The sequence below is a fragment of the Pelodiscus sinensis genome, chromosome 31 (genome assembly GCF_052426305.1).
Source record: "Pelodiscus sinensis isolate ZL-2025 chromosome 31, ASM5242630v1, whole genome shotgun sequence".
NCBI lineage: Eukaryota > Metazoa > Chordata > Testudines > Trionychidae > Pelodiscus > Pelodiscus sinensis.
Window position 1 is genome coordinate 1,127,764 of NC_143082.1, and position 121,896 is coordinate 1,249,659.

Genomic DNA, 121,896 nt, shown 5'->3' on the forward strand with positions numbered 1-121,896 from the left:
GACAAATGGCTTGGTCATTGTCTTCTGTCCATGCCCTCTGGGGCACCTGGTGTTGGCCGCTGTCGGCAGACAGGCTACTGGGCTAGATGGACCTTTGGTCTGACCCAGGACGGCCATTGTAAGCTCAGGGCTCAGGGTCGGGGGTCTCACTGGACCAACTTGATTTTCATGCAAACCTGCTCCTGGGTGGCCAGGCTGGCAGCTCTCCTGCCCTAGACGGCCACTTTCCTGTGCCTAGTGCGGAGATTGTGGATGTTGGAGGCCTCCCCCCAAACCTGGACAAGGTCCACGATCTCCGCACTAGACCAGGCAGGCGCCCGCCTCTTACAGCCCTGGGCAGGCTCCTGGGAGCCGCCAGCCTGGTCCTGGGAAGAGGGGGAGGGCTGGGTGACAGCGGGTGACTGGCTCGAGCCGTGCCATGTGCAGGGTCTGCTGGCTGGGTGCTGGCAGGCTTGCACCTGGCACGGGCACTGTAGCCAGACCGTGGCCCTTTAAGGGCTCCAGGGCCGGGAGGGGGGCAGACGAGTTTCCCTGGTGGTGCCCAGAGTGGCCACCAGGGCAAGCTGGGGAGGGTTAGCCTCCCACTAGTTCGAATTAAGGGGCTACACAGCCCTTAATTCGAACTAGGCGTTAGTCCTCGTGGAATGAGGTTTATTTACCTAGTTCGAATTAAGTTCGAACTAGCGGTTTGCATGTGTAGCGCCTAGCAAAGTTAATTCGAACTAACGTCTGTTCATTCGAGTTAACTTTGTAGTTAGACACCCTCAGAGACGAGCGGGAGGGGAAGGTCTCCCCGGAGGGTGAGCCGGTCGTGGAATACGTTCTGACATTCTAGGAAAGACTTGCCGAGCTCATGGGCCTGGCCAGAGAGAACCTGAGCAGGGCCCAGAGGAAGCAGAAGGTCTGGTACGACCGCAATGCCCGGGCCCGCGCCTACGCTACTGGGGACCAGGTGATGGTCCTGATCCCCGTGCGGAAGAACAAGCTGCAAGCCGCCTGGGACGGCCCCTTCAAGGTGGTTCAGCAGCTGAACGAGGTGAACTACGTGGTGGAGCTGACGGGCCGGACGCGCGGCCAGCGGGTATATCATGTTAACATGATGAAGCCGTACTGGGACAGGGAGAACTTGGTGCTGGCCGTGTGTAAGCCCTGGGAGGAGCAGGGGGAGGATCCCCTGGTGGGCCTGTTCCCTGGGACCGGAGAGGACTCTTCGCTGGAGTCAATTTCCCTCTCGGACCAGCTCACCCCGGCCCAGCAGGCCGAGATCCGGGAGGTGCTGCGCTCCCGCCAGCAGCTGTTCTCCAACAAGCCGGGTCTCACCAACCTGGCTGTCCACCGGGTGCAGACGGGCACTCACCCCCCGGTGCGCTGCTCCCCTTTCAGGGTCACAGGGAAAACAGCCCAGGACCTGGAGAGAGAGGTCCAGGACATGTTGGCCCTGGGGGTGATCCAGCCGCCCTCCAGCCCCTGGGCCTCTCCCGTGGTTCGCACGGCCCAGCCGGGGGGCAGACCTGCCCTGACCGGTTCTGACTGGGGGGAGGTTGGAACAAAGGAAGGACGTGGCGGGAGGAAGAGTGAGTCTGGGGCGGGAAACATGATGGAGACAGCCGGGGGGGGGGGCTGGAGACCAGGGCCTCAGGCACCCGCCTTAAGAGGTCCGGGGCGTCCTGCCCCCCTCCTGTTGCCACATCACGTCTGTGCCGGGCTGTTCTGGACACGCCCTGAGCCCCGCTCTGCTCTGCGGGTGGGTGGCGACTGCTCTGGCCGCTCCGGGGGTGCAGGATCTGGGGACCCCGACGCGCTGTCACAGGAGGAGCCAGGGGACCCCGGAGCAGATGCTGGAGGCCTTTAAGCACCAGCACCCGCAGGACTGGGACGAGTCGCTGCCCCCCGCAGTCATGGGAGGGAGAAGCCGTTGGTGCCATTGTCAAGGCCCGGCCTTGTGGTTAGAGCGGGGGGGGGGCTGGGCTGAGCTCTAACTGGCGCAGATCAGCAGGAAATGTCTCATGGGGGGCAGGGCTCCCTCACTTCCTCCCGCAGTGGGTCTCAGAGCAGGGACGGGGCTCGGTGGAGACCAGATACCGCGCCAGATGGGCTCAGGGCTGAGCCTGTCTCTGCGTTCCCAGGCCCAGCCACGCACTCCGCGCCTCCCCAGGGCCTGGCGGGTGCCGGGCTGGGCTGCCAGGGGCTCCGGGAAGGAAGCCTGAGCCCTGCTCTCTCCGTCCCCTCCTCAGCCATGAGTCCCCGGCGGATCCAGTGTCACTCGCCCAGGGGCTGCCTGGCGCTGCTGCTTCTCCTGGCGCTGCCCGGTGAGTGCCCCGCACAGCGGCCTGCGCCCGGGAACTGCCGGCGGGATGGGCCACAGGGAGTTATTGGTAATGCAGGTGCCTTCTTACAGCATCCCTGGGCGGGCAGTGGGGCCTAGTGGTTACAGCAGGTGGGGCTGGGTGCCAGGACTCCGGGGGCTTCTCTCCGGCCCTGGGAGGGCAGTGAGGCCTAGTGGTTACAGCGGGGGGCTGGGCGCCAGGACTCCAGGGGTCTCTCTCCGGCCCTGGGAGGGCAGTGGGGCCTAGTGGTTACAGCAGGGGGGCTGGAAGCCAGGACTCCGGGGGTCTTTCTTCAGCCCTGGGAGGGCACCAGGGCCTAGTAGGAGCGGGAGGCCCCAGTGTGACGGGCGGCTTGGCCATTTCAGGGGCTGCGCAGGGCTCGTTCGAGGTGCATGTGTCACCGGAAGCCCCCGTGGTGGAGCACGGAGGGTCCCTCTGGATTAACTGCAGCCACACGTGTAACGACTCTTCTGCCCCGGGGGGCCTGGAGACCTCGCTCACAAAAAGCATCAAAGAACGTGGGCCCGGCTGGATGGCCTTTCACCTCACCAACATCGAGCAGTGGAACCCGACCCTTCAGTGCCACTTCACCTGCCCTGGTGAAAACGTGGCCGTCACATCTACAAACCTCTCCACTTACCGTACGTGCCGCGGGCTCCCAGCTGCAGGGCCGGGCGGCTCGGGGTCTCGGAGGGTTTCTGGGCAGCGCAGGGTTCGGGACACGGACACCTCGCTGCACAGCTGAGATGGGGCCCCGGCGTGGGACCAGGCTGGCTGGGAGGGGAGGGGGCAGGGGCCTGGCCGGTCTAGGAGCAGGGAACGGGGCTGAGTCCTCTGGCCGCCGTCGGGCGGGACGAGTTGCTGGGTCTCAGTCCAGCTCCCGGAGGGAGCCGCCCACGTCCCAGCCCCCTTAGCGCTCCTGCTTGTGGGGAGCTGCCTGGGGCGCAGCCTGCCCCTTCCGGCAGCCCCCCACTAACCAGCCTTCGGGTCCTTGCTTCCCTGGCTCCAGGGGCGCCGGAGCGGGTGGTGCTGGAGCCGCTGCCCGCGATGGAGCTGGGCCGGGCCTATAACCTGACGTGCCGGGTTCTGAACGTGGCTCCCGTCCGACACCTCAGCGTGACCCTGCTCCGGGGGGGCCGGGCCCTGCACACGGAGACCTTCCGGACCCGCCCCGGGAACGAGCCCGACAGCGTCACCGTGACCCACGAGATCAGCCCTGGGCGCTGGGACCACGGGCAGCAGGTCACCTGCCAGGCGAGCCTGGACCTGGCGCCGCGCGGGCCCCGGCTGCAGAGCAACTCCTCGGCGGCGGAGCTGCGGGTGTACGGTGGGTCCCCCGCCCGGGCCCCCCACCCCTCCCCCGCTTGGATTCGGCCCTGTACCCTCCTCACCGGCTCTGTCCTGGCCCCACATCCCCTCCCTGGGTGCTGGAGGCTCAGGGACTCGCGGCCGTGGCCTGCCCCTGTCCCCCAAGCGCCAGGCTCCCACAGGCTTGGTCTGACTGCCCAGGGCTCTGCACCCCCACAGCGGTGTCCAGCCCCCAGGCAGGCTGCCGCCCTGAGCCCACGGGTGGCCCCTGCCCGGTATGGTGCCCGGGGCTGGTTCTCGTCCGGGCTGTCGGTGTGCGTGGTCTCCGGGAGAAAACCCGACACGCAAAAGGCATTTTCTGTGTTTCCGGGAGAGGCGGCGGTGGGGGCACACTTCCCCGGCCCTGTTTGGCTGGGGGGGCAGCACCCAGCTCCCACCCTGGCCTTGGAGTACGCGGGGCGCTTGGGCGGCCACCCAGGAGGGTCCAATGCTGCCCAGCTGATTGGCAGAACGCCCACCGCCGGCAGCCTGTGTTCCTCCTGGTGGTGCACATCTGCACCGGCCTTGGCGCACGGAACAACATTGATGCTGCTCACGGATGGAAATCGTTAGCGGGACCGTTGCCCAGGCCCTGCCCAGAGGGGAGACTTGTTCACACTGCCAACCCCCGGGGTGGGGGCCAGGCTGAGCCCAGAGGGAGGGTCCCTGTGGGTCTGCAGCACAGATTTCCCCGCAGTGTCCTGGGGGGCAGGTTCCTGCCTCCCCATGGGGGGGGGGGGTTCTTCCCCTTTTCACTTTCCCTCCCCACACCTCTTCCCCGTGGGGCTAGGACTGGTTGGAGAGAATCCGGGCACCGTGGGCTCGGGCTGCTCCTGGCTGGGGCTCTGACAGCAGCCGGGTGCCGAGGGGCCAGGCAGTAACTGGGGGCATGGATGGGCTGCAGGGGTGCGGTTTGGGGCCAGAGCTGGGGGTGGGGGAGGGGAGGTGTGGTTTGGGGACAGATCTGGGGAGGGGCAGAGACACCAGACGGGCGGAGCGACGGGGGGGGGCAGAGACACCAGGCGGGCGGAGCGACGGGGGGGGGGGCAGAGACACCAGGCGGGCGGAGCGACGGGGGGGGGCAGAGACACCAAACGGGCGGAGCGACGGGGGGGGGCAGAGACACCAGACGGGCGGAGCGACGGGGGGGGAGCAGAGACACCAGACGGGCGGAGCGACGGGGGGGGCAGAGACACCAGACGGGCGGAGCGACGGGGGGGGCAGAGACACCAGACAGGCGGAGCGACGGGGGGGGGGGCAGAGACACCAGACGGGCGGAGCGACGGGGGGGGCAGAGACACCAGACGGGCGGAGCGACGGGGGGGGCAGAGACACCAGACGGGCGGAGCGACGGGGGGGGGCAGAGACACCAGACGGGCGGAGCGACGGGGGGGGGCAGAGACACCAGACGGGCGGAGCGACGGGGGGGGGCAGAGACACCAGACGGGCGGAGCGACGGGGGGGGCAGAGACACCAGACGGGCGGAGCGACGGGGGGGGCAGAGACACCAGACGGGCGGAGCGACGGGGGGGGGAGAGACACCAGACGGGCGGAGCGACGGGGGGGGCAGGTCAGTAGCCGGCCCCGGAGCAGAGCGCGTCTCGGCCCCGCTGGCGCCGCAGCCCTGGGCTCCCCGCCGGGGCCCTCACGCCCGCGATGGGTTTCTCGCCCGCTGCAGCTCTCCCCGCGGCGCCCTGGCTGGAGGCCCCCCCGCACGTGGAGGAGGGCGCCGAGGCGAGCGCCCGCTGTGGGGTGGCCGGGATCTTCCCCGCGGCCGAGGCCCGGCTCAGCCTGACCTTGGGGGGCGAGCGGCTGGACCCCCCCCTCAGCACGTCAGGGGACGCGGCCAGCGCCCAGGCCCCGCTCCCGTTCCCGGCCCCGGGGGGGTATGAGCTGAACTGCACCGTGGCCGTGGGGCCCCTGTCCCGATCCGCAGCGCGGCGCGTCCTGCTGTACCGTGAGTGCCGGGGCTCCGGGGGGGTCTCTGGCGGGGGGGGCAGAGCCTGGGCAGGGCTCCCCGGGCCGGGCTCCCGCGGGGGCGGGTTTCACTTCACGCCGGTCCCTGCCCTGGACTTTCCCTCTGAGCGTTCGGGCTGAAACTCCCACCAGGCCCAGGGGAACTCGGCCCCGGATTCCCCCCCCCCAGCCCTCTGGGGAATGGAGGGGAGCCCCATGCCCAGCCCGAGCCTCGCCAGCGATTCCTGCCCCGCCCCCATGTCGGCGCCAGAGGCCATCACCCCCCCCCACGGGGCAGGAGTCACTTTGCCCACGGCCCCGCTGGTGAGAGGCAGGTTTGCACCCTGAGCACGGAGGTGGCGCTGCCCAAGGACAGAGCCTGGGCCCAGGAGCTGGAGGGGCGGGCGGGGGCACCGTGGGGATTTAGGTACCAGGCCAGGAGTGGAGGAATTTGGGCTCAGGTCCCCTGGGGAATTTCGGTGCCTAACTCCCCTGGGACGTGGGCCTAGTGCCCTGTGGGTGTGGGCAGTAACGGCCAGGTGTGTCCGGAGCCCCGTCTGGCGGGTGCAGCGCGCCCTGGCCCCCAGCAACGCAGCCCGTGGGGGGCAGCCAGGCCGCACACAGCTCTGACCTGGTCCATGCAGGTCTCCCCCAGCCCCTCCTGGAGATCAGCGAGACCCAGACCCTCGCGGGCAGCAACGTGACTCTTACCTGCCACTCTGCGATGGAGCCCCCGCGCGCCCTGCTCACGCTCCGAGACCCCGTGAGAGTCCTGGCCTCCGGCACCGAGCCCCTCGGGCACGTCTGGCTCACGGCTCATGAGCAGGACAACGGGCGGGAGTTCACGTGCGAAGCAAGGCCGGCCCCAGACAGCACCAACGTGAAAAGCACAGTGGCCAGGCTCAGCGTCGTCTGTGAGTAGAGAGCGGCCCGGCTCGGGGAGGTGCGGCCCAACCCCGGCCCAGGGCAGGGCCCCGTGGGCCGGTCACGGTGCACGTTGGACTTACAGGGAGAACGCCGCATTCACTGATAATGTATCGATATCGATATCGATCACCACTGTGGCACGAGCACCATAACCACCCCCCTCACTTGCAGACGGGCCCCGGCTGGACGACTCCGGCTGCCCCAGGAACCGGACGTGGGTGGCGGGGACGGAGCAAACCTTGTCCTGCGCGGCGCTGGGGAACCCCCCACCGGACGTGGCGTGCAAGAAGGACGGGCGGCAGGTCAGCACCACGGCGCCGCGGCGGGTCGGGAGCGAGGACGCCGGGACCTACGTGTGTGAAGCCTCCAACGCGTTCGGCAGGGCCCGCCGGGAGGTGACCGTCCACGTGGAGCGTAAGTGGCCTTGGCTGGGCACTCTGCAAAGGCCCCACTGGGGTTAGGAGCAAAGTGGAGCAAAGTAAAATCCCACTGACAGCCCATGGGATTTAGGAGCCCACTTGCCCCACAGGCTCTAGGGGCCCCATCCGGGATACCAGGCTGCCGTTCCCGGCCTGGCCCTTGATCCCGTCTGGCCCTTGATCCCATCTGGCCGTTCCAGCCATGGGGCCGGTGTCTGCAGGCTCGGCGCCAGCTGTGGGTCCCAGCGTCCCTCCTGCCCCGGAGAGCAGGGCTGGGTCCAGCTTCCTGAGGCCTGGCGGCTTTCGGGCTCCTCCCCGTCCCAACCCCTCCTCGTCTTAATTGGGTGCAACACGACAGAACGCCGGCTGGGATCAGGGCCCCGCCCAGACAAAGACGGGAAAGGGAAACTGAGGCACAGAGCAGCTGAGTGGTTTCCCCGAGGCCAGCACTCAGGGGAATAGAACCCAGGTGTCCTGCGCCCCAGGCCACTGTCCACAGCTCTAGCCACTAGGCTCCCCCACTGCGTGGCCCTCCTCAGTCTGCCCCCTTCTTCCTTAACAGATCCCAAGCCCAACTACCTGCTGTTGGTCCTGCTGCCCGCGGTTTTGGGCATTGCCCTGGCCTTGGCCGTAGCCTACGGCTTGCACTACCGCGCCCACAAGATCCGCACATACCGGCTCAAGCAGCAGCAGCAGCAGCAGCAGCAGCAGCAGCAGCAGGCCGAGGAGGTGAAGCTGAACGGGGCCGCAGAGAACGCGCCCGACCCGGAGTCCAGCGTCTAGGCCTGGCCAGGACCCGCAGCCCCCGGCTCCTGCCTGCTGCCTGCCCCGGGAGCGCCCAGTGACCCCTGGGTGCCGCCTGGAGGTCCCGGCCCTGCTATGCATGGTCTGCGGAGGGCAGTGGGCGGCGCGTGAGGGGCAGACCCCCGAGGCCGGACTCCCCCACGCCTGGCCGGAGGGACGCACTGCGGAAGCAGGTGTCTGGGCGACCCCGTCCCGGCGGCAGCGCCTGCAACACTCGACTCGGGGGGGGGGGGGCGTTTTGAACGGGCGCCTCCCAGCGCGTTGGCACGACCCAGCCCCACCCAGCCCTGCCTGCCCGGCGCCAGGCCCAGGGGCCCCCGGTCAAACCAGGTCGACACCGACAAGCTGGACAGCGGCTCGCTGGGCCCTTTCTCTGCTCTGCTGGACCCCAGAGCCTGGGCCCCCACCCGGCAGCTCGGGGCAGCCTCGGCTTCCAGGGCTCCTGTCCTGCAGGGCAAGGTGTGACGTAGTGGGGGTACTTGCTGGGCTGTGGTGACCCCTGCTGTCTGGAGCAAGACCCAGCAGGGAAAATCTCGCTAGGCAGAGATAAGGCCAAACTTGTCGAACCAGTGGCCAGACACCCCCATGGAGAGGAACAAAGGAAGGTGAATGCTGCCCTGGACTGGGGGGCAGGGCTGCAAGGGAATTTAGTGGTTACTGTGGGAGAGCATGGAGGAGACAGACTAGGGAGAGGAGCTGGAGTTTAGGGGCCCAGTCTCCCCCCAACTCAAGGGGGCCTGAGGCATCCTAGCCCAGTTCTGTGACCAGACTACATCTGTGCTATGCTGTATCCTGGAGAGGCAATAAACTTCCTCTATTCCACTGGCTGGTGCAGTCTGTTTGTGCCATCTCGGGGTGCAGGAGACGGGGAACCCCCAACACGCCGTCACACTGGTGTCAGAAGTGGGATGCACTGCACCCCGTGGATGAAGCTTCCAGCGGTGAGCGACAAGGCGCTGTAGAAGCAAGAGCCCTGGAGCCAGGCGTGCTGGAGACAGAGCGAAGCGGTTCCTGGGAATCGTGGGGCGCTGCAGCACTAGACTGGTGAGTCTGCACCGAGGGGCCCAGCGGGCAGATGGCCTACGCCCGACTCTTGAAGGCAGAGCTGGTGGGGCTGTGCAGAGAGAGAGGCTTGCCGGTGCGGAAAGCAACCAAGGCCCAGCTGATTACCCAGCTGGAAGAGAATGACCAGCCACGGGGCCAGGATCTTGTCCCCAGGGGAAGCAGCCAGACCCCCCCTGAGAGTGTGTCAGGCTCAGAGAGGGGGAGGAGCGCTGGAACCCACCGGAGAGATGAGACAGCGTCTCCCGGGAGGCCTGCAAGCCGTAGCCCATCTAGGGCAGGGGCCAGCCCAGCGGAGCTGCGGCGGCTGGAGATCCAGCTGCGGATGAAGGAATTGGAAGTACAGGACAGAGAGAAGGAACGCCAGGACCGAGAGAAGGACCGCCAGGACCGAGAGAGGCAGCGACAGCATGAGCTGGCCATGGCAGAGCGGAGAACCTGCGGGGCCCCGGCTGCGCCAAGAGTGGATGGGCCCCAGAGTCCCGGGGATGCCAGGCGCTTGGAGAGGCTCGTGGTGGCCCAATTGAAGGACGTGGGCGACATAGACGGGTTCCTCAGCTCCTTTGAGAGGGCCTGTGGGCTGCAACAGGTCCCCCCAGCTGACTGGCTGCAGGAGCTCGTCCCCGCACTGAACCAGGAGGCGGCCGGAGTGCTCAGTCAGCTGGAGGACCTACAGCCAGGGGATTACAACCGAGTCAAGGAGGCCCTGCTGCACAAGTTCGGGCTGACCCCCGAGATGTACAGGAAGAAGTTCCGGGGGGTACAGAAAGGGCCACGGGAGACCTATGTGGACCTGGCCTCCCGCCTGGCGCAATACTGCCGCAAGTGGGTGTCTGGAGTCGGAGCCCAGACCGCAGAGAAGCTGCTCAAGCTGGTCATGATGGAGCAGTTCTATGAAGCGTGCCCACCCAAACTGAGGCTGTGGCTCAAGGACCGGAGACCAGAGAACCCCCAGGAGGCCGGGAGACTGGCGGATGAGTTCACGGAGAGCCGGTCCGGGGGTGAACGGGAGTCCCGGAGAGAAAGAGAATCGCGCAGAGACCGGTTCTCGGCAGAGCAACGGAGAGAGACACCTCCGAGGCGAGCCCCAGGGACCAGGACCAGTCGTCGATACCCCAGAAAACCAGCCAGGGCCCGGGCAGAGCCGACCCGAATGGGCCCACAGAACCTAACTTGCCATCGCTGTGGGCAACGAGGCCACAAGAGGGCTCAATGCACCAGGCGCAAGAACAGGTCCCATGACCTGGGACGTTCCAGGGTTAACTGGCTGGGGCGGGAGGAAGGGCAGGCTGCCCCAGAGGCAGGGGCTGGCAGGCAAACCTCAGCTCAGAGAGAGGGGAAGGATGCTCAGTGCACCTCCCCTGGGAGGTCTGACCCTCGGGAGACAGATTTATCCGTGCACCGGGTGGGGGCGGGGCGGCCCCTACGGAGGGACTGCCTCGTACCCCTGGAGGTGGATGGCAGGAAGGTGACGGGTTTCTGGGACACGGGGGCGGAGGTGACGCTGGCCCGGCCCGACATAGTGGCCCCAGACCGTATGCTACCCGACACTCAGCTGACACTGAGGGGCATAGGCGGCACCCCCTTTGAGGTACCCGTAGCCAGGGTGCATCTGAAATGGGAGGCCAAGGAGGGCCCCAAGGAAGTGGGGGTGCACCCGCACTTGCCCACCGACGTGCTAATGGGGAGTGACCTAGAGGAGTGGCCAGACGGACCCCACAGGACGCTGGTCACCACCCGTAGCCAGAGCAAGCGAGGGGCTTGCGGCCCGGAACTCGAGGAGGTTCCCCAACAGGGGGCCCAGGGCCCCGTCCCAGCAGACCTAGAGTTGGACCTAGGCAGTGGGGGGAACCACGGCCCTGTCCCAGCCCCAGCCGCTGAATTCCAGGCGGAGGTGCGAGCGGATCCCTCCCTGCAGGCCCTGAGGGACCGGGCTGACCTGGGTGCCGCTCAACCCCTAGGAGGAGATTGCCAGGAGAAGTTCCGGTGGGAGAGGGGATTTCTGTACCGGGAATGGCTTTCCCCCGGGGCGGTAGGCAAGTGGGGGCTCCAGCGGCAGCTGGTGGTTCCCCAAAGGTATCGCCGCAAGCTGCTACACCTGGCCCATGACATCCCGTTCTCGGGACACCAGGGGATCCGGCGCACGCGGCTGAGGCTGCTCCAAAACTTCTATTGGCCGGGGATGTTTGCAGCTGTCCAGCGGTACTGCCGGTCCTGCGACTCCTGCCAGCGGGTGGGGAAGGCCCAAGACAGGAAGAAAGCTGCATTGAGACCCCTGCCCATCATAGAGGAGCCTTTCCAGAAGGTGGCGATGGATATTGTGGGGCCCTTCAACAGAGCGACCCGGACAGGGAAGAAATACATCCTGGTGGTGGTGGACTTCGCCACCCGCTACCCCGAGGCCGTGGCCCTGCCCTCCATCGAGGCAGACACGGTGGCAGACGCACTGCTGACCATTTTCAGCAGGGTGGGGTTTCCCCAGGAGGTTCTCACGGACCAGGGATCCAACTTCATGTCGGCCCTGCTCCGGTGCTTGTGGGAGAAGAGTGGGGTGCAACACACCTGGGCCTCGGCGTATCACCCCCAGACCAACGGGTTGGTGGAGAGGTTCAATGGGACTCTGAAGCAGATGCTACGGACCTTTATGCACAAACACCCGCAGGACTGGGACAAGTACCTACCCCACCTGCTGTTTGCGTACAGGGAAGTGCCCCAGGAGTCCACGGGGTTCTCGCCGTTCGAGCTGTTATATGGGAGGCGAGTGAGGGGCCCCCTGGACTTATTGAAAGACGAGTGGGAGGGGAAGGTCTCCCCGGAGGGTGAGCCGGTCGTGGAATACGTCCTGACATTCCGGGAAAGACTTGCCGAGCTCATGGGCCTGGCCAGAGAGAACCTGAGCAGGGCCCAGAGGAAGCAGAAGGTCTGGTACGACCGCAATGCACGGGCCCGCGCCTACGCTACCGGGGACCAGGTGATGGTCCTGATCCCCGTGCGGAAGAACAAGCTGCAAGCCGCCTGGGACGGCCCCTTCAAGGTGGTTAAGCAGCTGAACGAGGTGAACTACGTGGTGGAGCTGACGGGCCGGACGCGCGGCCAGCGGGTATATCATGTTAACATGATGAAGCCGTACTGGGACAGGGAGAACTTGGTGCTGGCCGTGTGTAAGCCCTGGGAGGAGCAGGGGGAGGATCCCCTGGTGGGCCTGTTCCCTGGGACCGGAGAGGACTCTTCGCTGGAGTCAATTTCCCTCTCGGACCAGCTCACCCCGGCCCAGCAGGCCGAGATCCGGGAGGTGCTGCGCTCCCACCAGCAGCTGTTCTCCAACAAGCCGGGTCTTACCAACCTGGCTGTCCACCGGGTGCAGACGGGCACTCACCCCCCGGTGCGCTGCTCCCCATTCAGAGTCACAGGGAAAACAGCCCAGGACCTGGAGAGAGAGGTCCAGGACATGTTGGCCCTGGGGGTGATCCAGCCGTCCTCCAGCCCCTGGGCCTCTCCCGTGGTGCTGGTTCCCAAGAAGGACGGGTCGATCCGGTTCTGCGTGGACTACCGGAAGCTCAACGCCATCACGGTGTCCGACGCCTACCCAATGCCAAGGCCCGACGAGCTCCTGGACAAGCTGGGGGGAGCTCGCTATCTCACCACCCTGGACCTCACCAAGGGCTACTGGCAGGTGCCGCTAGACCAGGAGGCCAGACTGAAGTCGGCTTTCATCACGCCACTGGGGCTCTATGAGTTCCTGGTCCTACCCTTTGGCCTCAAAGGGGCGCCGGCCACCTTCCAGCGCCTGGTGGACCAGCTGCTGCGGGGAATGGAGAACTGTGCCCTAGCGTACATCGATGACATCTGCGTCTTCAGCCAGTCCTGGGAGGACCACGTGGCCCAGGTCAGCCAGGTACTGGATCGGCTGAGGGAGGCTGGGCTGACCGTAAAGGCTGGGAAGTGCAAGGTTGGAATGGCCGAAGTGTCCTACCTGGGCCATAAGGTGGGGAGCGGCTGCTTGAAGCCAGAGCCGGCCAAAGTGGAGGCCATCCGAGACTGGCCTGTGCCCCAGACCAAGAAGCAGGTCCAGGCTTTCATTGGGATGGCGGGGTACTACCGGAGGTTTGTGCCCAACTTCAGCTCCATCGCTGCCCCGATCACAGAGCTGTGCAGGAAGGGGAGGCCCGACAGGGTGGTCTGGACGGAGCAGTGCCAGAGGGCTCTCTGTGCACTGAAGGGAGCCCTGGCCAAGGCCCCAGTGTTGGTAAACCCAGACTTCGACAAGCCCTTTATCGTGTTTACTGACGCCTCGGACACCGGGCTGGGGGCGGTGCTGATGCAGGCGGACGAGAAAGGGGAACGTCACCCCATCGTGTACCTGAGCAGGAAGCTGCTGCCCCGGGAGCGGAGCTACGCGACCGTAGAGAGGGAATGCCTGGCCATGGTGTGGGCCCTGCAAAAGCTGCAGCCGTACCTGTTTGGCCGGCGTTTCACGGTGTTCACCGACCACTGCCCCCTGACCTGGCTGCACCAGATGAAAGGGACAAACGCCAAGCTGCTGCGGTGGAGCCTGCTCCTGCAGGACTACGACATGGAAGTGATCCACGTCAAGGGGAGGCCAACATCATCGCCGACGCGCTGTCCCGTAGCGAGGGGCCCGAACTTCCCCAGGTCACGAGCGGAGTGACCCTGCTCAGTTCGCTCTCGGAGGGGGGAGAACTGTGACGTAGTGGGGGTACTTGCTGGGCTGTGGTGACCCCTGCTGTCTGGAGCAAGACCCAGCAGGGAAAATCTCGCTAGGCAGAGATAAGGCCAAACTTGTCGAACCAGTGGCCAGACACCCCCATGGAGAGGAACAAAGGAAGGTGAATGCTGCCCTGGACTGGGGGGCAGGGCTGCAAGGGAATTTAGTGGTTACTGTGGGAGAGCATGGAGGAGACAGACTAGGGAGAGGAGCTGGAGTTTAGGGGCCCAGTCTCCCCCCAACTCAAGGGGGCCTGAGGCATCCTAGCCCAGTTCTGTGACCAGACTACATCTGTGCTATGCTGTATCCTGGAGAGGCAATAAACTTCCTCTATTCCACTGGCTGGTGCAGTCTGTTTGTGCCATCTCGGGGTGCAGGAGACGGGGAACCCCCAACACGCCGTCACACAAGGCAAGGCCCCCGCTGGCCATTGCGGGCGCCAGAGCCCCCGGTTCAGCAACAGCTGATCACCCGCCAGGCACAAAGGGGGCGGAGCCGGGGCAGGAAAGGGGAGGAGCCGGAGAAGGGGTGGGGTCAGGGAAGGAGTGGAGTGGGGGCTGGGCCTATACCTGCCCCATTGCCATGGGGTAGAATCCCCCCAGCAGTGAGTCCGACACCCCCTGGCAGCTGGCGGAAGGGGCGGGGCGGTGCTAGCCCAGCCCTGCGTCTGGGCGCTGGGCAAACATCGGCCCACGTGCAGGACGCAGCCAGCCCCACGTGCAGGACGCAGCCAGCCCCACGTGCAGGACGCAGCCAGCCCCACGTGCAGGATGCAGCCAGCCCCACGTGCAGGACGCAGCCAGCCCCACGTGCAGGACGCAGCCAGCCCCACGTGCAGGATGCAGCCAGCCCCACGTGCAGGACGCAGCCAGCCCCACGTGCAGGACGCAGCCAGCCCCACGTGCAGGATGCAGCCAGCCCCACGTGCAGGACGCAGCCAGCCCCACAGCCCCTCACTCCTGCCAGCCGGCGCCCCCCCACGCTGCGGGGCCTGGAGCTTTCCCCAGTGCGGGACCGGCCCCGGTTAACCCCGCAGGGAACCTGCGCCCCGGGGCCCAAGGGGCTGACCCGGCTGGTGCAAATAAAGAACGTAAACGGTTTCAGTGCGACCCCCCGGCCTGCCCTGCGGCTCCTGGAGACGCGTCGCGGCCCCGTCGCCTTCCCCGCGGGACGCGGGGCCCCAGCGTGGCCAGAGCACCCGGGGCGCCGGGGGGAGGGGCAGAGGGCCCTGACCCGCCACTCGCTGGGTGACCCCGGGCCGGGCGCAGGGAGCTGGTTCTCAGCAGAGCCGGGCCATGGGGGTAGCACTAGGCGGGTCGCTCGGGTTCATTAAGGGTTGTTAGCTGAGAGCCCACGCGCAGGACCTACCACTGGGCGGGGCAAGAGGAAATCGTGGCGGGTGGCCGCTCAGAAGAGAGTCCAGGGAGGCCCAGCTGGGTAGCAGGGCACCCACAGCTCGGTTTGTGTTACCGCGGGTGGTGCGCGTCCGCACGTACCTCGGTGCACTCGAAAAAATGTATTCTGCTTGTAAATGAAAACATCCCCTGGATGGCCGAGAGTCGAGGGAACATTGGTGGTGCCCCAGGGCTGGGTCCTGGCTCCAGGGCTGTTCCGTGAAGGGGACGCGGAGCTGGCAGGAGCCAGAGCAGACGGCAAAGAGCTACCAGGGGGTCGCGCCAGGCCGGTGGCGGGGCAGAGGGAATGCGGCGTCCTTGCGCACGGGGCTCGGAACATCCCTGCTCCGTGGCCGGGCCGGCAAACCTGCTCCGGGGCCCCGCGGCAGAGGGGCGGAGAGGCAGGAAGTGCCGGACTGCTGGGGGGACCCGGGACGCCGGCCCCTCGAGGGCCGGGTGCAGGCCTGACCAGCCCCGCTCAGCCAGCGGTGCGGGAAAGGGGGGAAGGGCGACCGGCCGCGCGGCGGGGACTTGGCCGCCGGGGAGAGCGCGGCTCCGGGGCAGACGGGCCGGAGGTTGGGGCCCTCGGGGCGAGGGGAAGCGAATCAGGAAGTGCCATTTCCTCCCTCACCCGGCTCTGCGCTGCTCTGTGTGTGTCTGTGCAGGGCCCGGGGGGGGGGTCTGCCTGTGGGACCCTGCGCTGCTCTGTGTGTGTCTGTGCAGGGCCCGGGGGGGGGGGGGGTCTGCCTGTGGGACCCTGCACTGCTCTGTGTGTGTCTGTGCAGGGGCCGGGGGGGGGGGCTGCCTGTGGGACCCTGCGCTGCTCTGTGTGTGTCTGTGCAGGGCCCGGGGGGGGGGTCTGCCTGTGGGACCCTGCACTGCTCTGTGTGTGTCTGTGCAGGGCCCGGGGGGGGGGGGGTCTGCCTGTGGGACCCTGCACTGCTCTGTGTGTGTCTGTGCAGGGCCCGGGGGGGGGGGGGTCTGCCTGTGGGACCCTGCGCTGCTCTGTGTGTGTCTGTGCAGGGCCCGGGGGGGGGGGGGGGGTCTGTGGGACCCTGCGCTGCTCTGTGTGTGTCTGTGCAGGGCCCGGGGGGGGGGTCTGCCTGTGGGACCCTGCGCTGCTCTGTGTGTGTCTGTGCAGGGCCCGGGGGGGGGGGGGTCTGCCTGTGGGACCCTGCGCTGCTCTGTGTGTGTCTGTGCAGGGCCCGGGGGGGGGGGTCTGCCTGTGGGACCCTGCGCTGCTCTGTGTGTGTCTGTGCAGGGCCCGGGGGGGGGGTCTGCCTGTGGGACCCTGCACTGCTCTGTGTGTGTCTGTGCAGGGCCCGGGGGGGGGGGTCTGCCTGTGGGACCCTGCGCTGCTCTGTGTGTGTCTGTGCAGGGCCCGGGGGGGGGGGGCTGCCTGTGGGACCCTGCACTGCTCTGTGTGTGTCTGTGCAGGGCCCGGGGGGGGGGGGCTGCCTGTGGGACCCTGCGCTGCTCTGTGTGTGTCTGTGCAGGGCCCGGGGGGGGGGGTCTGCCTGTGGGACCCTGCACTGCTCTGTGTGTGTCTGTGCAGGGCCCGGGGGGGGGGGGGTCTGCCTGTGGGACCCTGCGCTGCTCTGTGTGTGTCTGTGCAGGGCCCGGGGGGGGGGGGGTCTGCCTGTGGGACCCTGCGCTGCTCTGTGTGTGTCTGTGCAGGGCCCAGGGGGGGGGGGTCTGCCTGTGGGACCCTGCGCTGCTCTGTGTGTGTCTGTGCAGGGCCCGGGGGGGGGGGGTCTGCCTGTGGGACCCTGCGCTGCTCTGTGTGTGTCTGTGCAGGGCCCGGGGGGGGGGGGGTCTGCCTGTGGGACCCTGCACTGCTCTGTGTGTGTCTGTGCAGGGCCCGGGGGGGGGGGGGGTCTGCCTGTGGGACCCTGCACTGCTCTGTGTGTGTCTGTGCAGGGCCCGGGGGGGGGGTCTGCCTGTGGGACCCTGCGCTGCTCTGTGTGTGTCTGTGCAGGGCCCGGGGGGGGGGGGTCTGCCTGTGGGACCCTGCGCTGCTCTGTGTGTGTCTGTGCAGGGCCCGGGGGGGGGGTCTGCCTGTGGGACCCTGCGCTGCTCTGTGTGTGTCTGTGCAGGGTCCGGGGGGGGGGGGTCTGCCTGTGGGACCCTGCGCTGCTCTGTGTGTGTCTGTGCAGGGCCCGGGGGGGGGGTCTGCCTGTGGGACCCTGCACTGCTCTGTGTGTGTCTGTGCAGGGCCGGGGGGGGGGGGGGTCTGCCTGTGGGACCCTGCACTGCTCTGTGTGTGTCTGTGCAGGGCCCGGGGGGGGGGGGTCTGCCTGTGGGACCCTGCACTGCTCTGTGTGTGTCTGTGCAGGGCCCGGGGGGGGGGGGTCTGCCTGTGGGACCCTGCGCTGCTCTGTGTGTGTCTGTGCAGGGCCCGGGGGGGGGGGTCTGCCTGTGGGACCCTGCACTGCTCTGTGTGTGTCTGTGCAGGGCCCGGGGGGGGGGGGGGGTCTGCCTGTGGGACCCTGCGCTGCTCTGTGTGTGTCTGTGCAGGGCCCGGGGGGGGGGGGTCTGCCTGTGGGACCCTGCGCTGCTCTGTGTGTGTCTGTGCAGGGCCCGGGGGGGGGGTCTGCCTGTGGGACCCTGCGCTGCTCTGTGTGTGTCTGTGCAGGGCCCGGGGGGGGGGGGTCTGCCTGTGGGACCCTGCGCTGCTCTGTGTGTGTCTGTGCAGGGCCCGGGGGGGGGTCTGCCTGTGGGACCCTGCACTGCTCTGTGTGTGTCTGTGCAGGGCCCGGGGGGGGGGGGGTCTGCCTGTGGGACCCTGCACTGCTCTGTGTGTGTCTGTGCAGGGCCCGGGGGGGGGGGGTCTGCCTGTGGGACCCTGCGCTGCTCTGTGTGTGTCTGTGCAGGGCCCGGGGGGGGGGGGGGTCTGCCTGTGGGACCCTGCGCTGCTCTGTGTGTGTCTGTGCAGGGCCCGGGGGGGGGGGTCTGCCTGTGGGACCCTGCACTGCTCTGTGTGTGTCTGTGCAGGGCCCGGGGGGGGGGGGGTCTGCCTGTGGGACCCTGCGCTGCTCTGTGTGTGTCTGTGCAGGGCCCGGGGGGGGGGGGGGGTCTGCCTGTGGGACCCTGCGCTGCTCTGTGTGTGTCTGTGCAGGGCCCGGGGGGGGGGGGGGCTGCCTGTGGGACCCTGCGCTGCTCTGTGTGTGTCTGTGCAGGGCCCGGGGGGGGGGTCTGCCTGTGGGACCCTGCGCTGCTCTGTGTGTGTCTGTGCAGGGCCGGGGGGGGGGGGGGGTCTGCCTGTGGGACCCTGCGCTGCTCTGTGTGTGTCTGTGCAGGGCCCGGGGGGGGGGGTCTGCCTGTGGGACCCTGCGCTGCTCTGTGTGTGTCTGTGCAGGGCCCGGGGGGGGGGGGGTCTGCCTGTGGGACCCTGCGCTGCTCTGTGTGTGTCTGTGCAGGGCCCGGGGGGGGGGGTCTGCCTGTGGGACCCTGCGCTGCTCTGTGTGTGTCTGTGCAGGGCCCGGGGGGGGGGGTCTGCCTGTGGGACCCTGCGCTGCTCTGTGTGTGTCTGTGCAGGGCCGGGGGGGGGGGGGTCTGCCTGTGGGACCCTGCGCTGCTCTGTGTGTGTCTGTGCAGGGCCCGGGGGGGGGGGGGTCTGCCTGTGGGACCCTGCGCTGCTCTGTGTGTGTCTGTGCAGGGCCGGGGGGGGGGGGGTCTGCCTGTGGGACCCTGCACTGCTCTGTGTGTGTCTGTGCAGGGCCCGGGGGGGGGGGTCTGCCTGTGGGACCCTGCGCTGCTCTGTGTGTGTCTGTGCAGGGCCCACCGGGGGGGGGGTCTGCCTGTGGGACCCTGCACTGCTCTGTGTGTGTCTGTGCAGGGCCCGGGGGGGGGGGGGCCTGTGGGACCCTGCACTGCTCTGTGTGTGTCTGTGCAGGGCCCGGGGGGGGGGGTCTGCCTGTGGGACCCTGCGCTGCTCTGTGTGTGTCTGTGCAGGGCCGGGGGGGGGGGTCTGCCTGTGGGACCCTGCGCTGCTCTGTGTGTGTCTGTGCAGGGCCCGGGGGGGGGGGGGGGGTCTGCCTGTGGGACCCTGCGCTGCTCTGTGTGTGTCTGTGCAGGGCCCGGGGGGGGGGGTCTGCCTGTGGGACCCTGCACTGCTCTGTGTGTGTCTGTGCAGGGCCGGGGGGGGGGTCTGCCTGTGGGACCCTGCACTGCTCTGTGTGTGTCTGTGCAGGGCCGGGGGGGGGGGGGGGTCTGCCTGTGGGACCCTGCACTGCTCTGTGTGTGTCTGTGCAGGGCCCGGGGGGGGGGGGGTCTGCCTGTGGGACCCTGCGCTGCTCTGTGTGTGTCTGTGCAGGGCCCGGGGGGGGGGTCTGCCTGTGGGACCCTGCGCTGCTCTGTGTGTGTCTGTGCAGGGCCCGGGGGGGGGTCTGCCTGTGGGACCCTGCGCTGCTCTGTGTGTGTCTGTGCAGGGCCCGGGGGGGGGGGGGTCTGCCTGTGGGACCCTGCGCTGCTCTGTGTGTGTCTGTGCAGGGCCGGGGGGGGGGGGGGGGTCTGCCTGTGGGACCCTGCGCTGCTCTGTGTGTGTCTGTGCAGGGCCCGGGGGGGGGGGGTCTGCCTGTGGGACCCTGCGCTGCTCTGTGTGTGTCTGTGCAGGGCCCGGGGGGGGGGGGGTCTGCCTGTGGGACCCTGCGCTGCTCTGTGTGTGTCTGTGCAGGGCCCGGGGGGGGGGGGTCTGCCTGTGGGACCCTGCACTGCTCTGTGTGTGTCTGTGCAGGGCCCGGGGGGGGGGGTCTGCCTGTGGGACCCTGCGCTGCTCTGTGTGTGTCTGTGCAGGGCCCGGGGGGGGGGGTCTGCCTGTGGGACCCTGCGCTGCTCTGTGTGTGTCTGTGCAGGGCCCGGGGGGGGGTCTGCCTGTGGGACCCTGCGCTGCTCTGTGTGTGTCTGTGCAGGGCCCGGGGGGGGGGGTCTGCCTGTGGGACCCTGCGCTGCTCTGTGTGTGTCTGTGCAGGGCCCGGGGGGGGGGGGTGTCTGCCTGTGGGACCCTGCACTGCTCTGTGTGTGTCTGTGCAGGGCCCGGGGGGGGGGGGGGGTCTGCCTGTGGGACCCTGCGCTGCTCTGTGTGTGTCTGTGCAGGGCCCGGGGGGGGGGGCTGCCTGTGGGACCCTGCACTGCTCTGTGTGTGTCTGTGCAGGGCCCGGGGGGGGGGGGGGTCTGCCTGTGGGACCCTGCGCTGCTCTGTGTGTGTCTGTGCAGGGCCCGGGGGGGGGGGGTGTCTGCCTGTGGGACCCTGCACTGCTCTGTGTGTGTCTGTGCAGGGCCCGGGGGGGGGGGGGGTCTGCCTGTGGGACCCTGCGCTGCTCTGTGTGTGTCTGTGCAGGGCCCGGGGGGGGGGGGCTGCCTGTGGGACCCTGCGCTGCTCTGTGTGTGTCTGTGCAGGGCCCGGGGGGGGGGGTCTGCCTGTGGGACCCTGCGCTGCTCTGTGTGTGTCTGTGCAGGGCCCGGGGGGGGGGGTCTGCCTGTGGGACCCTGCGCTGCTCTGTGTGTGTCTGTGCAGGGCCCGGGGGGGGGGGTGTCTGCCTGTGGGACCCTGCACTGCTCTGTGTGTGTCTGTGCAGGGCCCGGGGGGGGGGGGGGGGGGTCTGCCTGTGGGACCCTGCGCTGCTCTGTGTGTGTCTGTGCAGGGCCCGGGGGGGGGGGCTGCCTGTGGGACCCTGCACTGCTCTGTGTGTGTCTGTGCAGGGCCCGGGGGGGGGGGGGGTCTGCCTGTGGGACCCTGCGCTGCTCTGTGTGTGTCTGTGCAGGGCCCGGGGGGGGGGTCTGCCTGTGGGACCCTGCACTGCTCTGTGTGTGTCTGTGCAGGGCCCGGGGGGGGGGGGGGTCTGCCTGTGGGACCCTGCGCTGCTCTGTGTGTGTCTGTGCAGGGCCCGGGGGGGGGGGTCTGCCTGTGGGACCCTGCGCTGCTCTGTGTGTGTCTGTGCAGGGCCCGGGGGGGGGGTCTGCCTGTGGGACCCTGCACTGCTCTGTGTGTGTCTGTGCAGGGCCCGGGGGGGGGGGTCTGCCTGTAGGACCCTGCACTGCTCTGTGTGTGTCTGTGCAGGGCCCGGGGGGGGGGGGGGTCTGCCTGTGGGACCCTGCGCTGCTCTGTGTGTGTCTGTGCAGGGCCCGGGGGGGGGGGGCTGCCTGTGGGACCCTGCGCTGCTCTGTGTGTGTCTGTGCAGGGCCCGGGGGGGGGGTCTGCCTGTGGGACCCTGCGCTGCTCTGTGTGTGTCTGTGCAGGGCCCGGGGGGGGGGGGGGTCTGCCTGTGGGACCCTGCGCTGCTCTGTGTGTGTCTGTGCAGGGCCCGGGGGGGGGGGGGTCTGCCTGTGGGACCCTGCGCTGCTCTGTGTGTGTCTGTGCAGGGCCCGGGGGGGGGGGGGTCTGCCTGTGGGACCCTGCGCTGCTCTGTGTGTGTCTGTGCAGGGCCCGGGGGGGGGGGGTGTCTGCCTGTGGGACCCTGCACTGCTCTGTGTGTGTCTGTGCAGGGCCGGGGGGGGGGGGGGGTCTGCCTGTGGGACCCTGCGCTGCTCTGTGTGTGTCTGTGCAGGGCCCGGGGGGGGGGGGCTGCCTGTGGGACCCTGCACTGCTCTGTGTGTGTCTGTGCAGGGCCCGGGGGGGGGGGGGCTGCCTGTGGGACCCTGCACTGCTCTGTGTGTGTCTGTGCAGGGCCCGGGGGGGGGGGGGTCTGCCTGTGGGACCCTGCACTGCTCTGTGTGTGTCTGTGCAGGGCCCGGGGGGGGGGGGGTCTGCCTGTGGGACCCTGCGCTGCTCTGTGTGTGTCTGTGCAGGGCCCGGGGGGGGGGGGTCTGCCTGTGGGACCCTGCACTGCTCTGTGTGTGTCTGTGCAGGGCCCGGGGGGGGGGGGGTCTGCCTGTGGGACCCTGCACTGCTCTGTGTGTGTCTGTGCAGGGCCCGGGGGGGGGGGGTCTGCCTGTGGGACCCTGCACTGCTCTGTGTGTGTCTGTGCAGGGCCCGGGGGGGGGGGGGTCTGCCTGTGGGACCCTGCGCTGCTCTGTGTGTGTCTGTGCAGGGCCCGGGGGGGGGGGGTCTGCCTGTGGGACCCTGCACTGCTCTGTGTGTGTCTGTGCAGGGCCGGGGGGGGGGGGGTCTGCCCTGTGGGGCCGGGGGGGGGTCTGCCTGTGGGACCCTGCACTGCTCTGTGTGTGTCTGTGCAGGGCCGGGGGGGGGGGGGGGTCTGCCTGTGGGACCCTGCACTGCTCTGTGTGTGTCTGTGCAGGGCCGGGGGGGGGGGGTCTGCCTGTGGGACCCTGCGCTGCTCTGTGTGTGTCTGTGCAGGGCCGGGGGGGGGGGGGTCTGCCTGTGGGACCCTGCACTGCTCTGTGTGTGTCTGTGCAGGGCCCGGGGGGGGGGGTCTGCCTGTGGGACCCTGCGCTGCTCTGTGTGTGTCTGTGTCTGTGCAGGGCCCCGGGGGGGGGTCTGCCTGTGGGACCCTGCACTGCTCTGTGTGTGTCTGTGCAGGGCCCGGGGGGGGGGTCTGCCTGTGGGACCCTGCGCTGCTCTGTGTGTGTCTGTGCAGGGCCCGGGGGGGTCTGCCTGTGGGACCCTGCGCTGCTCTGTGTGTGTCTGTGCAGGGCCCGGGGGGGGGGGGTCTGCCTGTGGGACCCTGCACTGCTCTGTGTGTGTCTGTGCAGGGCCCGGGGGGGGGGGGGTCTGCCTGTGGGACCCTGCGCTGCTCTGTGTGTGTCTGTGCAGGGCCCGGGGGGGGGGGTCTGCCTGTGGGACCCTGCACTGCTCTGTGTGTGTCTGTGCAGGGCCCGGGGGGGGGGGTCTGCCTGTGGGACCCTGCGCTGCTCTGTGTGTGTCTGTGCAGGGCCCGGGGGGGGGGGTCTGCCTGTGGGACCCTGCACTGCTCTGTGTGTGTCTGTGCAGGGCCCGGGGGGGGGGTCTGCCTGTGGGACCCTGCGCTGCTCTGTGTGTGTCTGTGCAGGGCCCGGGGGGGGGGGTCTGCCTGTGGGACCCTGCGCTGCTCTGTGTGTGTCTGTGCAGGGCCCGGGGGGGTCTGCCTGTGGGACCCTGCGCTGCTCTGTGTGTGTCTGTGCAGGGCCCGGGGGGGGGGGGGGGGGGTCTGCCTGTGGGACCCTGCGCTGCTCTGTGTGTGTGTGTCTGTGCAGGGCCCGGGGGGGGGGGGGGGCCTGTGTGTGCTCTGCCTGTGGGACCCTGCACTGCTCTGTGTGTGTCTGTGCAGGGCCCGGGGGGGGGGTCTGCCTGTGGGACCCTGCACTGCTCTGTGTGTGTCTGTGCAGGGCCCGGGGGGGGGGGGTCTGCGCTGCTCTGTGTGTGTCTGTGCAGGGCCCGGGGGGGCTGCCTGTGGGACCCTGCACTGCTCTGTGTGTGTCTGTGCAGGGCCCGGGGGGGGGGGTCTGCCTGTGGGACCCTGCGCTGCTCTGTGTGTGTCTGTGCAGGGCCCGGGGGGGGGGGGGTCTGCCTGTGGGACCCTGCACTGCTCTGTGTGTGTCTGTGCAGGGCCCGGGGGGGGGGGGTCTGCCTGTGGGACCCTGCGCTGCTCTGTGTGTGTCTGTGCAGGGCCCGGGGGGGGGGTCTGCCTGTGGGACCCTGCGCTGCTCTGTGTGTGTCTGTGCAGGGCCCGGGGGTCTGCCTGTGGGACCCTGCACTGCTCTGTGTGTGTCTGTGCAGGGCCCGGGGGGGGGGGGGTCTGCCTGTGGGACCCTGCACTGCTCTGTGTGTGTCTGTGCAGGGCCCGGGGGGGGGGGGGGGGGGTCTGCCTGTGGGACCCTGCGCTGCTCTGTGTGTGTCTGTGCAGGGCCCGGGGGGGGGGGGTCTGCCTGTGGGACCCTGCGCTGCTCTGTGTGTGTCTGTGCAGGGCCCGGGGGGGGGGTCTGCCTGTGGGACCCTGCGCTGCTCTGTGTGTGTCTGTGCAGGGCCCGGGGGGGGGCTGCCTGTGGGACCCTGCGCTGCTCTGTGTGTGTCTGTGCAGGGCCCGGGGGGGGGTCTGCCCTGTGGGACCCTGCGCTGCTCTGTGTGTGTCTGTGCAGGGCCCGGGGGGGTCTGCCTGTGGGACCCTGCGCTGCTCTGTGTGTGTCTGTGCAGGGCCCGGGGGGGGGCCCGCCTGTGGGACCCTGCGCTGCTCTGTGTGTGTCTGTGCAGGGCCCGGGGGGGGGGGGTCTGCCTGTGGGACCCTGCGCTGCTCTGTGTGTGTCTGTGCAGGGCCCGGGGGGGGGGGTCTGCCTGTGGGACCCTGCGCTGCTCTGTGTGTGTCTGTGCAGGGCCCGGGGGGGGGGGTCTGCCTGTGGGACCCTGCGCTGCTCTGTGTGTGTCTGTGCAGGGCCCGGGGGGGGGGGGGGGGGGGGGGGAGGGCCCTGCACTGCTCTGTGTGTGTCTGTGCAGGGCCCGGGGGGGGGGGTCTGCCTGTGGGACCCTGCACTGCTCTGTGTGTGTCTGTGCAGGGCCCGGGGGGGGGGTCTGCCTGTGGGACCCTGCACTGCTCTGTGTGTGTCTGTGCAGGGCCCGGGGGGGGGGGTCTGCCTGTGGGACCCTGCGCTGCTCTGTGTGTGTCTGTGCAGGGCCCGGGGGGGGTCTGCCTGGGACCTGGGACCCTGCACTGCTCTGTGTGTGTCTGTGCAGGGCCCGGGGGGGGGTCTGCCTGTGGGACCCTGCGCTGCTCTGTGTGTGTCTGTGCAGGGCCCGGGGGGGGGGTCTGCCTGTGGGACCCTGCGCTGCTCTGTGTGTGTCTGTGCAGGGCCCGGGGGGGGGTCTGCCTGTGGGACCCTGCGCTGCTCTGTGTGTGTCTGTGTGGCCCACTGTGGGGGGTCTGCCTGTGGGACCCTGCGCTGCTCTGTGTGTGTCTGTGCAGGGCCCGGGGGGGGGGTCTGCCTGTGGGACCCTGCGCTGCTCTGTGTGTGTCTGTGCAGGGCCCGGGGGGGGGGGGTCTGCCTGTGGGACCCTGCGCTGCTCTGTGTGTGTCTGTGCAGGGCCCGGGGGGGGTCTGCCTGTGGGACCCTGCGCTGCTCTGTGTGTGTCTGTGCAGGGCCCGGGGGGGGGTCTGCCTGTGGGACCCTGCGCTGCTCTGTGTGTGTCTGTGCAGGGCCCGGGGGGGGGCTGCCTGTGGGACCCTGCGCTGCTCTGTGTGTGTCTGTGCAGGGCCCGGGGGGGGGGCTGCCTGTGGGACCCTGCACTGCTCTGTGTGTGTCTGTGCAGGGCCCGGGGGGGGGGGCTGCCTGTGGGACCCTGCACTGCTCTGTGTGTGTCTGTGCAGGGCCCGGGGGGGGGTCTGCCTGTGGGACCCTGCGCTGCTCTGTGTGTGTCTGTGCAGGGCCCGGGGGGTCTGCCTGTGGGACCCTGCGCTGCTCTGTGTGTGTCTGTGCAGGGCCCGGGGGGGGGTCTGCCTGTGGGACCCTGCACTGCTCTGTGTGTGTCTGTGCAGGGCCCGGGGGGGGGGTCTGCCTGTGGGACCCTGCACTGCTCTGTGTGTGTCTGTGCAGGGCCCGGGGGGGGGGTCTGCCTGTGGGACCCTGCACTGCTCTGTGTGTGTCTGTGCAGGGCCCGGGGGGGGGTCTGCTGTGGGACCCTGCGCTGCTCTGTGTGTGTCTGTGCAGGGCCCGGGGGGGGGGGGGCTGCCTGTATCCCTGCGCTGCTCTGTGTGTGTCTGTGCAGGCCCCGGGGGGGGGGGTCTGCCTGTGGGACCCTGCACTGCTCTGTGTGTGTCTGTGCAGGGGGGGGGGGGGGGTCTGCCTGTGGGACCCTGCGCTGCTCTGTGTGTGTCTGTGCAGGGCCCGGGGGGGGCTGCCTGTGGGACCCTGCACTGCTCTGTGTGTGTCTGTGCAGGGCCCGGGGGGGGGGCTGCCTGTGGGACCCTGCACTGCTCTGTGTGTGTCTGTGCAGGGCCCGGGGGGGGGGGTCTGCCTGTGGGACCCTGCACTGCTCTGTGTGTGTCTGTGCAGGGCCCGGGGGGGGGGGTCTGCCTGTGGGACCCTGCGCTGCTCTGTGTGTGTCTGTGCAGGGCCCGGGGGGGGGGTCTGCCTGTGGGACCCTGCGCTGCTCTGTGTGTGTCTGTGCAGGGCCCGGGGGGGGGTCTGCCTGTGGGACCCTGCACTGCTCTGTGTGTGTCTGTGCAGGGCCCGGGGGGGGGGTCTGCCTGTGGGACCCTGCGCTGCTCTGTGTGTGTCTGTGCCGGCCCGGGGGGGGGGTCTGCCTGTGGGACCCTGCGCTGCTCTGTGTGTGTCTGTGCAGGGCCCGGGGGGGGGGTCTGCCTGTGGGACCCTGCGCTGCTCTGTGTGTGTCTGTGCCGGGCCCGGGGGGGGGTCTGCCTGTGGGACCCTGCGCTGCTCTGTGTGTGTCTGTGCAGGGCCCGGGGGGGGGGGGGGCTGCCTGTGGGACCCTGCACTGCTCTGTGTGTGTCTGTGCAGGGCCCGGGGGAGGGGGCGGGGGGCGGCTGAGCCAAGACCCGCAGCCAAGGGCCCAGCCGCCTCCCTCTGGCCAGGGGACGGGGTTTGAAGTGAGGAAGGGGGCTCCTGTGTGACAGGGCAGGCTGGGTGCGGCAGCGTGAAGGGAGCAGACTAAGCCCAGGGCAGGGGGGCTCAGGGGTCTGTGCCCCCCCCAAGAGGACTCAGGCTCTGCCGGGGCTCCCGTGTCAGCGCCCAGCCCCCGCTGCGCCGTGTCTGAGAACCAAGAAACCACCGGGGGGGGGGGGGGGGGGCTCCCCGAGGCGCCATCACACCCACCGGGGGGGGGCTCCCCGAGGTGCCGTCACACCCACGGGGGGGGTGCTCCCCGAGGCGCCGTCACACCCCCCGGGGGGGCTCCCCGAGGCGCCGTCACACCCACCGGGGGGGCTCCCCGAGGCGCCGTCACACCCACCAGGGGGGTCCCCGAGGCGCCATCACACCCACCGGGGGGGGCTCCCCGAGGTGCCGTCACACCCACGGGGGGGGTGCTCCCCGAGGCGCCGTCACACCCACCGGGGGGGCTCCCTGAGGCGCCGTCACACCCCCGGGGGGGCTCCCCGAGGCGCCGTCACACCCACCGGGGGGGGCTCCCCGAGGCGCCGTCACACCCACCGGGGGGCTCCCCGAGGCGCCGTCACACCCACCGGGGGGGGCTCCCCGAGGCGCCGACACACCCACCGGGGGGGGCTCCCCGAGGCGCCGTCACACCCACCGGGGGGGGCGGGGTAACAGCTGCCCTGTTCCAGCCCAGAGGTGGCTGCATCGGGGGAGTCAGGCCAGCTAGGAAGGCTTCTGCTAGGGCAGCGTGGCCTGGCACTTAGGCACAAGGGTCAGTTCCCGTCCCTGGCCCGGCTGCCCGGAGCCAAGCGTCCCTGGGCCGGTCTCCACTCAGCAGCCGTGGGCTAACAGCCCTGCCCTGGCTCCGGGGAGCTGCCTGGATCCCGGGCAAGGGGGCCACAGCGAGGTGGGGGCCCCGAGCCAAAGCAAGCGGCCCAGGCATTGCCATGAAGGGGCCAAAAGGCCCCCCCAGGCTGGGCCTCAGCCCCACGTAGTGTGAGCCTGCCCACCCCTCCTGACACACCCTTGTGCGCACACACGCACGTGCATACCCAGCGTGCCCGTGCACACCGACATGTCCATGCAGACACACACGTGCATAGAGGCGCCCGTGCACACTGACACGTGCATGTGAACACGCCGATACACCCAGACACACGTCTGTGCACGCACACCATGCACAAGTGTGCGTGCAGACCCCGAGGTGCGCGCTCACACACACGTGCAGCCGTTGGGGGAGGAAACGAAAGTGAAAGGACTCTGCTCACAGGCGGGCGGGCGGGCGCGGGGGCATGACACACACAGCCCTGGGCCCAGCAGAGCTGAGCGGAGGGGGGGAGTCGGGCAGGGACCGAGGAGCCAGACGCCCCCAGCCCAGCCCAGCGGTGAAAGCAGCCGCCTGCAGCCTGCGCCGTGGTGCCAGGATCCCCCTCGCCCTGCACCCTGGCTGGAGGCCTCCGGCTCAAGGCTGCTCCAGGCCGTTCCGGGGGCGGGAGGCCTGGTGGCTCCCACCTGCCGCTCCCGCCCCTGCTCCGGTGCCCAGGCCGCGTGGGCAGGCGCTCGCAGGGGGCGTCCGTGGAGCAGCGTGGGCCCCGGGTCACCCAGCCCGGGGGGCGCCGGCGCGAGGTGGCAGGAGAACCTCCCCGGGCTGGGGCTGCGCCCCGTTGTAGGGCAGGGCCCCGGGCAGCCGGCCAGCGGGAGGGCCCCCGACGCCCCTTATCTCGCCCAGCAGACAGCTCCACACGCCCTGCCCGCGCTGCCCCGCGCCACTCGCTGCCAGGCCCTCTCCGGCAGCGGCACAACCCGCCCCCAGCGCCTCCATTGCGCACTGCAGAGGGGTCACCGCTGCCCCGCTGGGCGCCCGCACCCGCTCCGCCTTCGCCTGCTCCAGCCCACCCAGCCACACGTCGCCGGAGGTACAGCGCCTGGGCTCCCTCCCTGGCTCCGGAAGGGACGGGGGCCTAGTGGTTAGAGCAGGGGGGCTGGGAACCAGGGCTCCAGTTCTCTCCCCAGCTCTGGTAGGGAGTGGGGCTACGAGTGTGGGCAGGATTGGGAGCCAGGGCACCTGGCCTCATACTCTGGCTATGGAAGGGAGAGGGGCCTAGTGGTTAGAGCAGGGGTGGGGGCTGGGCTGAGCTCTAACAGGTGCAGATCAGCAGGAAATGTCCCATAGGGGGCAGGGCTCCCTCACTTCCTCCTGCAGTGGGTCTGGGAGAAGGGACTGGGCTCGGCTGGAGACCAGATACCGCGCCAGATGGGCTCAGGGCTGAGCCGGTCTCTGCGTTCCCAGGCCCAGCCACGCACTCCGTGCCTCCCCAGGGCCTGGCGGGTGCCGGGCTGGGCTGCCAGGGGCTCCGGGAAGGAAGCCTGAGCCCTGCTCTCTCCGTCCCCTCCTCAGCCATGAGTCCCCGGCGGATCCAGTGTCACTCGCCCAGGGGCTGCCTGGCGCTGCTGCTTCTCCTGGCGCTGCCCGGTGAGTGCCCCGCACAGCGGCCTGCGCCCGGGAACTGCCGGCGGGATGGGCCACAGGGAGTTATTGGTAATGCAGGTGCCTTCTTACAGCATCCCTGGGCGGGCAGTGGGGCCTAGTGGTTACAGCAGGTGGGGCTGGGTGCCAGGACTCCGGGGCTTCTCTCCGGCCCTGGGAGGGCAGTGAGGCCTAGTGGTTACAGCGGGGGGCTGGGCGCCAGGACTCCAGGGGTCTCTCTCCGGCCCTGGGAGGGCAGTGGGGCCTAGTGGTTACAGCAGGGGGGCTGGGAGCCAGGACTCTGGGGGTCTCTCTCTGGCCCTGGGAGGGCAGGGGGGTTTGAAGGCCTCCGTGCTGGGTTCCACTGAGCGGGAGGCCCCAGCGTGACGGGCGGCTTGGCCGTTTCAGGGGCTGCGCAGGGCTCGTCCCAGGTGCACGTGTCGCCGGAAGCCCCCGTGGTGGAGCACGGAGGGTCCCTCTGGATTAACTGCAGCCACACGTGTAACGACTCTTCTGCCCCGGGGATCCTGGAGACCTCGCTCACAAAAAGCATCGAAGAGCGTGGGCCCGGCTGGAAGGCCTTTTACCTCACCAACATCACGCAGTGGGCGTCGACCCTTCAGTGCCACGTCGCCTGCCCTGGTGAAAACGTGACCATCGCATCTACAAACCTCTCCGTTTACCGTACGTGCCGCGGGCTCCCAGCTGCAGGGCCGGGCGGCTCGGGGCCCCGGAGGGTTTCTGGGCAGCGCAGGATTTGGGACACGGACACCTCGCTGCACAGCTGAGATGGGGCCCCGGCGTGGGCCCAGGCTGGCTGGGAGGGGAGGGGGCAGGGGCCTGGCTGGTCTAGGAGCAGGGAACGGGGCTGAGTCCTCTGGCCACCGTTGGGCGGGACGAGTTGCTGGGTCTCAGTCCAGCTCCCGGAGGGAGCCGCCCACGTCCCAGCCCCCTTAGCGCTCCTGCTTGTGGGGAGCTGCCTGGGGCGCAGCCTGTCCCTTCCGGCAGCCCCCCACTAACCAGCCTTCGGGTCCTTGCTTCCCTGGCTCCAGGGGCGCCGGAGCGGGTGGTGCTGGAGCCGCTGCCCGCGATGGAGCTGGGCCGGGCCTATAACCTGACGTGCCGGGTTCTGAACGTGGCTCCCGTCCGACACCTCAGCGTGACCCTGCTCCGGGGGGGCGGGCCCTGCACACGGAGACCTTCCGGACCCGCCCCGGGAACGAGCCCGACAGCGTCACCGTGACCCACGAGATCAGCCCTGGGCGCTGGGACCACGGGCAGCAGGTCACCTGCCAGGCGAGCCTGGACCTGGCGCCGCGCGGGCCCCGGCTGCAGAGCAACTCCTCGGCGGCGGAGCTGCGGGAGGCCGGTGAGTGCCCGGCACTGGCAGCACATTTAAAGGGTTGTGGGGGGGGGGTGTCACTGGCTCAGCTCCCTCCCCAAGGAGCCCTGAGCAGGCAGGGCCTGGTGGGGGGTGGCCCAGCTGCGTGGCCCAGGCTAGTGGCTAGCGGCTGCCCAGGGAGGGGGAACCGTTCCAGCCGGGTTCTGTTGGGTGAACATGGGAAACGGGCCTTGGCTGAGCCTGCCCGACACCCGGCACAGGAGGTTGGATTTCCAACGGCTTTGGGGCCCCTAAAGATCCAGGACTCAGACAGGCTCCTAACTCCCCTTGGCTCTGGGCAGGGCAGGCAGGCCCTGTTCTGCGGTGCTCCAGCTCAGTGCTTAGCTGCAGCTTCAGGCACCTCAATCCCTTGAGCCCAGCCCTGCCGCCCTGGGGGGAGGGGCACTCAGCCCCGGCGGGGCCAAACCCCGCGCTCCTGGGCCCTGGCAGCCGAGCGGGCTGGATCCTGGGGGCTCCCGCGGGGGCCCGCTCAGAACCCAGGGCCAGGCTTCCCTCGGGTTGGTCGCAGCGGCGTCCGCGGCCCCGCCAGGTAACCTGCCCCCTCCCGCCTGCCGTTGCAGAGAGCCCCCTGGCCAGACTCATCGCGCTGGCGGCCGTGGCCATCTTGGCGGGCGAGCTGCTGGCCGTGCTGGCCTGCGGGCTGGCTCAGCGGGGCAGGAGCCGGAGAGGAGCCGCGCCGCGCCGGGAGGGCCTCGAGATGGCCCCGGCCGAGGGAGAGCCTGGTCCCGAGGACGCGGCGCCGTAGAGCGGCTGGCGGCGGGCGCAGCGCAAGATGCTGGGGACGGGGCCCGGGCTAAGCCGGGCAGGTTGTGGGGCTTCTTGTTCATGGGCCCGGTGCTCCCGGGGCCCGATGCTCCTACCCCTCCGCACCGGGGTTTGTGCTGAGTCTTTGCTGAGAAGCTGGAGCACGAGCGCAGTGGAAATACAGTGCCTGGCGTGTGCTCCAGAAGCTCCTTGTAGCGTCTCAGGGAAGAGCCAGGCTGTCCGGGCGAGGCCCGACAGCGGGCGGGAGGGATGGGGGGGGGGCGTCCTGAGGCCAGGGAGGTGCCCTGTGCTGAAAACCCACCCGCCTCGGGCCTGGTTCTGAGCCGCTGCACACGCCCAGGCGGCTCCTCTCACGGCCTCGAAGGGCAGCCCATGGGAGTTAGGAACCCAGCGCCCTGGGAGGAGGGGGTTTGCACCTGGCTCTTTGGGAGAGGGTGGCTCTCGGCAGTGGCGTGGGTCCAGGTGAATTTCCCATGACAAGGGGGCGGCTCTGACTGCCCCACTGTCCGAGGGGAAGACTCTGCCCCTCGCCAGGCTGCGTGGCAAGGACCGTCCCAGGGTGCCACCCACCCCTCACGGGCACTGTGGGGGGCTGGCAACACAGCACCGGGCGAGACACATCCCCTTCCCCGGGGACAGCTGTGGGCAGGGCCCGCTGGGGGGCACTGGAGGGAATGGGGCTCGTTCCCTGCTGGCGGCACAGCCAGGGATCATGCAGGAGGCAGCGTGGCCTAGTAGGCGCAGTGCTGGGACTCAGAGGAGTCACACCCTAGTCCTGGCTCAGCCCCATGCCCCAGGCCTGCTGGGGAAACTGAGGCAAGGCGCATCCCCCCCCTCCGTCCCACCCATGAGCTGCTTAGCCAGGCTGCTCTTGGGGGAGGGGACTCTGCACGGAGGGCCCTGGCATTGCATGGAGCCGGGCTGGCAGCACGTCCTGTGTCCCTTGGCTCCCCGCCCCCCAGAGCCCTTCAGGAAACTTCCTGCCACCTTCATTGCCTGGAACCCTGGGCCCAGGAGCCAGGCAGAGCCCAGCCCCTCCCTGGCTGCGGAGCCGCTCGGGGCCGAGGCTCTGGGCACGAGCGACGTCTCCGAACAGCAGCAGGAAGCCGGAAATCCAGGCCCCTTCGCCAGGCTGCCCCCGGGCCCAGCGGGAGAGGCAGCAGCGTCCGGCCGTGGCCGCTCGGGCCTGGTACCCAGGGGACCCCTGTGACGCGCGTCGGGGACCCCCGGCCCTGCACCCCGGCCAGCCAGAGGGGCCGCGCCGGCCAGTGGAACGGGGGGGTTATGGCCTCCCAGGGCACAGCCCAGCCCGGGCTCCATGTGGACGTGGGGGACGGGCCGGCAGCCTCGGGCCCCTTGGGGCGGGTCCACGGGCCCCTGACCCCCCGGTGCTCAGCCCAGTCTCTTCTCTTCAGCCTGCCCCCCTCCCAGACACTCACCACGCAGCCCCCCCAGCAGCCCCCCCTCCCTCGGCCAGGTGAGAACCTGCTGGGCCATGGACTAGGTGACATGACACCCGCAGGGCGACCCCCCGCCGGGCCGTGCTACAGACACCGGCCAGCAGGGGTCACCACAGCCCCTACGGCCCCCAGCGTGGGCCAGGCCACTGGAGCAGACACCCCCCCGCGTCACAACGCCCCCGTCGGTTTCCGAGTTGTACAGCAGCGCAGCAGGGAGCCCGGGGCCAGCGCAGGCAGCAGCCCCAGGGGCAGGGGCAGGGGCAGGGGATGGACAGACAGGTGGAGGGAGGGATGGACGGTCTGGGGGGAGACGCATGGACGGGGGGTAGGTAGGAGGCTGGACGGGCAGAGAAGGGTGTGGCGGGATGGAGAACCAGGGGGAGGCACATGGGATGGACGGGCAAAGGAGGGGGCAGGGAGGTAGCTGGATAGATGGATCTGTAGGGGGATCAAGAGACAGGGCATAGGGGGAGATGGGGAGTGAGGGTGCAGGGAGAAGGGAGCACAGGGGGATGGGGAGACGGGGCGCAGGGAGAAGGGGAGACGGGGGATGGGGAGACAGGGGCGCAGGGGGAAGGGGAGACAGGGGGATGGGGAGACAGGGGCGCAGGGGGAAGGGGAGACGGGGGGATGGGGAGACAGGGGCGCAGGGGGAAGGGGAGACGGGGGATGGGGAGACAGGGGCGCAGGGGGAAGGGGAGACGGGGGGATGGGGAGACAGGGGCGCAGGGAGAAGGGGGCGCAGGGGGAGACAGGGGCGCAGGGGGAAGGGGAGATGGGCGGGGGGATGGGGAGACAGGGGCACAGGGAGAAGGGGAGACGGGGGATGGGGAGACAGGGGCGCAGGGGGAAGGGGAGACGGGGGGATGGGGAGACAGGGGCGCAGGGGGAAGGGGGCGCAGGGGGAAGGGGAGACGGGGGCGCAGGGGAGCTAGGCTGGCTGTAGGACAGAGCTCATCTCCGAGTGCCGCCCCCCGGCCGCCCCCCCGCACTTGGCACCGCCCGGCTCGCCCGCAGAGTTGCCAGGTGGTTTGAAAAGGCCGGACAGAAACGCGCTGAGCCCCCCCCCCACAAGCGCCGGGGGCGGCAGGAGCCGGGGTTCGGGGGCGGCGCAGAGCGGTCGCGGCCCGCCCCTGAGACCGGCTCTGCCCCCCCGAACCCCCCGCTGCCCACGCGGTGCCGGAGCAGCCCCCGACCCGCCGGCGAGCTCCCCGGGGGCTCGTGCCCTGCGCCGGGCCGGGCTCCGCTGGGGCAGGGAGACCCCCCGGGGCCGGGCGAAGCGCCTTGGAGGGGCCGACTCCCCGGGGCCCGATCCCGGCCGCGCGGCGCTCCAGGCCGGCCCGGGGGCTCCGGGAGCGGAGGGAGGAGCCGCTGCCGGCGCACGGGGCGGGGGCCGCTTCCTACCCTGGTGGGCGGGCGCCCCGGCTGCTGCGCTGCGCCGCCGCCTCCGCCCGCGCTGCCCGGTCCCAGCGCCGCCGCAGCAGCCCCGGCCCCGGCCCCGGCCCCGGCCCCGGCATGCGGCTCCCGGCTCCCGGGCGCTGCCTGCCCCTGCTGCTGCTCCTGGCGCTCCCAGGTACGTGCCCCGGAGCGGGCCCGGCGGGGGCGGGGGCGGGGGCTGCGAGCGCGGGGCCCACGTGCGCCCCCCGATAAGCACGTGAGTCCCCCCCTCGAAAGGCTCCTGCCGATAGGATGTGCGAGAGGCGGTGCGGGCCAGTGGTTAGAGCGGGGGGGGGGGGTAGGAGGCAGTGTGGGCCAGTGGTTGGAGCGGGCGGGGGAATAGGTGGGGGTGGGAGGCAGTGTGGGCCAGCGGTGAGTGCGGGGGGGGGGGTAGGTGGGGTAGGAGGCAGTGTGGGCCAGTGGTTGGAGCGGGCGGGGGAATAGGTGGGGGTGGGAGGCAGTGTGGGCCAGCGGTGAGTGCGGGGGGGGGGTAGGTGGGGTAGGAGGCAGTGTGGGCCAGTGGTTGGAGCGGGCGGGGGAATAGGTGGGGGTGGGAGGCAGTGTGGGCCAGCGGTGAGTGCGGGGGGGGGGGTAGGTGGGGTAGGAGGCAGTGTGGGCCAGTGGTTGGAGCGGGGGAGGGGGATAGGCGGGGTGGGAGGCAGTGTGGGCCAGTGGTTGGAGCGGGCGGGGGAATAGGTGGGGGTGGGAGGCAGTGTGGGCCAGCGGTGAGTGCGGGGGGGGGGGTAGGTGGGGTAGGAGGCAGTGTGGGCCAGTGGTTGGAGCGGGGGAGGGGGATAGGCGGGGTGGGAGGCAGTGTGGGCCAGTGGTGACTGCAGGGGGGGTAGGTGGGGTGGGAGGCAGTGTGGGCCAGTGGTGAGTGCGGGGGAGGTAGGTGGGGTGGGAGGCAGTGTGGGCCAGTGGTGAGTGCAGGGGGGGTAGGTGGGGTGGGAGGCAGTGTGGGCTAGTGGTGAGTGCAGGGGGGGTAGGTGGGGTGGGAGGCAGTGTGGGCCAGTGGTGAGTGCGGGGGAGGTAGGTGGGGTGGGAGGCAGTGTGGGCCAGTGGTGAGTGCAGGGGGGGGTAGGTGGGGTGGGAGGCAGTGTGGGCTAGTGGTGAGTGCAGGGGGGGTAGGTGGGGTGGGAGGCAGTGTGGGCCAGTGGTGAGTGCGGGGGGGGTAGGTGGGGTGGGAGGCAGTGTGGGCTAGTGGTGAGTGCAGGGGGGGTAGGTGGGGTGGGAGGCAGTGTGGGCCAGTGGTGAGTGCGGGGGGGGGGTAGGTGGGGGTAGGAGGCAGTGTGGGCCAGTGGTGAGTGCGGGGGGGTAGGTGGGGTAGGAGGCAGTGTGGGCCAGTGGTGAGTGCGGGGGGGTAGGTGGGGGTGGGAGGCAGTGTGGGCCAGTGGTGAGTGCGGGGCGGGTAGGTGGGGGGAGGCAGTGTGGGCCAGTGGTGAGTGCAGGGGGGGTAGGTGGGGTGGGAGGCAGTGTGGGCCAGTGGTGAGTGCGGGGGGGGTAGGTGGGGTAGGAGGCAGTGTGGGCCAGTGGTGAGTGCAGGGGGGGGTAGGTGGGGTAGGAGGCAGCGTGGGCCAGTGGTGAGTGCGGGGCGGGTAGGTGGGGGGAGGCAGTGTGGGCCAATGGTGAGTGCAGGGGGGGTAGGTGGGGTGGGAGGCAGTGTGGGCTAGTGGTGAGTGCGGGGCGGGTAGGTGGGGGGAGGCAGTGTGGGCCAGTGGTGAGTGCGGGGGGGGTAGGTGGGGTAGGAGGCAGCGTGGGCCAGTGGTGAGTGCGGGGCGGGTAGGTGGGGGGAGGCAGTGTGGGCCAATGGTGAGTGCAGGGGGGGTAGGTGGGGTGGGAGGCAGTGTGGGCCAGTGGTGAGTGCAGGGGGGGTAGGTGGGGGGAGGCAGTGTGGGCCAGTGGTGAGTGCAGGGGGGGTAGGTGGGGGGAGGCAGTGTGGGCCAGTGGTGAGTGCAGGGGGGGTAGGTGGGGTGGGAGGCAGTGTGGGCCAGTGGTGAGTGCGGGGGGGTAGGTGGGGTAGGAGGCAGTGTGGGCCAGTGGTGAGTGCAGGGGGGGGTAGGTGGGGGGAGGCAGTGTGGGCCAGTGGTGAGTGCAGGGGGGTAGGTGGGGTGGGAGGCAGTGTGGGCCAGTGGTGAGTGCAGGGGGGGGTAGGTGGGATAGGAGGCAGTGTGGGCCAGTGGTGAGTGCGGGGGGGGTAGGTGGGGGGAGGCAGTGTGGGCCAGTGGTGAGTGCAGGGGGGTAGGTGGGGTGGGAGGCAGTGTGGGCCAGTGGTGAGTGCAGGGGGGGGTAGGTGGGATAGGAGGCAGTGTGGGCCAGTGGTGAGTGCAGGGGGGGGTAGGTGGGGTAGGAGGCAGTGTGGGCCAGTGGTGAGTGCGGGGCGGGTAGGTGGGGGGAGGCAGTGTGGGCCAGTGGTGAGTGCAGGGGGGGTAGGTGGGGGGAGGCAGTGTGGGCCAGTGGTGAGTGCAGGGGGGGTAGGTGGGTTGGGAGTCAGTGTGGGCCAGTGGTGAGTGCGGGGCGGGTAGGTGGGGGGAGGCAGTGTGGGCGAGTGGTGAGTGCAGGGGGGGTAGGTGGGGGGAGGCAGTGTGGGCCAGTGGTGAGTGCAGGGGGGGTAGGTGGGGTGGGAGGCAGCGTGGGCCAGTGGTGAGTGCGGGGCGGGTAGGTGGGGGGAGGCAGTGTGGGCCAGTGGTGAGTGCAGGGGGGGTAGGTGGGGTGGGAGGCAGTGTGGGCCAGTGGTGAGTGCAGGGGGGGTAGGTGGGGGGAGGCAGTGTGGGCCAGTGGTGAGTGCAGGGGGGGTAGGTGGGGTGGGAGGCAGTGTGGGCTAGTGGTGAGTGCAGGGGGGGTAGGCGGGGTGGGAGGCAGTGTGGGCTAGTGGTGAGTGCAGGGGGGGTAGGCGGGGTGGGAGGCAGTGTGGGCTAGTGGTGAGTGCAGGGGGGGTAGGCGGGGTGGGAGGCAGTGTGCGCCAGCGGTTAGAGTGGGGGGGGGAGGACTCTTGCGTTGTCCCCCTAGCACAGGGGGCAGGTGGTGACGGGGTCACTGGGCATCAGGACTCCTGGGTCCTATCCCCAGTTTTGGTTTCGGAGCCACTTGGGAGCGTAGGGCCGGCTCGGTGCCTCAGTTTCCCTGCCAGGAGACGGGAAGCGTTGCGTTCGTGTGCTCTGTGGCTCTCGGTGCGGGACGCTGGGCACCGGAGCCCAGCACGTGGGTCTGAAATGCCGGGAGACGCTGGCTTGACCCGGCCCAGGAGCCCCCCCAGTGCAGCCTGGAGGGTCCCTCTGGCTAAACCGCAGCCCCACGCGCCAGGACCTTGCTCGCCTGGGCCCAGGAGTCGGCTTTACCCAGGCCACTCCCCACAAGTGACTCCCGGAGGGAGGCTGCTGGGGGAGCTGGTTCCTCTGGGCCCAGACCCTCCCCCCAGGATGCTCAGGACTCAGTTTACCCTCCCCGCAGCACGGGCCCACTCGCTCTGCACTGATGGGACCCACCCCCCTCTGCTGGAGAGCAGGGGTGGGGAACCTAAGGCCGGATGCAGCCCCCAGCTTGCCTGGATCCAGCCCCTGAGCTCAGACCCCCAGCACTGGGGAGCCCGCGCTGACGCCCCAGCCCCTGGGCTCAGACCCCCAGCACTGGGGAGCCCGCGCTGACGCCCCAGCCCCTGGGCTCAGACCCCCAGCACTGGGGAGCCCGCGCTGACGCCCCAGCCCCTGGGCTCAGACCCCCAGCACTGGGGAGCCCGCGCTGACGCCCCAGCCCCTGGGCTCAGACCCCCAGCACTGGGGAGCCCGCGCTGACGCCCCAGCCCCTGGGCTCAGACCCCCAGCACTGGGGAGCCCGCGCTGACGCCCCAGCCCCTGGGCTCAGACCCCCAGCACTGGGGAGCCCGCGCTGACGCCCCAGCCCCTGGGCTCAGACCCCCAGCACTGGGGAGTCCGCGCTAACGCCCCAGCCCCTGGGCTCAGACCCCCAGCACTGGGGAGCCCGCGCTGACGCCCCAGCCCCTGGGCTCAGACCCCCAGCACTGGGGAGCCCGCGCTAACGCCCCAGCCCCTGGGCTCAGACCCCCAGCACTGGGGAGCCCGCGCTGACGCCCCAGCCCCTGGGCTCAGACCCCCAGCACTGGGGAGCCCGCGCTGACGCCCCAGCCCCTGACCCCAGAAATGTTCCCCAGCCCTGCCGAAGGGGTTGCCCGTGAGATGACTGTGCCCCGCATGAGCGTGTTACTTTGCAATCTGGGGCCCACACGCTGCCCCCTTTCCTCTGCCACAGGAGTGACCCATGGGGCTGGGACAAAGGTCCTCTGTCCCTCGGCCAGCACGGGGGGGGCAGGGGAATCAAGGCGGGGAAGGAAGGCAGCTCTGAGGAGCCATGGCCGAGTGGATCCCACCGCTGCCACCATGCTGGGTTCCCTCTCCACTGGCACGCCCTCAGCCTGCCTGTGTGTCTGTCGCTCCAGGGGCGCCGGAGCAGGTGATGCTGGAGCCGCTGCCCGCGATGGAGCTGGGCCGGGCCTATAACCTGACGTGCCGGGTTCTGAACGTGGCTCCCGTCGGAAACCTCAGCGTGACCCTGCTCCAGGGGGGCCGGGCCCTGCACACGGAGACCTTCCGGAACCACAGTGGGGCTGAACTCGACAACGTCACCGTGACCCACGAGATCAGCCCTGGGCGCTGGGACCACGGGCAGCAGGTCACCTGCCAGGCGAGCCTGGACCTGGCGCCGCGCGGGCCCCGGCTGCAGAGCAACTCCTCGGCGGCGGAGCTGCGGGTGTTCGGTGAGAGCCGCTTCCCTACCACCCGGCCCTCGGGCGTGTCCTCCTCTGGGGCCGACACTGGCCAGGAACACGGCCCGAACGCAGGGACACGCGCCAGACCCCCGCCCCCGCCCCCGCCCTCCCCCGAGCCCCCAGCTGGCTGCCGGGCCTGAGGAATTATCATCCCGTTAGCGGGAGTCTATTAATAACTCTGTGACGAATCCCCCGGCCACCTCCTGCTTCTGGCTCTGAGCTCCGGGCGAGCCGCCACCGCTCGCTTCCCTCCCCCCTTCTCGCGGGGCGTTTTCAACCTGCCACCAACCCCTCGCCGGGCAGGACGGGGGAGCAGCCTGCGGTTCTTCCCGGGACTGGTCTCTCCCACTGGGGCAGGGCAGCCGGATGGGGAGGGTGCGATAGGACAGTACCCGGAAGAAATGTCTCTGTGGGGTGGAGTGTGGGGAGCTCAGGGCAGGGTTGTTGGAGGGTGGTGGGCACAGGAGAGGGTTGTTGGGGGGTGCAGGGTTGTTGGGGGCGTGGGGGTGCAAGGAAGGGGTCGTTGGGGGTGGGGGCACGGGGCAGGGTTGTTGGGGGGTGCAGGGTCGTTGGGGGTGGGGGCACAGCAGAGGTTGTTGGGGGTGCAGGGCAGGTGTTGGGGGATGGGGTGGGGGCACGGGGCAGGGTTGTTGGGGGGTGCAGGGTCGTTGGGGGTGGGGGCACAGCAGAGGTTGTTGGGGGTGCAGGGCAGGTGTTGGGGGTGGGGGTGGGGGTGCAGGGAACGCTGCTCTCACGCCCGTGATGGTTTTCTCGCCCGCTGCAGCTCTCCCCGCGGCGCCCTGGCTGGAGGCCCCCCCGCACGTGGAGGAGGGCGCCGAGGCGAGCGCCCACTGTGGGGTGGCCGGGATCTTCCCCGCGGCCGAGGCCCGGCTCAGCCTGACCTTGGGGGGCGAGCGGCTGGAGCTCCCCCTCAGCACGTCGGGGGACGCGGCCAGCGCCCAGGCCCCGCTCCCGTTCCCGGCCCCGGGGGAGTACGAGCTGAACTGCACCGTGGCCATGGGGCCCCTGTCCCGATCCGCAGCGCGGCGCGTCCTGCTGTACCGTGAGTGCCGGGGCTGTGCCTGCTGACGGGGGCCGAGCTCAGCCGCTGGAGGGGGCGGGGGGCAGCCCCCTCTGCCCACAAGATCCCCGGGGCCAAGCCGGGTGTGGTGGAGGGGAAGTCGCAGCCCCTGTCCCCGGCCGGGCTCCCTGGGTCCCTGAACCCGCGATGGGCAGCGGCCCCCGACCAGCGCGCTGCCGGTAGCAGGGGCCCTGTCCCCGAAGCAGGCTGCAGGGGGGAGCCGTAGACTCCCAGCAGGCCCAGCCCTGCCTCCAGCATCTGAGCCGAGCCCCCGGCCCAGCCTTTCCCTCTGCCGAGGAGCCGCCGAGGGGCCCGGGCTTCTCGGACACGGGGCCCGTCGTGGGGCTCACGGCGGCTCTGCCTGGGTCTCCTGCAGGTTTCCCGCCGCCCGTCCTGGAGCTCGACCCGCCCCGGGCCCTGGTGAACGGGAACGTGAACGTCTCGTGCCGCGCCCCTGCCCCCCCGCCCCCTGGCCTCACGCTGCGCCTCCGGGACTCTGTGCACACCCTGGCTTCCGGGCCCCGGCCCCACCTGCAGCTCCGGCTGACGGCCCGCAAGGGAGACAACGGGAGGCGATTCACGTGCGAAGGGAGCTTCGCCCTCGGCGGCCAGTCCCTCGTGAAAACCACGTCGGCCCAGCTCACCGTGCTCTGTGAGTGGGGGGGGACGCAGCCTGCACACAGACCCCCCCCCCGCTCCTCGTGCTGTTATCGGCCCCGGGCACTGTCCTCGCGGGCGCATGAGCACCCAGCTGGGCGGGGCCCTGGGGCTGTCACCCTGGGCTCGCCTGACTCTAACCACTGCCCCACCCAGCCTCCTGCTGCTCCTCCCTCCGCCTGGCCTGGCCCCTTGCAGCCTGGGGAGTGGCTGTGAAATGCGGCCCCGCCCCTCGCCATCCCGGGCCCTCGTTAGCACAGAGAGATGCTGCCAGCCACGCCCGTCTGCAGCCAGCACGGAGAGGCACCGAGCGGAGCCGGGCGCTGCCCGCGGGACCCCTGGGGGGGGGGAGCCGGGACTCCTGGGTTCTACGCCGAGGGGAGTGGGGGCTGGGGCCACGCCCCACCCAGCCCTCACTGGACACATGGAGCTGGGGGAGTTTTAGCCCTTCCCACGCCAGCCACGTGCTCGCTGTTCCAGACAAGCCGACGCTGGCTGAGCCCGGCTGCCCGAGTCGCCGGACCTGGCTGGAGGGGAGCCTGCAGCAGCTGGCCTGCGAAGCGGACGGAAACCCCCGCCCGAGGTCTCCTGCAGCAAGGACGGGCGGGTGGACGAAGCGGGTGGCCTGTGGAACGTCACCAGGGGCCAGGCGGGCGTCTACCTCTGCCGCGCCACCAACGTGCATGGGCAGGACAGCAGGAACGTGACCGTCCTCGTGGAGTGTGAGGGCAGGGCGCAGCCCCGGGACCGTACAGCTGGGCTGCCGGGGCGTGGCTGGGTGGGGCGTGGCCCCAGGACCACACAGCTGGGCTGCCGGAGCGTGGCTGGGTGGGAAGTGGCGCTAGGATCACACAGCTGGGCTGCCGGGGCGTGGCTGGGTGGGGCGTGGCCCGGGGCACAGAGCTGGGCTGCCGGGGCGTGGCTGGGTGGGGCGTGGCCCGGGGCACAGAGCTGGGCTGCCGGGGCGTGGCTGGGTGGGGCGTGGCCCGGGGCACAGAGCTGGGCTGCCGGGGCGTGGCTGGGTGGGGCGTGGCCCGGGGCACAGAGCTGGGCTGCCGGGGCGTGGCTGGGTGGGGCGTGGCCCGGGGCACAGAGCTGGGCTGCCGGGACGTGGCTGGGTGGGACGTGGCCCGGGGCACAGAGCTGGGCTGCCGGGGCGTGGCTGGGTGGGGCGTGGCCCGGGGCACAGAGCTGGGCTGCCGGGGCGTGGCTGGGTGGGGCGTGGCCCGGGGCACAGAGCTGGGCTGCCGGGGCGTGGCTGGGTGGGGCATGGCCCGGGGCACAGAGCTGGGCTGCCGGGGCGTGGCTGGGTGGGGCATGGCCCGGGGCACAGAGCTGGGCTGCCGGGACGTGGCTGGGTGGGGCATGGCCCAGGGCACAGAGCTGGGCTGCCGGGACGTGGCTGGGTGGGACGTGGCCCAGGGCACAGAGCTGGGCTGCCGGGGCGTGGCTGGGTGGGGCGTGGCCCGGGGCACAGAGCTGGGCTGCCGGGGCGTGGCTGGGTGGGGCGTGGCCCGGGGCACAGAGCTGGGCTGCCGGGGCGTGGCTGGGTGGGGCGTGGCCCGGGGCACAGAGCTGGGCTGCCGGGGCGTGGCTGGGTGGGGCGTGGCCCAGGGCACAGAGCTGGGCTGCCGGGGCGTGGCTGGGTGGGGCGTGGCCCGGGGCACAGAGCTGGGCTGCCGGGACGTGGCTGGGTGGGACGTGGCCCAGGGCACAGAGCTGGGCTGCCGGGGCGTGGCTGGGTGGGGCGTGGCCCGGGGCACAGAGCTGGGCTGCCGGGGCGTGGCTGGGTGGGGCGTGGCCCAGGGCACAGAGCTGGGCTGCCGGGGCGTGGCTGGGTGGGGCGTGGCCCGGGGCACAGAGCTGGGCTGCCGGGGCGTGGCTGGGTGGGACGTGGCCCAGGGCACAGAGCTGGGATGCCGGGGCCTGGCTACGTGTGGCCCCAGGCCCCCCCTCGACGGCTTCTCCCTGCGGGAGGGGAGCTTGCTGAGTCTCAGCCCCGTTGCTTGCTAACAAGCACCTGCTCCCCACCCCGGCAGAGGGGCCAGGCTCTGAACGGGGCCCCGCCCGGCTGTGGTGCCGGAGCCGCCCCTTTGCAAGCAGGGTCTGGCTCCATGTCTTGCAGATGGGCCGGAAATGGACGAAGCCGGCTGCGCCCGGACCCAGACCTGGGTGGAGGGGACGGAGCAAACCTTGGCCTGCCGGGCGCGGGGGCACCCAGCCCCGGTCGTGGCGTGCACGAGGGACGGGGTGTCGCTCAGCGTGGGGGTGCCGTGCCGGGCGGCCCGAGAGCACGCTGGGACCTATCGCTGCACCGCCACCAACGCCCGTGGCTCGGCCAGCCGGGAGGTGACGGTCCAGGTGGAGTGTAAGTCCCAGGGGCGGGTGGGGCCAGGCGGGGCGGGGCAGGTGGGGCGGGCGGGCCCGGGCAGGGTTCTGGGGGGGTCACGTCGTGCAGGGGCCGACGGCTTCGCTCCCAGGGCTCGAGGGACAAGGCGCCGAGGGGTTCTCGGCCCAGGGTCTCGGAGCCACTTTTGGACGAAGTCCAGGAGGCTCCGGGCTCTGCTGCGCCCCGACGACGGGGAGGCCCACGCGCGGGCTCTGGCTCGTGAGCAGGTCCCCGGGCGGCACCGGCAGCGGTTTCTCCGGAGCCGGGTCCCAGCCCCGCCCGCCTGCCTTGCAGATAAGCCGGCGATGGACGAGACCGGCTGCCCCAGCGCCTGGACCTGGCTCAAGGGGACGCCGCAGACCTTCTCCTGCTCCGCCAGCGGCCTGCCAGCGCCAGCGGTTGTGTGCACGAAGGAGGGGACCTCGCACCGCCTGGGCCAGGGGCCGGGCCTCGCCGCCCCCCCGGGCACCTACCAGTGCAACGCCACCAACCCGCACGGCTGGGCCCGCAAGAACGTCACCATCACCCTGGAATGTGAGCTGCAGCCTGACGGCAGAACCGGCCCTGCACCCCCGGGCCCCCGAGGGCCGGTCCAGTCTCCATGCTGCCCCCCCCCCCCGCCCTCCCGCTTGGGGCTGGGATCCGGGGTGTTGCTGGAGCTGCCCTTTGCAGACTGGCCCCGGATCAGGCTCAGCTGGAGTCTCGGGTCCAGTTCCGGGCGCCACGTTCCAGGAGGGGAATCGGGTCCGGAGAGGAGCAGCGAGCATGACGGGCGGGCGAGAAAGCAGGGCCGGGGGGAGCTGGCAGGAACTGGGCTGTTCACTTTGGGACGGGGCAGGCCGAGGGGACAGGACAGCAGCTTTCCAGCACCTAGAAGGGGGTCGCAAGGGGAGGGGGATTGTTCCCCTTGGCCTCTGAGGACAGGCCAAGCCGCAATGGGCTTAAACTGCAGCCAGGGGGGCTCGGGGCATTGGGGAAAGCTCCCTGCCTGCCGAGGTGCTTGAGCGCTGGAATCCGTTGCCGGGGGCTTGGGGCTCCGTCCCGGGGGACGTTTCAGAGCAGGCCGGGCACACACCTGCCAGGGAGCCGAGAGGGAGACGGGCCGCGATGCCTCGCGAGGTCCCTGCCAGCTGGGACTTTCCCAGCAGCCTGCGCACGGCGAGTCCTGCTCCTCCCGGCCCTGCGCCTTGTCCGGGCGCGGCAGCCTGGGCTGTGCTGGGAGCTTGGTGCGAGGGCCGGGCCCTGCCCGCGAGCCAGCAGCCCCTCCCCGGACACCAGCCTCTGCGCCTGGCGGAGGGGGAGCCGCCGGGTTGCTCGTGGCGGTGACGAGCCGGCCCCTGTTCTCTGCTTGCAGCCAAGCCCGAGATGAGCGAGGCCGGCTGCCCCGGGAACCAGACGTGGCTGGAGGGGACCCTGCGCTCGCTGGCCTGCGCGGCCGACGGGGTCCCCGCCCCCCGCGTGCCCTGCACCAAGGAGGGAGCCGCTCACGAGTTCGGGGGCGAGCGGAACGTGAGCAGGAGCGACTCCGGCACCTACTGGTGCACGGCCAGCAACCGCCACGGGGCCGCCAGGCGGGCGGTCAGCGTGCGGGTGGAATGTGAGTCCCAGGTGCCCCGCCCTGCGTGCCAGACTGATGGGGGCCCGCGGGCGGCCAGGCCCTGCTCCCCGCCGCTGCCATGCAGAACCGGGGCAGGGCGCCGGCCCATGGGGGCACATTGGACACCGCAGCGGCCCCTTCCGGCCCTGGGAGCCGTGCGTCTGGCGCCCACGCCACACCCCGAAGGGCCTGAAGCCACTTTTCATGTTGCACTTAGCACGCTGTTACGGTCCAGCCTACGGGCACCAGCCCTGGAGCAGGACTCCACGTTCTAGGCGCTTCCATCAGGGTCCCACAGGGCCTGCCCTCATGGCTCTGCTCAGCGTGTTGTGATCTCTGCTGCCCTGCAGGCCTGCGCCCCCTCCCCCTTCAAAGCTCGGGGAAGTGTCTGGCACCTGGGGGAGCTGCTCCCTTTGGGGAGCAAAGAGCAAATCACTGGCCAGCCCCTGTTCTGCCGGGAGAGGGGCCCAGTGGCAGGGAGGGGGACACGCTGAGCTGCTTGGATGTTGCTCAGCAGAGAGCTCCCAGAGCTACTCATGATGCCGCTCCCAGTGGCGGGGGGAGATCTCGGAGAGACTCCCCAGAAGCGCAGGGAGCAACTCCCGCAACACAGCACTGCGGGGTGCTCGCCCACGATCCACTGCTCCGTGTGGCCGTGTGGCTGTGTGATGTCGACAACCAGAGGCAGAAGAACCTTCGCCTGTCGACAGCACTGAGCCCCATTTTGTGAGCGGGGACATTGAGGCCCGGAGCGATGGGGTGACAGGCCCAAGGTCACACAGGGCTGTCAGCGGCAGAGCCAGGGTTTCACGCCAGGGCGCTGCCCTGCTGCTGAGCTGAGGGAGGCTCTTGTGCCTGGGGGACAGGGGGTTCGGGGCTGGGTGAGCAAGGGAGCAGTGAGGGCGGTAGGAGGGCACAGTGGTTAGTGCGCTAACCTATCCTGGTACGGCCTACCCCGTCTCTGGGTGCCCCTCTGCCCAGGCCAGGGTTGGGGGGCGCCCCTCTGCCCAGGCCAGGGTTGGGGGGCGCAGGCTGCTCAGCGTGGCCTCTGCTCTCCAGACAGGCCCGTCATCGTGCTCCTGGCCGCCAGCCCCTCGGCCGCCGTCGCCCACCGCGCCAACTTCAGCGTCAGCTGCCGGGCCGAGGGCTCCCCGGCGCCCGCCTACCGCTGGGCCCTGCCCCCCGCCCCCAACCTGCGCTACTCGGCCGACAACAGCACCGTGAGCGTGGCAGGCGCCGGCCCACGCAACAGCGGCCGCTACCAGTGCGTGGCCGCCAACGCCCACGGGCAGCACCAGGGCCAGCTCCACATCCAGGTGGCAGGTGCGGGGGGGGACCCTCATTTCCCACAGACGCCCTGGGGGTCCCTCAGCCTCCCGCCCAGCCCGGGGGGCCGAGTCCCCTGCCTCGCCCTGCACAGCCGGGGATGGAGCGATCGCCTCCTGCCCCCCAGCCAGGTCTGCTGCCTTCGTACCGGGGGGGGGGCGCTGGGGCTGGCACAGAGAGGGGTGGCCTGGCAGCCGGGGCCGTGCGGCGTGTTCCCTGCCCCGTTAGCGGCCTGCCGAGTGACCATGGGCAGCCCCAGTCCGTGACTCAGTTTCCCTGCGACCGTGGGCCGCCTGCTCTGTCTAGCTGGAAGCTGTCGGGCAGGGACCTGACCCGCGTCTCCTCCCTGCAGATCACAGACTCCTGGTGGCCACCCTGCCGGCGGTCGCGGCCCTGCTGCTGCTGGGGGGGGCGGCCGGGCTCGCCTACTACCTCAAATCCACCGCCTGCAAGCGGGGCGAGTACAACGTGCAGGACGCCGAGAGCTCCGCCAAAGCCGCCTGCCTCGCCCAGGAGCCCGCCGGCCTCCACCGGGTGCAGCTCCCCCAGCCCTGAGCCGGTAGGTCCCCGCGCCCGGCCCCGGGCCTTGTGCTTTTGCTCCAGCCCGGGAAGCTGGTGTCTTGCCTGGAGCGGCCTGTCCCGGCTTTGGGAGCTGGCTGGACGGGGGGACGGGGGGGTGAGAAGGGGCCTGCGGCCGCTGGGATCTCAATTTCTAGGCCCTGGGTCCAGCCTGGGGGTGGCCGGAGTCACCAAACCCCCCCCCCCGGCTGATCGATCTGGGGCCTGGGGAGGTGAAGGGGCTGCATCCCGGGGGGGTGGGGATGGGTCAGGCTGCCCCCCCCATGGGTCAGCTGGGGCCCGGCGGGGCTGGAAACCGCGCTGAGACCCAGCACACTCATCTCACGGCCAGCCAGCGCGCTCACAGCGGGTGCAGGGCAGGGGGCGACCGTCGCCAGGCCCCAAGGACGGGCAGAGCCCCCCGTATGCCCCTCGCAGGCTCCACTCAGCCCCCCGGGCGCCGGGCTTGGCGCGGGGACGTTCTGCCCACGCTGGCCTGGCAGGGGGAGCTGCCAACGCCAGCTGGGCTGGTGGCCGGGGGCAGAGCAGCAGCCCCCCAAGCTCCCCCTCCCGAGAGCCAGATGCCCCAGGAACCCTGCACCAGCCAGGCAAAAAGTGCCCCCTCCCCCCCCCGCAGGGCCTGTGCAGGCAGCTCCAGCCAGCAGCCGGGGGGAGCAGGGGGCTGCGCCCTCAGGCGGATCACGGCCGGTGCAGCGCCCCCGCGACAGCCTGACACCGAGCGGCAGAGAACAACAGAGCCGGCTGCTTCCTCCCACGGCCTGGCACGGCCTCCGCGGAGCAGGTGGAGCCGCCACGGGGGCGCCACGTGCTGCTGTGAGCCCTGCCGTGCGGGCTCCGTGGCGCTGCTCTCGGCTTCGGCCAGCCGCTTGGCCTGGGCAGAGCCCCACGCAAACAGCTGCTCCCGGGGCCGCTGCTGCGCACAGCCCGGTACCAAGCGGGTCTCCACGGGCGCCGGGGTGGGGCGCGGCCCTGCCGTGCGAGGCGCTGTCCCTGGTCAAGGCGCTCCGCTCCCACCGCCCGGCAGCCGGCCCCAGCTGCAGCCCCTCCGAGGCGGGACGCTCGCTGTTGGGGGACGGGCTGAGGGGTTCCCCAGACCCGGGGGCTCATTGCCCGTGTTGGGGGAGGGGTCGGAGGAGCTCAGTGGAGGGAAGGGAGGATCATCCCGGCTCCCACCCGCTCCCCGCCCGTCGTGCACCAACTCCCACCCGCTCCCCGCCCGTCGTGCACCCACCGACTCCCACCCGCTCCCCGCCCGTCGTGCACCCACCGACTCCCACCCGCTCCCCGCCCGTCGTGCACCCACCGACTCCCACCCGCTCCCCGCCCGTCGTGCACCCACCGACTCCCACCCGCTCCCTGCCTGTCATGCACCGACTCCCACCCGCTCCCTGCCCGTCGTGCACCGACTCCCACCCGCTCCCTGCCTGTCGTGCACCGACTCCCACCCGCTCCCCTCCCGTCGTGCACCGACTCCCACCCGCTCCCCGCCCGTTGTGCACCCACCGACTCCCACCCGCTCCCTGCCTGTCGTGCACCGACTCCCACCCGCTCCCTGCCTGTCATGCACCGACTCCCACCCGCTCCCTGCCCGTCGTGCACCCACCGACTCCCATCCGCTCCCCGCCCGTCGTGCACCCACCGACTCCCACCCGCTCCCCGCCCGTCGTGCACCCACCGACTCCCACCCGCTCCCCGCCCGTCGTGCACCCACCGACTCCCACCCGCTCCCCGCCCGTCGTGCACCGACTCCCACCCGCTCCCCGCCCGTCGTGCACCCACCGACTCCCACCCGCTCCCCGCCCGTCGTGCACCCACCGACTCCCACCCGCTCCCCGCCCGTCGTGCACCGACTCCCACCCGCTCCCTGCCCGTCGTGCACCCACCGACTCCCACCCGCTCCCCGCCCGTCGTGCACCCACCGACTCCCACCCGCTCCCCGCCCGTCGTGCACCCACCGACTCCCACCCGCTCCCCGCCCGTCGTGCACCCACCGACTCCCACCCGCTCCCCGCCCGTCGTGCACCGACTCCCACCCGCTCCCCGCCCGTCGTGCACCCACCGACTCCCACCCACTCCCTGCCCGTCGTGCACCGACTCCCACCCGCTCCCCGCCCGTCGTGCACCGACTCCCACCCGCTCCCTGCCCGTCGTGCACCCACCGACTCCCACCCGCTCCCCGCCCGTCGTGCACCGACTCCCACCCGCTCCCCGCCCGTCGTGCACCCACCGACTCCCACCCACTCCCTGCCCGTCGTGCACCGACTCCCACCCGCTCCCCGCCCGTCGTGCACCCACCGACTCCCACCCGCTCCCCGCCCGTCGTGCACCGACTCCCACCCGCTCCCCGCCCGTCGTGCACCCACCGACTCCCACCCGCTCCCCGCCCGTCGTGCACCCACCGACTCCCACCCGCTCCCTGCCCGTCGTGCACCGACTCCCACCCGCTCCCCGCCCGTCGTGCACCCACCGACTCCCACCCGCTCCCTGCCCGTCGTGCACCCACCGACTCCCACCCGCTCCCCGCCCGTCGTGCACCAACTCCCACCCGCTTGTGCACTCACCGACTCTCACCCGCTCCCCGCCCGCTCCTCACCTGTCGTGCACCCACCGACTCCCACCTGCTCTCTGCCCGTCGTGCACCCACCGACTCCCACCTGCTCCCCGCCCGTCGTGCACCGACTCCCACCTGCTCCCTGCCCGTCGTGCACCCGACTCCCACCCGCTCCCCGCCCATCGTGCACCCGACTCCCACCTGCTCTCCGCCCGTCGTGCACCCACCGACTCCCACCCGCTCCCCACCCGTCGTGCACCAACTCCCACCCGCTCATGCACTCACTGACTCAGACCTACTCTCCGCCCGCTCCTCGCCCGTCGTGCACTCACCGTCTCTCACCCGCTCTCCGCTCATCGTGCACTGACTCCAACCCGCTCCCTGCCCGTTGTGCACCAACTCGCTCCCCACCCGTCGTGCACTCACCGACTCCTACCTGCTCCCCGCCCGTCATGCACCAACTCGCACCCGCTCCCCGCCCGTCGTGCACCCGCTCCCCGCCCGTCGTGCACTCACCGACTCCCACCTGCTCCCCGCCCGTCGTGCACTCACCAACTTGCACCCGCTCCCCGCCCATCGTGCACTCACTGACTCCCACCCGCTCCCCGCCCATCGTGCACTCACCGACTCCCACCTGCTCCCTGCCCGTCGTGCACCGACTCTGCCCCGCACCCCGCCCGTCGTGCACTCACCGACTCCCACCTGCTCCCTGCCCGTCGTGCACCGACTCTGCCCCGCACCCCGCCCGTCGTGCACTCACTACAGCAAGGGGTGGGAGTAGGCAGGGCGCTTTAAGCCACCTTCGCACTCCCTGGTTTCCACCCTAGGGGGTGAGTCCCACTCGTGTCCTGTGCCCCCCACAGCCCCTGGGGCGCTGAAAGTGGCTGTGATGGCTCAGTGGGGGGGGCCCTTCTGACCCCTCTGCACCAGCTGGGACCCCTGCCGGGGGGGGTCCAAAGGCCTTTTCCAAGCCTTGGAAGCCCCTTTGTGCAGGGCCTGGGCACTCCAGAGCCCCCGGCTGTGGGTCAGCAGCTGCCTGGGGCTGCGTGGAGGGCGGGGCAGCCTCAGCAGTGCCGGGCTGCTGGGGTGATGAACGGGGCTCTTCTCCCAGCCAGCTGCAGATTGCGTCAGCGAAGGAGCCGGCTCTTAGCACCGCCAGCTCCTCGGGGAAGGGGCTTTTCGTGCCCCCCCGGCCCCGCGAGCCAGCCCTGGAATTAGTGGGCACAACGTGCCAGGAAGGACTCCTCCCCTCCCGGCAGCGTGCGGAGGGGCTGGCTGGGGACGCTGGCTTTTAAATACAAAGCAAAGCAGCTCCTGGTTCCCCAGGCCGCCCCCGCACACCCTGCAGGGCCACGTGACTCGCCAGGAACACGGCCTCGCGGCAGCAGGCGCACAATGGGGAAGCTTTGACACCAGAGCCGTTGCTACAACGCAAAGACTGAAGGCACCACTCTGGAGCCTGCTCCGCACGGCTGCCGCCTGTGTCATTGCACGGCTGTGCCACGACTGTGCACTGGAGTCCAGCGGCCGTGCGAGCGGGGCCCCGAGTCCAGCGGCCGTGCGAGCGGGGCCCCGAGTCCAGCGGCCGTGCGAGCGGGGCCCCGAGTCCAGCAGCCGTGCGAGTGGGGCCCTGAGCTCCAGCACTTTCTCTTTGGGCACTTGGCTGGGCCTGGCCATGTCTTCGCGAGGGCCTGCTGGATTCTGCGCCGGGATGTCAGGGCACATGGGCTTTTCACCCGGGGCTCATCTGCGCCAGGGCTGCAGGCAGGGCAGGTTCCCCTTGCAGGGCCAGGGAACGATTCTGTAACTGCCCCGCAGCAGTGATGGGGGCGAGGCTCGGCCGAGACACGGCGCCCGGGACACGGCCTGCGCCAGCCCCGGGCCAGGCAGCACAGTCGGGCCACGGCGCCCCCGGCCAGTGGTGCTGCCGTCTGTCGTGTTACAGCAGCGCCCAGCCTGGGGCTCGGTGCCACCCGCGGGCCGGGACTTGGCCCCGAAGCCTTGGCCAGCACATGGGGCCTAAGCCCCCAAGGGACTGCGGGACCCCAGCGCAGCCGCGCGGAGTCCGGCTGGGACCCCCGGGCGTGTTTGTAAAATCCGCGTCGCCAGAGGCATCAGCCCGCGCTCGCTGCCAGCTAAATCGCTTCGCCCCCAACCGCAGGTGCCCCAGGACGCCGCGTGGCTCCAGCCGATCCGGATTAACGACCCGCTGAGACGTTGGCCTGCCCTGCGGCTGCGGCGCACATGGAGAGTGGCCCTGGGGCGCGTTTCATGGCCCAGCCCTGGACCTGGCGACGGGCCCGCGAGGCACCTGCTCAGCTTCCTACGCCCACGTGGCTCAAAAGGGACTTGCAGACACTAGGGACGCAGCACAGCCTGGGAATCGGGCTCTGCCGCCTGCCTGCAGGGGGCCTGGCTGTGCCTCAGTTTCCCCACCACCTTTGCCCTGCTGTGCAACGCACGCTGGGGAGGAGAAGTGCTGACCATGCGTGGCTGAGCCGGAGGCGGGTGGGGGCCTGCTCGTGTGCTGATGGTTAAGCACGGCGGGGGGGGAGGGGCTGTGCCCTGTCACTAGGCTGGGGGGGGGGGGGCTACTGAGATGGGGGCGGGGCAGCCCCTTGCTGCACCACCAGGCTGGGAAGGGCTTTCTGGCTGTTCCTACAACCCATCCTGGACAGGGTCCCCCTCTCACCGGCCACAGCGCCCCCACCTGGTGTGTGCTGCTGTGTCCACGAGGCCTGGGTGTGAAACCAGAGCGCCCCCCAAGTAGCCCCATTGTGGGTTCCTAGCTCCCTGGGGGGGATACTCCCCTCCAACAGCTGTTCAGCCGCCTGGGCGCAGGCTCCCCGGCGCACGGTAGGATGGGAAAGGTTTTGCTGCACGGGGAGAAAACGGCCTTTTGCCAAAACCACAAAATCTTCCCTGGAAAACGGTTTTGTTCAAATCTCCGGTTTCCCAGCGGAAAATGGAAACGCCAGAAAGTTCCGGGTGTGGAAACCAACCGTGTCAATGGATTTCAGTCGTGCTGCAGTGTCTGGGGGGGTCCCTCTATGCCCCCCACGGGCCCATGCAGGCGCCGGCAAGCCAGCAGCCCTGGTGCAGTCACGCCCCGGCGGGACGCTGGGCGCTGGGCCAGGGGACGTGGATGTTGCTGAAATGATCACGCGTGGAAATCCCATGCTCACAGCAGAGCGTCTGCCCCTTTGCAGCCGCTTGTTCCCTTCCAACTGGCCTACACGAGTCCCAGGGGGTCCTCTTGGGGCCCCGGCCCGAGGAGTAGCCAGCGAGTCCCCGTAACCGCCCAGGGCTCCGACCCACTGGGCTTCGCAGGCTCCTCGCGACCTTCCGCCCTACAGCGCGGCCTGGAGGGGCTCGGGGAATCTCGGATTTGCCCTCCCCTCCCCTGGACGAAAGCGTCCCCCGCAAGGGGGGGCGGGACCGATCGAACCCCGGTCTCCGAAGGGCACCGAGCCCGATGGCCAAGTCCGTCTGCGGCCGGATTCGCCTGAGTCCCCGCCCCAGGCGCCGAGCCCGATGGCCAAGTCCGTCTGCGGCCGGATTCACCTGAGTCCCCGCCCCAGGCACCGAGCCCGATGGCCAAGTCCGTCTGCGGCCGGATTCGCCTGAGTCCCTGCCCCAGGCACCGAGCCCGATGGCCAAGTCCGTCTGCGGCCGGATTCACCTGAGTCCCCGCCCCAGGCACCGAGCCCGATGGCCAAGTCCGTCTGCGGCCGGATTCGCCTGAGTCCCTGCCCCAGGCACCGAGCCCGATGGCCAAGTCCGTCTGCGGCCGGATTCGCCTGAGTCCCCGCCCCAGGCGCCGAGCCCGATGGCCAAGTCTGACTGTGGCCGGATTCGCCTGAGTCCCCGCCCCAGGCGCCGAGCCCGATGGCCAAGTCCGACTGCGGCCGGATTCACCTGAGTCCCCGCCCCAGGCGCCGAGCCCGATGGCCAAGTCTGACTGTGGCCGGATTCGCCTGAGTCCCCGCCCCAGGCGCCGAGCCCGATGGCCAAGTCTGACTGTGGCCGGATTCACCTGAGTCCCGTCCCAGGCGCCGAGCCCGATGGCCAAGTCTGACTGTGGCCGGATTCGCCTGAGTCCCCGCCCCAGGCGCCGAGCCCGATGGCCAAGTCTGACTGTGGCCGGATTCACCTGAGTCCCGTCCCAGGCGCCGAGCCCGATGGCCAAGTCTGACTGTGGCCGGATTCGCCTGAGTCCCGTCCCAGGCGCCGAGCCCGATGGCCAAGTCCGTCTGCGGCCGGATTCGCCTGAGTCCCGCCCCAGGCACCGAGCCCGATGGCCAAGTCCGTCTGCGGCCGGATTCGCCTGAGTCCCTGCCCCAGGCGCCGAGCCCGATGGCCAAGTCCGTCTGCGGCCGGATTCGCCTGAGTCGCTTGTTTTGGTGCCTCACGGAAGCCAAGTTCTCTTGACGATTCAGCCCTGATCCTAGACCTGTGGGACCTCACCAAGTCCAGGGCCCAGCACCGTCTCCCTGCCTGACAGGTGCCTACCCAGCAGAAACCGGAGAAACCCCCTCGCCCAGCCCCGGCCGGCCCCACAGCAAGAGCCGCGGAACAGAGGTCAAAGGCATCGTTGCCATTAGAGCGAGGGAAAGACGCGGGGGGGGGGGGTCACTTTTCTCCTGCACCTGCCTGACCCAAGGGGATTATTAGAATTACTTGCCAGCCAGCTGCTGCCAGGGTGGGCGCCGGTACCACGCTGCCTGCGCCCTGCAACCTGGGCACGGAAAGGCCAACACACCAGGCAGGACTAAAAGACGAGCTGCTAGAGTGTGACAAAGAACCAGAGCTCCCTGGCAGCGCTCCCTCCACCGTTCCACCCGGGCGCAGAATAACTTTTGTTTTGTGCACAGAGGCATGTGCAGAGGTGCACCAGCTGCCGAAACAGGCTGCCGGCTGTGGGTGCTCTGCCACTCAGCTGGGTGGCACTGGAATCTCTCCAGGGTGGGCGCCCAAGCGCCCATTTACAGGGAACTCTGCCCCTCACCCCTACCCCCTGTGGCATGGCAGAAAGGGGGCTTGGGACATGCGTTCCCTTGGGGCCGCCTTCCCTGCGAGCAGCTGTCAGGAGAGACTCCGACGCCTCGCAGCTGATTAGCAGAGCGCCCGCAGCCCGAGTCTCTAGTGGTGGTGCACACGCCTTGGTGCACACAACAACATGTATTCCACGTGCGGATGGAAAACATTGGAGGGGAGTTACAACCTCCCCTAAGAAACCATGACACCCCGGACTCACTGTCCTGCTGGCTCAGGGCCCGGCCCGGCCTGGCCGGCACTTCTCAATCGCGCCAGCCCAGCGCCCGAGCTGGGCCTTGGATAGAGTCAGGCCAAGCCCCAACGCTTCCCTGCCTCCTAGCAGGGGCAGCGCCACCCAGTGGCTGAAATAAGGAATAAACAGGAATCCCATGACTGGACGGGACCCAAGGGCCATCGAGGGCAGAGACTTGGCTCCTAGATCGGCCAGTGCCCGAGGCTGCACAGAAGGGGAGAGTGGCCCCGGAGCAGCTCTAGGGTACTCTGATCCCCTCACCCCACACCAGATCTCATGCTGGTTAGATGGGCTTGAATCCTGAAGCACAAGGAAATCTGTAAACTAACTTCGGAGAACCCTGGCTACTCTTGAGAGCCAGATCCATTTCAAACTCCCCTTTGAATCTTACTAATTGTTTTTGCCCGCCCTGACTCCCAGCGGCAGTGAGTCCCGCAGATTAACCACTCAGGTTGTGAAAAAGCATTCGCTTCTGTGGGTTTCGAGGTGGCCATCTTTTAAATGAAGGTCCCCTGGCCCTGGTGTGACAAGGCGAGGGAGAACAGACCCCCTCGCTCTCTTTTCTCTACCCCGGTGTCGGTTTTGTGGGCCGGTCTCTCACGTCCCCACTTCACCAGCTTCCCAGGGAGCAGGCTTGCAAGGGCATGTCGAGACTGGGGAGCTAAGCTCCAGGTTTTGAAATGCCCTGGTCGCGTGGACATAGCCTGAGCATTCCCCCTCTTTTCATCGGGGACAAAAATGGACCAGTCCTGTCCCTGGCGTTTTGTGGTTGGGAGAACTCACCAGCAGATTAAACCAAGCCCAGAGTCGCTGTCCGGAGACAGGCAAAGAATGCTAAGAAAGGCTTCTCTGGTAACAACTAGCACGGCCAACCCCAGCACGACTGAAGTCCCCGAATTCGGCCCCTGGTATGGCAAAAATACTGACTTTTAAGCACACGCCTAAGCACAGTGTTGTACGGGGATGGGATTGGTCATAAGAAGCAGCTAAGCCCCTAAATCACTTAGGCCTACCTCCTCTCAAGTGTTCAGGCATCTAACACCCCTTGATTTCAAGGGTCTTTTTGCCACTTGTAAGCCGCTTAGACAGCACCTGGAATGGATCGAAGCAGCTGTGAATAAGGGCAGCCTGGCTCTAGATCTCCGGAGAGAAACCAGCAGGTCATCGAAACTCAAAAGGGGCGCACACGGAGCACAGTCTTTCTGCACACGCAAGTATGAGAAGCCGATTTTATTCGACAGTGCAACCAGGATACTCACAAACACAAGCCAAACCCCCACAGCACCCGATCCCCTGAAACCGAATCTCTTCCCCACACGGTCGCCACACTTCAGTGCTCAAAAGTGTGGGCTAGAAAGGAGAAACCAGGGCCATTTCCCCCAAATCCACAGCCTGCCACAGACGCACGTGTGTGGGGCCAGACCGCCACCCTGCAAACACACCGCTATTGATGGACACGTATCAGTCTCTCTAGAGAACAGTTTGGTGCCGTTATGCCCCACAGGTACGACTTTAAGTAACAAACTAACGGAGAAGTGAAACGCAGAACAAGCTCCTGAAGGAGAGAACATCTCTAGTCCAAAAGTGCAACCCTAACTCCCCTCGGTGCAACCGAACACTGGCGGCTCCGTCGTAATTATCCCTCACTCACTAACTAACTAACTCCCTATGGTTTCCTTTGTGTTCAATTAGCAAATATAAAACCTTCCCTCTGGGCCCTGTGTGTTTACAAGTGCTGCTTAGTGGCCTTGCTGGAAAGCCGTCAGCCCTGCAGCGGGAAGGGGGCAGGACCCAGCACGGATCCCAAACACTCTTCCTCCGTCAAGGCTTCGTTTCAGCTGGGGCTCTTTTAAGCACGCTTGAATCTACCTGCTCGGCGCAGGCGCGAGGTGGTGTCTGCATGGAGCTAGTATTTTTTCCTCCTCAACATCTTGTCTTTTTCCTCTAACAGCCAGAGTTACCTCGGCTTTCTCTGGATTCGGTATTTGCCCCGTATAAAGGGGCACCGAAAGGAGGCATCCGGCAGCCCCCCCACGTTAGACCCAGAGCGTGTCACTGTTGGCAGGGCCCCCCAGAGCAGCCCCCAACACTCCCAAGCGCTGCTAGCCCGGCCAGCGAGGAGCAAGCTTCCCGTTCAAAGCCTCATTCCCCCCTCGCCCCAGCTGGGCACCAGTGTTCTGGGGTCACTCCGGCCCCTCGCGGGCTGGCACGAGCCGAAGGCCGGACGAGCTGCAGTTCTACAGAGCAGCGCGAGAGGAAGGGGACAGCAACAGCAGGGCCCACGGGGGCTGGGCCGATCCGATCCTGCCGGCACGCGCCCGGCTCTCTCTCACCACCAGATGCCAACGCCCTTGTCGGCGGAGCCCGCTGGCCGGTTAACAGCAAAGCGCCCCTGCTTGCGAGGCGAGGAAGTCGTCACATTTTCTAGGCAATAAAACAAAAGGAGCCTAATTCAGCGACGCCCCTTTACCCGACAGTTACAGCTGCCCCCCCCATGGGATCTCGGGGTGAACAGGGCTGGGCCACAGGCAGGCGAGTGTATGATGGGACGGGGTCCTGTGGTGCCTGGGGCTGTACCAATGTGCACAGACGCCTGGAGAGGCCACTCACCTGAGGTCACCCAGCCTGGCAGCGCCTGGCCGGAGAGGCAGGAGCTCTAACCGCTGGCCCACACAGCCCCGGGACCGACCCTTCTTAAAGATGCGTGGGGGAGGGAGGTCTCAGAACATCGGAGCCCAGGCCACAACAGGAGGCAGGGGACAGGAAAGCTCCAGAAAGGTTCCCTGGCCGGGCTACAGGCCTAGCACACGGAGCCGCTGAGGGAAGAGGGGAAGGACGGGCTTGTGTGGTCTGGAAAAGAGACGGCTGAGGCACGACCGCAGCTCTCAAGTCTCCAAAAGGGCATTACAAGGAGGAGGGAGAAAATGCTTCTCTTTCACCTCTGATGATGCAGGCCCGTACGCAGGGGGTACGAAAGCACCCCCCAGGGTTCCCCAGTAAGCATGCTCCGGCCCACCATGGGAAGGCTGCGGCTGTTCCCTGCTTACTCCGGAGACCTTGTGGTCCACATTTACAACCCCCCCCCCCCCCGAAATTCCTGTGTAGGGGCCTGTGATAGCACATACAGCAGGGGGCTTAAACTGCAGCAAGGGAGGTTCAGGCTGGAGTGAGGAAAGGCTTCCTGCCCGTCGGGGTCAAACACTGGGAGAAGTTGCCTGGGGGGCTGTGGAGTCTCCATCGCTGGAGATATTAAGAGCAGGTTGGACAGACCCTGTCAGGGCTGGGCTAGACCCGTGTTTCTCAGCCAGTGGTACGAGTCCCCTTAGGGGTACGGGAGGGAAGTCTGGGGGTACATCAACAACTGAAATTTGGAGAAAACTGAATTTTTGGTGTAAGTTTCCCAACGCTTTATTATTTTTGTACTTTTTACACCCAAAAATGTCATCGCCCGCCCGGCTACGATTGAATCGTTTAAACAAACGTGTTGCAACGGTAGAAAACCATGTAGGTGCTGGGGGGACTTGCCACTTTTAAAAAGGTTGAGAAACACTGGTCTACATGGTGCTTGGCCCGGCCCTTTGGCTCGCTTCAAGCCGGTCCCTTCGCAAGGCCCCCCCGGCAGCCCAGGCAGGGTGAGGGGCAGAGACAGGGGGCTGATCACACCTTTAAATACCTGGTGCCAGCCCCTGGCTGCTGGCACGTCCGCTTCAGTATTTTACCAAAAAGTAATTTCTTCCTGCCTCTCAGCACACTTGCCGGGCAAGGTTTGTTGCCTCCACCGGGGCTGGGGCAGGGTGCACAGGGGGTCAGACTGTCTCTACTACAAAGTGACTTCCAGCTGCAGAATCATAGTCTCTGTTTTCGGGGGGGGGAACCTTCCCACCGGTACACAGCCCCTGGCTCAAATGGAACAGACAGTCCCTCGATTTTGTTCTGATTCCCTGAAAAAGGGGAAATTTCACCCTCTGAGCCAGGTTTGGGCAAAATACGGCCCATGGGCCAGGGCCGGCCCGCCAAGCCATCAGATCCGACCTGCGGAGGCAGCGGGGAGCCCCAGGCAGGCTCCCCCACAGCCCCGACTGCTGGGCTCCCTTTCTGTGTTAAAACTGGAGGGGGGGGGGGAGAGAGTTTTAGGAGCCGCCCCGCCCCAGCACAATCCCATTGGCCGGTTTCTGGCAGAAACCAGCCAATGCAAGTCGCTTGTTGGAATAACAGGCAGCTAAGAAGACCCACGCCCCCTCTCCTGGCTCTGCTATTCATGAAGCACGTGGCCAGGAAGGCTCCTTTGGCAGCTGGCAAGTAAGTCTCATGGTCACAGCCTGCGTCTGACACCCCAGCCCCTTCCTGCCCCCCCGCTCAACATACCCAAACCCTCTGTCCCCCTCTCACACTCACACCCCCTCCCAGATCTGGCCCCCAACCTCCTGCCCCAGATCACAATCCCCTCCTGCCCTAGGTCACACCTGCCTGCCTCATCCCAGCTCCCTCCCAGACTCCAGTCTCCCGCCTGCAGCCCAGTCCCTCCCCCCAAGTGCCCTTCTGCACCCAGCCTGCCTCCCAGACTGTAACCTTCTCCTCCACTCCTACCGCGGAGGAGCGCGGCCCTCGACCGCTGTCCAGTCTTGGAGTGGCCCCCATCGAAGAGGACTGCCTGCCCTGCTGTAAGCGCAAGCGTCACTGTAACCAGGAGCAGCTGCCGCAGATACAACGAAGCGATTCTCCGTCCCCTTCCCCGTCCTGGTGTAAACAGTTGCAGGGCCCTGGCCTCCGCTGCCTGGTCTGTCTGGTCGACGGCTCCGGGGAAGGGGAGTTTTAAAGTGAGGGTTTTATCGTCAGCCCAGGTTCCTTTCTCGGACGCAGCGGCCTTACCTCTTCCCCACCCGCTGCTGGGCCCCTGCCGTGTGCAGGCGCTCCCCGCAGTTGGAGCAGCGGGAGTGCAGCTTGCCGCTCTTCCTCGGGATGGTCCAGCAGCGGGAACACCGCACCCTGTACTTCTTGTACCTGGGGAGAGAGGGACCAACGGGGCTCGTCAGTGACATTGGCGCCCAGCGCGGCATAACTCATCCCCCTCGGCGCGTGGCGTGGGCCCTTTGCGTTCAAGGGGGCTGCTTGGAGGAAAATGCCACAGGACAGACTTTTGGAAATGGGGCCAGGGCCTGAAGGGAGTTTAGGTGCCTGGTCACAAGGAGTTGGGCGCCTTTGAGAACCAGCATCTGCGCTCAGCTCCTAGCTCTGGATTCAGTGGCCTGGCTTGGCCAGCCCCACGTATTCAAATGCACACGTCAGGCCATCCAAAGAGAACAAATGGAGGGGTTAGCTTAGGAATCAAGGCCCAAAGAGAACAGGATGCTGGTTTCCTTGTAAGGGCGCGCTGGCTTCGGCGGGGGGTTGCGCTTCCTCGCTGGGCCCAGTTTCCTCACTTCCAGTTTTTCTCTGATCAATTTTTCAAAAAGTAAAGCAGGAAGTTTTGGGACATCACATGACTCTGGCAGTTGGGGCTTCCAGAAAAAATGCCAACTATTGCAAGAGCCCCATCAGCTGACGAGCGCTGGCAAGATCGGGCCCGCCACCCCAATAAGGGCCAGACACGGACCCAGTTTCCACATAAATGGAGCTTCAGTTTCCAAAGCGGCTGCTCAGAACTTGCGAGCAAGCCTCTGGCTCGTCCGGTGCCGCGTACCTGATGCCACAAGCGTTGCAGAGCGGGGTCCCGTCCTCAGCAATCCGCCACAGGGGCGTCTTCCTCGTCTGGCAGGAAGCGCAGCTCTTGCTACCTACAGAAAAGACAAAGCCTTGGAGGTGGGCGGCGCGGTGGCTGTATTGCAGCTCCATGGCCTGGAAGGCCATTCGGCAGCCCGCGCCGCGCGCAGACACTGGACTGGATGAGCGGTGGACACGCCTGCCCCATCCACACTGACACCATCAGACAGTCTAGCCAGACCTTTCCGCAGCTACCCCCACGGGGAACCCGGCAACTTGCATTTGGCAGCTAAAGCAACTGCCAGCAAGGCCTGCAGGCGGGACACGAAGTCCTCAAGCGAGGAAGAAGCCACATCCTCCCTTGTTAGCTTGTTCCACTGGGAAGCGGCCTCAAGTCAAGCCGGGCGCCTGCTGCCTGACGCGCCAGGGGTCACAACAAGATACAGCAGCAGCGCTGGGGGTCCCCTAGCGGGAGGGCCGAGGGCTTTGTCCTTTCCGGGGGCTAGGGGCGGTTTGGTTTGTAGCTGAAGAGAAAGCAAAGAGGAGAGCCCAGCGGGTACGGAATTGTCTTAGCTTTTCATTCCGGGGGTGGAGCAGAGCAGCACGATTGCGAGATGAGCAGCCCATCCAACAAGGGTGCGTTGGCCTTACCAGCGTGTTTGCTGTTGAAATTAAGGGCTCTGCTCCCGTAGTGAGCACTGCACTGCCCTGGCCGTGAGTACACGAGGAGGAGGCCCTACATTATAAAAGCCCAGCTCCGCCCTGGGCTTAAATCCACAGCAAACGCCTCGGGAGGACGTGGATGCTCCTTCGCTGGAGGTTTTCAAAGGGAGGCTGAAGCCACCGTGGATGGTTTGAACCTCCACAACCCCTGCGCTGCCTCCCTTCCAGCCCTGCGCTTCCAGGGTTCTACGGCTGCTCCTTGGAGGTCTGGCGGGAGAGGAGCCAAGTGGCGCATCGATCGTATGCGGGAGGAGCTGGCCCGGGGTGGATGTAGATAGCTGCACCCGCCCCTTCAGAGCGCTACCATCTACTAGCAAAGGGTATGGTTTCTGAAAAGCAGCCTACTCTGGGCGGAGGGGGAGTCCTGGTCCTCCTCAGAGCTGCTGGCTCGGCAGAGCTCCCTCGTTAACGAGACGGGACTTTGGTTTGGGAAACGGCTCCTTCTCCAGCGCCCTGCCCTGCGGACAGATCAGAGGAAACGAATCTCGCCGGGTTCAGACGTCACTCCCAAGCAAACGAAACAAAGAGCAAAACCCAGAGGAACAGCATTAAAAAAATCGTCCTCAAGCCAGCCCCAAGGAACTGCCACGGGGCAGCTTTTCCCTCTCTGCCCACCGGGCAGTCCCCGGCCCAGCAAAGGGGGCTCACAGATCAGCATGCTGAAGGGCAGTCCCAGGTGCACGGCAGAGGAAGGGCCGTAATGGTCCTGAGCCTCGTCGGGGACCCCAGTAGACTCAGGGTCTGGAAAGCCAGAAGGGACCGTGCTTGTCTGGTCGGACCCCGCGTAACGCCGGCCCCAGGACATCCCAACTCACCAGCTGCTTCGGAGAAAGGTGCAAGAAATCGTGCGGTAGGCAGATGTGGGGGAGCCTGTCTCCCACTAGGTCTCAGCCTAAGCCCTAGGAGCTAAGGGGAGATTCAAGCCCCAAAGAAGGAGACTAGGGGAGTGTCTAGATACACGGCTCCCTTGACGGAGCCACGCAGACGAGTTTACTAGACGTAGGAAAATGAAGCGGGGCAGCCTGGACGTGCCGCAGTCGACAAGGGAAGCCGTTGTCAACCGCTCTGGTACGCCTCGTGAAATGAGGTTTACGGGAGCAGTCGACAAAGGCTTCCCTTGTTGACCGCGGCGCGTCCAGACTGCCCCGCTGTGCCGCTAAACAGCTGATCGGCGCAGCGCGGCGGCCATTTTGATGTAAATGAAGCAGTGATTGTTTAAATTGCCGCTTCATTTTCCTGTGTCAGTAAACTCATCTACATGGCTCCGTCGACAGAGCCACGTAGTCTAGACACACCGAGTCCCTCCCAGAACCGTTCTTGGCACTAGCCCTTACAGCTCTGGATCCTGTAACGGGCTCTCTGAGGAGCACTGCAGCGGGCACCAATTCAGGGCAAAAGGCTTCGAGACCAGGCTGCTTACAGCCCAAGTGGGGATCCTCCACTACAAGGCACCATAAGAGCGGCCAGACAGGGTCAGACCAAAGGTCCATCTAGCCCAGTAGCCTGTCTGCCGACAGTGGCCAGCACCAGGTGCCCTGGAGAGGGTGGACCGAAGACCATGATCAAGCGATTTGTCTCCTGCCATCCCTCTCCAGCCTCTGACAAACAGAGACCAGGGGCACCGTTCCTACCCCCTGGCTAGTAGCCTTCTATGGACCTAACCTCCATGAATCTATCTAGCTCAACCAGCCAGGCAGAGACCTTCTGTCCCCCCAGGCTGGTTCACAAGGCGGCTCACGAGCAGTCCCCTCAGGCACTCCAGTGTCACACCAGCACCGCTCCTCCCACCACTGGCAGGGTATGAAAACCAGGCTCATCAAATAAAAGGGTCTTCCGATCCCAAAGGACCAGCCGCATTCCCGGATCGATTTACAGCTCTGGATCTTATCCAAAAGGCACCCTGTGCCAATCCTTTAGAATAGGAGGGAGGGAGGGAGGGAGGGTTTTAGAATTGGGGGAGGAATACAATCTATACAACAATTGCATAATTCTTGGTTCAGGCTAGTAGCAGCGATGGAGGGAAGTGCTGGCTTCAGTCAAGTCTCTGGAGCTCACCCCTGGTTTGGATGGGTCCTTCAGTCGTTTGTTTAGAGCACCAGCTCCCGGCAACGTCCCCCCCAAAGGAAGACCAGAGGAGGAGTTCCCAGGGGCCTGTAAGCCCCTCGCCCCGCAGTGGCTCCCCTGCTCTTGCTGTGGGAAAGCACGGCTACGAGATGGAATTTGTCACATGGGCACGTCACTGTCCAGGCAGAACAGAACATAAGAACATAAGAACGGCCGGACTGGGTCAGACCAAAGGTCCTTCTAGCCCAGTAGCCTGTCTGCCGACAGTGGCCAGCACCAGGTGCCCCAGAGAGGGTGGACCAAAGACCATGATCAAGCGATTTGTCTCCTGCCATCCCTCTCCAGCCTCTGACAAACAGAGGCCAGGGACACCATTTTATCCCCTGGCTTTTTATGGACCTAACCTCCATGAATTTATCCAGCTTCTCTTTAAACTCTGTTATAGTCCTAGCCTTCACCGCCTCCTCTGGCAAGGAGTTCCACAGGTTGACTACACGCTGTGTGAAGAAGAACTTTCTTTTATTAGTTTTAAACCTGCTACCCATTAATTTCATTTGGTGTCCTCTAGTTCTTCTATTTAGGGAACTAATAAATAACTTTTCTTTATCAGCCCTCTCCACACCCCTCATGATTTTATAGACCTCTATCATATCCCCCCTCAGTCTCCTCTTTTCTAAACTGAAAAGTCCCAGTCTCTTTAGCCTCTCCTCATATGGCACCCGTTCCAAACCCCTCATCATTTTAGTTGCCCTTTTCTGAACCCTTTCCAAGGCCAAAATATCTTTTTTGAGGTGAGGAGACCACATCTGTACACAGTATTCAAGATGTGGGCGTACCATAGTTTTATACAGGGGCAGTAAGATATTCTGGGTCTTATTTTCTATCCCTTTCCTAATAATTCCTAGCATCTTATTTGTCTTTTTGACCACCGCTGCACACTGCGTGGAAGTTTTCAAAGAACTGTCCAGGATAACTCCAAGATCTTTCCTGATTTGTCGTAGCCAAATTAGCCCCCATCATACTGTACGTATAGTTGGGGTTATTTTTCCCCCCAATGTGCATTACTTTACACTTATCCACATTAAATTTCATTTGCCATTTTGTTGCCCAATCACTCAGTTTGGTGAGATCTTTTTGAAGTTCTTCACAGTCTGCTTCTGTCTTGACTATCCTAAACAGTTTGGTATCATCTGCAAACTTTACCACCTCACTGCTTACCCCTTTCTCCAGATCATTTATGAATAAGTTGAAAAGGATTGGTCCCAGGACTGACCCTTGGGGTACACCACTAGTTACCCCCTCCAATCTGAAAATTTACCATTTATTCCTATCCTTTGTTTCCTGTCTTTTAACCAGTTCTCAATCCAAGAAAGGACCTTCCCTCTTATCCCATGGCCATGGAATTTACACAAGAGCCTTTGTTGAGGGACCTTGTCAAAGGCTTTCTGAAAATCCAAGTATACTATATCTACTGGCTCCCCCTTGTCCGCATGTTTGTTAACCCCTTCAAAGAACTCTAAGGGTATGTCTACACTACCATCCTAGTTCGAACTAGGGTGGTAATGTAGGCAACCGGAGTTGCGAATGAAGCCCAGGATTTGAATTTCCTGGGCTTCATTTGCATCTCGCCGGGCGCCACCATTTTTAAATGTCCGCTAGTGCAGACTCCGTGCCGCGCGGCTACACGCGGCACGGACTAGGTAGTTCGAACTAGGGTGGTAGTGTAGACATACCCTAATAGATTAGTAAGACATGATTTCCCTTTACAGAAGCCATGTTGACTTTTGTCCAACAAATTATGTTCTTCTACATGCTTCACAATGTTATTCTTTACTATTGTTTCAACTAATTTGTCCAGTACTGAAGTTAGACTTACCGGTCTGTAATTGCCAGGATCGCCTCGAGAGCCCTTTTTAAATATTGGTGTCACGTTGGCTACCTTCCAGTCATTAGGTCTGCAGGGCTCAGGTCTGTGCAGGCTGCAGCCATGGCTGGTCTGAGCGTCCCAGGAACGCTCCTCAGAGGCTGATTGGCACCTCCCACAGTCCGTCAAGTGCCCCTCCTCAACCTGAAGTCGCTTTCCAGCAGGCTGACCCTGGTGGCCTCTCGCAGAGGCAAACCCGGGAAACCCGGGCACAGCGCCAATACTCACAGCTGCCGATGCACCAATGCGCCACCGTGCAAGCGGCACAGCTGTAACCGCGCACTTTACGCTTTCCACAGACCCTCACTCTGCACCAGACTCGCTGCAGACATAGCCCAGTGGTTGCAGCAACAATCCGTGGGCCACACTGTAATCAGATAACCTCACAGACCCACAAGTGGTCCCATTCCTCCTGCTAGCTTCCCAGCCCCTGCGCTCTCCTGTTGCCACGTGGGCCGCAGCCTGGCTAACTTGCATTTCCTAAGCTCGGCTTTGAATTTGCCAGCTGCTCTTTTCCTTGAACATGGGGACAGCAAGTCAGGCCCCAACCATCTAAGGCCTGTGGTGGGGGGAGATTTTTTTTTCCTCAAAAGCATCTGCAGGGATTTAGGCACAAAAGTCCTTTCAAAAGTCAATGGAACTAGTGCTCCTAAAACCCGTGGGTGGCTAAAAACACCTCTCTCCAATAGAGCTGGGAGACCATGCATTCCCCGCACCTCTCCAGGCTACCGAGAGCTGCAAATGGACCCAAAGCAAAGGCTCCTGTCTCCCGCCATGTGACCAGAGGGAATGTGGTTGCTGCAGTGGACCGGATAGCAAGTGGGAGAAGACCAGGCTGTGGGGTGAGAGATTATTGGACGAGGCCATGACCCTCCTGCTCCAGCACTTAGCCCAATTGCTCTCAAACGGGTTTCCCCACACCTGCTCCGGCAAGATGCTTGCACCTTCCTTGGAAAGGCTTGGTGTTGGGCCATCTGGTTTGGGGGCAGGTTTGTCATCTGGCATTTAACCCGCCGCCGGGTGACAGTGGCCAAGGAGCAGAGGGATTGCCAGACCAGCTCAGCCCCAGCCCCTCCGGGATCCCTGCTTTGCCAGTGGCCAGGCGAGTGGATAAATGCAGACTCACACACGACACTCCTAACCCAAGGAGCCTGCCTCTTCGGTGGGACTCGTGTCTCCTAGGGCTTAGATACAAGAGGCGGGTGCACCGTGACTCGTGTGATTGGATGTGGGGGGGGCAGAGGGCTAAATCACCGGTGGGTATGTGGGGGGAGAGGGGGTTTCTATGGGGCTAGACAGACAGAGATAGAGTGGGGAGAGGGGAGCTGGAGGGGATGGAGAGACAGATGATGAGTGTATATGAGGATAGCTAGATTGATATTAGGGAGACAGCTAGACAGACGGAGAATTGTGGGCGTGTAGGGCAGATGGTAAATAGCCAGCTAATGGGTGCCCATGGGTTCAGACAGGCAGGTGCCCCAGCAGAGTGCCAGCCCTAGAGGGTGGGTGCCCCCAGCAGAATGGCAGCCAGGCAGTGAGGGGAGCCCCGTACCTGCTGTAGTGGGGGTGGATGAGGAGCCGGTACCCGTCGGAACTGCTTTGGCCCAGGCACAGGTGCATGCGGAGGGTCACCCCCTGGAAAGAGGGGTCTCGGGGCTCAGCGCTCCGGCGTGGGGCCGGCTGCTTGCGGGAATTTATCCTCCTGCAGCCCGGCCCCGGCTCCCAGCTCCGCCCCTCCCTCCCGGCCTGGCCACGGAAGTCGGTGGGGAGGATGTAGGGGGACCTCGCGGGGCGCCCTGCCCGCGGCTCGGGGGGGCTGGCGGGGGCGGGCGCGCCCGACACCAGATGAGAGCAGTGCAGGCTGATGAGGCTCAGGGTGTCCATGGGGCTGCAGGGGCGCAGGGAAGCGAGGGGGCCGGCTCCGGGCTGCGGCTGCGGGGCGCTGCGCCCTGGGCGCACGGCTGGTCCCGGTGGCGGCTGCTGCGCCCTGGGCGCACGGCTCGGCTCCTCCTGGCCCCGCGGCGCCTGGGGCAGCTGCTGGGCGGACTCCTGCAGGAAGCTGAGGGCGCGGCTGTCGGGAGCCTGCAGGCAGCAGGCCATGCTGGGCAGGGGCTCCGGGCCGGGACGTCCCGCGGGCCTGCGGGAGGAGAGCACAGGGGCGTCGGGGACAGCGCGCCAAGGAGCCCCGGAGCCCCCGCTCGCTTCCCGGGGCCTGATCTCCTCCTTGTACCCCTCCCCCTCGGCCTGACCCCTCCCTCCCCCAAGGGCAGCTCCTGTACCCCTCCCCCTCGGCCTGACCCCTCCCTCCCTCCCCCAGGGCAGCTCCTGTACCCCTCCCCCTCGGCCTGACCCCTCCCTCCCCCAAGGGCAGCTCCTGTACCCCTCCCCCTCGGCCTGACCCCTCCCTCCCCCCCCCAAGGGCAGCTCCTGTACCCCTCCCCCTCGGCCTGACCCCTCCCTCCCCCCCCAAGGGCAGCTCCTGTACCCCTCCCCCTCGGCCTGACCCCTCCCTCCCCCCCCCAGGGCAGCTCCAGTACCCCTCCCCCTCGGCCTGACCCCTCCCCCCCCCAGGGCAGCTCCTGTACCCCTCCCCCTCTGCCTGACCCCTCCCTCCCCCAAGGGCAGCTCCTGTACCCCTCCCCCTCGGCCTGACCCCTCCCTCCCCCAAGGGCAGCTCCTGTACCCCTCCCCCTCGGCCTGACCCCTCCCTCCCCCAAGGGCAGCTCCTGTACCCCTCCCCCTCGGCCTGACCCCTCCCTCCCCCAAGGGCAGCTCCTGTACCCCTCCCCCTCGGCCTGACCCCTCCCTCCCCCAAGGGCAGCTCCTGTACCCCTCCCCCTCGGCCTGACCCCTCCCTCCCCCAAGGGCAGCTCCTGTACCCCTCCCCCTCGGCCTGACCCCTCCCTCCCCCAAGGGCAGCTCCTGTACCCCTCCCCCTCGGCCTGACCCCTCCCTCCCCCAAGGGCAGCTCCTGTACCCCTCCCCCTCGGCCTGACCCCTCCCTCCCCCAAGGGCAGCTCCTGTACCCCTCCCCCCCCCCTCTGCCTGACCCCCCTTTAGCCCTCCCCGTGATCCCCTCCTTACACCCCTCCCCCCGGGGCAGCTCCTGTCCCTCTGCCCCCAGCCTGCCCACCTCTCCTCGTGCCCCTCCCCCCGGGCAGCTCCCCTCAGCTCCCCCATGGGCCTGCCCCTCCCCCGCCGGGTGCCGGGCTCGGATCCCGCCCGCGGCCCCGGCCAATGACAGCGGGAGGCTGCGGCTCGCGAGCTGCCCGCCCAAAGCAGCGCTGGAGCTCGCGCCCAGCCCGCAGGCAGGTGCACGGGGCGGGGCTGATCCGGATTCTCCCCCCCCCATGGGGACAAGTGCGCGGGGCTGATCCGGATTCACCCCCCCCCCATGGGGACAAGTGCGCGGGGCTGATCCGGATTCACCCCCCCCCCCATGGGGACAAGTGCGCGGGGCTGATCCGGATTCACCCCCTCCCCATGGGGACAAGTGCGCGGGGCTGAGCCGGATTCTCCCCCCCCCCATGGGGACAAGTGCGCGGGGCTGATCCGGATTCTCCCCCTCCCCATGGGGACAAGTGCGCGGGGCTGAGCCGGATTCTCCCCCCCCCCCATGGGGACAAGTGCGCGGGGCTGATCCGGATTCTCCCCCCCCCCATGGGGACAAGTGCGCGGGGCTGAGCCGGATTCACCCCCCCCCATGGGGACAAGTGCGCGGGGCTGATCCGGATTCTCCCCCCCCCCCCCCATGGGGACAAGTGCGCGGGGCTGATCCGGATTCTCCCCCCCCCATGGGGACAAGTGCGCGGGGCTGATCCGGATTCTCCCCCCCCCCCATGGGGACAAGTGCGCGGGGCTGATCCGGATTCACCCCCCCCCCCATGGGGACAAGTGCGCGGGGCTGATCCGGATTCACCCCCCCCCATGGGGACAAGTGCGCGGGGCTGATCCGGATTCACCCCCCCCCCCATGGGGACAAGTGTGCGGGGCTGATCCGGATTCACCCCCCCCCCCATGGGGACAAGTGCGCGGGGCTGATCCGGATTCTACTCCCCCCCCATAGGGACAAGTGCGCGGGACTGATCCGGATTCACCCCCCACCCCACGGGGGACAAGTGCGCGGGGCTGATCCGGATTCCTGTCCCCACGGGCAGGTGCAGGGGGATGAATCGGATCCCCCTCTCTCCGCGGGCCAGGTGCATGGAGCTGATCTCCAGTGCCCCCCTCCCCCGTCCCGGGCTGACCTGGCTCCCTGGCCCGGGCTGGCCAGAGTCCGGGCGGGGCTGCGGGGCTCCGGCTCCAGGCAGGGCGGGAAGAGCAGCTGCTGCAGGAGGGAGAAATCCGGGGGCTGCCCGTCCAGGAACAGCTCCCCCTCCATGCGCCGGGCGGGCCGGGGCCGGGGCCGCAGCCTGCAAGGACGCGGGATGGGGGGTAACTAGACACAGCTGGGCAGCGGGGCCTGCCCTATAAGGGCCGGGCCGGGCCGGGCCGGGCTAGCAGGAGGCTGGAGCCTGTCCTGGTCGGGGAAGGTTTGCAGGGGGAGCGGGGTAACGCCTGGCCCGGTCGCCCCCCCCCCCCCCCCCAAGGATGTGGGGTAGAAGGAGACAGATGTTTGCCTGGGCTGGCTCTTGGCCTGGGGGGGGAGCAGCAATGGGTTTGCAGCTGGGGGGAATGTTGATCTGCCCCATTATGTGGGGCCCTGTCTGGCTCTCAAGCTGGGGCAGCTGGGCGGTCCGAGGAGCTCACAGCTGCTCCCACAGCAGTGGGTCCCACCCCAGCCAAGCCTGGGGGGGACAGTCCCTCACCCCCACGTCCAGAGCTGCTCTGGCTGTGGATGGTGAGTGCCAATAGGGGGTTAATCCCCCAACACCCAGCTGCAGGGCCCTGTCGGGGCCATTCCCTGCCCTCAGTCAGTGGCCCTTGACCCACAGCTGTGGGGACGGAGACTCCCGGAGTTGTTCCTGGGGTCCTGGTCTGCTTAGGCTGGGGACAACCTGCTCAGACTCCCTTCCCTGCTGGGCGGGCCGGTCCGTGGCCTGGGAGCTGGGCGGGCAGCCAGGGGAGCTGAGGCTGCAGCAGTGGTGCTGGGAGTGATTCCTGGCTGTGCGGGCAGCGCCCTGGCCAAGTTCCTGTTTCTGGCCCCCTCTGCCTAGGCTCTGGTGAGATCTGTGGGCCATGGGACCTCCCATAATACTCCAGGGCTGTGTCTAGACTGGCGGGATTTTGTGCAAAATCTTGCCGCCTGTCTACACTGGCCGCGAGTATTTGCGCAAGAACACTGGCCTTGTACTGTACAAAATCAGTGGTGCTCGTGCAAATACTGCGACGCTCCCGCTCAGGGAGAAGCCCTCCTGCGCTAGTAACTTCTTGCCAAGTTAACTTCTTGCACAAGAAAGCCCGATGGCTAAAATGGCCCCTGGAGCTTTCTTGCGCAAGAGAGCGTCTGCACTGGCACCTTGCGCAAAGGCACCTGCCAGTACAGACGCTCTCTTGCGCAAATACTTTTAACAGAAGTTTTTCCATTAAAAGTATTTGTGCAAAATCATGCCAGTCTAGACGCAGCCCCAGGTGAACAGGGCCTGGGGTGGGGTTTTAGGTCACCTGCAGGCTCCAGGGATTGGGCCAAAGGAAACCTGATGAGGTTCAACAAGGACAAGTGCAGAGCCCTGCCCTTGGGACGGAAGAATCCCAAGCATTGGTACAGGCTAAGCAGCAGTTCCACAGAAAAGGTCCTGGGGTGACAGTGGCTGAGAAGCTGGAGACGAGTTGACGGGGGCCCTTGTAGCCAAGGAGGCTAATGGCATATTAGGGGCATTAGGAGGAGCGTTGCCAGCAGATCCAGAGAAGTGATTATTCCCCTTCATTCGGCTCTGGGGAGGCCACATCTGGGCTGTGTCTAGACTGGCAAGTTTTTCTGTAAAAGCAGCTGCTTTTGTGGAAAAACTTGCCAGCTGTCTACACTGGCCGCTTGAATTTCTGCAAGAACACTGACTCCTACTGTCTGAAATCAGCTCTTCTTGCGGAAATACGGTGCTGCTCCCGTTCAGGCAAAAGTCCTTTGGCGCAAAAGGGCCGGTGTAGACAGCTCAGATTTGTTTTGCGCAAAAGTGTGTCTAGATTGGCACGGACGCTTTTCTGAAAAAAGAGCTTTTGCGGAAAAGCGTCCTGCCAATCTAGACGCTCTTCCGCAAATGCTTTTAACAGAAAAACTTTTCCGTTAAAAGCATTTGCGGAAAATCCTGCCAGTCTAGACGTAGCCCTGGAGTGTTGTGTCCAATTCTGGGCCCCCCCACTACAGAAAGGACGTGGACACATTGGAGAGGGTCCAGCGGAGGGCAGACAAAATGCTGAGGGGGCTGGAGCACAGGACCTACGAGGAGAGGCTGAGGGACTTGGGTCTGTTTAGTCTGCAGAAGAGCAGAGCGAGGGGGGATTCGAGAGCAGCCTGCAACTCCCTGCAGGGGGGTCCAAAGAGGCTGGCGAGAGGCTGGTCTCGGGGGCAGGTGGCAGAACAAGGCGCAATGGGCTCAAGCTGCAGTGGGGCAGGTCTAGGTTGGAGATCAGGACACACTCTTTCCCTGGGGGGTGGGGGAGCCCTGGGCTGGGTTCCCGAGGGGGGAGATCTCCATCCTTAGAGGTTTCGAAGCCCTGGCTGGGCTGGTTTATGGGGGTTGGCCTCCCGAGGGCTCTTCCTATGCTTTTGTCTCCGGTTCTAAGGTGAACAGTGGAGGCCCAGCTCTGGCTTCCAGCTCCTCCTCCCGGCGCTGTGGCACCCTTGGAGGCTGAGCATCTCCCAGGGATGGCCTGGTTCCTGCTGGGTGAACCCCTGGGGCTCAGGAATCCAGGCCCTCTATGGAGAGTCTGGGGGGGTCTCAGAGCCCTGCCCTCAGTCCCTGGGCAGAAGGGCTGGCTACAGAGCTCCCGGGGCTGGATTCTTCCTACTTCCCCAGGCAGGGGGAAAGGAGACGCTGCAAGTGCCCCCAAAGCTGATCAGACCCGCCCCCCCCCCCAGCTCCTGTTTCCAGCCCGTCCTGCCAGGGGGGCGAGATGGTGCCACAGAAGAATCCAGCCCACCTCTCAGGAGGGTGCTGAATGTTCCAAAGGGCAGGGGCACTGCCCACCCCTACAGGGCAGCCACCTCTGGGGAGCGACACACCAGCAGGCTGTCAGGAAGACGGGAGGGGTATGGAGGGGAGACGTAAGCAGCTGGGCAGGCGTGTGGCTGCCGAACCTGGACGCTGGCTCTTGCGGAGATCGGGTCCCACAGTTGGGGCGCCCGGCAGGGCAGCTCCTCTTACGCATCCTGCTGAGTCTAGCGCCGATTCACGGAGAGCCCTGGGCTCTCCCAGCACCAGCCTGGCCGGCCCCTGAGTGTTTCCGGGGGGCTGCGTGTCAGGGAGTGGGAGCAGGATCTAGCAGCCCCCTCGCTCTCCCAGGCTAGTGGTCGGCCAGCTCTCTCTCCAGGCGCCGGGAAGCCCCTCAGCAGCAGGGCTGGCCCCACCAGACTCAGGGTAGACCTCCCACCATTGGCCCTCGCTGGTCCGGGCCCCTGCTGGAAAGCGAGGGGCTCCGGGCTCCCTCCTGCCCCAGGGGACGGCCGCAGGCCTGGGGCCAGGGATGAGCAGGGCAGCCTGTTGTACAAAGTGAGGTTTTTAATAAAAAAAAATGTGGCTGCAGAGTCCGGGGTCCCAGCGAGGCACAGGCGGGCCCCGCGAAGGAGCCGCTCAGGGCCCCTCAAGGAACCTTGAGCTCCTGCCTCTGAGCATGCGGCGTGCCCCTCGCCAGCCCCTCTTGCGCTGCCGCGTCCATCCAGCTCCTGGAGCAGAAGAGGAGCAGCGGCTGTGCTACCCGCTCTCCTCCGCCCCGTGCTCCACTGTGGAGGGGGCTCCAGCCGCTCCCCACCCTGCTCTAGCCCTGGAGGAAGCGCAGAGCCGCCCCCGGGCCTGGAAAAGGAAGAACCCCTCCCCCGACCGCTCCAGCCGCCCTTGCTGCGAGCTCCGGGAAGGCCCCGCCCACAGAGCGTGCCAGCCTCAGTGGGGCTTGGGCACGTGGCCGTCCACGTAGAAGTTCCTGGTGATTTTGGGCAGGGTGAACTCAGCCCCCTCCAGCTCTGCGGTGAGGATGATCTGGCAGCCGAGCCGGGAGTTCTCCTGCAGCTGCGGGGCCATGTCCAGCATGTCGTCCTCCCTAGGAAAGGCCGGTCGGGTGACGCTGCACAGGCTGAGCCGGGGGGCCCCCGCGGGAAGGGGAAGGGGCTGGGCCCCGGGGCTCTGGGTTCGAGTCCAACTGCTGGAAAAGGAAGAACCCCTCCCCCGACCACTCCCCCCCACGCAGCCCCGGCCCCAGAACGGCCAATGAACATTCGCCAGGGAAACTCCTGGAGCCTGGCGCGTCTGGGCCCATTTGCTTCGCCTGCACCATGGGGATCACTCTTCCTTGCTCTGGCCAGTGGGGAGGGGCGGGCGGGCGGGCGCGCGCCTGGGTTCGTGGAGCACCCGGCCGTGCAGGCCCCGGCCCCCAGAGGCTGTTACCTTTCGTCAGGGACGGGCAGCTTGTCCACAAACTCCTGGCTCACGTAGACGTGGCAGGTGGAGCAAGCCAGGGACGCTTCGCAGGCTCCTGGGAACAGGAGTGGAGAGTCAGCTGTGGGCAGGGCCGGGGTGCCTAAGCTGCCCCCCCGGAGAAGAGGGAGCCCAGCCACGTGCCAGTAAACGCAGGGCATAGAACTAACAAGATGCCACATGTCCCTCGCCTCCGGCGGCTCCCTCGGGCAGCTCCCCTCCCCATCCTGCCAGCTCTGGAACACCCTCCCGCAGCCTGGCTGCTCAGGGCCCTGCTCCAAATGGACCGACCCCCTCTGGATTCGTGGGTCTCCCTCTCATCCTGGGCCTCAGCTGTGGGGGGATGCAGGGGGGCCGTGAGCTGAGGAGCCATGAGTCAAGGGGAGATACACGCTCAGCCCAGCCCTGCCCCCTGCACCCTGAAATCCCTCAGGGGACCCCCAAAACACAGTGGGGAGGGAAATGGGGGGTGCTGAGAAGAGACGCCAAGTGCTCCTGTGGCCAGGTGAGATGCTGGCAGCAGCAGGGGACCAGGGAGTCTCTGGTCAGGCTGCCCCCCCAGCTGTCTGCCCCCCAATCTTCTCCCACCAGCCCGGGGGCACAGACCTTCCAGTTCGATGTCGTGCCTCTGGGCCAGGCGCAGCACATCCTCCCCAACGCGCCCCTGCACAGGGACCCGGCGCCCGGACCGGTCAATGAAAACCACATTCACCCTAAGGAGGGAAAGGGGGGGTGTTGGGATCCGGGTTTCCCAGAGGCCTCCTGGCACCTGCAGCCACGGGCTCGAGGGCTGGGCGGGATGGTGAGCAGAGTGAAGGGAGCCGGGGGAGAGGGGACCAGTGCAGACCTCCGAGGCCAGAGCCGCCTGCAGGCCAGAGGGCATTGACCCCTGCAGCAATCCTGGTGCTTGTCCAGCCAGGCATTACCACATGCCATGCACAGCACCGGCCAGCCGCACGTCGCACAGCACGGCAGGTCAGGCTCATGCTACGCATGGGACAGAGGGGAAACCGAGGAAAAGAGCAAGCCAGAGATTTGCCCAAGGTCAGCAGCAGAGCCAGGCATGGAACCCAGGTCTCCCGAGCCCAATGCTGCACCCTCTTGGTCACACTGCTACTCTTGCCCCATTCTCTGAGCCCCCCTTGAGAGGGGCAGGAGCAGGACCTGGCAGTATCACCTGGATAGCCCCAGGCTCTGGCCCGCCTGGCAAGGGAGGCAGACACGATCCTCCTTTGTCTGACCAGGGACAAAGGGCAAGTGACTTGCCAGAGGCCGCCCCAGGAGCCGGTGTCAGCCCTGGGATTAGAACCCAGCGTCCTGCCCCCAGCGCTGCGCTCAGCCCACAACCACCCCGCATCCTTCTGGACCACGTCCGGCAGCCCCAGCAGGCAGCGCGTCCCGGCGAGGCCTAGACCCTCCAAGGCGCTGGCAGCGAGACAGCCCGAGTGCAGGTCCCTCGCTGGATCCTCAGACTCACACGGCGCCCACGGGCTCTGCTGTGCAGCCCTCGTCTTCCACCCGGAATGCCACTGGGAAAACAGATTGCAGCTCAGCTGGCAGCAGCCCCCAGTCCCCAAGCCCAGCCTGAGCCCAGGCGACAGGGAGGCCGTGTGCCCTGAGGTGCTGCTCCGGCACCAGCCGGCAGCCCTGGGGGAGCAGCCAGGGGGCTCTTGCACTGCTGGTTTCCCAGCCCCAGAGCCCTCATGCAGCCAGCTCCCGTGTGGCAGCGCAGAGACCAGGAGCAGCAGGGCAGGGACCTGCCCACCCGCCAAGTAAGGAAACCTGGCAGCAACTGGGACTGCCTCAGCCCCTCCCCCCACACCCCTTCAGCCCTGTCCTGAGCCTCCCCCCCGCACCCCCACCCCCGTCCTGACTCCTGCAGTCCCCTCCCCCCACACCCCTTCAGCCCTGTCCTGAGCCCCCCCCCGCACCCCCACCCCCGTCCTGACTCCTGCAGTCCCCTCCCCCCACACCCCTTCAGCCCTGTCCTGAGCCTCCCCCCCGCAGTCCCACCCCCGTCCTGACTCCTGCAGTCCCCTCCCCCCACACCCCTTCAGCCCTGTCCTGAGCCCCCCCCCCGCACTCCCACCCCCGTCCTGACTCCTGCAGTCCCCTCCCCCCACACCCCTTCAGCCCTGTCCTGAGCCTCCCCCCCGCAGTCCCACCCCCGTCCTGACTCCTGCAGTCCCCTCCCCCCACACCCCTTCAGCCCTGTCCTGAGCCTCCCCCCCGCAGTCCCACCCCCGTCCTGACTCCTGCAGTCCCCTCCCCCCACACCCCTTCAGCCCTCTGTCCTGAGCCCCCCCCGCACCCCCACCCCCGTCCTGACTCCTGCAGTCCCCTCCCCCCACACCCCTTCAGCCCTCTGTCCTGAGCCCCCCCCTGCACCCCCACCCCCGTCCTGACTCCTGCAGTCCCCTCCCCCCACACCCCCACACCCCTCTGTCCTGAGCCCCCCCGCACTCCCACCCCCGTCCTGACTCCTGCAGTCCCCTCCCCCCACACCCCTTCAGCCCTCTGTCCTGAGCCCCCCCCCCGCACCCCCACCCCCGTCCTGACTCCTGCAGTCCCCTCCCCCCACACCCCTTCAGCCCTCTGTCCTGAGCCCCCCCCCGCACCCCCACCCCCGTCCTGACTCCTGCAGTCCCCTCCCCCCCAGTCCTCTGCCCTCACTCGCATTTCTTACAGGTATCGCCCCACAAGCCCCCGGCCGAGGGCCCCTTGGGGGGATGTGACAGGAACTGAAGTTTCCCCCCTGGCTGGGGCAGCACCTGAGCATGGGGGGGGGGGGGGGGGAGGCGGCCCAGGGATTGTCCGGCCCCCGCCCAGGCCAGGCCCTGCTCAGCCTCGGCCGAGCTGCTGCGGATGCTCCCGGCAGGGCGGGGCCCGGTGGGGGGGGGGGGGCTGGAACATTTCCCGGGGCCTTTCGTCCCACTGGACCGAGACGCGGCCGAAGGGAACCGGGAGCCCAGGGCCGGGCAGAGGCTCTGCGGGGCGGGGCTCCCACCTCCCCCAAGGGGCTCGGGGGGGCAGCCCCCCCTCCCGCGGGGACACTGCGCTGCTGCGAGGGCCCCGCCCCCGGCCCCGCCCACCTGCCGTGCGGAAGCCCCGCGCCGGGCAGCGCCGCAGCCCCCCGGCCGCCCCCAGCAGCCACCGAGCCGCAGCCGCGCCGGGCACGGAGGCCGCCATGACAGGCGTCACGTGACCGCGGCCGGGGTCGGAGGTCACCGGCGGCCACGTGCAGCAGGCGGGGGCGGGGCCTGTTGCTGGTCGAGGGGCTCAGGCCGGGGGGGGGGGCGCCCGTCCTCTCGGCTCCGGGGGGGTTTCCCGCGGGGGGGGGTCAGCTGCAAACGCCCCCCCGGCCGGCGCCAGAAGCCGCCTCAGCGACCCGGGTCCTGCTGCCGCTTCCCCCGGGCCCCACGAGCGGCGAGGGGGGGGCGGGGGGGTCCTAGCTCCGCCCCCCGCAGACCCCCAGGCAGGGGCCGGGTTCCTGCTCTGGTGCCGCGACCCCCCCCCCCGCCTTTCGGGCAGCTGCTGCCTCCCATAACCCCCCCCCCCCCCCCCCCCCGCTGCGCTGCCGGCCCCCCCCCCCCCCCGGTACGGATCAGGCCCGGCCCGCGAAGCTCTTCCCCGGTTTCCTTTACTCGGGCACTTGCCCAGCCCGGTCCCGGGGGCGAGTCCCCGCGCGGCCAGGCCAGGCCCTGGGAGCACGAGGGGCAGAGGCCCGGCCTGGCGGGAGCGGGGCGGGAAGGGAATCCGGCTGCATTCAGCCACACGGGCGCTGGCCGACCCCGGGCCTTGCCCTGCAATGCAGAGGAGCCAGGGGGCTCGGGTGCCGGAACGTGGCTGTGAAGGTGGAGGGGCAGCGCTGGAGCGAGGGGGGTTGTGGCCACCTGGGAACAGAAAGCCAAAGGGGTGGCTGGCTGGATGCCCCAGCCTGCGCGGGTGGTGGCCAGGGACCTCAGCCAAGGCCCTGAGAAACACTGACAGGCAGCCAGCCGGGCTTGCAGAGCAGCCTCTGGCCGGTGGCTCCAGGCCAGGCCGTGGTGCGGCTCCAGCGGGCCAGCTCGGGGGCACAGTTGCGCAGCGCATAGAAGAAAGGGACAAGGCTTGATCTAAATCTCTTTACTTGAGGGAGGCAACGCCCAGCGCCGGCAGGCCTGGAGTCCCACCAATACAGCAAGCCAGACACACAACTTGATAAAAGGCCCCAGCAAGAGGGGGGCTCTGTCCACACAGGCCCACCAGCCCTCCCGTGAGGAAGCAGCGTGGCCCCCTCCCCACGGTGGAGACGAAACCCCGCTCTGCATCCTGCCGCACTACTGCGTGGCTCAGGTCGTAGGCAGCCAGCCACTCCGCTCTCAGCACAGAGCTAAGGGCTTGATGCCCCGGGCTGCGGGCAGCCTGCCTGCCACAGCGGCTCAGCTGAAGTTAAGGCGAAACAAAGAGGCTGCAACTGGTTGAATGCCCAGTCCCACTAAGCCACAGGCGAGCCCCAAGCTTGGTCCCCAGGAGGGGAAGCTCAGCACAGCAGGAGCCCAGGGAACCCTTGGACACCCTCCAAACAAAGAAAAAAAAAAGAAAAAACGTCTAGAAGCAAAGTTCATGCCCCGGAGGGAGAAACTAAAAACCGGAAGGACCAGGCTCAGCGACTTTACAATGGGCCCAGATCCCGGCTCCTAGCTAATTACAAAAGGAAATAAAACCCAAGGCAGGGATTAAAAGGCAGCTCGCCAATCTCATTACCAAACAGAGGAAAACGGCAGCGTCGAGGGGTTACACCCCAGGACCCTGCAGAGGCGAGTGAGGGCCTCGGGGGGCTGCATCCCAGACGCAGCTCAGAAGGCTTTGAGCGGGGTGGGGGACTGGGAACAGGCAGATCCAGCCTCTGCGCTGCCAGGAACCACCATGCTCCTGAAGCAGGGGGCCTGCTGGAGCCGGTTCCGCTGCGCTCTCAGAAGCAGCGGCTTAAGGCAGGGAACACACGTCTCCCTGGAGTTACTGTCCTCACTCAGGCGTGGCTCCCAGTTACTGCAATCAGAACACAGCAGACTGCACAGCGGGCAGGAGGCAGAAGGGATCACAGGGTTCCCGCCTGCTGTGGCCCCAGGGGGCCAGCTCTGGGAAGGCCCATCCCCGGCAGGAAGGCTCAGAGAAGCCGAGTCTTTCACACATAAAAACCTCAAAAATCCAGACTACTGGTAAAAAAGAGTTTGTACAAGATTTACAGGCAGAAGGGACGAGTGCTTCAGAAGGGAGGGGTTAAAATATCCTCTTCCGCTTCAGGTAGGAGTCTGCATAGTGCCCCCCCAGGCCCTGAGAGTGCTGTCCGACGTAGCCGCCCTCCGGGCTGGGCTCCGGGCTGGGCAGCAGGTGGGAGAAGGCCCGTTTCTGGCCCCCGATGGGCGTCTGGAAGAGACAGCGGGAAGAGGTGTCAGGGGACCGGCAGGGCGCTCAGAGCTCTGCCCTCGTCCCCAGAGCTACTCACCTTGGAGTGGGAGCCCTGGGAGTGGCTGTTTGGTCCCAAGCCCAGGATGCTGTCTCCGGGACCCACAGGTGGCATCCCAACGGCCTGGAAGAGATATGGGGGGGGGGGGGGGGGGGTCACACCCGCAGGACCCAGCCAAGGCTTTGCCTCCCCCAAGGGGCCTAGCACCCTGCACCCTGACCACCCCCCGGCCCCTCAGGAGAGCGAGGCTGCAGCAGGGGTAGGGAACGTGGCCCTTCCCCCAGACGACCCCGCGGCCGCAACCGGCTGCTCTGCTGGCACCACACTCGCACTCCACCTCTACCCTGACTCCGCGGGCGTCTCAAGGGGCCGGCGTGGCCCACAGCCAGAGGGTTCCGTGTGGTGGCAGCGCCAGGCTGGGGCTAAGGCCCTACAGCACACAGGCACCCTCCCACCCAGGCCACGAGGAAGCCGCTGCAGGCCGGGACCGGGGCATTCCTGGCCGGGAATCGGCTGGCACCCCAAGCGAGCAGGAGCCCCCGGCCCACAGGAGCGAGGCCTCACTTTGTTCAGGTGGCTTTGTTTCAGCCCCGCTTGAAGGCCACTGGTGAAGTAGGAGGTGGGGGAGCCGGAGTAGAACGGCGGCAGGGGTGGCCCCAGGCTGCTCCGCTCAAATCCAGGAGATGAAGCCACCTGGAAGAGACGTGGCTGAGTCACAAGCCGCAGTGCCACGTCCCACCCACGGCCCTGCAGCTCAGCTGAGCTCCTGGGCTCCAGTGCAGGGCTGGAGCCAGGGCCCCTGAGCCGGGGCCCAGCCCCCACACTGCAGTTTTCAGCTCTGCAGCCCCAGTCAATCGGTGCCCCCGGGAAGCCAAAGGACGCGACACCTCCTCGTGCTCAGCTGGGCACAGGACAGGCCGCCCCCGAGGCCTCTGCTCCACACAGCCTGACGCATGCCCCTCCACCCACGCAGGCTCCCTGGGGAGGCTGCTCTCCCCACACCCCAAAAGCGACTCCTCCAGGGAACCCCACCACCTGCAGGCCACAGCCCCAGGCCGAGAAGGGAGACCTGGGAAGGCAGAGGGAGGCTCATGGCCTGGTTGCTCGCGCTAAGACCAGCCCCACAGGCTCCCAGCAGCCCTCACCTTGTGCCTGCTGTGTCCGAACGCGCCCAGGACGGGGTCCCTCGCCGGGGCGTACATTCGGGATCCCGCGTCCTGCGGGAGAAAGAGGCGCAGAGGCTGCAGAGGCAGGCGGCGCCAGGGAGGGAGGAGGCAGGACGCCCAGAGGGCTGGGCGGACGCTGGGCCCTGCCCAAGGCTCTTACCGGCGGATAGTCGAAAGCAAAGCTGTCTGCCAGCCCGGGCGGGTCGGCCATGGCGGGCTGTGGGAGTCGGGGACTGGAAACGCTCCCCAACACGCCAGCCTTCGGGTGGAACGCTTTACTGGCACCACCTGCAGAGAGCGTCCGCATTACCCCGGCCGCCCAGCAGAGCCGAGGGCAGGCAATTGCCCCAGGCTGTCCCATGCCCGGCCCCTTGCCCCCAGGGAGAGGCAGCTCTGCCTAGAAACTCAGACCCCAGCGATTCCCTTCCCCTGGGCACCGCGTGCCTGCCAGAGGGCCAGTCCCCGAGAGCCCGGCCGCCAGGCAACGCGCCCCGCCAACGGATTCCTTTGTCCCTCTGTCCTGCCATCCATGGAGCGGAGCCCCCGTGGTGGGAACGTGGCAGGGTACTGGCAGCTCCTGGCTCCCATGACTGCTGCGGGCGAGGGCTGTCTCCAGTGCAGCCTGCCCCCCGCCCCCGCGGCCACACACAGGTGCCAACGTCCCTCATGTGGGATGAGAGACACACAGAGACCCCCGCCCTCCCCCCACAGCACCTGCCATTCCCCCGGTGGCGGAGCCTGAGAAGCCACGCGCTTGGTCCCAGGCTGGCAGCCCTAGGTGCTCAACTGGGCGCTTGGTGCAGCCTCCGGAAGTCCTCCCCCCACCCCCTCGAGGGACAATCCCTCTGCCCTGCCAAGGGCACGGCCTGCCACAGGAGGGGCCTAGCCTGGCTTCTCCTGCACGGGGCCCAGCCGCGGGGCAGCCCAGCACAGACAGGTCCCTCGGGGCACGCGAGGGCGTCTGTCCGGTTCCAGGCTCCTCGCTCACCTCCCAGGCTGCTGGCGGGAAGGAGGCTGTGCAGGTTTAAGTAGGGGTTGAGAGGAATCTTGAAGTCTTTGGGCGGCTCTCCCAGCAGCGAGACCTGGGGGAGAAGGAGCCAGGATCAGGGCCGCTGGAGGCCTGCAGGCCGGAGCACAAGCCGTTTAGACCGCTGGGTTGTTTGCCAGGGCAGACGAGGCTGGAAGCGCTAGACCAGGGGTGGGGAACCCAAGGCCCAGGTGCGGCCCCTGGCTTGCCTGGATCCAGCCCCTGAGGCGGAGGCTCCCCCTGCACTGGAGAGCCCCCCGAGGCTCTGGGTGCGAGGGGCCCGTGGCGAGCGTCCCTCCCCCCCGCCTCGCGGCAGACACCCGAGGGCGCGGAGCCGGCAGCGGCAGGCAGGGACGGGGGCGCCTGCTCTAAGGCAGTGTTTCCTAAACTGCGTTCCGCCACGAGGAGAACAGGATTCAAAATGGCCCCCCTTAAAGGGGCAGGTTTCTTCCTCAACTTCCCCCCGACCCCTTTCCCCCCCGCCTCCCCTCAACAAAAAATTCTTGGTGTTTCTCAGAAAAAAATTGTTGTTCGGTGTCCCTCAGTCTTAAGAAGTTTAAGAACCGCCCTCTAGGGGCCCAGCCGGCAGGCTCCGGACACGGCCGCTCTCCTTACCCCATTCTCCACTTGCTTTGGTTTCACAGGGCCCAGGAGGGAGGGGGTGAGGCCTGGCGGGGTCCCAGGAGACGTGGTCATCGGGGGCCCCTGCGTGCCCATCGCCGAGTTCTCCCGGTCTGCCCCCATGGGTGCCAGGAAGGATGCCAGGGGCACGCCCCCCTGCGGCAGGATGGGCGACTTCCCGTGCCCCGGCGTCACGTCCGCAGGCAGAGGCCCACCTGGGAGAGGGGACGGTGTCACTAACAGTCACCCAGGCCTGAAGCGGAGCCAGAGAACGGCTGGGCTGGCACCCAGGCACCCGGGGCAGCCTCCTCTGCCAGCAGCTCCTACTCCCCGGAGGCCAGAGGGGTCTCAGCCCCCGGCAGGCCCGTGGCTGGAAGCCAGGCTCCCCCCAATGCCGAAGCCAGCGCCGCGCCAGCAGTGGGCCCGCAGCTCTGCCCAGGCCCGGCACATGCAGCAGGAGCCGGCTCCGGAGCCGCTGGGCCGGGTTACCTGAGGCGAGGTCTCCCAGCAGCGAGCTTCCGGGCGGAGCCGGGGCGGCCGCCAGCCCCAAGGAGCCGTGCTGCAGCGAGCTGAGAGGAGAGTCCCCCAGGAGCCCGGGTTTCTGCAAACAAGAGGCAGGTTCAGGCCAGGCCGAAGGCACCGCGGAGCCAGGCGGGGGAGGGGGGCTCTGGGCTCCAACGGGCAGCGCTGCGTGGCACGTGCCTCGAGCGGCGCTGCTCAGCCCGGAGGGCAGCGGCGGGACCGAGTGGCACAGCGGCGGCGTGAGGCACTAGGGAAGCACCAGACCCAGGCTCCGTGGCAACAAGCCAGCCACTGGCCAGCAGCCGGGCGAGTGGTTTTAAAGCCAGGTGCATCCTGGGGGGCCTGGAGCGGTGGGGGCGCTGCTGCTCTCGAGCCCTTCGAAAGCACTGCCAGCGCGTCTCCCCTGGCGCCCCGCCCTCCGGGAACGCCCCTGGGGCAGGGTCTCAGCCCGGCCCCCCCGCAGAGGGACCTTGCGAAGGAAGCGCGGTTCTTGGACCCCCCCACGGGGGTGGAGGTGTTGGAGAGGAGAGCTCCGGCCACCGAGGCCTGCTCCAGCCACCGTGCGGCCAGCAAGGGCCGTTCTAGCCAGCACTTCCCCAGGAAGCAGGTCTGGAAGCACCGCTGGCCGGAGCAAGCCAAGTACGGCTCGTGCACACAGAAGGCACCACGGCACGGCTTGTAGTGCAAGCACAGTGCAGGCGCTCACGGGGTCTCTCCGCTGCCTCAGCTGCTGCTTGTCCGTCCAGCCCAACTCCCCCTCGCACGCCCAACTCCCCCTCGCACGCCCAACTCCCCCTCGCACGCCCAACTCCCCCTCGCACCAATCCCTCCAGCGTGGGGCCAGCTCGGCCCACCCTGCATCCTAGCCATCAGCTCAGGGCCGGGGCCCTGCCACGCCACCTCCTCCGCAGCACAGAACTCCGGCTGCCCCAGCTGATCGCAGCCGGGGCCAGCTCAGCCCATGCTCCTCTGGGGCAAAGCCCAGCGCAGGTAGCGGCACATCTGGGAACCCAGAGGCAGGGAGCTGCTCAGCTCTTGGGGCAGTGCCCTGAGCCCCCTTACATCCTTCCCCAGGCCCCGAGCCAGGTGCTGGCGGGATGAGGGCCATCCCCAGCTCCCTCCCGCCCCACACCAAGCTGGAGGGTGGGGAGGCTGGAGACTTCCCTGCCCCCAGAGCCACGGCCAGGCTGAAGCCACCTGCAGCTGCCCCTGTGAACAGGTCTAGGGCCTCGTCCCGGCCGCTGTGGGTCCGCCCCCAGGGCAGCGCAGCACACACAACGCTCTGCAGGCCACAATCCAGCCCCAAAGGGCAACGCACAAGGGGCATTGGGACGAGGCCCCAGGTGCATTTGGCTCTGCGTCTTCACAGCACACAGCCAGGCCACTCACATGGACCACGGCTTGGTTCTCCTTGTTCTGCAGCCAGACCCGGGTCGGCAGTAGCAGGGAGCTCCCCAGCAATGCCTTCTGGGGCAGACAGCAAAGCGAGACAGAGCGTGAGCCAGAGAGGTGGAAGAAGCAGAGGGGAGCTAGTGCCAGCCGGGGGAGCATTCGCCAGCCTCCGGGGGGGGGGGGGGGGGGAGCGAAGGGCAGCAGATGCAGCACAGACGCTGGGTTCAGTTCTCGGGGGGCTCGAGCCAGCACCTAAGGCCAACCCTTGCAGACGAGGTCACTGCGCCCTCAAGTCTCCCCCGCAGACAGGCCCGTGGAAACGGCCTCCCCCCAGCTCCCCTGAAGCAGGCGGTGCTGCCGGATGCCACCCTGCTCAGCCCACAAGTCCCTGGTTCTGTGCTGGGCTGCAGCAGGCTCGGGGGCTCTCAGACAAGCAACTGGAGCCGGTTACCCCGCCTCCTGGGGGCCGCCAGGGACAGGCTGCTCTGGGGCCGGGAGCCACCCCCCCGTACCTGCTGAGCCTGCGTCTGGTTCTGGAGCGCCAGCTGAAGAAGAGCCGCGGACAGGGCGGGATTGGTCATGAGCGGCATGGACGGGGGGGCGCCCAGGAGCCCTGGAGAGAGAAGAGACCGTCCTGATCCCAGCTGTCAGTGCTGGCAGGGCCACAGGTCCCTGGCGGGACAGCGCCTGGTCCGCCACGCCGCAGGGCTAGCGCCACGCAACACGAACAGGGCGCTGCCACGGACGCTGGAAAGGGCAAGGTGCCGGGGAGCACCGAGCCCCTGGGTTCCCACGGAGCACACCCCGAGCACACTGGGCTCCGCGGCCGCCGGCCGGCCTCTGAGCGTGGGGAGGGCTGCAGGCCCGGCCTTGCCACTGGCCGGCTGAACAGGCTCCGTCGCGCCCCGTGCCCTGCTCTCGGCCACGACGGGCCTCTCCACTTACTGCGCCTGCTGGCGGTCGCACGGAGGGAGCCCAGCTCTCTGGGCATCCCTCCCGGGGCCCCAGCCCACCCCACTCCACTCCTCGCTCTTACCCTGTTTTCCCGCAACGGCCCCATGGAGCAGGGGGTTGAGGAGGAGCTGGAGGGACGCCGGGTTCCCCAGGCTGTTGAGAAGCTGGAGGATGTTTGGCTCCGGGAGGAGCCCCTTCCCACGATTCAGTGCCTTGAACAAAGTTGCCGACGTCAGAGTCGCATGGGGGCACCGGGCCAGCGACAGGCGGACGAGGGACGGCGCCGAGTGGGATTGTCAATGGGCCGGAGTGAGCCCCGTACGGATCCCAACCACCTTCCGCTGGGCGCCTCCTGGCCCCCGAGCTCCCCCCACCCCGAGTTCCCCTGGCCCCTCCCCCGAGCCCCCCCGGCCCCCGAGCCACGTTCATCAGTGGCACTCGACAGTGCCAGGGACACCTAAAGTAACCGGGGAGCCAGCATCTGCCCATCGCACCCCACGCTACGCCCCCAGCCCCCGCCCTGGGGCACACTTTCTGCATGTGGCGGGAAGAGGAAGCTCCGTGGGCCCGGCGCCGGGGGTCTGAACAGGCCGAAGCCATGGGACCGGCACTTACCGTGGCCTGGGCCGCTATCAGAGCGGCCAGCATGCTGCGCCCGGGAGGGCCTGGGGCGCAGAAGGAGACGCGGACGTGGCTGCCAGCAAGCGCCAGGCCGTCGGTGGCCTGCTGGACCATCTCGGCCATCTCCTCCGACTCGTACTCCAGCACCGCGAAGCCTTTCAGATGCCCGTCCTGGCCGCACGCCAGCTACAAAGACAAGGCGGCGGGAAGGCGGCTCAGCGCAGCAGGGAGAGGCCGGGCCCTGCGTGCTCGCGGGTGGGCAGCACAAGGGGCTTTCAGACCTTGCAGGCTGCTGCTTCCAGCCCCCCGCCCCGCCCCCAACCTGACACGGAGCCTGCCTGGATCTCAGGCCTGAGCCCCGAGAACACACAGTGGCCTCTCCTGGAGCCCCAGGCCGGGCTGAGCAGAGCAGGCGTAGCCAGGGACTCAGCGGACAGGGTGGGCTTTGGGGCCGCACTGCAGCAGGCGGCTGTGGAAAGCCCAGCTCTGAAACTCCCGCTCGCCTCCCCAAGCTCTGCTCTGCCAAACTGCGGCGGGGAAAAGCGCTTAGCGTGACCCCCTGGCTGCTCCCGGGCGCGGGAAGGCCTGGACCGGAGGGACGAGCTAGAGGCCTCGAGCCAGGCAGAGCTGCACTCTAGGGGACAGCCCCAAGGCCACTCTGCACACGTTTGCACGGGCTATTTCCCTAGCAAAGGGCCAGGGTCTGGAGACCCCTCCCTCACTGCCTTGGCCAGCTCAGCCAGCCAGGCGCCTCCCCCTCTGACGCTGGCTCCTCCCTTCCCCATAGGCGTCGGAGGCACAGCCCGCCCCGCACCGAGGCCCGTCTGCAGGAAGAGGGCTGGCTGCCCCACGAATGGCCCTTCGGGGTGGGACCGTGTTACAACGATTCCGGCCACAGCCCAGCACGGACGCGGTCACCCCAGAGCGGGCGGCACGGGGCCTGGGTAAACCTCGCCAGCAGACCCTTTGGTTAGGGTTTTAGTGCAGCCCCGGGCCCGGCCCCACAACACGGCGCGAGGCAGCGGTGCGAGCAGGAGGGAGGCGCCTCACCTGGCAGAAGGTGGGGGCACAGAGGGCCGAGAAGACCCGCCTCAGCTCCTCCAGGTCGCTGTAGCTGTGGGGCAGTTTGTCCACACACAGGCACTTGGAATGGACCAGGTCTGCGGTCAGCTGGCTGGCGTCGGTCCAGTGCACGTACAGCGTCCGCGTGCCCAGCTGCCTGCCCAGCAGGTCCGACTTGGCTCGGGCCGCCGAGTCCTTCTTCATGTACTCGACGAAGCCGTAGCCTTTGGAGTGGCCCGTCCGCTCGCTGTACACCAGGAAGCAGCGCTCCAGGTTGCCGAACGGCCGCACCAGCTCCTCAAACTGCTGCTGCGTGTGGAGCTGGGGCAGGTTGGCGATGCAGAGCAGGGCGTCCGTGGGCTGCAGCTGCACCGAGAGCTCCCTGTCCCGCAGCTTGCTCAGGTGGAACTGCCTGATGGCCGCCTCGGCTTGCTCCCCGTTCAGCAGGGTGACAAAGGCTGCAAGCAGACGTGAGGTGACCCCCGGCCCCGCCCCAGCTCAGAGCCGCACCCCACGGCCGAGGAGAGGGGTCAGCCGCAGGCGGCTCTAGAGGGAGGGCTCAGCTCCCCGCAGGGCGGCCTAACAGCAGCGCCGGCCCAGCAGATGCCTCACGCCCATGCTGGCAGCCTCTGGCACAAGGCAGAAGTCCTGGCCTGGCACGAGACCCTCGGGGCCCTAAGACAGGACCCGAGAGGACTCTGCGGCTTCTGCCAGGACGGCCGACGGTCCCACCCACACCCTGCTCCTGACAATGGCCCAGCGGGCGGGGGTGGGAACGGCTCTCCAGGGATCACCCGTGACGCCCAGAGCACGATGGCAGCGAGCGGCTCAAGCCCTGACACTGAGGGATGGAGAAAGGCCCAGCACCACAGCAAGCTCCGCCCCCAAGCCGTACGGGCTGGGCAAGCGAGGCAGAGCAGCGGTGAAATGCAGCCGGCCCGGCCCGGCCCGGCCCGGCCCGGCACGGCGGGCCCTACAGCGCCTAGCTTGCCGACTAGGGACCCAGCCCCTGGCTCACTGGAGCCGCTGCGCAGACGCGGAGGAAGACCCCACCCACAGACGGTTCCCAGCACGGCCAGAGAAGGCGGATCAGCCCTCCTAGAAATGAAACCCCAGCGTAAGCCCCTGGCCAGAGAGGAGCTGCCCTGCCGTCCTGGACTGGGAAAGGACCAGTCCCTCTAGGGACGTTAAATGGCCTTTAATCAGGGAATCAAGTAGTCGATGGAGGTTCCGCCGATGGGTCGACAAGGGGGACTGCAGAGCTGCAGCAGGGTTAGCTCCTGGCCCGGCAGAGGTGCAGTGGGGGTGGGAGGGGACCCAGGTGCGAGCCAGGACAGCTGATTCCTGGCTCACTCTCAGTCCCCCGCTGTGCCTCTGCCTCCCCCCGGCACCGGCTCCTGCTCCCCCCTTGGGCAGAGGCAGGGGGGTGTGTGTGCAGAAAGCAACTAGTCGAGTCTCTCTGTGACTACTGCCGGGCAGTGGCCTAGTCGCCCCCCCCATTCACTCGCCCAGCGTCCGGAGGGGGCTGGGCCACCGCTGCTCCCTGGCATCTTTGCGAGGTTGGCCAGTCGGATCTCACTTGAGGGGGGGGGGGGGCAGACGCTTACTCACCAGTCCCCTTGTACTTGTCCACAAAACAGTATTTCAGTTCGTAGTCGCTGAGCAGGTCGTGAACCTCCTGCGTAGACAAAGCCAAAGAGAAGTCAGCTGCTGGGGGGGAGAGACACCACAGCCCCAAAGGGCAGCACCACCTGCCCCCGCCAGGCTCCGGCCTGGAAGACGACGATCCACAGGAGACGCCAGGGGCCGGAGCATGCAGCGCTCACCAGGCCAGCCGCGTGGCTCCATTCAGAAAGGGTTGCCATGTGGCTTGGAAAAGGGGCTCCCACAAAGACCGACAGGCAGACTGTCTGGAGCCAGGCAGGACCCTGCACCTCATGGCAGAATTCTCCAGTGGAAAAGGGCAACAGCGCAACCAAGGAGAGCTGAATCCGTCAGTGGCAGAGCTAACCCCAGAAACAAGCCTAATTTTCACAGGCACATTCCAGCAGAGCCAGAGGTCTTGGTATTTCCTGGCTCCGCAGTGCGTGGGCAGGTCTGGTGACATACGGAGCACACCAAACGGCTCCCGTTAGCCAGCTTTTCCCAGGACTGCTTGCTAACTGCTCCCTCTAGCTGCAGGCACAGTGAAGGCTCAGGCAAGACTTGCGGCTGGCATCTGAACAGGGAGCTCCACTGAAAGCCACAAGCAGCCCTTGCTGCTACTTCCGGCCTGGGGCTTGTAAGTCACAAAGTTCAGAACCAAATGGGCGGGCTTCACTCCCGCCTCCTGGTACCCCTCTTTAGTCCCCCAGCCTAGAGCCCCCGGAAAAGGGATTCCTCTCCTCCCACACCCCAGGGTTAACCCTCAAGCAGCCACAGCAGTGACCTGCCTGGCAAACGAGGAGCCTTTTCTCTAGCACCGGGGCATCCGAAGGCAGGTTCCCAGGTTCCCAGGCATGCCCATCCCTGATGCAGCGCTCTCGTTCCCAGGGTCAGTGCGGTGGAGACCAGCTGGAGAGCAAGGGCTGGCAGAGCCCAGGCAGGGAGCAGCCCCGGGCATGTTCTCTGCTGGCTGGCATCAGGCTACAGCAGCATGGCCACCAGAACTGCTGGGCCTGGGCCTGCCCCGGCTCCATGCTTCAGAAGGGGCGGAGCCTCGGGCAGAAGGGGCAGGCTGGGGGCAGCCAGCTTTCGGAGCCATCCAAAGCGCACCACTGAGAGGCAATGGACAGGGCCTGGGGGCCCACGGCACAGCCACTAGGAGCCCAGAACCCTGTGACCTGCCAGGCTCCCCGCCCCCACTATCCGTGCTATGGGATGTCTGCACTGCACCCAAGTTACTTAGCAGGATAAAACCCATCCAGTGAGAACAAGACGCACCTTGTCACTAATGCCAACCCCAGCCGCTGCCGTGCCCGGAGCACCATGTGGCCAGCTGGCCTGCCTTGGAGGAACGCCCGTTCCAACGGCACACGGGGCAGGCAGCCACCTCAAGCTGTACCCGCGGCTCCTTTCAGAGACGCATCTTCAAGCCAGCGAGTTACCATCTCCGCTGCCCCGGGCAGCAATTCCACGTACCACTTCGCCTGAGGCATTGCCCTCCTCTGGCACCCTCAGCCGTGTTGTGCAGGGAGCGAGGCCCTGCCACATCACCACGGCAGAGCAAGGAACAAACCCCAGAAATCCTCGAGAATCCTGAGCTCTCCAGGTCCCTTCCACCTCTAGGATTCTATGATCCCAGGAACCTGGCACCCTGCTCCAGACTGACTACCTCCAAGAAAACCCACAGGCAGAAGTGGACGAGCAAGAGCCTGCTGATCAGCCCATGAGGGTCTCTGTGGCCCAATCCATCATCCCTGCATGCCAGGGAGACCTGCGCTGCTGGAGACATTCCAGAAGGGGCATTCACAGTGTGCTCCCCTTCCAGGGTAAGCCTAGAGACCTGCCGGAGGGACGGCTCCTTGCTCAGTCTCTCCTGGTCCCTATTACCTGTGCTTCTGGAAAGCCAGGCCACCACACTTTGGAGCCAGTGGAGAGCAGCAGGAAGTCAAGTGCTCCAGCTGAACAATGAGAGCAGGTCATGGGATCAAACCATTACCTGCTGGCCTGATGAGTTCATTCTGTGGAAGGACAATAGAACTGTGTTCACAAGGATTTCCTGCAAAGTCCCATTGTCCTTCCTAACAGCCAGGGAGCTTAATAGAAAGTGCAGCATGCTAAAGGGACCAGAAAGGAAGGTGCTTTTATAGCAAGAAGTAACAAGGGGGCTGTAGCAGGAGATGGTCTGCTGAGGACAAAGATTAAATCCATGTTAGATTTTGGAGAAAATGCAAAATATCACTGAACCAACCGAGTTCCGGGTTTTGTATCAACTTGAAACTCAGCCCAATTCCTGTCAAAGATTTATGACCATGAAAATGTTCTGTTTTGTACATCGGTATTGCAACATTTCCAGTTTCATTATGAAATTAGGTGCATTTGACCGAGTTTCTCTCTGCATTTGAGGGCTCACTAGAACCAGATACTCAGGTAATGAGACCTAGGAAATCTAGCTGTTTGCACAAACCTCGGAGTAGCCAAAACAGACTTCCATCCCCCTAAGCAGGACTGGAAAAGATCAGTCTGATTAAGGGAGACTGCGCCTCTTCCAGAGTTGTTGTGAGCCAGTTTGAGGAGTCAAAACTAAGCAGCAACTAAATGACAAGAAACACACTTGTCTAGAAGGAAACCCTCGATGCCACATAGGCACAGCCTATGATACAGATTTCTATTTTTTTATCCAATAAAGTGAGGGAGAAAAGGTGAACAACTCCAGAGAGACATGAGTGGACTACATAAAGGCAGCCAGATAAGAAGCAAACACACTTACACACACTATATAAACATCCACTGCTATTGTGCCTCCCAAATCAAGTCCCAAATGAACTATTTAACTTAACGACTGTATATGTTTAAGGACTCAAGAGTTCGAATGCTATCTTTCGATGCACTGGGGAAGTTACTTCTCTCTGCACTCAGAGTTCGGCTGTGAATTCAGGGGTCGAGAGGGCTAGCTGATGTTTGTAAACTGCTTTGAGGCTGCAAAGTCCAACTTTTGTGGGTGTGGAAGGAACAGGATATCAGCTCACATCTCAGAGAGGGAGCAAAGATTACAGAGAGACAAGCCAACCCGCACAAATGGCCTATTCAAATTCACTGCTGCGTCACCTAGGAGCTGTTCAGAGGACAGATTCTAATCACTGCATGAGACAGCAACTGGCATTTTATAGGTTAAACCAACAAGGAAGCAGGTGGCAGCCACCTGAACATCCAGGTGACCCTGGTTAGGAGTCAGGGATGGGAGCTGGGCACCAGAAGGCCCCGGGAAAGGGAGAGGCTCGTCCCACCCCTCAAACGCCTGGCATCTTCGGAGCGTCGCCGCCCTCCCCTTACTGCCGCAGCTAAAGAGAGGAGAAAGCTCCACCCATTCCACCCCCTTCTTCAGTCCAACTCCCCGTCACTTCTCCAGGGTGCAGCCCACGATAAGTGTCCCCCGGACCAACTTCCCCGATTGCTCATCCTGCCAGCCCAGCGCCCGCATCCCCGGGCTAGGTCAGGGCATTTGGCTCCTTGCTCCCCTCGCCTGTAAACCTCCTCCTTACCCGGTCGGTCACGTGCCCGGCTTCCCCCCCCCCCCCGTTACCTGGCTGGTCACGTGCCCGGCTCGCCCCCCCCCGTTACCTGGCTGGTCACGTGCCCGGCTCGCCCCCCCCCCCCCGTTACCTGGCTGGTCACGTGCCCGGCTCGCCGCCCCCCCCCCCCCGTTACCTGGCTGGTCACGTGCCCGGCTCGCCGCCCCCCCCCCCCGTTACCTGGCTGGTCACGTGCCCGGCTCGCCGCCCCCCCCCCCCGTTACCTGGCTGGTCACGTGCCCGGCTCGCCGCCCCCCCCCCCCCGTTACCTGGCTGGTCACGTGCCCGGCTCGCCCCCCCCCCCCCCCCGTTACCTGGCTGGTCACGTGCCCGGCTCGCCGCCCCCCCCCCCCCGTTACCTGGCTGGTCACGTGCCCGGCTCGCCCCCCCCCCCCCCCGTTACCTGGCTGGTCACGTGCCCGGCTCGCCGCCCCCCCCCCCCCCGTTACCTGGCTGGTCACGTGCCCGGCTCGCCGCCCCCCCCCCCCCCCGTTACCTGGCTGGTCACGTGCCCGGCTCGCCGCCCCCCCCCCCCCCCCGTTACCTGGCTGGTCACGTGCCCGGCTCGCCGCCCCCCCCCCCCCGTTACCTGGCTGGTCACGTGCCCGGCTCGCCCCCCCCCCCCCCCCGTTACCTGGCTGGTCACGTGCCCCCCCCCCCGGCTGGCCGCCCCCCCCCCCCGTTACCTGGCTGGTCACGTGCCCGGCTCCCCCCCCCCCCCCCCCCCCCCCCCGTTACCTGGCTGGTCACGTGCCCGGCTCGCCGCCCCCCCCCCCCCCGTTACCTGGCTGGTCACGTGCCCGGCTCGCCGCCCCCCCCCCCCCCGTTACCTGGCTGGTCACGTGCCCGGCTCGCCCCCCCCCCCCCCCCCCCCCCCCCCCGTTACCTGGCTGGTCACGTGCCCGGCTCGCCCCCCCCCCCCCCGTTACCTGGCTGGTCACGTGCCCGGCTCGCCGCCCCCCCCCCCCCGTTACCTGGCTGGTCATGCCCGGCTCGCCCCCCCGTTACCTGGCTGGTCACGTGCCCGGCTCGCGCCCCCCCCCCCCGTTACCTGGCTGGTCACGTGCCCGGCTCGCGCCCCCCCCCCCCCCCGTTACCTGGCTGGTCACGTGCCCGGCTCGCGCCCCCCCCCCCGTTACCTGGCTGGTCACGTGCCCGGCTCGCGCCCCCCCCCCCCCCCCGTTACCTGGCTGGTCACGTGCCCGGCTCGCGCCCCCCCCCCCCCCCGTTACCTGGCTGGTCACGTGCCCGGCTCGCGCCCCCCCCCCCGTTACCTGGCTGGTCACGTGCCCGGCTCGCGCCCCCCCCCCCCCGTTACCTGGCTGGTCACGTGCCCGGCTCGCGCCCCCCCCCCCGTTGCCTGGCTGGTCACGTGCCCGGCTCGCGCCCCCCCTCCCCCGTTACCTGGCTGGTCACGTGCCCGGCTCGCGCCCCCCCTCCCCCGTTACCTGGCTGGTCACGTGCCCGGCTCGCGCCCCCCCCCCCCCCGTTACCTGGCTGGTCACGTGCCCGGCTCGCGCCCCCCCCCCCCGTTACCTGGCTGGTCACGTGCCCGGCTCGCGCCCCCCCCCCCCCGTTACCTGGCTGGTCACGTGCCCGGCTCGCGCCCCCCCCCCCCCCGTTACCTGGCTGGTCACGTGCCCGGCTCCCCCCCCCCGTTACCTGGCTGGTCACGTGCCCGGCTCGCGCCCCCCCCCCGTTACCTGGCTGGTCACGTGCCCGGCTCCCCCCCCCCGTTACCTGGCTGGTCACGTGCCCCCCGGTACCTGGTTGGTGACGTCCCCGGGCAGCCCCCGGATCAGGACCTTGCGGCGGTTGCGGAACTGGCGGGCGCTGCGCTCCAGGCGGGCGCGCACCTCGGCCGGGTCCAGCGCGGGCAGCTCCTCCTCGGGCGCGCGGCCCGGCCCCGCCTCCGGCCCCGGCGGCTCCGGGCTGGGGACCGACGCGGCGCCCGAACCAGCCGCCGCCGCCGCCATCTTGGGAACCCGCCGCCGCCTCCCCCTCGACCATAGAGAGGCGGGCGGCCGGCACAGAGCGGCGCCAAGATCCCGCCGCCCTATTGGGCCGCCGCGACCCCGCCTACCCAGCGGCGTCCCGCCCCACGCCACCATCCGCGCTCCTCATTGGTCGGGAGGCCCCAGAATGAGCATCGCGCCCAGCGATTGGCCAGCGCGGGCAGCCCCTTGGCTCGCGGCTGCAGGGCCCGCCCGCTGGCCCGCAAGTGACCCCGCCACTCGGCGCGTCACTGGGCCCCGCCCCCCAACCGCAGTGACGGAGCGAGGCCAGGCGGGGGGCGGGGCTGTGACAGGTTCGGGGGCGGGGGGCGGGGCTGTGAGAGGTGAGAGGGCAGGGGGCGGGGCTGTGACAGGTTCGGGGGCGGGGCTGTGAGGTGGAGGGCAGGGGGCGGGGCTGTGAGGTGGAGGGCAGGGGGCGGGGCTGTGACAGGTGAGGGGCAGAGGGCGGGGCTGTGAGAGGTGGAGGGCAGGGGGCGGGGCTGTGAGAGGTTCAGGGGCGGGGCTGTGAGGTGGAGGGCAGGGGGCGGGGCTGTGATAGGTTCGGGGGGGGCGGGGCTGTGACAGGTTCGGGGGCGGGGCTGTGACAGGTTCGGGGGCGGGGCTGTGAGGTGGAGGGCAGGGGGCGGGGCTGTGACAGGTGAGGGGGCGGGGCTGTGAGGTGGAGGGCAGGGGGCGGGGCTGTGACAGGTGAGGGGCAGAGAGCGGGGCTGTGAGAGGTGGAGGGCAGGGGGCGGGGCTGTGACAGGTGAGGGGGCGGGGCTGTGACAGGTGAGGGGCAGAGGGCGGGGCTGTGAGAGGTGGGGGGCAGGGGGCAGGGGGCAGGGCTGTGACAGGTGAGGGGGCGGGGCTGTGACAGGTGAGGGGCAGAGGGCGGGGCTGTGAGAGGTGGGGGGCAGGGGTCAGGGCTGTGACAGGTGAGGGGCAGAGGGTGGGGCTGTGAGAGGTGGGGGGCAGGGGGCAGGGCTATGACAGGTTTGGGAGGAGCTGCTCCCCACCTCATCACTGGTTAACCAATTAAATGGGATTTTACACCCCTTGTTGGGTCCCTCTGTGTGTGGGGGGGAGGCTGCAGCCTCGTTTCCCTCCCCCCACCCTCACTGTGGGGCGGGGAACAAACCCTGAGTGGGCCCCAGCCCCTCCCGCACCTGCTGCAGCCTTTTCAGTAGGGCAGGAGCCGGGCCCATGGGGCTGGCCGGTGTGGGGGAAATCGAGGCTGTAGGGCCAATGCAGGGCGATAACGTGGCCCCTGCCATTTAGCCCTGGTGCACAGCAGAGAAGCTGCTGCCCATTACCCCTTCAACCAGCCCACTCTGTCCGGCTCGGCGCAGTGGAGACATTCCAGGCAGCTGGAAGGAAGCAGGTGGGAGCCCCTTAGAAAAGTCACCCCATCTACCCAGGGAAGGACAAGCCATCAGATGTCAACCCCAGGCCAGTCAGCAGAGCAGCTGATCCGACACTTAGTACAGAATTAAAGAAGGGCACCAACATCCTCCCTCCAATGGGAGTTTATGGCAAATAGTCGACATCTTTTCACCTCCATGAAGTAAGTTGTTCCAGGTAACAGTAGTGATGTCATGTACTTAGATTGCCGTAGGCTTGGTAGCACACATCATTTTGATAAAAAACTAGAATTTCAAATTAACATGGCTCACATTCAGGGCATTAAAACCTGGCTGACAGTAGCTAGAAATGGGGAATAAAAATCAAACAGTTTCTAGCAGGATCCTATAAGAATTGGTTCTTTTTTTAATCAAGTCCCAGGAAAAAAATTATAAAATAACTGATAAAGTTTGCAGATGACACAAAACTGGGAGTGTGGTAAATAATGAAGAGGACCAGTCACTCAGGGATCTGGATCACTGCACTGGATAAGCAAACAGCATGCATGAAGAGAGGTAGAATGTAAATGCATATCTCTAGAAATAAAAAATGCAGGCGGTACTTACAGGGTGAGGGACTGACTATCTTGGAAGCAGTGACTTTGAATGAGATATGGGAGTCATGGTGAAAAACCAGATCCCCAGCAGATGCTGTGGCCAAAAGAGCTAATGGGATAGATGTTGGGTACATGAACGAGGGAATGGCGAGTAGCTGTAGAGACGCTATTTTACCTGTTATTGGGCACTGGTACAACTGCTGTTGGAATACTAGGGCCAGGTCTGCTACCCGCAAGCCAAGCGGGATGTTGAGAGGGTCCAGAGAAAAGCCACGAGAATGATTAGCGCTAGAAAACATGCCTTGTGCTAAGTTCCAGTCTTTGTTAAACTCAGCGCTAAGCCCAAGAGCAGAGTCTAGAAGCATGTGTGTGGCCAGGGGCAGCAACCTTTGGCGCTCAGCCAATCAGGGTAATCTGCTGGCAGGCAGAGACCGTTTAGCTCCCCTGGGCTAGGACTGGGAGCTGCAAGGAAACCTTCCAGCCGATACTGAACAGTTGGAAACTACCCCCCTGGGCTGAGACCTGAGACTCAACGATTGTTCCCCATGCACAGGGCTCTGCGTTTAAGGGCCTGTAGAGCAAAGTCTAGCACCAATCCACGCCTGGAGGCAACTCCTCCTGAAGAGTGGGCCTAGGTCACTGCGAGTTCTCTCCCCCGGCAACTGTTAAATCAAGCTGAGATTTGCGTGTAAGGAATCTGCTCTAGGAAATAGTGGGGGGGACGATCTCTGGCCTGTGGTACCTGGAGTGGACCAGGTGATTGCAAATGGCCCCTTGCCACCAGGGCCAGCCTTACCCATAGGCAGAATATGCAGCTGCATGGGGCACCCAAAAAGGGGGGGCACCCCTGGGTCTTAATGTCCACCCAGCCACCCGTCCTTGCTGCAACCTAGTGGCTACGTCTAGACTGGCACGATTTTCCAGAAATGCTTTTAACGGAAAAGTTTTCCATGAAAAGCATTTTCGGAACAGAGCGTCTAGATTGGCAAGACGCTTTAACACAAAAGCACTTTTTGCAGAAAAGCGTCTGTGCCAATCTAGACGCGGTTTTGCGCAAAAAAGCCCCAATCACCATTTTCGCCATCGAGGCTTTTTTGCGCAAAACAAATCTGAGCTGCCTACACCGGCCCTTTGGCGCAAAAGAGACTTTTGCCCGAACGGGAGCAGCACAGTATTTCCGCAAAAAGCACCGATTCTTACAGCAGGAAGTCAGGGCTTTTGCAGAAATTCAAGCGGCCAGTGTAGACAGCTGGCAAGTTTTTCCGGAAAAGCAGCTGATTTTCCAGAAAAACTGGCCAGTCTAGACACAGCCAGTGAGTCTAACTCGGGAGATGCTGCACTTGAGACAGCTGCCTAGATCAATTAGCAGGACGTTGAGTCTGAAAGAACCAATCGAGGGGGAACGAAGCCATTTACCTGTCAGTTTCTGAACTGACGGTCTCAGAGGGGGAGCCCTGGCAGGTGGGCTCCACAAAACCAACAGCCCTGTGGCACCTTGCAGACGAACAGTTATTTGGGTCAAAGCCCCCTCAGATGCACGGACCCGCCCAAGTGCTTTTTACCCACGGACGCTTATACCCAAATTCAGCAGCTGGTCTGTCCGATGCCCCAGGACTCCTCGTTGGTTTTGAATTTACTGCGTGACTCTATAGCCGTGGTCACCAGCCAGGAGATCGCGAGCTACCGGTACATCTCAGGGGCTCTAAGAGTAGCTCTTGAGCCCTCTCCGAACTGTGCACCGGCACAGGACATTTACGTTAGATTTCCTCATGTAATGTAGGTGGGGCTTCAAGGAAGGGGCGGGGCTTCAAGGAAGGGGCGGGGCAGTAGATCTTCGCCTGTTCTGAGACTTAAAGTGATCTTGGGTGTAAAAAGGTTGGAGACCCCTGCTCTACAGGACCCGACTCCAAAACTTGCTTTACAAATATTTCACGTGTGTGTTGCTGAAGATTAGAAAATCATCTCTCTAACAACTCTTGTTCCAGCCCCTCCCAGCCCGGCTGCCAGCAGGCAGGGGACACCACTTTAACAGTAGGGCCCCACAACTCCAAGCCCAGCTTTGGGGTTTATGAATTTCTTCCACACCTGGATGGGTGTGTGGGTTAAGCAGCCTTACAAGAGAAGCTCCTGAGCCCAGGGAAGGAATGAACTGTGAGGAGCAGGGAGTCCCCTTAGCCATACGCTGGCACCCGGCCCTTCTCGCAGGGCTGCCTAACGGTGCTGCTGGCCCACACCCCGTGCTGTGCGAGCTGCAATGCAGTGAACAGCAGCCTTTGACTTGTCAGTCATGTCTCACACGAGCACCAGTCCCTTGCTTTTGTGCATGGACAGCACCTAGCACAGACGGACCCAGGCCTGCAGACGTGCCAAGCCCACAGAGCAGCAATTTTCAGGAGTAATTTATTTGAAGAAAAGTTCAGGGCTGACATCAGCTCCCGGTTACAGCACCACTGGGAGATGGGCAGAGAGCAGAGACGTTCACGTTCGATACAGGCCTCCCTCCCGCTGGCCTCGGCGCGGTACACACCGCCACGCTGGCCGCAAACGAGGAAGCTGCCGCTTCTTCCGCTCACAGCTCCAGTGCGGCAGCAAGGGGCGAGGCAAGGCACTGCTGGCCTGGCACCCACGGCCCCAGGCAGCACGATTCCTACTCCAGGCCCACGGCTCACGGCAGAGGTTCAAGGACGTTTACACAGACAGCAATAAATAAGGGGCAGGGAAATCAACCAGGGCGGTTTCACAGTGACCGTCGCCGCCTCCTTCCTTCACACGCATTGCAGGGCTCCGCGAGCCAGACCAGCGCGCTCAGACCAGCGTCCGCACTAGTCCAGGCAGGGGATGAGCCTGTGGAGGGGGTGGAAACACAGTGGCAAGACAGGAGGTATGTTACAAACACAGAGGTACGATTTCCTCGCCCAAGAGGAGAGGCCAAGAGCTCACGGCTGCTGGCAGCGGGAGCCCTCACGGGCCGTTAAAACCGCAGCAGAGGGGGAGCGGGAAGTGCAGCGGCAGAGCACAGGGGAGGGCTGCCCCGGAGCAGGGCAGGGGGCCGCAGAGCGGGGGGGGGGGGGGGGAGGCTGTCCTTTGGTGAGCAGCTAAAGGCAGGTCTTGGCTCGGACTGGGGTTTGGTTTAAGGCCAGCAGACCCCTCCCGCCTCCCCCGCCATGGGCTAGTTCAGTGCTTGCCCCCAGGAGAGGGAGGCAGAACAAGGCTCTGGGTGGCACGTGGCCCCAGCCACACAGGCACGAGGGGTGAGTGGACTGGCCGGGCTGCCTGCCCAGGGTGGGGTCCAGCAGACAGATGATCCCAGCAGCCCTTCAGGAGGCAGGGGCCAGCACAGCAGGGCGAGAGGCTGCGCTGGCAGAAGGCAGGCCCCAGCGGGCAGGCCCAGGCCCTTTCGGGGGGGAGGAGAAGAGATGGGAGCAGAGGGGGCACAGGCACTGCACGGGGGCTGCTGCTGTCCCGGGGCAGAGCCCCTCTGCCCACGTGCCCCGGGGGCCCCGGTGGAAGCAGGCACTGTGGCGCTTGATGGCACAAACCAGGCGGGAGCCCGAGCAGCTGGGCAGCGCTTTCCCTGGTTCAGAGGCAGGGGCTGGGCTCCAGGAGCTTGTGGGGAGGTCTCTGAGCTCTCCTGGGGCAGCTCTCTGGACCGGGCCCCCTCCTCCTGCCCCCAGCCAGGGCAGCACGTGGCCCAGGTCTCCCTGCAGTGGCCCAGGGTGCGGCCGTTAGGCTCCACAGCTCTGCCCGCGTCGCCCCCGCCAAGCGGAGCCAGGTCTGCCATCCACGTGTTCTGTGCAGAGGCGTGTGCGTGTGGGCACCGCCAGTCCGAACACGCTGCCGGCTGCAGGCGCCCAACAGCGGGGAGGCCGCCCAAGCGCCCCGCTCACAGAGAACACGGGCAGGAAGGCAGCATGCGGCTCCCGCACAGCGGCGCGGCCTCGAAACGCCCGTGGCCAAAGCAGCAGGTCCAACGGCAGCAGTGGCAGCAGGAGCGTGGCCAGCTCTCCCCGTGGGACGGCTCCACGTGGCCAAGTCCCAGGCCTCTCCCGTGGCAGGCGGGCCCCGGCCCCGTGCTCAGCACACGCTGAAGACCGAGGGGGCCTGCGCCTTGTACTTCTCGTGGAAGGTCTTCAGGAGCGGGACGAGGTTCTGGAACGCCGGGCGGAAGGAGGCCTCCGATTCCCAGCAGTTCTTCATTAGGCGGTAGATCTGAGGGAGCAGAGCACGACTGAACGCCGGCCGGGAGCCAGACAGCCGCTCCCCGCCCAGCCCTTCCCTCCAGCCGGCCGGGCACCCAACCGCCCCCCTTCCCCCGAGCCGGCCGGGCACCAAACCGCCCCCCTTCCCCTGAGCCGGCCGGGAGCCAGACAGCCGCTCCCCGCCCCGCCCTTCCCTCCAGCCGGCCGGGCACCGAACCACCCCCCTTCTCCTGAGCCGGCCGGGAGCCAGACAGCCGCTCCCCGCCCCGCCCTTCCCCCCGCCGGCCGGGCACCCAACCGCCCCCCTTCCCCCCGCCGGCCGGGAGCCAGACAGCCGCTCCCCGCCCCGCCCTTCCCTCCAGCCGGCCGGGCACCCAACCGCCCCCCTTCCCCCGAGCCGGCCGGGCACCAAACCGCCCCCCTTCCCCTGAGCCGGCCGGGAGCCAGACAGCCGCTCCCCGCCCCGCCCTTCCCCCCGCCGGCCGGGCACCCAACCGCCCCCCTTCCCCCCGCCGGCCGGGAGCCAGACAGCCGCTCCCCGCCCCGCCCTTCCCTCCAGCCGGCCGGGCACCCAACCGCCCCCCTTCCCCCCGCCAGCCGGGCACCCAACCGCCCCCCTTCCCCCCGCCGGCCGGGCACCCAACCGCCCCCCTTCCCCTGAGCCGGCCGGGCACCAAACCGCCCCCCTTCCCCTGAGCCGGCCGGGAGCCAGACAGCTGCTCCCCGCCCCGCCCTTCCCTCCAGCCGGCCGGGCACCGAACCGCCCCCCTTCCCCTGAGCCGGCCGGGAGCCAGACAGCCGCTCCCCGCCCCGCCCTTCCCCCCGCCGGCCGGGAGCCAGACAGCCGCTCCCCGCCCCGCCCTTCCCCCTGCCGGCCGGGCACCGAACCGCCCCCCTTCCCCCCGCCGGCCGGGAGCCAGACAGCCGCTCCCCGCCCCGCCCTTCCCTCCAGCCGGCCGGGCACCCAACCGCCCCCCTTCCCCCGAGCCGGCCGGGCACCCAACCGCCCCCCTTCCCCCGAGCCGGCCGGGCACAGAACCGCCCCCCTTCCCCCCGCCGGCCGGACACCCGGGCACTCAACCGCCCCCCCTTCCCCCAAGCCGGCCGGACACCCAACCGCCCCCCTTCCCCCAAGCCGGCCGGACACCCAACCGCCCCCCTTCCCCCAAGCCGGCCGGACACCCAACCGCCCCCCCTTCCCCCCAGCCGGCCGGGCACCCAACCGCCCCCCCTTCCCCCCAGCCGGCCGGACACCCAACCGCCCCCCCTTCCCCCAAGCCAGCCGGGCACCCAACCGCCCCCCTTCCCCCCAGCCGGCCGGGCACCCAACCGCCCCCCTTCCCCCAAGCCGGCCAGGAGCCAGGACTGGGCCATTGGCTGTCGTGCACCTTCCCCCTCCTGGAGGCCGATGAAGCCTGGCCCGAGGGAGGGGGAGCAGCCCTGCTCTGTGCAACTGGCTGACCCCAGGCATGACCCGCCGAGGGGACTCCAGGGGGCTTGCACTGCCCTCAGCGGGGCCCGGCTGCCCCCGTGCTCGTGGCAGCGTGGAGGGCAAGGCAGCCTGCTGCCTCCGGGCCCAGTGAGAGCGCAGGTAAGTGCCCCCCCGGCCACTGGCTCGCCCCGGCCCTGGCCCGTATCCCCTGCAGCGTCAGGGCTTGCGCACTTCCTGTCCCAGCCCGCCCCAGGTGGAAGCAGCACTTCCCGGCACGGCACGGCTCCGTGCCCAGCCTCACCTCGCACGGACAGTCCTTCGGGCTCGGGAGCCGCCTGCCCCTGTCCAGCAGCTCGATCAGCCGCAGCACCGTCATCTGGCCCTGAGTCGCTCCGATCAGCTCCAGGAACTTCTAGGTGGGCGGGAGAACACAGCTGGTTGGTGGGGAGGGTCCAGCGTGGCCCCGCGGGCAGGCCGGCCCGCCAGCCCCTCCCCACTCACCACGGGAGGGCTCTGGCTGGGGTCGCAGCGGGTCAGCAGCTCGTAGAGCGTGACGCCGAAGGACCAGACGTCGGAGGCGTAGTAGAACTTGCATTCCTTCAGGCACTCCGCGGCGTACCTGCGGGGAGACGCTGCCGTCACCGCCTGGGCACGAGGGGCCCCGGGCCAGGCCCTGCCCGCGAGGCGGCGGATCCCCGGCCGCAGGCCGAAGGAGGCTGGGGCACAGAGCCTTGCTCTGGCTCCGGCTCCCCCGCCACCGGCCGAGCCCTGAGCCGCTGACCAGGAGGGGCCGATTCATCACCCCCAGCTGGACCCCACCGTGCACACCGCCTCCAGGCGGGCCCCAGCGTCTCCAGCCAGCTCCCCCGGGGCGGGGGCACGTCCCTGCGTCTGGCTCAGAGACCCGGGGCCCAGCCTGCGGAGCTGCACCGAGGCCCTAGCAGGCCAACCTCTCCCTGGAGGGAGGAGGCCGGCGGGTCAGCGAGCTGCCCGGGGGTGGGGGGGGGGGGAGCACTCGCCAGAACACGGGGCTGTCTCCGTCCTCGCACACGCGGTAATAGTCGTGCCCTTCGGGGATGGCCTTGGCCAAGCCAAAGTCACCGATTTTCACCACGTTCTCGTTCTCCAGCAGCACGTTCCTGGCGGCCAGGTCCCTGTGGATGTAGTGCAGGGAGTGCAGGTAAGCCATGCCCTGCGGAGAGCAAACGCCGTTAGCCCGGCTGCAGCCAGGGACAGGGGCCTACCCGCCCCCGCTCTAGCCACTGGACCCCACTGCCCTCCCAGAGCCAGGGGCCTACCCGCCCCCGCTCTAGCCACTGGACCCCACTGCCCTCCCAGAGCCAGGGGCCCACCCGCCCCAGGGGCCCACCCGCCCCCGCTCTAGCCACTGGACCCCACTGCCCTCCCAGAGCCAGGGGCCCACCCGCCCCTGCTCTAGCCACTGGACCCCACTGCCCTCCCAGAGCCAGGGGCCTACCCGCCCCCGCTCTAACCACTGGACCCCACTGCCCTCCCAGAGCCAGGGGCCCACCCGCCCCTGCTCTAGCCACTGGACCCCACTGCCCTCCCAGAGCCAGGGGCCTACCCGCCCCCACTCTAACCACTGGACCCCACTGCCCTCCCAGAGCCAGGGGCCCTACCCGCCCCAGCCACTGGACCCCACTGCCCTCCCAGAGCCAGGGGCCCTACCCGCCCCCGCTCTAGCCACTGGACCCCACTGCCCTCCCAGAGCCAGGGGCCCACCCGCCCCCGCTCTAGCCACTGGACCCCACTGCCCTCCCAGAGCCAGGGGCCCTACCCGCCCCAGCCACTGGACCCCACTGCCCTCCCAGAGCCAGGGGCCCTACCCGCCCCCGCTCTAGCCACTGGACCCCACTGCCCTCCCAGAGCCAGGGGCCTACCCGCCCCCGCTCTAACCACTGGACCCCACTGCCCTCCCAGAGCCAGGGGCCCTACCCGCCCCCCCCCCCCCCACTGGAGCCCACTGCCCTCCCAGAGCCAGGGGCCTACCCGCCCCCGCTCTAGCCACTGGACCCCACTGCCCTCCCAGAGCCAGGGGCCTACCCGCCCCCGCTCTAACCACCGGACCCCACTGCCCTCCCAGAGCCAGGGGCCTACCCGCCCCCGCTCTAGCCACTGGACCCCACTGCCCTCCCAGAGCCAGGGGTCCTACCCGCCCCAGCCACCGGACCCCACTGCCCTCCCAGAGCCAGGGGCCTACCCGCCCCTGCTCTAGCCACTGGACCCCACTGCCCTCCCAGAGCCAGGGGCCCTACCCGCCCCAGCCACTGGACCCCACTGCCCTCCCAGAGCCAGGGGCCTACCCGCCCCCGCTCTAACCACCAGACCCCACTGCCCTCCCAGAGCCAGGGGCCTACCCGCCCCCGCTCTAGCCACTGGACCCCACTGCCCTCCCAGAGCCAGGGGCCCTACCCGCCCCCGCTCTAACCACCGGACCCCACTGCCCTCCCAGAGCCAGGGGCCTACCCGCCCCCGCTCTAACCACCGGACCCCACTGCCCTCCCAGAGCCAGGGGCCTACCCGCCCCCGCTCTAACCACCGGACCCCACTGCCCTCCCAGAGCCAGGGGCCTACCCGCCCCCGCTCTAACCACCGGACCCCACTGCCCTCCCAGAGCCAGGGGCCTACCCGCCCCCGCTCTAACCACCGGACCCCACTGCCCTCCCAGAGCCAGGGGCCCTACCCCCCCCCCCACTGGAGCCCACTGCCCTCCCAGAGCCAGGGGCCCTACCCGCCCCCACTCTAACCACCGGACCCCACTGCCCTCCCAGAGCCAGGGGCCTACCTGCCCCCGCTCTAACCACCGGACCCCACTGCCCTCCCAGAGCCAGGGGCCCTACCCCCCTCCCACTGGAGTCCACTGCCCTCCCAGAGCCAGGGGCCCTACCCCCCCCCACTGGAGCCCACGCCCTCCCTGGGAGAGCTGCCGGGCCGGGCTGACCTCGCAGATCTGCTGGGCGAAGAGCAGGATGTGGGCCAGGCTGACGCTGTGCTTGGGGAGATAATCCCGCAGGCTGCCCAGGGGCACGTACTCCATGATCAGCTGCACAATCTTCTCCCCTGGCGGAGGAGCTGCCGTGAGCCCCGGGCCCGGCCCGAGGGGGAACGCACCCCGGGGGCGAGGGGGGGCCGGTCACGCCCCATAACAGCCACACCCCCCCGGGGGCGAGGGGGGGCCGGTCACGCCCCATAACAGCCACACCCCCCGGGGGCGAGGGGGGGCCGGTCACGCCCCATAACAGCCACACCCCCCCGGGGACGAGGGGAGGTCGGTCACGCCCCATAACAGCCACACCCCCCCGGGGCGAGGGGGGCCGGTCACGCCCCATAACAGCCACACACACCCCCGGGGACGAGGGGAGGTCGGTCACGCCCCATAACAGCCACACACCCCCGGGGACGAGGGGAGGTCGGTCACGCCCCATAACAGCCACACACCCCCGGGGACGAGGGGGGGCCGGTCACGCCCCATAACAGCCACACACACCCCCCGGGGCGAGGGGGGGCCGGTCACGCCCCATAACAGCCACACACACCCCCCGGGGCGAGGGGGGCCGGTCACGCCCCATAACAGCCACACCCCCCCGGGGACGAGGGGAGGTCGGTCACGCCCCATAACAGCCACACACACCCCCGGGGACGAGGGGGGGGCCAGTCACGCCCCATAACAGCCACACACCCCCGGGGACGAGGGGAGGTCGGTCACGCCCCATAACAGCCACACACACCCCCCGGGGCGAGGGGGGGCCGGTCACGCCCCATAACAGCCACACACCCCCCTGGGGACGAGGGGAGGTCGGTCACGCCCCATAACAGCCACACACACCCCCGGGGACAAGGGGGGGGCCAGTCACGCCCCATAACAGCCACACACACCCCCCGGGGCGAGGGGGGCCGGTCACGCCCCATAACAGCCACACACACCCCCGGGGACGAGGGGGGGCCGGTCACGCCCCATAACAGCCACACACCCCCCGGGGCGAGGGGGGCCGGTCACGCCCCATAACAGCCACACACCCCCCGGAGCGAGGGGGGCCGGTCACGCCCCATAACAGCCACACACACCCCCGGGGACGAGGGGGGGGCCAGTCACGCCCCATAACAGCCACACACACCCCCGGGGACGAGGGGGGGCCAGTCACGCCCCATAACAGCCACACACACCCCCCGGGGCGAGGGGGGCCGGTCACGCCCCATAACAGCCACACACACCCCCGGGGGCGAGGGGGGGCCGGTCACGCCCCATAACAGCCACACACACCCCCGGGGGCGAGGGGGGGCCAGTCACGCCCCATAACAGCCACACACACCCCCGGGGACGAGGGGGGGCCAGTCACGCCCCATAACAGCCACACACACCCCCGGGGACGAGGGGGGGGCCGGTCACGCCCCATAACAGCCACACCCCCCCCGGGGCGAGGGGGGGGCCGGTCACGCCCCATAACAGCCACACACACCCCCCGGGGCGAGGGGGGCCGGTCACGCCCCATAACAGCCACACACACCCCCGGGGCGAGGGGGGGCCGGTCACGCCCCATAACAGCCACACACACCCCCGGGGCGAGGGGGGCCGGTCACGCCCCATAACAGCCACACCCCCCGGGGCGAGGGGGGCCGGTCACGCCCGAAGGAGCCGCCCACGGGGCCCAGAGCCGGGGCTGTGTGGCCCTCGCCCGGGGGCTGCGGTACCTTGCTCGCTGCAGCAGCCCTTGTACTTGACGATGTTCTCGTGGTAGAGCGTCTTGAGGATCTCGATCTCCCGCCTCCAGCTGGTGAGCAGCTGCTGGCTGCAGCCGGACTTGAGCGACTTGACGGCCACCATCTCGCCGGTGCCGTCGTTGGTGGGGTCGTAGCAGCAGAGACTCACTTTGCCGAAGTGGCCCTAGGGAGGGGGGCGGTGAGCCCTCCACGGAGCAGCCCCCGCGCGCCCACCGGCCTGTGCAAAGCCCCGCTGGGGGGAACAGCAACTGCCAGGGAATCCCAGCAGCGGGCCCAGGGGCGCCTCGCCCAGCTCCCCAGCAGCCGGGCAAGAGACCTTGCCGTCTGCCCCAGCCCGGGACCGGCCCCCGGAAGCCCCCATGCCGGCCTGCACTCGCCAGTTACCTCCCCCAGCTCTCGGACCTTCTTCAGGTAGCGCTTCTGGAAGACCGTGGGGTCCGAGACAGGGAAGTCGGGGCTCACCGCGGTGACGTCCACGAGGTCTGGAAGGCAAGGGGAGAAGAGCCCCTTGGCTGCGGAGACTGGCAGGAGCAGCAAAGGGAGCCCCCTCAGGGCAGAGACCCCCCCGCGTGCACGGGCCAAGCCAGGCTCCAAGGGGCCGCTGTGTCTGGCCTGGGCTGCCCCTTCTGGTGAGCGTGGAGCCGCGCCGGGAAGATTCGAACCTGGGCCCTCTGGAGCGCAGGGTGGGAGCCGCTCCCGGCCGGGGCTGCAGAGCCCCTGCTCTTCGCTCTGGCTGTCAGCGCCCGGGCCGCTCTGTGGGGGCAGCCCCCAGCCCCTGCCAGCGGGCGGGGCACAGGAAGGCGCTTACTGTGCGGCTGCAGCTGGGTGAGGTCCCGCAGGACGGTCCGGAACGAGGGCCGCTCGCTGGGCGCGTACTTCAGGCACTGGCTGATGAGGGCGGCCAGCTCCTTGCAGGACGGCTCCGGCAGGCGGTGCTTCTTCTCATAGAAGCGCTCTTTCTGCAGGAAAAGAGGCCCGGCTGAGCCCCAGATCCCCCGCCCTACCAGGGCCGGGCTCCTCGGCGCGCCGGCCTCCCCCCAGCGGGCCCCGGAGAGCCACCCCTCGGGGAGCAGAGCGCGGGCCCGGCCTTACCTCGGAGGGGGTGCGTTCCTTCAGCGGCACGTCCGCATCGAAGCAGATCTCCAGCAGCGTGGTGCCGAAGCCCCACTTGTCGGCCGCGGTGCTGAGGCTGCTGGCGTCCTGGACGCACTCGGGGGCGATCCACGGGATCCGGTCCACGCGCTCTTTGGGGGAGAGGAGAGGCGGGCTGGGGGGACGCCGGGCCAGGGGGGGACGCCGGGGGGGACGCCGGGCCGGGGGGGACGCCGGGGGGGACGCCGGGCCGGGGGGGACGCCGGGCCGGGGGGGGACGCCGGCCCCTCGGCCCAGCGTGCTACCAGGGATCGCAGGGGGCTCAGGAGGTGGTGCTCTCCCGGAGCCAGGCCTGACCCCGTGGCACTAGGGGCCTACGGCGCAGGGTGGGGGTCAGCAGCCCGGGGCACAGGCGTGGTGCTCGCGGGTGCTGGAGCCGCAGGCCTGGACGATCGCATGCTGCCAGCGAAGACCCACGCCCCGGGCAGGCCCGGCCTTTCCTTAGCTGGCGGGCTCCGGGCCAGAGCGTCGGGGGAGGTACCTTCTCGGGAGAGCACCGTGAAGCTGACCCCGGGGTCGCTGAGTTTCACGAAGGGCAGCGCCCCGTCCTCCAGCCCCCGCCTGGCCAGCAGGATGTTCTTGGCGCACACGTTGCCGTGCACCAGGGCTTTGTCCTCCTAGAAGGCGGAAGCGAGAGGGGCTGTGACGCGCGTCGGGGACCCTCCGGCCCTGCTCCATGCGGACGTGGGGGTCGGGCCGGCAGCCTCGGGCCCCTTGGGGGAGGGGTCCTCGGGCCCCTGACCCCTCAGTACCCGATTTAGACCCTTCTCCATGTTTTCCCAGCCAAGACTGTCCCCCTCTCCCAGCCACTGGTGAGTCCCCCCAGGCAGCCCCCCTTTGTCCACACCCCTTCCCCCGGCCAGTGAAAGTGGCTAGGCCACGGCCCGCCTGCCGCCCCCAGGGATCCCCCGCTGGGCCGTGCTACAGACCAGTAGGGGTCACCCACAGCAAGCAGGGAGCCCGTGGCAGCCGGACGCCTGGGCCCTCGGCACAGCTCCAGCCCGCAGGCGCTTGCTCCCTCCCCTCCCCGAGGAAAGACGTGGGGCAGACCGGAGCCGTGGCCCCAGCGCGCCGGAGCCGTGGCCACACTCCTGGGGGGTTCCTCGCGGTGCTCCCCAGCCTGCAGTGGGGCTCCGGGTGGGGAACGCGTGACGAGGGTTCGGACCTGGCGAGGGGCCGGCGTCCTGCTGCGGGAGCCAGTCCCCGGCCCAGCGGGCAGGCACTGGGGTTCCCTGGGGCGGCCGCAGAAAGGAGCCAGGCCGACAGGCCCCGGCTCTCCGGAGCAGCCTGGAGGGGCCCGTCGCCGTCCTGCTCACCAGGTAGCTCAAGGCGCTGGCCAGCTGCTTGGCCACCGTGATCTTCCAGCTGACGCTCACCCGGCCCCGCTCCTTGCGCAGCAGGACGTCCAGGGGGCCGTGCTCGACGAATTCCTCCACCATGATATCTGGGGGCAGACGGGCCGCTGCTTACCAGCCTAGCTCTGGGCACCGGACCGAGGGCCAGGCTGCTCGAGGGGGGCCAGGCTGCTCGAGGGGAGCCAGGCTGCTCGAGGGGGGCCAGGCTGCTCGAGGGGGGCCAGGCTGCTCGAGGGGGCCGTACTCACTCTCGGAGCCCCGCACGCAGACGCCGTGCATGAAGGCCAGGTGGATGTGGGAGACCTGGCTCATGAGGCTGGCTGTCTCGAAGAATGCCTGCAGGGAGAAGCGGGGAAGTGACGGAGTGCGGCCCCCGACACCCAGCTAGCCAAAGCAGGGAGGGGTCCCCCCCAAGGCGCCTGTCTCCCCGCTTTCACCCAGGATCCCATGGCGCAGGGGCTGGGCACCATCCGCAGGCGCCGGCCGGGCGGCGTGCGTGCGCCGGGCCCGTTCACTCCCCGGAGCAGAGGGGCGGGCGCCGGCCATGCGGCGTGCGTGCGCCGGGCCCGTTCACTCCCCGGAGCGGAGGGGCGGGCGCCGGCCGGGCGGCGTGCGTGCGCTGGGCCCGTTCCCCCCCCGGAGCGGAGGGGCGGGCGCCGGCCGGGCGGCGTGCGTGCGCTGGGCCCGTTCACTCCCCGGAGCAGAGGGGCGGGCGCCGGCCGGGCGGCGTGCGTGTGCCGGGCCCGTTCACTCCCCGGAGCAGAGGGGCGGGCGCCGGCCGGGCGGCGTGCGTGTGCCGGGCCCGTTCACTCCCCGGAGCGGAGGGGCGGGCGCCGGCCGGGCGGCGTGCGCGTGCTGGGCCCGTTCACTCCCCGGAGCGGAGGGGGGGCGGGGCGCCGGCCGGGCGGCGTGCGCCGGGCCCGTTCACTCCCCGGAGCGGAGGGGCAGGCGCCGGCCGGGCGGCGTGCGTGCGCTGGGCCCGTTCACTCCCCGGAGCGGAGGGGCGGGCGCCGGCCGGGCGGCGTGCGCCGGGCCCGTTCACTCCCCGGAGCGGAGGGGCAGGCGCCGGCCGGGCGGCGTGCGTGCGCGGGGCCCGTTCACTCCCCGGAGCGGAGGGGCAGGCGCCGGCCGTGCGGCGTGCGTGCGCTGGGCCCGTTCACTCCCCGGAGCGGAGGGGCAGGCGCCGGCCATGCGGCGTGCGCTGGGCCCGTTCACTCCCCGGAGCGGAGGGGCAGGCGCCGGCCGGGCGGCGTGCGTGCGCTGGGCCCGTTCGCTCCCCGGAGCTGAGGCGGAGGCGCCCAGAGGCAGCTGGGGCCCGTGCGAGAGTGCAGCTCACCAGGGCGATGTCCCTGTGGCTGGGGTCCAGCACCTTGAGGACCACGTGCATCTCGCGGCTGTTGTTGTTCTGCTCGGTGGAGAAGTACTCGGCCTCGTCGTCCGCGCCGGCGCCCCCGCACACGTGCAGGACGCCCTCGTAGATGTTGGTCCGGGTGCCCTGGCCCAGGTGAGCTCTCTGCAGGGACACAGCGGGAAGGGGCCTGTTGGACACAGCGGGAAGGAGCCCAGCTTCCCCGCTCCGGCCATGTCCCTCAGCTGGAGGTGCTGCCTGACCCCTCCGCCCCCGACGGGGTCCCTGTGCCAGGCCCAGTCACTGCCCCCGGACACCCGCTGGAGCCTCCCGCGAGCCCTGTCAGGGCGGCCGACCTGGGTGATCTCGTTTTTGCGGATCTGGTGGAAGCTGAGCTGGGCCAGGTTCAGGAGCTGCCGGGGGCCGTCCTTGACCCTGCGGGCGACGAGCAGGTCGGAGATCTCTGCGGGAGAGACGGTCAGAGACCCCTGTGACGCGCGTCGGGGACCCCCGGCCCTGCACCCCGGCCAGCGGAACGGGGGGTTTATGGCCTCCCAGAGACACGGCCCAGCCCGGGCTCCATGTGGACGTGGGGGTCGGGTCGGCAGCCTCGGGCCCCTTGGGGTGGGTCCACGGGCCCCTGACCCCCCGGTGCTCAACTTAGTCTGTTCTCTTCATGTTGGCCCAGCCCAGCCTACCCCCTCCCGGCCACGGGTCTCTCACGCCCCCCAGGCAGCCCCCCCCTTTGTTCAAGCCCCTTCCCCTGGCCAGGTAAGAAGTGGCTAGGCCATGGCCTATGGGCTGCCCCCAGGGACCAGCCGAGCAGACACCGGCCAATAGGGGTCACCCCCAGCCCAGCAGAGCCCACAGCCTGGGAACACTCGGCTGCCGCTGGCCGCGCCGCTGGGCCCTACCTCCCGGCTTCGGCGGGCAGCACCGCCTGACGGCAAAGCTCTCGTCGCCCGACCGGAGCGTGCAGCCTTTCAGCGCCTCCATCAGCTCCTGCACCGAGGAGAACTCCCGCTCCCAGCCCTCCAGCACGAAGGAGCCACCCCTGTTCTGGATCCGGAACTGACGGTACTTGGGGGCGGCCAGCGTCCCCGGGCCCTGGGGAGGGGGGGGGACACGTTCGGATTCCCCCGGCGGTCGTCAGCGCGGCCCCCCAGAGCCCGCGGTGGGGTCCCTGCCTCTTGACCAGGCTGCCGCCATGCAAGGCCAGCCCTGGGAGCATGCCCGAGCCAGGGGAGGGAGCCGGCACTTCCTGCAGTACCCCGCCAGCTCAGGAGAGCCCCCCCCCCCGCAAGCGAGATGCCAGGGCAGCCCGTAAATTCCTGCCCGGTACCAGCTGCAGCCTCCCTGCTGGCATCTCAGCCCACGTCCCTGGGGACAGTGGGGAGGGCGGGGCCCGGGGGCGTGTCCGCAGGGAGGGCGGGGCCCGGGGGCGTGTCCGCAGGGAGGGCGGGGCCCGGGGGGCGTGTCCGCAGGGAGGGCGGGGCCCGGGGGGGCGTGTCCGCAGGGAGGGCGGGGCAGCCAGTGCAACACGTGGGACGCGAGGGAACCGGGTGCTAACAGGCTCTCTGCAGGGCCTGGGCAGCGCCGCCAGAGGAGCGGATCCCACCGGGCGGGGGTCCCTCACCCCAGAGCAGCGCTCTCCGGGCCCCTTTGCCCTTGCTGGGCTCTGGGCCTGTTACTCGCCCTTCTCCCCCCCAGAGGTGGCTGCAGCAGGCAGAGCCAGCGGACGGGGCGGGGCTGCACAGCTCAGACAGAGCAGCCAGCCCCCCTGAACACGGGGCAGCCGAACCTCGCCAGAGCCCGGCCTGCTGCGCGCCAAACCAATCCCACGGCTCGGCCCGCTCACCTGGCCCGGGCCCCGCTTCATCACGCACAGGATGAGCCGGTCGAAGTCCAGGACGCTCCAGCGCAGCACGTACAGCCCGTCCTGCTCCTCCCGCCTCAGCTTGGCGAAGACGAACTCCTCCCTGGGGGGCGGGCGGGCGTCAGACTGGGCCAGGGCCCGGAGCCCCCCGCCCCCAGGCGCCACTTACTGCATGGGCCCGTGGATGCCGTTCAGGGCGCTCATCACCAGGCGCGGGGGGGCCACCTCGTGGCACAGGTAGTGGCTGGCGTCGGCCGTGAGCCGGAAGTAGCCGTCCAGCAGCGACACCAGGGACAGGGCCATAGCGCGGGACGGGAGGACCAGCTCCTGGGGGAAGAGCCGCGAGCGTCACTGCCGGGGGGGACAGGCTGCCTGGGCCGCGCCCCTTCGCCCGCCGCGGGCCGGCCCATCGCTCGTGCCCAGCCCCTCCCAGCACCATGGGGCTGGGGGAGCAGAACCCGCCCCCGCACACCCCCTCTGGGAGCCACGGGTCTCAGGCATCAGGGATTAAACCTACGGCCCCGGTTACACACACAGGACTGGCCTGGATCCCGCATTTCCCTGCTGTCACCACTAGCCCCCACTGCCCCCAGAGTCAGGGACAGAATGCAGCAGTCCTGGCTCCCCAGTCCCACCCCCCAGCACCCGAGGGCCGTGCCCCCCCAGTCCCACCCCCCCAGCACCCGAGGGCCGTGCCCCTCCAGTCCCACTCCCCTGCACCCAAGGGCGGTGCCCCCCTCAGGGCCCCCCGTCCCACCCCCCAGCACCCGAGGGCCGTGCCCCCCCAGTCCCACCCCCCAGCACCCGAGGGCCGTGCCCCCCCAGTCCCACCCCCCAGCACCCGAGGGCAGTGCCCCTCCAGACCCACCCCCCAGCACCCGAGGGCCGTGCCCCTCCAGTCCCACCCCCCCAGCACCCGAGGGCCGTGCCCCCCCAGTCCCACCCCCCCAGCACCCGAGGGCAGTGCCCCTGCCCAGTCCCACTCCCCTGCACCCAAGGGTAGCACCCCCCCAGGTCCCCACCCCCCAGCGCCCGAGGGCCGTGCCCCTCCCCAGTCCCAGTCCCACTCCCCTGCACCCAAGGGCGGTGCCCCCCTCAGGGCCCCCAGTCCCACCCCCCAGCACCCGAGGGCCATGCCCCTCCAGTCCCACCCCACAGCATCCGAGGGCCGTGCCCCTCCCCAGTCCCACCCCCCTGCACCCAAGGGCGGTGCCCCCCTCAGGGCCCCCAGTCCCACCCCACAGCACCCAAGGGTAGCACCCCCCGGGTCCCCACCCCCCAGCGCCCGAGGTCAGCACCCCCCCGGGTCCCCCCCCCCAGCGCCCCCACCCCCCCGGGTCCCCCCCCCCAGCGCCCGAGGTCAGCACCCCCCCCGGTCCCCCCCCCACCCCCCAGCGCCCGAGGTCAGCACCCCCCCGGGTCCCCCCCCACCCCCCAGCGCCCGAGGGCCACGCCGTCCCTCACCAGGCACTGGTTGTCTTGGCGGTGGATGCTGACTGTGCAGCCCTCAACGACAGTGTGCGTGATCTCCTGGAAGTCGCAGAAGGGCACCCAGCCGGGCTCGCTCCTCCCCGTGGGCTGGCCCGGCCCCCTGGCCTCCAGCTCTCGGCCCCTCGGCTTCCTCCCAAAGTACCCCCGGGGCGCATGGCTCTCCGCACTCTGTGGCAGCAAAGCAAAGGGGGTCACGGCTCCGGCAGCGCCCGGGCCCCCTGCTGTGGGGTAGGCAGAGCCAGGGCCTCGCCCGGCCTCCCCCAGCCAGCGGCTCATCGGCCCGGCCCTGCTCCCCACGGGGCCCAGTGGGCCCTGGTGCTCGGACGCCGCACGGCCCGGAGAGGGGCATTTCTAGCTCCTGCGGGAGCCATTCCCAGGGCACTGCCTGGACGCTGGGCCCATGCCGCCTGCCCACCCCTCTGGTTCACTGGGTCCCGTGCCCCGGGCACGTCCCAGGAGCAATTCCTCCCTGGCTCTGGCACGTCTCAGCTCTCGCGGGTCAGCACCGGCAGGGACACTGAGGCACGGAGCAGGACAAGGGGTCCCCTGGCAGTCAGCAGCAGAGCCAGGAAGAGAGCCCGGCTCTCAGGAGCCCAGGCCCTGTGCTCTGCCCACTAGGCCACAGTGCCTGTGGGGATCCTAGTGCCTGAGGGGGAGCAGCCCGTGCCAGCCGCGTGGTGCCCGGTGCCAACCCACCTGGGCGGGGACAGCCCGCCACTGGATCCCCTCCATGCCGGTGACCAGGACTTGGTGGGTGGCGGGCCTGTCCCGAGGGGGCGGGTGCCCCCCGTTGAGGTAGAGCGGCGCCTTCTCGCCCTCCGAGGCCGCCTGCAGGGCCAGCGCCGGGAAGAGCTCGCTCCCGAAGCGGGGCGCCAGGCTCTCCAGGGTGGCCAGGTACTTGTACATGACGTCCTGCTCCGTCAGCTTCCCCGCGCTGACCGTGTGCCGCTGGAAGCGCTGCACGAACTTGCGGAAGACGTTGCGCATGCGCAGCCGGGTCAGGGAGCTGTTCTGCTGCATCTGGCGGCAGAAGGAGCGCGGGATGCAGCCCTTGAAGCTGCGAGGGAGACAGGGGAGGATCAGCCCCGGGCCGGCGGGAACGTGCTGCCGCGTGGGGGCCTGGCTGAGCAGGGCCCAGGCCTCGCGCTGGAGGAGAAGCAGGGGGCAGGCTCTCCGCGGAGCTGGCCCAGGGTGGGCTCTGCCCCAGCCCCCTGCGCCCACCTGGTTTTCTTGGCCACTTCCTCCAGAGACACGCCGCGCCTGATGGCCAGGTGGGAGAGGTGCAGGACGGCCATGCCCAGGCTCTCGTTCTTGAAGCGGTGGATCTCCGGCTCACTCTGCAGGTCTCGCAGAGACGCCACGTCGTTGATGAACTCGTATTTCCCCTGCCGAGAGACCAAGGCAACACCCGGATCGGGCCGCTTCCTGGGCCGCTCCAGGAGACCCGCTACCAGCCCCTACAATTCCCCAGATGGCCCGGGCAGCCTGCGGGGCGGGGCGTCCCTCTCTCCCAGCAGACGGGAGGCCGGGCAGAGGGGCAGGACCCACCAGGAGCTGGCCCGGGCGGCCTGCGGGGCGGGGCGTCCCTCTCTCCCAGCAGACGGGAGGCCGGGCAGAGGGGCAGGACCCGCCAGGAGCTGGCCCGGGCTGCCTTCGGGGCGGGGCGTCCCTCTCTCCCAGCAGACGGGAGGCCGGGCAGAGGGGCAGGACCCACCAGGAGCTGGCCCGGGCTGCCTTCGGGGCAGGGCGTCCCACGCTCCCAGCAGACGGGAGGCCGGGCAGAGGGGCAGGACCCCCCAGGAGCTGGCCCGGGCTGCCTTCGGGGCGGGGCGTCCCTCTCTCCCAGCAGACGGGAGGCCGGGCAGAGGGGCAGGACCCCCCAGGAGCTGGCCCGGGCTGCCTTCGGGGCGGGGCGTCCCTCTCTCCCAGCAGACGGGGGGCCGGGCAGAGGGGCAGGACCCGCCAGGAGCTCGTTCGGCAGCGCAGGCACCAGGGTGTAAAGCTCCCTCGAGCCGACAGCGGGGAGCGAGGCCCCAGCACGTCAGCCACCCGGGGAGCGGGGCCGAGTCCCCACCGCGGCGGGCGTCAGATCCTTGGTGTCCAGATTCTCCTCCCGCCCCAGCACAGGGGCAGCCGGGCGAGCGCGGCGAGAGCCGTGCGCAACCCACCGGCCTGCACGCAGCCCCGGGGCGCCCCAGCGCGCACCTGCTCAAAGAGGTACTCGAAGGAGGCCTTGTCCAGAAGGGCCCCGCCCTGCAGCTTGTCCTCGGGGGCGTCGCTCTGCCGGGCCGCGTGGCGGGACACGCCCGGCTCCTTCTGGCTCAGCCCGTGCCAGTTGCGGAAGTAGTACCTGCGGGAGGGGCACAGGCAGCCTGGGGAAGGCGCAGACCCAGCTACAAGGCCCCAGGCAGCCCCTCCACGGTGCGCGAGCGGATGGCAGGAGCCACTGGGGGCTCAGCTGTGGGGCCACGCAGCCAGCCTCTCCCAAGCCCACTTTACAAGGGAGGCCACCGCCACCGGGAAACCGAGGCACAGAGAGGGGACACGGTCTCAGCAGGCTCGCCCAGCAGATCAGTGGCAGGGCTGGGAACAGAACCTGGCAGCTGCCCGGCCGCAGGGGGAGGGAGCACGGGCCCTGCTAGAGTCCCTGCTCGCCCTGGGCCGCCCCTGCACCAGCTCCGGTGCCCCCGCCTGGCTGCCTGATCCAGGGGCCTGCCTGTGCCCCTCCCCGACACAGGGGCAGCCAGTGGGGGGAAGCGGCTGTCGATGCGACCGCCCGATAAGCCGAGGCTGGGCGAGCAGCCCCCCTCCCCCTCATTAGCCATTTGCAAGGCGACCGGGCGCAGCAGCCTCTGCCAGGCAGATGCGCCTGCTTCGACGACCCGGCGCCTCTTGGCACCGGCCCTGCTGCTCCTCCGGGCCTCAGCCTCCCCGCCTACAGCGCGGCAAGACTCCAGTCTCCCGGAGAAACGCGGCAGGTTAGCCAGCTCCCCGGTAACATCGGCCTGCTCGCCCAGGGCAGCACCCAGAGCCTGCGGCCCGGCTTCCCACGCACCCTGTGGCACTGCCAGCTCCAGGCAGACGGCCTCTCCCTGGCGCAGGGATTTCCAGCCCCCGCCGTTCCAAGGAGGGCCACGGGACCCGCCAACATCCCACACCAGAGACCCGGCTCTGCGCTTCCCTTTCGCCTAGACCGACGCCCTGCCGGCCCCGCCGCGGCGCCTGGCCCGCGGCCCAGGAGGAAAAGCTGCGAGGCCAGCAGCCAGAAGCAAGGCTGGAAAGAGCCACCCCCGGCTCTGCGGAGCTGGACACCTGGCACCGTCCTCCGCCCGGGCACATTCTGCTCAGGAGCGAGCGGATTTCGGGGAGCAGCGGGGCCATGGGGCGGGAGGGAGACCCCCAAGCGAGGCCCAGCCAGACCCTGGCTGCTCGTCTATCTGACCTGGGCCCACGTCCCCCAGGCTCAGCTGCCCCCACGGCCTCCCTTCCCAGGACGATCCCAGGCGCTGCCCCGCGGCGCCGTCTCACCTCATGCGGAAGAGCAGGGTCAGGCCGGCGTCTTTGCCGATTTCAAACACGTGGTTGGGGGGGAAGCCGAGGCCGCTGTGCATGTCGCAGAGCGCGAAGAGGCTGGAGCAGAGTGGCGTGATCCCTGCGGAGACAAGAGCCTTCCAGGGGCAGCCCTGTGCTCCGAGCCCCCAGACATCGCGGCAGCTCGTGGGCTGGCCCAACCCGCCGCCCTCTAGCAAGGCCTCGGGCTGTTACACAGCACTTCCGCCACGGACCCACGGGGCTAGCCAGCGGACGGGGAAACTGAGGCTCAGGGAGGCACCGTGCCTTGCCCAAGGTCGCCCAGCAGCGGAGCCAGGACTAGCACCCTGGTCTCCTGAGCCCAGGGCTCGCTCCACTAGGCCACGCTGCCTCCTCCACAGACAGCCCCCCGGCTGCCCAGGCTCCGGACCGCACCCCACGTGGCCGAGGGAGGCCGGAGGAACCAGGGACAATCCCCAGGGAGCTCCAGCCCGCAGGGCTGCAGAGGGAGCCGTCCTCTGACTCCAAAGCGAGGCTCACCGATTTTCCGGGCGATGTCCATGCAGATGTGCTCGGCGCTCAGCGCGCCCTGCGTGTAGGTCTGGCACGGCTCCGCCTCGCCGCTCCAGTGCAGGTGCACCCTCAGGGCCCCGCCCGGCGGGCCGCAGCAGCTCTCCACGTCCGCCTCGCTGGCCTTCACCGCGCACTGGCACAGAGGCATCGCGCCGGCGCCCGCCTGGCTGGGAGGAGGGGGACACGTCAAAGAACCCGGGGCCCAGCCAGCTGGGAGGGGGGCCTCCGGGGGCCCCAGAACGAGGAGCAGGCTGGCTCCCCACAGCCCAGGCACCTCCCTAGAGACGTGCTCCGGCCTCACCCCCACCCCCAGTCTGCAGCAGCGGGGCCGGCTGCGCCCTCCAGGGCCGCGGGGAGCCAGGGCAGCGATGGCCCCCCCCTGCCGATGGGGAGCTCCGGGCCAGGCTCCAGCAGCCGCGCAGCTCGGGCCTGACCCCGGCGATCGCCCAGCGGCTCCACGGCAGCAGCACTTTGCCCGGGGACGCAGCACGTGACCCGGAACGGACCAAAGGCATATCCGGGGGGCGGGGGGAGCGGGGGGGGGGGAGGAGAGCGTAGCTAAGTAGCATCAGTCAGGGACAGAAATGGGAACGGAACCCGGGGTCCCGGCTCCCAGCCCCCCCATTCCAACCCACCAGCCCCCCCTCCTCCCGGGGGAGAACCCGGGGTCCCGGCTCCCAGCCCCCCCCATTCCAACCCACCAGCCCCCCCTCCTCCCGGGGGAGAACCCGGGGTCCCGGCTCCCAGCCCCCCCCGTTCCAACCCACCAGCCCCCCCTCTCCTGGGGGAGAACCTGGGGTCCCGGCTCCCAGCCCCAGCCCCCCCCCCCCAGTTCCAGCCCACCACCCCTCTCCTCCCAGGGAGGAACCCGGGGTCCCAGCTCTCCTAGCTCTCCCCTCGCACTGGTTTAGCCCAGGGCGCTGTTCTGCCCTCAGTCCCGGGGGGCTCCCTCCAGCGGGGGCTGGCTTGGAGACAGGGCCGGCCTTGGCCCCACTGCCCAGCAAACCAGCAGCGAGACAGATCTCTGCACACGGCTGTTGGCTCCCTTGCAGCGGGCGGGCAGCCCTCCACTGCCCTGCAGCCTGCCCCGAGCGAGCTCCGGCCTCCCGTGCAGCTGCCCAGAGGGAAAGCCAAGGGCTGAGCACAGAGCCCCCGACGGCCCCTGCAAGGCGACGTCCGGGGCCCAGAGAGCTCGGGGCGGGGGAGGAAGGCGCCTCTGTGTCCCTCCAGCAGACGGCGCCCGAGCAGCACGGAGCCGGGGCGACCATGGGCGAGCCCTGGGCTCACTCCGCGACCCACCCAGCCGGGAGCTGAGAAACCGGTCCGGTCCCAGGGCCAGAGCGGACGGGCCAACGCTGCCCAGGGATTCCCCGGCTGCCCTGGCCACAGGGGACCTAGAGAGGGAAGACGATTCCTCTGGGCTCCTCCTGCTGCTCAAAGGATAACCCTCTCTCAGCCCTGCTCGCGCGTGACAGGATCCCGGCCCCGGCCAGCCCCCGCCCGCAGCGCCAGTGGAATCCGAAACAACCAGCGCGCCCTGCTTCCTCATTTCTGTACCGTGGGCAGACTGGGCCCCTGCCCCCAACTGGCCTCAGGAGGCTCCGGGCCTCTCTGGAGCGGGACACACGGCTCCCGGTGGTTCCAGCCCCTAGACCTAGGACAGGAACGGGGCTACACGAAGCGCACGTCCTCCGCTCTTCGCCCCGCACAGCCAGGATCTCAGGCTGCACACAGGCCTTGCCACGGGCACAGCGGCTCCGCAAGGGTCCCGGGCCTGCCTCCTGTGCCGGCAGCCATAGGCTCCAGGTGCACGGGGAGAGGGCCAGGATGCCAGCTGCAGGGCAGAGACCCACAGCCACATGGGAGGCACTTCCCTTCCTGGCCTGGGCTTGTCTACACACGCAAACTGCTCTGGTGCAGGCTGAAGTGGTGTTTGAACCAGCGTAGTGACGCCAGCGCCAGCGTGGGCTTCACTTACACTGATTCCGCACGGCCCTGCCGCCTGCACCGTTCACCGGTGAGACCCACTGGGGCGGGCTGGCCTCCGCTTGCCGAGCCTCGACTCTGGCTTCCACCTCGCACCCCAAGAGACTCACCTCTGCAGGGCCCCCCTCCCCGAGGGCCAAGGCTTCTCTCGGCGTAAACAGGCACAGCCGCTGCACTGACCCCTCGGCGATTCCACTACAAACACGGTACCAATGCACCCAGCCTCCAGCGCACACAGCCGCCCGCCCCAAATAATCCCACGGCTACACGGCGAAGCCAGAGTCAGCCTGGAACAAGGGCAAAGAGCTAACCCTGGTGCGCGCGCAGCCTCGGGAACAACTTCCCCGCCGGCCCGGCCTCGCCACCACGCGCAAATGGAGACATCAGACCTGGACTGTGGCTCCAGCTCGAGTCAGAGCCGACCGGGGAAGTCCCACAGCCCAGGCTCGGAACCAGTCAGGTCCATTCGCTCTGCCTGTCAGGTGAGTTCAGCCCTCCCCGCGCGTGTCAGCTCCCGGGGCAAGACCCCTCTAGTCACGCCTAGCGGATTCGCCGCTCCCACTCTGCCTTGCTCTGGAAACAAGAGACGCCGCCCAACAGAGACATGCACAAGGGCGCCAGGGCACGGCCCTGCTCTGAACGGCTGCTTGGCGGCTCTGCTCTGCTAAGGAAATAATGAAAATAGAGCCGAGGAGCCAAGTCCCCCAGGACAAGTCAGAGGCAGACACACGCCAGCCGGGGCACAGAGAGGGCCGGGGGGCCCGCACCAGGCAGAGATCCGCAACCCAGAGAAGTCCATGGGAGAGGGGGCAGCAGAGGCCAAGGGGCAGCCCCTGGGGAGATCAGCTGTAGGGCAGTAGCAAGATCTCACTTCCTGCGTCCCCTCACTAGCACAGGGAGGGGGGCTGGCCTCTTCCTCCCCCAACACCCGGCTTCTACCAGCCAGCCTGGCCCCTCCTCGGGCCAGACACCCCCCCCCCCCGCTCTGCGGCCTCCTGACCCCCCCCCCGGCCGGGAAGGAGACGGGCTGGGGGATTTCACAGCTCCCCAGAGCCTCCAGCACCCACGTCCACCCCCAGCCTGTGCCCCCCCGGCTCCTGGAGCCCCCACCCCCGCCCCCCCAGGCAGCCTCCTCCAAGGCCCCTCCCCCAGCATTCACCCCAGCCCCTCCCCCCAGGACTCACCCTCCCCCCAGCCCCGCGCCCCTCCCCCCAGGACTCACCCCCCCCCCCCCCCCAGGACTCACCCCCCCCCAGCCCCGCGCCCCTCCCCCCAGGACTCACCCCCCCCCCCCCCCCCCCCCCCGCCCGCGCCCCTCCCCCCACGACTCCCCCCCTTACCAAGGCTCCGAGGCTCCCCGGCCCCACCGTCCCAGCCAGCGCAGCTCGGCCGAGACGCCGCTTCCCATTGGACCCATGAGCCACCCGCTCCCATTGGCCGCTCGCAGGGCCTCTGCGCTCTGATTGGTGGGTCCGCCTCGCGCCCGGATAGGCCCAGCGCGGGGCGCCCCGCCCATCTCCAGGGCGATGCTCATTGGCGGGCCCCCGCTAGACTAACTGCAGAATGGGGCGCCCCCTGCGGCCCGCACCCGGCCGTGCAGGAGCCAGGACGGGCCCCGCGGAACTCCCCGCCACAGGACCGGCCAAGGCGTGGGGAGGCGGGATTCAGACGGCACTGGGCCGGGCGGAGAGGGAGGCAGAAACGAGGGGACCAGTCCCTCCCCTAGTCGCCCCCCACCCTGAGCGAGTGCTGGGGCTCCCCTGCCTGTCAACTGATGACACTAAACGCAGCATCCTGACCCCACCGCGCTGCAGAGGGGACTGGCGGTGGCCACACCTGTTACACTAGGACAGAACACGGGACAATGGTTGTTACTTTCACCCCTGCCTCAGTTTACCAGAAGCCAGGACTGGGCCACGGGGGAAGAACCACGTGACGGTTCTCTGCTCTGTTCGCGCCCCGTGGGGCATCGGTCCCTGGCTACTGGCAGCAGCCAGAAGGCCGGGCGAGATGGGCCTTTGCTCTGACCTAGCCTAGCCACTGGCGTGTAATTCAATACAGGGTGACACAGGGCCACTTCACCGACAGGCGGGAGCAAGCAGCAAATACACCCCTTCCTGTCTCCTCCCCACCACCACTCCCACAGAGCGCGGGCTCAGCAGGAGCCCTGGCCATCGTAGGAGTGCCTTTTGGTTATCGGCACCCGGACAAAAAGCCCTATTGCGTGGGCAGAGGGGCGGAGGCTGCGGCCGAGGCTCAGGCTTCCGTTGCCCACCCTTCTCCGGCTTCACCCCGGGCCCATCTTCCGCTGAGTCTCTTCTTCAGGAGGCACCCCTACCCGCGGCTCTGGGTTCATACCGCTCCCCTGGGGGTGGGGGCTCCTTAGCCTACAGTGACCGACAGGAACGCTGAGTGCACTGCAAAGGCTCAGGTGTATGTTCAGACAGTAACACCACGGGCCCCTCGTGCCCCAGGCTGGGTTAGAGGAGGGGCTGGCCGGCTCCACGCTAGCGCAAAGGAGCAACAGCAAGACCCTGGGTCTCAGCATGTCCCGGGGGGGGGGTCCTGCCAACTCACTGACTCTGCCCCCGTCTCCCGCAGTCCCACTGCTCTCGGCCATGGTGCTGGACCAGGAATCATTTCCAAGGTGCCCAAGGCTTTGGCAGCAGCCTCCGGCCCACAGCTGCCTTTAGTGGTGTCTGGAGCCAGACCTGGGGGCGGGAAGAGCGCCTGAGGAGCAGACACGGGCTGGGCAGAAAGGGGAGGCCCGTGGGAGGAGGGCAGAGCAGCGGTGGGAACCGAAGGGCAGGCTGTGAAGTTGCTTAGGACTCTGCAGCGGGCAGCTCACTAGATAACAAGGTAGCCTGGTGCAGAGACAGGCCAGCTCACTGCGGGAGGACAACACAGAACAGAGGCCTTGGCCCCAGCTGCCTGGAAGAGCAGGCTGCTGGCTTCGAATGGGCCCAGGACTGCTATGCGAGGGCCAGGACGGCTGCTCGCTGCTGGGCGGATGGCAGTGCCACTGCGCAGGACACGGCA

The 121,896-nt window shown here is 68.2% G+C and overlaps 8 protein-coding genes and 1 long non-coding RNA gene across 14 annotated transcripts in view; 5 read left to right on the plus strand and 4 right to left on the minus strand.

The window, feature by feature from the left end:
- Positions 1–2,829, plus strand: part of LOC149520903 (uncharacterized) — a 4,685-nt gene extending 1,856 nt beyond the window's left edge. The window contains exons 1-2 of the mRNA XM_089774683.1: positions 1–2,309; positions 2,693–2,829. The exon at positions 1–2,309 is cut by the window's left edge and continues 1,856 nt beyond it. Of these exons, the coding sequence (XP_089630809.1) occupies positions 854–1,852 (999 nt within the window). The 5' untranslated portion in view covers positions 1–853 and the 3' untranslated portion in view covers positions 1,853–2,309; positions 2,693–2,829. The remainder of the gene's footprint in view (positions 2,310–2,692) is intronic.
- The window catches only part of LOC102449607 (intercellular adhesion molecule 1-like), a 22,841-nt gene extending 7,724 nt beyond the window's left edge, over positions 1–15,117 (plus strand). Inside the window, exons 5-9 of the mRNA XM_089774681.1 lie at positions 5,353–5,631; positions 6,275–6,544; positions 6,729–6,971; positions 7,539–8,239; positions 13,980–15,117. Coding sequence (XP_089630807.1) covers positions 5,353–5,631; positions 6,275–6,544; positions 6,729–6,971; positions 7,539–7,759 — 1,013 coding nt within the window. The 3' untranslated portion in view covers positions 7,760–8,239; positions 13,980–15,117. The remainder of the gene's footprint in view (positions 1–5,352; positions 5,632–6,274; positions 6,545–6,728; positions 6,972–7,538; positions 8,240–13,979) is intronic.
- Positions 15,118–28,215: 13,098 nt separating this feature from the next.
- LOC149520904 (uncharacterized) lies at positions 28,216–29,381 on the plus strand. The gene is made up of 3 exons (XR_016348156.1): positions 28,216–28,356; positions 28,839–28,913; positions 29,316–29,381. It is a non-coding gene; the product is annotated as an uncharacterized LOC149520904 (long non-coding RNA).
- A 315-nt stretch (positions 29,382–29,696) lies between these two features.
- Positions 29,697–32,784, plus strand: LOC149520905 (intercellular adhesion molecule 4-like). Its single transcript, XM_089774863.1, is given in 4 exon segments — positions 29,697–29,709; positions 29,960–30,073; positions 30,076–30,276; positions 30,870–32,784. Coding segments are annotated over 4 exon segments (513 nt in total). The 3' UTR covers positions 31,055–32,784.
- Positions 32,785–38,459: 5,675 nt separating this feature from the next.
- Positions 38,460–51,707, plus strand: ICAM5 (intercellular adhesion molecule 5). The gene is made up of 10 exons (XM_089774864.1): positions 38,460–38,739; positions 39,536–39,814; positions 40,209–40,484; positions 41,035–41,211; positions 42,615–42,857; positions 43,173–43,412; positions 44,233–44,475; positions 45,535–45,798; positions 46,154–46,360; positions 51,093–51,707. Exons 1-9 carry the CDS (start codon positions 38,460–38,462, stop codon positions 46,354–46,356), a joined length of 2,205 nt encoding a protein of 734 aa, XP_089630990.1. The 3' UTR covers positions 46,357–46,360; positions 51,093–51,707.
- A 4,730-nt stretch (positions 51,708–56,437) lies between these two features.
- Positions 56,438–69,066, minus strand: ZGLP1 (zinc finger GATA like protein 1). The gene is made up of 6 exons (XM_089774682.1): positions 68,880–69,066; positions 66,185–66,769; positions 60,990–61,102; positions 59,902–59,995; positions 59,091–59,222; positions 56,438–56,645 (listed from the first exon to the last, which is right to left on the minus strand). The coding sequence occupies exons 1-6, from the start codon at positions 69,011–69,013 to the stop codon at positions 56,597–56,599; spliced, it is 1,107 nt and encodes a 368-aa protein (XP_089630808.1). The 5' UTR covers positions 69,014–69,066; the 3' UTR covers positions 56,438–56,596.
- Positions 69,067–72,267: 3,201 nt separating this feature from the next.
- On the minus strand, positions 72,268–76,432 carry FDX2 (ferredoxin 2). The gene is made up of 5 exons (XM_075917787.2): positions 76,289–76,432; positions 74,674–74,725; positions 73,803–73,909; positions 73,167–73,254; positions 72,268–72,822 (listed from the first exon to the last, which is right to left on the minus strand). The coding sequence occupies exons 1-5, from the start codon at positions 76,383–76,385 to the stop codon at positions 72,666–72,668; spliced, it is 501 nt and encodes a 166-aa protein (XP_075773902.1). The 5' UTR covers positions 76,386–76,432; the 3' UTR covers positions 72,268–72,665.
- An 874-nt stretch (positions 76,433–77,306) lies between these two features.
- RAVER1 (ribonucleoprotein, PTB binding 1) lies at positions 77,307–93,271 on the minus strand. Of its 5 annotated transcripts, none has more exons than XM_075917778.2 (15): positions 92,990–93,271; positions 87,622–87,688; positions 85,999–86,468; positions 84,943–85,134; positions 84,410–84,539; positions 83,886–83,986; positions 83,371–83,445; positions 81,949–82,060; positions 81,454–81,674; positions 80,800–80,893; positions 79,972–80,099; positions 79,791–79,862; positions 79,210–79,338; positions 78,685–78,768; positions 77,307–78,605 (listed from the first exon to the last, which is right to left on the minus strand). In XM_075917778.2, the coding sequence occupies exons 1-15, from the start codon at positions 93,197–93,199 to the stop codon at positions 78,459–78,461; spliced, it is 2,232 nt and encodes a 743-aa protein (XP_075773893.2). In that variant the 5' UTR covers positions 93,200–93,271; the 3' UTR covers positions 77,307–78,458. The 5 variants fall into 5 exon arrangements, with proteins under 5 accessions (XP_075773893.2, XP_075773892.2, XP_075773895.1 ...); XM_075917777.2 differs by having other exon boundaries at positions 83,371–83,448; positions 92,990–93,228; XM_075917780.2 differs by lacking the exon at positions 92,990–93,271 and adding an exon at positions 89,542–90,080 and having other exon boundaries at positions 83,371–83,448.
- Positions 93,272–97,557: 4,286 nt separating this feature from the next.
- Positions 97,558–120,291, minus strand: TYK2 (tyrosine kinase 2). 2 transcript variants are annotated; one of them, XM_075917788.2, is made up of 25 exons: positions 120,198–120,290; positions 118,968–119,144; positions 116,839–117,038; positions 116,296–116,419; positions 114,973–115,117; positions 113,989–114,152; positions 113,464–113,824; positions 112,741–112,935; positions 111,446–111,603; positions 111,259–111,379; positions 110,315–110,507; positions 109,757–109,863; positions 109,389–109,565; positions 108,301–108,388; positions 108,014–108,141; positions 107,179–107,314; positions 106,638–106,789; positions 106,354–106,504; positions 105,930–106,027; positions 105,516–105,708; positions 103,768–103,886; positions 101,825–101,997; positions 101,307–101,424; positions 101,107–101,217; positions 97,558–99,383 (listed from the first exon to the last, which is right to left on the minus strand). In XM_075917788.2, the coding sequence occupies exons 1-25, from the start codon at positions 120,272–120,274 to the stop codon at positions 99,249–99,251; spliced, it is 3,801 nt and encodes a 1,266-aa protein (XP_075773903.2). In that variant the 5' UTR covers positions 120,275–120,290; the 3' UTR covers positions 97,558–99,248. The 2 variants fall into 2 exon arrangements, 1 of the variants encoding a protein (XP_075773903.2); XR_012900086.2 differs by lacking the exons at positions 97,558–99,383; positions 101,107–101,217 and having other exon boundaries at positions 101,825–101,959; positions 120,198–120,291.
- Between the last annotated feature and the right edge of the window lie 1,605 nt (positions 120,292–121,896).

Coding starts and splice junctions, on each gene's coding strand:
- ICAM5 (XM_089774864.1), top strand. CDS start 38,460: ATGGAGCTGGGCCGGGCCTATAACCTGACGTGCCGGGTTCTGAACGTG. Junction 39,815..40,208: donor GCGGCGCGTCCTGCTGTACC/GTGAGTGCCGGG, acceptor GGTCTCCTGCAG/GTTTCCCGCCGCCCGTCCTG. Junction 44,476..45,534: donor GGTCAGCGTGCGGGTGGAAT/GTGAGTCCCAGG, acceptor TCTGCTCTCCAG/ACAGGCCCGTCATCGTGCTC.
- RAVER1 (XM_075917777.2), bottom strand. CDS start 93,199: ATGGCGGCGGCGGCGGCTGGTTCGGGCGCCGCGTCGGTCCCCAGCCCG. Junction 81,675..81,948: donor GCTGGGAGACCTCGCCTCAG/GTAACCCGGCCC, acceptor CCCCTCTCCCAG/GTGGGCCTCTGCCTGCGGAC. Junction 79,339..79,790: donor TCGGACACAGCAGGCACAAG/GTGAGGGCTGCT, acceptor CGTCTCTTCCAG/GTGGCTTCATCTCCTGGATT.
- TYK2 (XM_075917788.2), bottom strand. CDS start 120,274: ATGGGTCCAATGGGAAGCGGCGTCTCGGCCGAGCTGCGCTGGCTGGGA. Junction 108,142..108,300: donor CTGCGTGCGGGGCTCCGAGA/GTGAGTACGGCC, acceptor GTCTGCCCCCAG/ATATCATGGTGGAGGAATTC. Junction 101,218..101,306: donor CCAGCCAGAGCCCTCCCGTG/GTGAGTGGGGAG, acceptor CCGCCCACCTAG/AAGTTCCTGGAGCTGATCGG.
- FDX2 (XM_075917787.2), bottom strand. CDS start 76,385: ATGGCGGCCTCCGTGCCCGGCGCGGCTGCGGCTCGGTGGCTGCTGGGG. Junction 73,255..73,802: donor GCACGACATCGAACTGGAAG/GTCTGTGCCCCC, acceptor TCCTGTTCCCAG/GAGCCTGCGAAGCGTCCCTG. Junction 72,823..73,166: donor CTGCCCGTCCCTGACGAAAG/GTAACAGCCTCT, acceptor GGCCTTTCCTAG/GGAGGACGACATGCTGGACA.
- ZGLP1 (XM_089774682.1), bottom strand. CDS start 69,013: ATGGAGGGGGAGCTGTTCCTGGACGGGCAGCCCCCGGATTTCTCCCTC. Junction 66,770..68,879: donor AGCCCGGGCCAGGGAGCCAG/GTCAGCCCGGGA, acceptor CTCCTCCCGCAG/GCCCGCGGGACGTCCCGGCC. Junction 61,103..66,184: donor ATCCACCCCCACTACAGCAG/GTACGGGGCTCC, acceptor ATCTGTCCGCAG/GGCAGGGCGCTGGAGAAGGA.